Genomic DNA, 144,179 nt, shown 5'->3' with positions numbered 1-144,179 from the left:
TGTATCTTCCTAAAAAGGTGTTCAGAAGAATTTCTGGGATAGGATGAGGCTTAGAGAGAAAGAGTACATGATTGATTAGCAAAGTTATCATTTGGGCATAGTACTGAGCAACGACACCAGTGCTAATTGCCAGTCATGTTGGCATTCAACACCCTCACTTTACATAATTGGATAAAACAGAATGCAGGCAGTTTGTGATCTGCTCAAGATCACACAGATATTTAGTAGTGGAGCCAAAGCTTTAAATCAGTTTGTTTGACTTGAACTTTAGTATTTCCTCCACTTTGCCATGTCCCCTCCCAATAACAGATTCCAGAGACCTAAAATAGAGAAGGTAGAGCTGCATCTATAAGCCTGGGTGCTCCTGCTTCCCTCTTCCATGTCTGAAACAGACACCATTAGCTAAGTACAGCACTCTCCTAAGGTCACTGTGATGCATATGTGTAATAGACTCCAAATCACTACGGCTGAGAATCTGAATGAAAAAATACAAGAGCTACAACTAATTTGAATCATGAGTTTCAGAGGAGTACAGCAAAGGTGGGGTTAAAGTATAGACTATAAAAACGTTGGTACAGAAATGCAGTGTTATGAGCAAAAAGGAAGGCTTCAGAAACTGCTGCTCTGTATCAAGGATGTGAGTCTGAAATGACATAAGCTTACTTCGGACAGAATCTACTAAGACATTGCTTCTCACATCCTTTGAGAACTCTGCTTTTAGATCTTTTTATTTTCATTTTGAGCTGTAGCTGGACACAATACCTTTACTTATTTATTTATTTTTATGTGGTGCTAAGGATTGAACCCAGTGCCTTACATGGGCAAGGCAAGTGTTTTTCCACTGAGCTACAATCCCAGACCATGCTTGTAGATCTTATTAACCTTTTATTAAATATTTTAAACTTACTATGTTGTAGTTGAAAGAAAACCTATTACTTTAGCTATAATGTTGCAAGTATAAAAATTTGGCCTCTGTAAGGTATACTGTGGAATTGGAATGCGTACAATACATATAGTGCAGTACTGAAAAAGTGTTTGAAGTTTTTATCTTTTTTTTTTTTTTTTTTTTGGTACCAGAGATGGAACCCACGGGTGCTTAACCACTGAGCCACATCCCAGCCCTTTTTACATTTTATTTGGAGACTGGGTCTCCTTAAATTGCTTAGGGCCTTGCTAAGTTGCTAAGACTGTCTTCTCTTGTTTTATACATGACAGTAGAATGCATTTTGACCCATCATACATAAATGGAATATAACTTCTCATTCATCTGTACATGATGTACATCTTGTACATGATGTAGAGTTACACAGGTCGTGTAAATCATATATGCACATAGGGTAATAATGTCCAGTTAATTATACTATCATTCCTACCCCTAAGCACCCTCCCCTCCCTTCACTCCCCTCTGTCTAGTCCAAAATATCTCTATTCTCTGCCCCCCTTATTGTGAATTATCATCCACATATCAGAGAAAAGCCTTTGGTTCTTTGGGATTGGCTTATTTCACTTAGCATGATATTCTCTAGTTCCATCCATTTACCTTCAAATGCCATAATTTCATACTTCTTTAAGGCTCAGTAAGATGCCATTGTGTATATGTACCACATTTTCTTTATCCATTCATCTGTTGAAGGGTATCTAGGTTGTTTCCACAGTTTAGCTATTGTGAATAGAGCTACTATAAACTTTGATGGGGGTTGGAGATGTGACTCAGTGGTAGAGCACCTGCCTGTCATGTGTGAGGTCCTGGGTTCAATATTCAGCACCAAATATAAATGAATAAAATAAAAGATCCATTGACAACTAAAAGAATATTTTTTTAAAAAATTGATGTGGCTTTGTCCCTGTAGTATGCTGATTATAATTCCGTTGGGTATAAACCGAGGAGTGGGATGACTGGATCAAATGGTGGTTTCATTCCAGTTTTCTGAGAAATCTCCATACTGCTTGCACCAATTTGCAGTCCCACCAGCAATGTATGAGTGTACCTTTATCCCCACATCTGAGGCTGGCTTTGAACTTGTGATCCTTCTGCCGTAACCTCCTGAGCCACTAGGATTATAGGTATGAGCCACCATGCCCTGCCAAGATTCTCTTCTTCATAGTGCATTTAGCATTGTCTGAAAATAAGGTAAAATCAGAAAAAAGTAGACCACTTCTAGGGTATGATTTAAAGGCAAGGGTACTGTAGATTACAGGGTATCATGCTGAGAACAGGATTCACGTTTATCAATTAGGACAAAGAGTGGAGCTTCTTTCAACTCGATCATAGGGGATCCAAGCATCTTGAATATGTAACTGTTATGAAACTCCTCCAAAAACAGTGGTCACGTTACCCCTGCCATGATTCTGTAGGGTAGAGGGGTGGGATTAGATATGAAGGTTATTTGAGTAAAATAAGTAGCAGAGTGTCTTGATTTGCTCACTAAATACCTGGTAAATGCAAGCTATTTTGTTAGACACCATGGGGGATACAAGACTGAAGCAGGGATTTTGTCTTCAAAGCTTCTCTAGCAGGAACCCCATAATCCAGCTGATAAAGTAAGATTTGAGAACATGAGCCTAGTGAGTTAGAAATCTAGATATGACTAGTGACACCCAAACAGAAGATCATTGGGCTTAACCCTTAGAAGTATGATCTGTCACTACAATTGTCTATGAATGCATCAGGCATCAAAAATATTAATAAAAAATGTTAATAGTGTGCTTTTTCTTTTTCTTTCTTTGTACATGGATTTCAATATCATTGAAAAAATTATGAATTGCTGGGTCACTTAAATGCATTGCTGTGCTCTTAGGAAATGTTCCTGGTTATGAATTCTTTTAATCAGCTCCACTTTCAGGTTCACAGTATAGCATTCTTAACAAGTGTTCTTTTCAGAAAAACATGTGGCTGATGTGGCAAAACAGACATCTAATGTCCTTAGAAATGTATTAGTTCACTTCACAATGAAATATTCCTTTTTTTATACTTGAACTTTTTTCTTCTAGTAATTTCTGTGTCTACATCAAATTTTTAGAAAGGTGAACATCATCAAATTCATTCACAAATCTTCAAGGATTTGAAACATTCTTGTTATATCTTTTCAGGTTTTGCATTCTGTGTTTGGGAGTTGTTTATTTATACTTCCCCTGATATTTTCTGGAGTAGAATATCTCAGTGCTTTCTACTAGGTTTTCCTAAATACTAGCAACTTGTTTTTCAGCATATTATCTTAGAACAACCAGTTCTCAAAGTCCTATAGTATGTGGTAGGTGCCAGAGCACAGGAACAAGACAGAAAAGAATCAAAAGAAAGAAAATAGGCTTTGGAATTGGTCCATTCAGGTGCGTGTAAGATCTCTGCCACTTCCTGTGGTATCCCAAGTGAATTACTTAATCTTACCAAACTTCAGTTTGCTTATCTGTAAAATGGGGATAAAATGCACATAGGTCATTATGAACATTTAGTAGGATAATAAGAAAGAAGAGAGCCTTGTACATAATAGACACTCCTTCACTAACTCCATCACTTCCTCCTTAAAAAAAAAATAATAAAGTTCAGGACTTAATCATTAAAACACACAAACAGTTACAGTTGCAGACTAGTCAGGTCCCAAACAACTTTTCTGACCTGTTAAGTAGAAGATATGGTACTTCTCCCTTGTCTTCTTAATGAAAAAAATGCACCCAGCATTATGAAAAATGAAAACTTGAGGGAAAACCATCAATAATTTCATCATGCCATTTCCATTTTTGTCATGGTCTGACTTTTATACAAAATGGTCACATTTTCTCCACAGCCGCAAACAGGGTGTTTATCTTGGCATAATCTCTTTTAAGGTACCAGTAGATTTATTCCAGGTGATAGTGGGAAGCAACTGAAGATGAGAGAATGGAAGGCTGCGGGGGTGTAAAAGTTCTTTTATGATATTGTTCAAACCTTTCTCCAGCACAGAAACTCCACAAAGAACTCCTCTGCAGTTTTTGTTACCCAGGGCTGTTCCTTTAAATTGTTTGACGTCAGAGAAGGAATGCTATAGCAACAGTCTGTCAAACTGGAATTAACTCAAAAGAAAGATGGGGGTGGGGAGAGGAAAAATGCTCCCAGGCGGTACTGACTTCAGAGGAAGCAATTTGGATAGATGCATTTATTTTATGACATTTTCAACATAAAACACCCAGAGAAATGCGAAAAAAAAAAAAAAAAAAAAAAAACTCGATTGAGATGCATGTGGCGTTTAACTCATGCAGAGAAGAGCAGCTTGGCAGGGTTAAATGGAAGGCCTTCCGGTGTTGTCAGTGACAATAGTGACAATAACTTCCAAGAATTGAACGTTTATTTAGAGGCAGGTTACGTGCAAACATTATGTCAGGTAATATTTTCAGCACCTTTATGAGGCAGGTATCAACTATCCTTATTTTGCCAGTGACAAAACTTATGCCTCGAGAGGGTGAGCTGTCACACAACTAGTGACTGGAACTGCAAAGCAATTGGGTATGACTCTGGGCTTCAGTTCACTTTCCTACAATCAAGAATTCCAGAAGGTGAAACCTAAACAGGACCTGGGTGTCGTCTAGCTCAGCTCTCCTATCCTGCCCCCGAGCAAACTGACGCCTGTGCGGTGTCAGGAAGGAAACTGACCACGGTACTTAGACGGGCTCTACTCTTTTCAGTGGCCCGGCATCCAGGCGCCGCACCAAGAAAACGAAACTGCCCTGGAATTAATGTTTTTCTTCTCCTTCTAGCAGGAAACGAGAAAGAAAATAGGAAGCAGAAGCTGCGGGCGGCGCCCGCTCCCTTCGCCCCCCGCCCGGGTCCCGCGCGCTTCAGGACTCGCGCGCGCCCGCAGCGCGCCCCCGTCCGCCCCCAGCGCGCCTCGAGCCTCGAGCCTCGCGCCACGTCCCCGCCCCGGCCCCGCGCCGCGGAGTTGGCTGCTGGGCGGAGTGGCTGGGTGTGGTCGGCGGCTCTAGGCTGGCGGTGCGCTGTGCTCTGCACGCCGGCTCCGCGCTTGAGGGCCAGCAGAGCGCACAGCGGACCCGGCCAGCGCCAGGTCGACGCGGGTCCGAGCTCCCTCCAGGTAGGTGTCGAGCGCGCGAGCTGCCATTCGTCGGTGCGCCCCACTAGGGCACCCCGGACTTCCCGCAGGGGGCGTGAGGCTCCGTGGGACTGCCGTCGCGGAACCCGGCCCGGATGGCGGTGCGGGGCGGGCTGGGTTCCTCCTGACTCCGGGACGGCGCCGCCGGGTGGCAGATACGGCCGGAGAGGGACGGGACGGGCGGCCCGGGACTGCGCTCCGCTACCACGCAGGGAATGGCCACTGCGCCAGGGTCCGGGGCACTTCTTTGGCTGTTCTGACCGCTCGCGCAGGGAGACCTCCCAGGTTCCTCTCCACCCCTTGAGGCCTCCTCCCAGGGACTCCGCAAGCTCCTGTTTGCCCCGAAGACAGCGGTTATCCCGCGGCTGCCCAGAAGTGCTCTTGGCTGGAGAGCAGTGGAAAAGCTCACAGAAGTTCTCCATTAAGTGCTAAAATGCGTCCTGTAGTTCAATGTCAAATTTATTTTTGAAATGATATAATGTTCGGTGGGTTTTTTTTTTGGAGGGGGAGCGATTGGGGAAGGACTGCAGAATAATGGATTTCGAATATTCGCAAGTTCCGTACAAAGAGAAAGTGTTTTCCTTTTCTCTCCACATCTTAAAGCATAAATGATTGCTTTAGACTTTGACATTTAATGCCATTCTGTAAGGGAAGATTGAATTTCCAAAAGTTTAAAAGCAGGCTTTTTTGTTCATACAAGCAGTGCTTTGTTTATTTTGCATCTCTCCCTCTTCCCTTCTCTCCCACTCCTTCCCTTTCTCTTTCAGTAAAGGATGAGTATGTATCTTTCTCTTCAACCACTGACAGTATAGCCAGGAGTATGGATTAGCGCCCTACCCGGAAGTTTTCTTAAGACATTGGAATTTAATTGTTGACTCAGTCCATCTCATTGTTGCACACTGAGATTGTGACCTTTAAGTACGCCTTATAGGAGAGAGAGTGCACACTGCTTGCTTACACAAGATGAAAGGGAAGTCATTTCTAGTGGACGAACTATATACATTTAAAATTGTACGCTTTAAGCCTCTTTACATTTTAATAGTCTTCAGCGTGGAGGTTTTGGTTTATCAGTGATAACTAGACAGACTCTGAAAGCTTATTACATATTTCAGTATTTGGTTAAAAATCACTTAAGGTTTTTCACGTTGCATTTTCATTTTTAGATGAATTTGAAATAAATATAAGCCTTTAAAATGTTTTGTAAACATTATCAACCTTGTATGTATGCATTGATAAGATTATAAAACTAATTAGTATGGTTTGCAATACATTTAGGTTCATCACTTTGCAAACCTATATATCATATAGGAAGTCATTCTGAGTTTTTGGTCATTGTTAACCTGTAAAATTTTTTTTAATCATTGATGCTTAAGTATGTCAACACATATTTTTATACTTTAAGATAGACCCTGGGAAAATTTCAAAATTAAAAATTGAAAGTAAGTATTGGACATTTTTCTGCCCTTACCAAATACTGCCTGAGGTGGTGTGATTTCTGATATCTTTTCAGGATATCTTTCATGGAAGTCGGGTGGCTGTTTTAGTTTATTTACCTTGCTGACTAGCTTGATCTGCATTCATTATAGAAATTGCTTTACTAATCATCTGTCTTGGGCCAGTGGCAGTGCTCTACTTTATTTACATTTCAATAACTTGGGAAAGGAGACATTGTCTACTTCTACAGGTGAGGAAACTGTAAGATGTTAAGGAAGTTGCCAGTAGTCACGAGCTATTTAACTCAGCTAGGACACAAGGCAGGATCTGAAGTTCATGTCTCTAAAGTTCATGTTCTTTCCTCTGTGCCACATTAACTTAGTGCCAACGCATGAGGAATGATCCACAATTACTCATTAGCATACACATAACATTTCCGAGACGTACCAGAGATGTGTGTTGGTTTTTCCAGCATGATTTGTACTATTCATCCATGTTACTCTATAGATCAGCCATTCTGTCACTCTACTCATGTTAAATATCTTGTTTAAAGTCCAGAACCTCCCTCTTACTAGCATGTATCTTACTAACATCAATAGGTAATGATGACTTACTTATCCTTCCAAAATAATGACCCCTTTTTAATGTGGATTCTCTAGATATAGAGACATAACTAATTTGTCAGGTTACAAAGAGGATGACAATCTGTTTTGGAATATGGGAACCCTTTGCTATCCCTCAAATTAAACCAAGAGATTTTTTTTTTTTTGGTACTGGGAATTGAACCAGGGTCACTCAACCACTGAGGCAGATCCCCCCCAAGAGATATTTTGATAGATATCTACCCTTACAGTTATTCCTTCTCCCCTGCATCTTCAGTTTTTCAGTTTCTATGGAATCATTAGTGTTCTATATAAACATACTCTTATGTCTCCCATCTTGTAGTAAATATTTTTAAAAACCAGTATTCTACTTTAGTGATTACCTCATTTCTCTGCTTCACCTTGACAAAACCTAATTCCTTGACAGAACAAAATAAATACAGGATAGCCGGGCATGGTGTCCCACACATGTAACCCCAGTGACTTGGGAGGCTGAGGCAGGAAAAGTGCAACTTTGAACTAGCAGGAACAATTTAGGGAGACCCTACCTCAAAATTTTAAAAAACTGGGGGGTTGGGTTATGATTCGGTGGTAGAGCCCTTGCCTAGCATGTGCGAGACACTGGGATGGATCCTCAGAACCACATAAAAGTAAATAAAATCCAATAAAGGTTTTGTGTCTGTCTACACCTAAAAATTTAAAAAAATTTTAAAAATTAAAAAAATTTAAAAATCAGGCCAGGGATGTTACTCAGTGGTAGAGTAGCTCTGGGTTCAGTCCCCCATACCATCAAAAATTATTTTTAAAAATAAATAAATACAGGACAGGTAGCCAGAAACCAGTTAGTTTCCTACAGTGGGGTAGGTAGGAACTGAATAAACTGATATTAAAAAGGAGTGGTATATCTTCTTGTAAGGTTTCAAATTTTGGAAACTTGTTTATCTTTTACATGTTCAAAAATAAAATTAACAAAATAAGGGGTGGGCTCCAAAATTGAATACAAACAATAACAAATGAACCAACTGTATTTCAATGAATAGCCTGAACTCCCTGAAGGAAAAAAAAAAAAATGACTCCAAGTAAGTTTTGAACATAGGACTTTGACTATATGCCTTTAATATAAAGATTAAAAGAAAACCTGAGAGACATCTTGAACTCCATGTACTAGGCTGATATTTGTATGGTAGAAGTATAGCAATTCTGAAACTATTTTGTGTGTCTTGAAGGATTGAGCAAACGAATAAATTCATTATATTTGGGAGCTAGAGTTTTCACTCTGGGAGAAGAGAACTACAAATGTGAAATGGATTTCCATGTTCAGCAGGTTATAATATATTACCATCATTATTCATTTTCATGCTCAAATTTCTGTGTATTTGACCACTAGGAGCTCCTTTGAACTAATTCCTATATTCTTTTGTTGCTGTTTTGAGACCGGGCCTCAGTATGTTGCCCAGGCTGGTCTTGGACTTGTGGGTTTAAGCAATCCTCCCTACTCCGCCTCCAGAGTAGCTGGGACTACACCCATGTGCCACCATGACAGACTCCTATTTCCTTCTGATGCGCCCAACTTTAAAAAAAACACTGTCTTACTTTGTGGCACAAAATGTTCAAGCATCATATTCCCCTGTTGCAGCTCTGGAAACAGCTTTTTAGATATGGACATTAGCTGTGCTCACTGCTACTCTGGGTGTCATTACTCCTAGGCCCTTTCACCAGACACAGTTAGGAAACATATGCACATATGCACCCAGGCATATATGTATATATATTTTAACCCTGAGTCCACATTGATGCTGAGTCCCTATCCAACACCAGAGTATTCTTTAGTGCCTTCTTCTATTCCACATTTTTAGTTCTCTTCTCCCAGAGTGAAAACTCTAACTCCCAAATATAATGAATGTATTCATTTGCTCAATCCCACAAGACACACAAAATAGTTTCAGAATTGCTGTACCTCTACCATATAAGTACCCTCTAGCCTCTTTATTTTCCTGCAGGTTAGTTTCTGCCTTAGAACCTTTGCATTTACTTTTGTTTCTGCCTGATATGCTTTTCCCCTTTTAAGACATAGCTCATTTCCTCACTCCATTCAGTTTTACTTAGATTAATTGATTTAAAAATGAACTTCCTAGTCACCCTCCAACTTCTTGTAATTTTTTTTAAGTACTGAGGATTGAACCCCAGAGTGCTTTACCACTGAGCCACAATCCCAGTCCTTTTTTATTTTTTATTTTGAAACACAGTCTTAGGGTCTCACTAAGTTGCCAAGGGCCTTGCTAAGTTGCTGAGGCTGGCCTTGAACTTGGAATCCTCCTGCCTCAGCCTCATGAGTTGCTGGAATTTCAGGCTGCATCACCATGTCCAGCCAACTTCTGATATTTCCCCCCTATTCCGCTATATAGTACCTATCTGTATTTAAAAACATATAATTTGTTTATGTGCTTTACTATCTTTCTCCCAAACTGATACAGAAGAAAGTGCCACAACAATGGAAACTTTTGTTTGTTTTGTTTACTACTGAATCACTAGAGCCTAGAATATGCCTGGCATGTGACTGGGACTCAGAATTGTTCAATGAATGTTTGAATTTATATTTGCCAGCTCGTTGCTACATTTTAGCTAAAGCTATTTCAATTGGGTAAGATAGTTTCCAGAGACTCATACAGCATTAATGCTATTTAAGGTCTTTTGGTGAAGCTAGAAGGCTTCTCTGGAAGCCAGCAAGTTACCAACTTTATATCTTTACCTTTCTTTCGTCTGCCCTCTGCTGGAGGTAATACTAATGAGCAGCTAATGAGAATAGGTCAGTAGGAAAATTGAAAATGGATCACAAACTGGATAATTAACTTTAAAAAAAAATTAAACCAATTTGAAAATTTTAATTTAAGGTAAGCCTCCAGATTAATCATCATATGATAGAAAAGAGTGAAAAGAATGGACAGTAGTTAGATGTATAGTTACGGATGAAAAAAAGAGACAGCCTATATATTTTGGTTACTTAAAAACACTTCCTGTTCAAATATACTGCTTTTCCTTAAAATAGTTTTTAAAATTTTCCCCCACTAGTTCAAGACATCTAAAAAAAAAAAAAAAAAGACATCTTTTTTCAATGGTAGTAATAATCTCAGCTAACCCTCACTAACTCTGCTGTGTGTGTGCTAACCCATGCAGTTGTAGAAGCCAGTGGTCTAACCCCAACAGTTGGGTTCTAGACGTGGTGCTCTTCATTATTATGCTGCACTGCCTTCTTCCTGCTAATGTCCTGTGGATGGAACAGTGTTGTTGTCAGCTTTTTTATCTCTGTGAACAAAAGACTTGACTAGAACAACTTAGAAGAAAAACAGTTTATTTTGGCTTATTGTTTCAGAGTACCAATCCATGGTCGGTTAGGCGGAGCATCATGGTAGAAGGATGTGGCAGAAGAAAGCAGCTCAGGCCAAGCAACAAGAAAGGGAGGGGAGAGGAAAGGAGGGGAGGGGAGGGGGAGAGAGAGAGTGAGATTAAACTCTCCTCTTCTAATCATTTCACCTCTGAACACTCTTACATTGTCTCACACATGAGATTTTGAAGAACACCTCATATCTAAACCATAACAATCAGATACCAAAAAAATTCCTTTGGTGTGATAGTTATGAACAACAAATGCTTGGTAAACTTACAACATGTGTCCATCAATACTATTTTTCCAGTGTGCATTATGAAGAACTTTTTCTTCTAGAATTACTGAGGGATGAGTGTTATTTAATCTGCTTTGAAGTAGAAGTCACATGAAGTGATTTTCTATTTTTCAAGTACTACTTACTTGCTAAAATAATATAGTTTCTCTTAGTGTCCATATTTAATACTTAAGGCAATATATAGCAACTTAAAAGGACTTAGGGTTTTTTTTTTTTTTTTTTTTTTTTTTTTTTTCCAATTTGACTCTAGCAGAGTTTGTTCCTATACTGGATAGTTACTACATTTAAGGAAAAACTCCCACTAAGTTGCTTACCTTCCAGTTGGTATCTGAAAGGGAATAATTTACTCAAGGGATGTGAATGCTGGCATCTTTGTAATCAGTGCTTACGCTCTGATATGCTCTGCTTCATAGCTGCTCTCAAATTGACGTGTTTTAAACTTTTATTATATAAAGAGTTCATGAATATTCTGAAACATCAGTTTCTTCTTTATTATGTTTTAGAAGCCCTACCATTTCCACTATCATTTATCATGTCAAAATTTTTCAGCAAAAGAGGAATTGATAAAATCTATTAATTTTATCAATTTCTCTATAGCTGAGGAAAGACTACTACTTTGGGAGAGGTAAAGATGACGAAAATGGTCCCTGTACTCAAAAACCAAATAATCTCTGGGTTTTACATAAGATTTTTGATATATTTATGGCCACATTTAGCAATTACTTGACTCACCACCCCTCTCCCATTTTTATATTAAGTTCCCCACCTAACCACTTCACCTAGGAATTGTTTAAAATGTGAAAACTAGCTGTTTGGTAATGTGAAACTAAAAACCCAGTAATATAGCTTAAGCTGAATGAGGCTTTGTTGTCTCATTTCCATGGGACATAGATCATATACATTATATTTATTTATTTTTTTAATTAATTAATTTTTTTTTTTTTTTGCGGTACCGGGGATCGAACTCAGGGCCTTGTGCTTGCAAGACAAGCACTCTACCAGCTGAGCTATCTCCCCAGCCCCTACATTATATTTAGAATAGTTAACAAGGTTTATAGTGATCATTTTTTTATAAGGAAATAATTTAAGATATTTGATTCAAGAATTCTGTAAGTTACTTATTTAAATGGAACATGGTAGGCAGGTAATTGCATAAAGAAATTGAAATTTGTTAACAAGGGATCTACAGCAGGTACATTTTGTAGAATGGGGTTTTTCTAAGAACTAAAGTGTTACCATAAAAAGCTTTGGATAGTACATGCACGTGGGTAAGTGCTCAGTTAATATTAGCTTTTGTTTCAGTTACTCCTCCTTAGACTTTTTAAGTTTAGAGGGCCTCCTGCCTTCATGCTTGGTAATCTTCCTCATCTATATTACAGGTCAATGATCTCTTATCCACAATTGAGAAATCTAAAATGCTCTCAAATACAGGCTTTTTTTCTTCATGAACTATTTAGTGTCAAAACTTTATATGACCTGATCTCATTTGGTGATCATATGGAGTATTTGCCATATATAATGAACATTTTTGTTCCACCTAAAAATTTCAAAATTCTGAAACACATCTAACCCTAGAGTGTATTTAGGGTAATGGATTATGTATGCATTTATATGTCTGTCTTCCTTCTTAGACTGTAAATTCCTTGAGACCAGGGCCTAAGTTGTATTCATATGTAGCCCCTGTCCCTGGCACATTCAGTAAATGTTTGGTGAGAAAATAAACTGGCAGAATGTAATGGCTAGGTGAAGGGAGACACCCTAGAGGGCAGGGCCTTCTTTATTTCCTGGAACACAAACAAACGGCCTTCAGTTCACAAGTTAAGTCATTTTACTTTGGGGGTACTTAGAAGCGCTCCAAGTGATGAGTAACATGGTGGTAGAATAATAAAATACAAAACCTCGCGCTCAGTGCTGCAGCTTCAGCATCTCCAGGTTCCCTTTTGCTTCCATATCCACTTACTCTGTGCAACTCTAGGGTTTTGGCTAACTTTTTAGGGTTTTTTTTGTTTGTTTTTTTGTTTGTTTTCTGGTGCTAGGGATTGAACCCAGGGCCTTGGGCATGCAAGGCAAGCACTCTACCAACTGAGCTACATCCCCAGCCCTTGGCTAGCTTTTTGAGAAGGACAAATGTGGGATGGTATGGCTTGTGTGTTTTAAATTTCTTGGTAAGAATGATCATAAAAGCTTTAAAATACCTTCCCTGATTCATTATTTTTTAAAAAATATATATTTTATAACATATAAGAAAAGTAAATCTGATTGCGAAGGACAAAATAGAATATTAGAAAATTTGATTATCTACAAACTACTTGAACTATTTCAGAGAACAGACTTTTAGGAAGCAAAAGTAGTTTATGCTTACATTTTTAAAGTTCAATTTAAAATATTCTTTCATGGCTTACATGAGCTTTCCTGATCAGTGTGAAAATTATTACTAGCTAAGAAGTACTTTGCTTGTTTCATATGGATTCAAATGGCTGTTGACCAGCACAGCAGTGTAATTGTACAGATGCATAATGCCTTGCTTTAGTAAAAGTCTGTGGACTTTTAAGATGTGGAGTGAGAAGGCCATTTGAATTATACAGCTGTATTTTTTCTATTTTATTTAACAAATTGGCTTGGATACAATACAATGGCTCATTGGTGTCTTTCGATATGTGTAACTGGTACAGCTGAACTTTTTAAAAAATAACTGATATGCTGCTTTTTTCACCTAACAATCCTTTCACTATACTACAGTTATTTAAAATGTGTTAAATGGAGCAAATATCCGTGTTGAAAAAGAAATCAAGAAGTTATAGTAACTGAAAATAAGAACATTATGCTTATCAAATAATGTCTCTTAATTTATTAGTTTAAAATTGCTTTTGCAATATCAGTGCCATTTCAAGGATAAATTGTGATTAACAGCTATAATTTGACCTTGAGCAAAATCACCACTGGTGAGATTATTTGACCGTTGATCTGTATCCTCTTGGTTTTTTTTTTTAAAAAAAGAAAGTAGGTCTGGCTCATTTATACCTTATATTCCTTTTATCCTTCCTTCCTCCCAGGAGGAAATTTCTTAATTAGCTGACTGAAGATAGAACATGGGGAAACATAAATAAATATTTATGAAATGAATAAATTGAAGTACCCACAAAGCCACAGAGAAGAAGGGCAAGGGAGCTGTGGGATTGTAACAACCATAGGAATAAAGTTGAAATAAGAAACAAAGGTCCTCAGTCAGATCCAGCAAATCCAGTGAGATGCTCTTGGAAAGGAGGCAGCATGGCAAAACCATCGTGAGCCTGGGTTTCAGTCATGTCTGCCTCAAACCCCAACTCCTCTAATGTTAAGCAAGATATTGAACTTGTCTGAGCCTCAGTTTCTTTTTTCTTTCCTTTTGTTTTATTTCATTCTGTTTAATACCTGTGGACTTCATGTGCAAGAGTTGGGTTCATTATAACTAGACTCATCTCGTTGGGCCTGGTGGCATGTACCTGAAGTTCATCCATACATGACTCACTTTCATATATTTATGTTTGCTTTCTTAATAATATATGGACAAAAAAAATAGCAACTACCTGTGTGTTTTTTCTGCATACAATATTATCATTCTTTTGCTTAAAAAAAAAAGATTGTATTACATATTTGTACATCCTAAATAATGATATTTCGTTTTAGTGGGTTTTTGAGTTTTGTAAAAGGGATATTTATCCTGGAACTCTTTCTTCTCAACATTATTTTTAGGATTCACCTATGCTGTTTCTAACTGTAGTTCATTTGTTTTCATTGCTTTATAATAATTTGCTGTGAAAACACTATAATTATCCATTCTGACAGTGGGCATTGGTGTTCTAGTTTATTATTTCAAGTAGTGTGGTATGAACAGTCATACCCTGCTCTTGCGTGCATGCACTAGAGTATCTTTTAAGACTTAGTTATCAGGAGGAGAATTAGATCATCAATGAAAGACATAAATATCATCACCTTTGTTAGGTGTTTCCACGTTGCTTCCCAAAGAGTTGCCCTACCGGAATGAGAATTGTCATTTTTCTATAACCTTGCTAATTCCCACTTTATTAAAAATATTTGGTTAATCTAACAGGTATGGGGTCTGGGGTTGTGACTCAGTGGTAGAGCTTTTGCCTAGCACGTTGAGGCACTGGGTTTGATCCTTAGCACCACATAAAAATAAATAAATAATAAAGTAAAGATATTGTGTCCATCTACAACTAAAAAGAAAATATGTTTTAAAAAACTAACAGGTTTGGAACTGTATCCTGTACTTTAATTTGCATTTCCCTTATTTCTGAGGTCATCTCATTTGTATATTGCCTCTGGAGTTTTTCCTACTGTGATTGGCCAATTCCTGTATTTGCACATTTTCCTATGGGAATGTTATTTGTATTGTTAGTTTGAAGGGATTGCTTTTAAAATTCTACATGCTAATCCTTTGTTTGAATTTTAGCTTGTAACTATCTTTTCCCAGTTCAAGGCTTGGTTATTTGCTGGGGGAGGGTTGAGGAGGTCTTGCTGTTTTCTTTCCTTCTCTTGGAGGTAGAGGAGAAATATACTGCACTTACCTAGTGGAAGCTGCTAGCTCTTATCTTGGACCTTTACTCCTCTCCCTAGTTTTCTTATACTTAGGGATCATTTTAAAAATCAGATGAGGCAAAATAAATACATAAAAATTTTTTAAAAAAATCAGCTGTAGCAGATGGGTTATGTTTGGGGTGGGCAGGAGGCAGCTGATCACCGAGCTGTAAGTAAATCATTGGGGAGATTCTGTTTCCATATGTTGGAAGATTAAAAAAAAAAGCATGTTTGGATGTTGGGGCCCATACCCCAACAGAACTAATTCCTTGAGAGACAGCTTTCTCAATTTTCTGTTACACACACACACACACACACACACACACACACATACCAGAGTCAATGTAAACTTTAATTTCTATCTATAATGGCTTCCTTGTCATTAATTCAGGGAAAGTCTGCTTGGTGAGAGATTATTTTTGGCTTTCTCCTTTCTCAAATTAGGATCTTGATTACTTTAAACTTTAAATAAGAAAGACTCTGAGCTGGTTTATGCTGCAGCTAGTCTGCCTGGTTGGGAACCAGTGGAGAATTTCTTCAGTGGTGGGTGATCATTTGTCTTGCCGATTCTGCCCCTAAGCTTAGTTTCCATATTTTTCTTTCCCCCATGTTGGGTTCACAAAGTTTTAGAAAATATTTTGCCACCTCTTTGATTTCCATTTTTTATTAAACTGTGGATACACAGGAGCTGCAGGTGGGAAAGTAATAGATGGCTTTGTTTTCTGTAGGTCAAAATAAGTGCTCCTAGAGGACTTGATCTCTCAAAATTTGAGCATGCTTTAGGTGTATAGTGTGAGGGAGCCACTTACTAAATTATACCTAATTCAGAAATATTATTCCCAGGCATTCTAAACTTATGTTATGCACATACCCATCAATACACAGCTTGCCCATTTCTTTGGATCCTTACCTTCAGAACATAATTTCCTAGAACTTACCATATTAGGTTTCACCTGGGGCATCTTATGGCCACATTTTACCCTAGATAGCCTCTCGGCTTGTCTGTGAGTTTATGTTAGATTCACGCTTTATTGGTCCTCTAAGGAATCCAGGAATTGTTGGACGAGAAGAAAAAATTAACCTAGGAAATCTATGTAATTAATATGTTTTCTATTCTGATTTTTTTAAGAATGAGAAATTAGTTCCTCTTTTTAGCAGCAGAAAGGGAAGGGCAGGAGAATGGCAGCTTTGACATTATCCAAAGAAAGTTTGTGGTTATCTGGCACTAGCATCACAAGGGTTCTGGTTTTGTGGCTTAGAAACATTTCTCAGACAGCCTCTTGCCTTCTAGCTGCCCATTCCTTTTCCATCATGCCTGTTTTAACAGCCTGATTTAGTAAGATTTTGTTGCTGCTGTGACTAAAGGATCTGACCAGAACAATTTTAGGGGAAGAAAAGTTTGAGGGCTCATGATTTCAGAGGTCTTAGTCCATAGAAGGCCGGCTCCATTCCTTGGGGCTTGAGGTGAGGCTGAACGTACGTAACGATGGAAGAGTGCGGCAGAGGGCAGCAGCTCACTTGGTGATCAGGAAGCAGAGAGAAAGAGCTGCATTGCCAGATACAAATATATATACCCCAAAGCCATGCCCCAGTTCCCACTTCCTCTAGCCACACCCTCCCACTTCAGTTACCACTCACTTCATCCCTATGAGGGGATTAATTCACTGATTGGGTTAAGACTCAACCCAATCACTTCTCTTCTGAACCTTCTTGCATTGTCTCACACATGAGCTTCGGGGGACAAGGTTTGAGAATTCAGAATTCCACCTGAGGGGTTGGGGATATGGCTTAGTCGGTAGAGTGCTTGCCTTGTAAGCACAAGACCCTGGCTTCAGTCCCCAGGACTGCAAAAAAAGAATACACGGAATTCCACATGAGAAAATGGGGTCATGGATAGGCAGCTCTCTTTAAAAGTATTTAATGAAGAGAAGGGACTGTAGGTGATGGTGAGATGATGTACAGTCAAAGAAAAAGATTTTTTTTTTTTTTTGTAAAGAAAGGGAAAAGGTTTATTTTGGCTCACAGTTTTAGAGGTTCCAGCTCATGAAAATTAATCCCACATTCTTGTGCCTCTGGCAAGGTGCACACCATGGTGTGACTATAGGGCAGAGCAAACAACTCACCTTATCAGCCAGGAGGCAAAAAGAGGAGAGAGTGATTTGGGGTCCCATGTCCCCTTCAAGATGGGCATGCCCCCAGTGACCTAAGGGCCTCCCATAAGACCCACTTCCTGAAGGTTTCACTACCTCCCAAGAGCATCACTTTGGGGTCTGAACTTTAACACAGACCATTGGGGAAAACTTATCCAAACTATGGCATTCCAGCCCTGGCCTCCTAAGGTTCATGACCATCTTACAATACAAAATACATTCAGTCCATCCCCAAGGGTCCTCAAAGTCTTAACTGTTCCAGCATTGATCAAAAGTTCAAGTCCAACTGTGTGCAGTAGTGCATGCCTGTAATCCCAGTGACTTGGGAGGCTGAGGCAGGAGAATCACAAGTTCAAATCCAGCATAGGCAACTTAGCGAGGCCCTGAGCAACTCAGTGAGACCCTGTCTCTAGTAAGATATAAAAAAGGGATAGGAATGTGACTCGGCTTGGTGGTTAAGTGCTCCTGGGTTCAATCCCTGGTACCAAAAATAAAGTTCTCTTCAAGTTCAAAGTCCTCTTCAAGACCCCAGGCAAACTCAAATGTAAGCCCCATAAAAATAAAAAAGAAAGTTATATACTTCCAAGATACAATGGTAAGATAGGCACAAAGTAAACATTCTTATTTCAAAAGCTTGGAATAGGAAAATAGTAAGGAAGGATCAGTCTAAAACAAGACAAGAACATAGCAGGGCAAACATTAAATCCTAAGGCTCCATCTACACTGGCAAGATATGGGCTACCAAGGACTGGGGAAACACCTTTGTTCTTTCAGCCTTGCTGGAAAGTGCATATGTCCACTCTTTTGGCTGACTCTATGCTGCCTATAGCTTTCCTTGACAAGTGTTGCACGTTGCCAAAGTCTTCACCTTCCCTGGGTCTCCATTGCAGCTTTAGCTTCACTCCCATATCTCCATTCCACATTGCCCCATGGAAGGCTGCTTGCGAAGACTCTGACCCCACAGCACACTGCCCAGCTGCTCAGCCTTTCCTTTTATAATCTTGGTGGAAGTTTCCATGACTCCATAACTCTTAAATTCTGCAGACTTGCAAAACCAGCATCACATCAATGGGCCAACCAGCAGGAGCTGTACCTGGATCCACTTGAACCACAACTGCAGCAGCCTCTGACTGCCTTCTCCTTCTGCCCCCACTCTCCCTACATACACACACTCTCTTTAAAGGGAGAGACTTGGGCATGTTTAACTGTTGATAGTAAGGATCCAGTTGAAAGTCTGAGGCTCCCTGCAGATTACTTACTGAATGAAACTATTAAAGTTCTAGTCCCCCACTAGATAGATTACACTGTTGCCACCTGAACACACTGACCAAGCTTAGCTTTACTAGCAGTGGCATAAAGAAAACAGTGTTTATCCTGATGTACTGTAGTATGAAGTCCATATCACCTAGAAGGATTCTTGCCATACATGTGTATCTAACCTGGATGTATTCCATCCTATCGATCTAACTTCCATTTTACAGGCAGTGTAGAGGGTAAAGAAACAAACAATACTACAAAGAAGAAAGAGAAAGTGGGACATTCTAAGGACAAGTGACTTAGTCTCTAGTGAATCAATATCATAGGGAAAAAAGAGCAAGAGGTGGCTATTTCTAGATGGAGAGTCTTAAGAGACATGACAAATGTATTATGTAGTCCTTAATTGGATCCTTATTCCAACAAACAAGATATAAAAACACATTTGTGGAAGTCTCCAGTCTCTTCCTAAAATAGTAATATTTCTGTCTTTTGGTTCTGTGATTTATTCTAATTCCTTAGAATGAATTTTCCTGTATTTCTTAAGCTATTTTAGGTTAGCTTATTTATTGGAAACCAAAGTGTCATAGGTGTTGGGTATATAGCAAAGAATAAGGCAAACTAAAACCCTACCTCAGGGAGCTTGATTTTTATAAAGGGGAAACAAATCACAAATAAATTCATGCTAAATAGCATTGAGTCTTATAGTGAAGTGTAAGACAGGCGTGTGGACCAGAGACGGGGAGGATTGGGTGCATGTGTGCTGTCAGCAGAGGCTCCTCTGAAAGGGTAACACCTGAGCAGACCTAAGGAGCAAGCGATGAAAGTGTCACAGACAAGTGTGGTCCAGGTCAAGGGCAGGGTGAATCAAAGACCCTGAGACTGGAATCTGCTTAGTATGTTCAGAGAACCCCAAGAAAGCTTTTGAGCACCTGGAGGAAAGAGGGGAGGGGCAAAGGAAGAGTAGGTGTGTGCAGGGTATGAGTGTGTATGAGAGAGAGGTTCAGGGCTCCTTAGGTCAAGATAGACAGTTGGCTTCACTCTGAGTGGAGCAGAAAACCGTTGCAGAATTTAAAGTCGAAGAGTGACTTGTATTTTAAAGGATCACTACTTGCTATACTTAGATTAGACTGGAGAGTGATCCTGTCAGTAGGAAGGAGACCAGGTGAGAGAGATGATGGGGATTTGGATCAAGGTAGTATAAGTAGAGGTAATCAGAATCAGATACTGAATAATATTTTAAGGCATAACTAACTTGATTTGCTGATGGATTAGAGGTGAGTGAGTAGGAAAGACTCAGAAATTAAGGATGGCTCTCAGATTTTTAGCTTAAACAGTTGGAAGAATGGAGTTGGCTATTTACTGAAATGAGGAGGACTTGGAGGTGGAGGGGATTCAGTTTCGAAGCGTTGAATTTGTGCTGCATATATGGAGGCCAGTTGGAGATGCCTATTGCTCCCCTATAAAATGCTGTAAAGTATTTCTCACTGGACTCCTGTCCAGTATCAGTTCCCTGTAATTCAGTGGTGGGATGGGGTGGGATGGAGGGAGGAGGTTACCGGACATTGAACCAAAGGGTACTCTACCACTGAGCTACACTCACAGCCCTTTTCATTTTTTATTTTGAGGCAGGGTCTCACTAAGTTGCCCAGGCCGGCCTCAATCCTCAGCCTGCTGAGTCAGGTGGGCACTACCACACTCAACTTATAATTGAGTTTTAAATACTGAAATTCAAAGTTTCTCTTCCATCTTCTGATCACTCTCAGCCTAAAATGAGTGAAAGAAAGAGCAACTGTCCAAAGCAAGATTTTTTCCTCATAGAAGAGCAAGGGATTGCTGTCTGGGATATGTGTGGTATGGAGGACCATAGATGCATCCGAAGAGGTTGGGGCAAGGGGAGGATTTCAGAAGAAAGAAGGGCAAAGTCCACATAAGCTGTTTTGAAACAAAGCCCTTTGTTACCGAGGCTTGTTGTAGGAGCTGATATTAGCCCATGAGGGAGACAGCTGTTAGGCAAGTGTCTGCCTGCAAGCTTATCTAGAACACTGTGGTTTCCAGGAATTCCTTGGATGGTTCCTTCATAGGCACATGTCTGAAGGCTCCTCCTTCATAGCCTCAGGCTGTTTTGATAGTGTTTGACATAAGTGGCTGTTTTGCTGCTGACAACTTTCACATCACGTTCCTCCATAAAACCCTCTGATAAATGACCTAGGTCCATAATTACTAAGCAACTGTCAATTTTAGTAATAATCGACTATTTCAGAGTTTCAGAAGGACTAAAAAACAATTATATGTCAGTATTGGCACTGGGGATTGAACCCAGGGCCTTGATGCTTGCAAGACAAGCACTCTACCAACTGAGCTATATTGCCAGCCCAATGTCAGTCTCTCAAAAGTAAATTTGAAGATGGAAAACTAAGTGTCCTCTCTCTCTCAACAGTTGCTTTTACTTGGTAATTCCTGAGGTAAACAGATTCAAAGGATGAGTGAACTGGAACAGTTGAGGCAGGAAGCAGAACAACTACGGAATCAGATCCAGGTAAGAACTTCATATTGAAATTTTAATGCTTCCCCGCTCCCCCCAGTGCTGAGGATTGAACCCAGGGCCTTATGCATGCTCGACAAGCACTCCACCACTAAGCTATATCTCCAAGCTCAGTTTTTACACTTTTATTCCGTATCAGCAGTGTGTTAAATTCCTGAGTATGTCAGTTTACATATATTAAGTAATTTGTAAGGCCAGAAAGGATCAATTTGGTTTTAATCTTGCTTCTAATGACTGCTCCAAAAGTGATTCCTGATAAGTACCTATGCCCACAAGTGGCTTCCATGCCCCTAAGAGGTTAATAATATGTATGTTTGTAAGCCCAGCTGGGAGACAAACAGATTTCTCTTCTTACTCATACACCTAGAATCTAGATTTTTGGTGCATTACAGTGAGACAGACATTACATTGTAATAAAGTCGGAAATGTTAATCTCTAAAACATTAAATCACAGAAACATTAAAAATTATAAAAGGCAGGATCAAGGCATGTCTGACCTCTTTTAGTCTTGGAAATCAACTCAAAACAGTAAAAAGGACAAGAAACAAATATAAGCGCTGGCCTTAACAAAAATGAGACTCTTAGAACCATAAAAGGATGGAGAAGCATTGCCAAATGCAGCAGCATGTGGGACAGCTCTGACAGAAGGTGCCTTCGGCTGCAAATCTCATACAAAGTAGGAAGCACTCTCCAAGGGACAGCCCCAACAATCCCTTCTTTGAAACAATGAAACAGATGCTTGCTCAGACTTTGTTGGCATTGAAGAACAGCAAGGAATGGCAGAGTTAAAAATGAAAGGATATAGGTATGCCTCCTGGAGAGCCAGAGAGAGCAGAGACTGAATTGTGGGTAGCTGACAGCCGCCTGCTTCTTTTCACAGGGAAAAGTAAAAACTAAACCAGCTTGCAAATATAGATGAAGAACTTCAGCACAAAGCAGGAGAATCTCTGGTAGCTTGGAGCGTAGCTCTGAACCTTCCCAGTCTGAATCTTTTGTAACAGCAATTTCAGAATAACTTACTGTTTTAGTCAGCTTTTTCACTGCTGTGACTAAAAGGATCTGACCAGCACAATTATAGAGAAGAAAAGGTTTATTTGAGGGCTCATGGTTTCAGAAGTCTTAGTTCATAGAAGACCAGCTCCATTCCTCAGGGTTTGAGGTGAGCCTGAACATGAACATCATGGTGGAAGAGTGTGGCAAAGGGAAAGAGCTCACATCATCAGGAAGCAGAGAGAGTCTCCACTCTCCAGATATGAATTATGTACCTCAAAGTCACGCCCCAATGCCAATCTTCTTAAGCCACACCCTACCACATCAGTGGATTAATCCCATCATGGATTAATTCACTGATTGGGTTAAGACTCTTACAATCCAATTATTTTTCCTCTGAACCTTCCTGCATTGTCTTACATGTGAGCTTTTAGGGGAATACTTCACATCCAAACCATAACACTTACCTAATTTAAAAGTAAAGAATAAAAGTTATATGAGATATAACTGAAAAAAAAGAGAGAGAAAAAGGAAGAGGAAAATCAAAATTAAGGGATGGGTAAAGAACACTCATCATGTTGGGCTGGTGGTGCATGCCTGTAATCCCAGTTACTGAGGAGGCTGAGGCAGGAAGATCCCAAGTTCGAGGCTAACCTAGCAATTTAGTGAGACCCTAAACAACTGAAGGAGACCCCATCTCAAAATAAATAATAAAAAGGGCTGGGGATGTAGCTCAGTGAGTAAGTACCCCTAGGTTCAACACCCAGTACCAAACACACACACACACACATTAAAAAAACACTCATCATAAGAGTTAATCTGAGTGAAGTCATAGCCAGACTTATTGCCAGGAATTCAAGGAAGTTAACAATTCAGATGTGAGCAAGAACTCTAAGTTGATACCTTATGTGTCTGAACAAAGCTGTTAGAACAAAGGAGGGATTTATTTTGCTTGAAACACTCAGAGAAGACTTCACAAACAAGTCTCTGGAATTAGATATTACAGTTGAGAATCTGTTCTCTGAAATGCTTAGGACCAGGAATGTTTTGGATTTCAGATTTTTTTGGATTTTGGTATATTTGTATATGCATAATGAGATATATTAGAGATGGTATCCAAGTCTAAACCAGAATTCATTTATGTTTCATATATACCTTAAGCACATGGACTGAAGGTAGTTTTATAAATTTTTAGTGTATCTGTGTTTTGACTGTAACCTGTCACATGAGGCCAAGTGTAGAATTTTCCACTTATGACATGACGGTGGTGCCCAAGTGTGAGATTTTCCACCAGAATGAATTCTGTGCCATCTTTACTTTGTGTCATGAACTCCAGATTCTAAGAGGAACCATGACAATTGGCCAGACATGGTCACATGCCCACCTCCTTTAACTCTGGTAGCTATCCTATGAAAAAGTTTGTATTGATTCATTTTATAATTGAGGAAACGCAGACTCATTGAGGTTAAAAAATTTGCCAAAGTTGAGGAGACTGAGGCTCAGTGAGATCAAATAACTTGCCAAGGAAATATAACTAGTAAGTACCATATTCAGCATTTGGACCCCATGTTTGGACTGTAAAACCTGTGCTCTGTCACCAAGGATGCACTGCCCCCTGGCTGTATTTAACAGCTTTCCCTGAAACCTGTGCTCTCCTCCATCTAGCCTGTTTGCTATTTTTCTATCCCTTGAACATGTGTTGCTGTCTCCTATCTCTTTGTCTTTTATCGATTGTTTCATTTGCCTGGAGTTCTATTACCTCTGCTCCAGTTGTGCTGTCTCAGAGCCTATGCATTGAATCCTGTTCCTACTCTAAAAGCCTTAGGAGAGCCCTGTGCTTGGATTTATTCTCCTCTTGTTGATGGCGTGGTGAAACAATGTGTACGGATTACACCTTTCATCACGTGGGACCACAGGCAGGTCTCTCTAACTTTTTTGATGCCTGGTGTTTTTGTTGTGAAGCAAGAATACCAATGCCCATCATATAGGTTTGTGCTGAGGATTAAATAACACACACAGGACTTAGTCAAAAGCTGATGAGGGACAGTTCCTCAGTCTTACAGCAATTAGACTTTTGTGACAGGGCTTGTCATAGTCTGCTCTTTATTTTAGTTCTTTGTTTGGCATTTACCCCTTCTGCTTTAGTTGGAGAGAATATTCTGTTTTAGTCATTTCCATATCTGACCAGATTTCCAGGTACAATGTCATAGACCCAAGTTCACTGAATCCTCTCCTCTCATGATTTCAAGTATGTGTATATAAAATGCCTGGCACTTTTTCCTCAATTAAATCATGTCACACTATATTTAAAGACCTTCCCTCCCTTCCCTTTTTCTTCTCTTTCCCCCTTCCTTCCAGAAATATAATCTGTGTATTTACCTATGTTGTAAATATATGGCATAATAGAAATGTATGCCATTTGGCATAATGGAAGACTAAATTTAAACTAAAAAAAATCACTAATAAAGAAAAAGTAGATTTTGTTTTCTTTTGTAATTGAGTTATAACAATAAGTATGTCACCTTTTTTTCTTGCTTTTTTTGGTGGTACTGCAGACTGAACCTATGGCCTGATGTGTGCTAGGTGTACTCAAGCACTGAGCTCCACCCCTAGCTTTTTAAATTTTATTTTAAGGCACACTTGCAGTCCTCCTGCCTCAGCCTCCCAGGATTACAGAGGCACACCACCACTTCTAACACATTTCATTTTTTTTTTTTTTAGCACAAAGATGTTAGTATCAAATCTTCTATTTTTTTGTTGTTGTTGTTGTTGTTGTTGTGGTAAAGAGCATAGAATTCTTTTTTCCTTGGTAAAGAGCATAGAATTCTTTTTTCCTTTATTTATTTATTTATTTTTTTTTGCAGTGCTGGGGATTGAACCCAGGGCCTTGTGCTTGCAAGGCAAGCACTCTACCAACTGAGCTATATCCCCAGTCCCATAGAATTCTTTTATATTTAGTTTCATAATGGATAGTAGTGTTCATAAGAATAAATTCTTCCTATGAGTAGATTATTTTCCTCTAACTGCTAAGATGTTAGTAGAATTTTTGTATTCCAACATGATGTTTTAATTTTTAGTACTGATTTTTACTGGAGTTTAATGATTTTCATTTTCAGCCCTTAAGTTGTATTATTAACACTAATGTAGATGCTATGAGGGAAAAAAAATTGTTTTCTGTCCAGTGCTGTGTATATGGTGACTACAGTGGTACCTGGCATGCCATGTTCATCTGACTTTTTACCAGATGATTGAATCAGGAAAGAGGGCCTAAACAATGGTAGGTAGTTTTCATAAAACTTGAACTCATAGAACCTTTTTTCAGAATCTAGACTTCAGCTGTACCATTTCTTGAACATGGCTCAGGTCATCACTGTCATTTCCAGAAATTCTTTTCATTGTAGAAAAGTACTCTAAATTATTCCTTACCAGATGAGGTCTCTAAACCCGCAATTTGGCTAAGAATGGGAGAATCAAATCATATTTTTCAATTAGTTGTGGAACACCCTTTACATAGAAATAGTCTATTTATTAATAGGTTAAAGGGCAGCCAAAATTATCATATCTTCCATCTAGTCTTTCTGCAAAGACTTTGTTGTTTTATTCAGTAAATATTGTGTGTGTTCTCTTTGCCTAGGAGTATACCAAGCACTGTAGGCAAAAAATAATAGTAATAAAAAAATAAAGAGGATACTACCCTAACCTTTGGGCATGGACTGTCTTAAATCTAGCATGTATATCAATTTTTAAAATTTGCTACTGATAAATTTGGTTTAAATTGTCTTGCTGTGGTTGGGATATAGCTCACTAGTTCAGTAGATGCTTAGAATGTGCAAGGTCCTGGATTCAATCCCCAGCACCTAAATAAATCAAGTGATTTGATGTTTTTTTAAATATGTTCATTGTTCCATTTCTTTTTTGTTATTTTGATTTCTGTTTCATCATCTTCCCTTCTGTTAGTATAAAAATTTAAGGTTTCTCTGAAAGAATACCTTATAATCCATAGACATAAACATCTGCTTACATATAGGGAATTTGTATAAAAATATAGATGCCACTTAGTGTAAATTGTTGCTATTACATAAAAAATTATTTTGCTGTGTCTGGGGATATAACTCAGTGGTAGAGCATGTGCTTAGCAAATTAAAGGCCCTGGGCTAAATTCTCAGCACATACACACTCAAATTCCTGAGATATATTTTTGCATGTTAAATCTAAAACATTTTCTTCCTAGTGGCAACAAATATCAGTTGCCTGTATAAATAAGTGTTACTTTCTGTGAAAGACTTAATAATAAATATAATTCTGAATACTATGGGCTTATTAAATCAACTTTAATCGCTTTAGATCAGGATACAATTTTTAAAATCTTTAAGTCATAAAACAAAAATATATTTGTACAATGGTGTACAATTTGAAAGTCCACAAATAAATCCATATATTTATGGTCCACTGATTTTCAACAAGGGCAGAAAGCCCATACAATAGGAAAAGAACAGTTTTTTCACAAATGGAACTGGAACACTTGGATAGCCGCATGTGGAAGAAGGAATTTGGACCCCCTACCTCACACCATATATAAATAGTAAGTCAAAATGGTACCTAAATGTAACATTCAAAAGTGTAAAATTCTTGGAGGTAAACACAGATGTAAATTTTCCTGACCTTCAATTAGGCAAACAATTAAATATGACACCAAAAGAAAAAAAACATATAAACTAGACTTGATCAAAATTAAAAATTTGCATGAAGGAAAGAATCAAGAAAATGAAAGTGCAATTGAAAGAATGGGAGACAATATTTATAAATTATTCATCTGATAAGGGTCTAGTATTCAGTATATATAAAGAACTCCTACAACTGAACAGTAGAATGGCAACCCAATTGAAAAACTGGCAAAGACTTGAAATCGACATTCCTCCAATAAGTGCCAGTAAGTGCATGATAAGGTACTCAACATCATTAATCATGAACTAAGCAAAACATAATGAGATACCTTTTCACATTGAAGATGTCTGTAATTTAAGAAACAGACAATAATAAGTGTTGGTGAGGATATGAAGTAATTAACAAATCAGAACTCCCATACATTGCTGGCGGGAATGTAATATAGTATAACTGCTGTGAAAGGTAGTTTGACAGAGTTACTAATTACTCAATTCCACTCTTATTTAATGCTCCAAAGAAGTAAAAACATAACTGCACACAAAAACCTGTACATGAATGCTCATAGCATCATCACTTATAATAGCCAAAAAAATAGAAAAACCCCCCATGTCTGTCAGCTTTGATTAAAGAATAAACAAAAGGTGGAATGTTCATATAATGCAATATTAACCATAAAAAGGAATTAGATACTGATTAATATTATAACATAGCTGAACCTTGAAAACATTATACTAAATAAAAGAAGCCAGATATAAAAAAGCCACATAATACATAATTGTGTTTAGATGAAATGTCTAAAACTAGGTAAATCCATAGAGAAAGAAAGTAGATTAGGGATCATGGAGGGATGGTCGGAAAACAGGATGGATGAGATTCCTTTTTGGAGGCAACGGAAATGTTCTAGAATTTTATAGTGGTGATTGTTATATAACATTGTGAATATACTAAAAAATCCCTGAATTATAGATCTTAAGATGGCAAAAATGGTTAATTTTAGGTTAAGTAAATTTTATCTTTTTTTTTTTTTTTTTTTTTTTTTTTGGTTTCAGGGATTGAACTCAGGGGCACTTAACCACTGAGCCACATCCCTAGCCCTTTTTGAAATTTTATTTAGAGACAGGGTCTTGTTAAGTTGCTTAGAGCCTTGCTAACTTGCTGAGGCTGGCTTTGAACTCATGATCCTCCTGCCTCATCCTCCTGAGCTGCTGTCATCATAGACATGTGTCACCATGCCCAGCTCAAAATTATTTTAAATTAAGATTATATGTATAGTAAACAAAATTATTTGCAAATATACATTTTCAATAAAAGTATTAATCAGATCTGGAGGATTCTACCTCTAGATGGATTATAATCATCTTTTTTTTGTTTGTTTCAGGATGCTAGGAAAGCTTGTAATGATGCAACACTTGTTCAGGTAAAGTTTTTTTTCCTGTCACTTTGTTTTAGTGCTTCATATGAAGTAGTTTGACACTGATGCAGATTATTCTCATAAGTGTTTAATTGCAAATTTTCTTAACTGATGCATAATAATCATACAGGTACAGTGTGGTGATGTGTTGCAGGTACATAGGGTTAATAAGCATTTCCCTTCTCTTCAACCGTTATCGTTTCTTTGTGTGGGGAAACTTCAAGCCCTCTCTTTTAGTTCTTTATAAAATATTTAATAGGTTGTTGTATTCTGTACTGTGCTGTAGAACACAAGAACCTATTTGTCCTGTATAACTATATTTTGTACCCATTACCCAATCCCCCCAGTCTGTTCCCTTCCCAGCCTCTAGGGTGGCCGATTTTTTGTTAAAGTTTAGAAGTTTATCTGCTCTTTTTATTTAATAGTCTTGCCTATAAGAACACATAGGGTTATTTTAAATTAATCATAGTTTTTCATGAACAGTATATTTTGATCCCATAATGATTCTGCAGGATTATTTATATTAAATGAAAATTACTATAAATTTTATGTCTGCTATTCACCTTCTGATTGAATATTTCTAGTTTCTCTCCTAAACTATATCTAAATAATAACATTTTTATTTCTTTCTGAAGATCACATCAAATATGGACTCCGTGGGTCGGATACAAATGCGAACAAGACGTACGCTGAGAGGCCACCTAGCTAAAATCTATGCTATGCATTGGGGATATGATTCAAGGTTGGTGCCAGATTGTTTTCCTTAAGAATCATCATTTGCATTTTCTCTGTTTAAAAACAAACTATATAAAAAAAACTGTATTTACAAAGTGTTTATAGAAAATGCATCCAATATGAACACTTTCTTTTTTTTTTTTTGGTACTGAGGAATGAACCCAGTAACGCTTAACCACTGAGCAACATCCCCAGCCCTTTTTTATATTATATTTAGAGACAGGGTCTCACTGAGTTGCCAAGGGCCTCCCTAAGTTGCTGAGGCTGGCTTTGAACTCCAGGTCCTCCTGCCTCAGCCTCCTGAGCCACTGGAATTACAGGCATGTGCTGCCGTGCCCAGCCCCCTAAACAATTTATTTTCACTAAGAATATTCAAACTTTTCTTCTGGCGCAAGGATTAAAATTTAAGGATTAAATTCAGGGACTCTTGAATGCTTGGCAGGTACTCTACCATTGAGCTGTATCCCCAGCCTGAAAGTTTAAAAACTTTAAATGTAGAAAGTCAACTTACCTCTCAAAGAGTCCTTTATCATATGAGCTGGGGATATTTAAAAGAGGGTTTCTTTTTTTGCAGTGGAGTATTATACTTTGTTTTCTTTAATATTTCAAAAGCAGTTTTGTTATATATTAACCTTGACATTTCAGTTAATAAGCGAATATTTATTGAACACTGTGAGCAAGTTAGTAGATACTGCTACAATTTCTTATTACCTAAGTTCACAAAGGATTGGATTATATGAAACAAGGATATTTTCATTCAATACATCTTTTTTTAATTCCCCCAACCCAACATATAAATGCATGTGTTCAAATTGAGTCTGAGCATCTGCAGGTGCACACACACACACTTGGGCGCACATGTGGCTTGCAGGCTATATGGTTCGTTACCATGATTCACTGTGTGCCTAGGGGTTCAGTTCAGCCTCCACTTGCCCGGCACGTTTGGCGGTAGTAGGTCTTCCTGCTGCTTCAGAGACTACCTTGTTTCTTAGTTTCTTAGTTCATCTTACTGAGTAATGTCAGAAAATATTTTTTAATAAAAGTTGCACATGTATTCTCAGCTCCCAGGAGTCACTAAAATTGTAAACAGAGAAAGCCTCCCTCACTTGTTTCTCTAGGATCTAAATGGGATTCTGAGTACAGTAATACACACTGTGTGTCTCTTAGTAGGGGATGGATAAGATTATAAAATTGACATAAAACTAAGGCAAATATTTTATTCTTTTTCTTTAAAAATTTTAAGGTAAAAATAATTTGCCCTGTTGATGCAGCAGACCTTTAACCTGAAATCCTGTCACTTGAAACAATGTTAGTTGTTCTTTCTTTCCTTAAAAAACGTTCTCAAGGGACTGGGGAGATAGCTCAGTTGGTAGAGTGCTTGCCTTGTGAGCACAAGGCCCTAGGTTCGATCCCCAGTACCCCCCAAAAAAAAAAGTTCTCAAAAGCAAATGTATCCCCCAAGCACTGCCTCACACCATCTTCCTGCCCATTCTGAAGCTGATGATGCCAGTTGATTTTTGAATAATTTTCCATGGGTTCCTATTCTCCACTCTCAGATCTTCACTTTTGTAAAAATAAAATTAACATTTACAATATTAAGAACCTGATGATGTTATTTACCTATTTACCCAGCTGCTGGGGATTAGGCTCAGCAAGGTGATTTTTTTTTTAATCTTCTAAATGTTATAAAATGTTGAAAAATAAAATTCCAGAACAAAATAAAAAATTCAATGACTAATCATTGTTTAGTGTAGAGTTTATACCCCTTAGCCTAGCAAATAACGTTTTCTGTAGTTAATCCCAGTCTACTTTTCTTAGCTTATATTTTCTGTTTTTCACAAACTCTACAAAATTAGAAGACTCAGTTCCTGGAACACCAACTGTATTTTTCCACCTGTTGTCATTGATCATATTTACCCTCTCCCTAGTATACAGAGTTTTCTCCATCTTTAGCTCTTAAATCCCATTTTTTAAAGATGCATTCTCTTTTGATTAATTCAACTAGCAGTTATTCATTCCTCTTTTACTCTCCTGTGGGTTATACTTTATACCACTCTTCTGACAGTTTTCACTCCCTTGACTTATTATAAATTTGTATATACAAATGTCTTTTCTCCACCAGATGGTAAAGGCCCCAAGGGTGGAGGTAGGCCCTACATTGTACCTATGACACTAAGCACACTCACAGGCACCCCGTTGGTGTGTTTAGATTAAATGAACTGTGCTTGTTAGGTCTGTATGTACTCTAATGTTATTGTGAGTTTAATTGGTGAATATTAAACCAGCCAGCCAGTTAGCTAATGTCTACCAAAACCTTGAATAATGACTGATAAATCCAATCATTTGAAACGATGTTGAATCATAGCCACAGACATTTTTAGTCATTGCTAAATTTTATGATGTATGTTCAAAATTTTTGATATGCCGCAAAAATTTTTTAAAGGTTGGAAGAACTTTTTTTGTATCAGGTTTTTGTTGGGAAAATTGTTACTTTCTTTTCTGAACTGTCCTACATTAATGCAATGCATAACTAATTTAAACTCTTTTTTTTTCCTCTAAGTATCAAATTATTTTTGTGTTTGTTCCTCTAGGCTACTAGTAAGTGCTTCCCAAGATGGAAAATTAATTATTTGGGATAGCTATACAACAAATAAGGTAGAATTTCTTAATCCTTCTTCTAAGTAATCTTGTGTTTGTTTTGCTATCCACCAATTCTTTCTTTTATTCTTTCTTCAAACTTTATTTGCCTTCGGAGATTAACATATTCCATTTATTTTCATCTAGATCCTCTCTTTAGGCCTAGTGTTTGCTTTTAATGTTTATCCTTTTTTTTATTTCCAAGGACAGACTATAGGAATATTGTTTAGTGTGTTTGACTTGAATCTCATAATTCATATTGGAATTTTAGAAATTTTTTTGCATAAATTATTATTTTTAAATTCCCATTTCTAATGTGAAATACCCTGAGATTTTTATTTCTAGTTGTGGATAAGCTAGATGGCTAGTATAAAGCTTTTCCTTGGCCCACTGGAGGCACTGATTTCTGTTTCTAATTGTAAGATATGATAGATTAGAGGCAAATTACAACTTGTTTAGGTCTCTTGGTGGTGAAATGCCACTGGAAGGAATCCCATTATATTTATAATAATCCCAATAATCATTTAGTGAATTTTTTTTTTTAAGTTCTAGCAGTCAAACCCAGGGTTGTGTACATGTTGGGCAAGTGCTCTACCACAGAGCTACACCCCAGCCTGCTTGAGATTTTAAAGCTAGCTAATATAACTATATAATATAAGTTTTACTGTATTAATGGGCATTAAGCATGTCTCCTTCAACTCCATTTTTTTAAAACAAAAAAATTGCATTTCAAAAACATTATTTTATGTTAAGGAAGAGCACAGTCATAGCATGGGATGTGTTGATTCCCCATACAGACTTTTCACTTTGGTGTTTCAGACACCTTAAGTCTTTCCATGTGACCTGCAGAAGGTTGGAGTGGAGTCACCAGGCAGGTGTGACTAGATTCATGCACAACTATTATCATTGTTTGAGTGAGATCTCAGGATATGTGCCTATTAATGCAGGGATGATTGTGTCATCTTTTTGTGAAGGAATCATTTTAATGAATTGATACTTGTTAATTACCTTCCTTTTTATTGTTCAGTATTATGGAGGAAATTCCTCCTTTGAGCACCACTTAATGTTTCAGATGGGTATTTTAGCATTGAAACATCCTTATATCCCTGCTTCTAATAAAAGAAATTTCTAAAAAGAATACTTCTTAACTCCAAATGATTTATTAATACAGAAATAATGATCATAGGCATAGTTATGTGGATTGGTATTTTAATTTTGATTGTTTACTTTTTCAAGTTGTTATATTTTTATTTGGCTTATTTTTCCTATATGTATTTAATTTTTAATAATATTTACTTCATTGTAAATAGGTTTAAAAAATAAATGATTGTGTTTGTAATCTTTCCCTAGTGACAGTTTGTGGGTTGTATTTGTTTCATAGATGCATGCTATTCCTTTGAGGTCCTCCTGGGTGATGACCTGTGCTTATGCCCCTTCTGGTAATTATGTTGCTTGTGGCGGCCTGGACAACATCTGCTCTATATATAACTTAAAAACCAGGGAGGGAAATGTGAGAGTAAGCCGCGAGTTACCTGGTCACACAGGTGAGCATCACTAAACACTCTTTTCTTCCTGTCCGACCTCACTTCTTCTCTAGACTCACTGACCCAGGATGCATAACAAATTGGACTTAGCCGACTAAAGAATGCATGTTAATTGGGGAGGAGTAGAAATTGCTGTAAAGTAGGAAAACGATAACTTTTAAAAATCATACATGCAATGACCTTAATTTTATTTTAATATTATTTTATCTGGGTACTAGGGATTGAATCCAGGACTTCATGCATGCTAAGAACATCCTTTTCTGTGGAACTGTACTTCTTCCAGCTCCCCACAATTTTATTTTTCTCTTAAAAAATAGCTATTGTCCCTATAAAAATGATACATTTACTACAAATATTCAAACAATCCTGAAAAATACAAAAAGAAAACAAATGCAGTTATTTCTGTTTTCTGCTACCATGTGTCAGGTATGGAATTGTGGCATCTGTACTCCAATCATATAATCAAAAGTATGAATGATGATACATGAAAGAAGTCTTTTGCACTGTGGAATATAGAATTGCTTTATTTGCCTGTGTGCACACCATAGTTCTGTAGTGTAGTACCTGGTTGGCAATGTTAATTAGGAAATTATTGCCACTCATCTGATTTCTCCCTGTCTGAATTTTTGTCATTACCATTTGATTGTGTTTTTACAAGGTCTCTAGAACACTATTTCCCTGCCATTTCCATATTTTGAAACACTGATGGATGCTAGACATTCATATGCTACACATCTTTCATAAAGCCTTCATGGATGTTTTTCTCATTTCAGCATTTTAAAGGTGTTCCTCCCGGTTCTTAACAGCTTTGATTATAATTATGTGTGTCAAGGAGCATCTTCTTCCTTGGGTGACGGTCTTAGGTGTCGTAGTCAGCTTTGTAACCTTCAGAGTGCCCAGTGTCATTGACTTACTGAGTAGCTCGGTGGAACCTGTTGATAAAATTTAGTTGCAGACAGTGTGGAGTTAGAAGTAATGAAAAGCAGAACTGTAGGTCAGACAGACACACTTGCCATTCAGGTATTATAGTTTTGAGAGAATATTGCTATTCCGCGTGATACTTGGCGTATTTGATCAGTGATAACCTAAAATTTGCTACTCTCTGTGCTGCAGGCTACTTGTCCTGCTGTCGTTTTTTAGATGACAGCCAAATTGTTACAAGTTCAGGAGATACAACTTGGTAAGTTCATGCCAGAAGTACACTGATTGGGGGTCAATGGTAGTTGTGGGAACTAACAGCAGAAGTGATACTGGTCATTGAGCTTTGGTTTTGTTTTGTTTTAATTACAGTGCTTTGTGGGACATTGAAACTGCCCAGCAGACCACCACTTTCACTGGCCACTCTGGAGATGTCATGAGTCTTTCTCTGAGTCCTGACATGCGCACTTTTGTTTCTGGTGCTTGTGATGCCTCTTCCAAATTATGGGATATTCGAGATGGGATGTGTAGACAGTCTTTCACAGGACACGTCTCAGACATTAATGCCGTCAGTGTAAGTCAATCACATTTTTGTTTTCGTTTCTTTGTTTTTTGAAATCACATTTTTAAAGAAAATTTATTATGCATTTTAAGTGTTGAACTCTGGCAAGATTTTAACAACAAAAATACTTTAAAGGATTCTTGTAAATCATACGCTCTTTTTATATCAAATTCCCAAATGAAAGTGTTTGATGAAGAAAAAGTTTAAGCCAGAGGTTTTTGCAGATGAAACATAAGGTTTATTCTTTGTTGTTGTTCATGTGGAGCTGGGGATTGAACCCAAAGGCTTGAGCATGCTAGGTGAGGATTCTACCACTGGGCTACACTCCCAGCCCTAAATAAACAAGTTTTCCTTCCAAAATTAGAGGGATAGCTTACCTTGAATGAGCAGGATGTCCAAAGCAGCGTGTCCAGATGAGAAAAACATCCCTCTTCTCTGCCACCAAAAGACCAGTAACAACAAATGAAAAGGCAGCTGTTCAGTGTAAACAGTGTAGCTTCTGAAGTTAGCCATACCTGGGATTAAGTATTAGTTCTGCCATTCACCCTCTGCACAGGCTCTCTCACACACCGTGGAATGCATTAAATCAAGCTATTTGATGTTTACCACTGATTTTTAAATATTGATGCACCCCTGCATTTCTGGGACAAATCCCATTTGGTTATATTGCATTAGCCTTTTTTATATTCATGGATTTGATTTGCTAAAACTTTGCTGTGAAGTTTTACATTCCTATTCATAAAAGTCATTGCTCTCACTTTTCATTTCTTGAAATGTTTTGTCTGACTTTTGTATCAAATAATGCAGGCTGTCGGGAGCAGTTGAGAAGCCTTCCCTCCTCTTCAGCTTTCTGGGCGTTTGTATGGATTTGGTGTTGCTTCATGGCTGAATTTACCTGTGAAGTTCTCTAGCCAGGGAGTTTTCTTTGAAAAGATTTTAAACCACAAATCTTATGTCTTATTAGGTGTAGTCTTTTTTCTTCTCTTTTTTGTACTGGGATTGAACCCAGGGGAACTTTACCACTGAGCTACACCCCCAGTCCTTTCTGTATTTTATTTTGAGACAGGGTCTTGCTAATTTGCTGAGGGTCTCACTAAGTTGCTGAGACTAGCCTTGAATTTACTATCTTTCCACCTCAGCCTCCTCAGTTGCTGGGATTATAGGTGTACACCACTGCACCTGGCCTGTTTTTTGTTTTTTGGTGAGTTTTGGTAGTCTGTGTCTTTTAAGGGATTCATATCTACACTGTCAAATTTATTGACTTAAAATTATTTATAATATTTCCTTTTTTTTGATATTTGTAGAATTTGTAGGATGTCTTCCTTCTCATTCATGATGTTGGTAATTTGAACTTTTTTTTCTGAATGGTCTGGTGCTGTGGGCTGAATTGTATCCATCCAAAATCTATATGTTGAAGTCCTAAGTCCCAGTACCTTAGAATGTAACCCTTGTTAAAACGGGGTCATTGCAGATGTAATTTGCTAAATGAGGACCTCCTGGTTTGGGTGGGCCACTATCCAAAGTGACTAGTGTCCTTATAAAAGAGGGAAGTTTGGGCTGGGGGTATAGCTCAGTTGGTCGTGCCTGCCTCATATGCACAAGGCCCTGGGTTCAAGCCCCAGTACCAAAAAAAAAAAAAAAAAAAAAAAAGGAAAGTTTGAAGACAGCTGAGAGGGAAGATGGCTACGAAGAGGCGCAGGGAGAAAATGACCATCCATAAAACGGTCCTTCCCTCACAGCCTAAGACCTGCTGATATTGAACTTCTAGCTTCCAGAACTGTGAGACAACACATTGTTGCTGTTTAAACCACCAGTTTGTGATGCCTTGTCATGGCAACAGTAGCAGAATGGATAGTTCTAGTGGGAGGCTTCGCAGTTTTACTTATCCTCTTAAAGAGCCAGCCTTTGTCTTGGTGGGTTGTTTTCGAGCGCTCGTTTGTTGTGCTGGGGAACACTGGGCCTTGCACAGCCGGGCAAGCACTCTGCCACTGAGCCCTCTCCCTAGCCCTCAGCTGTTGATTTCGATGCTGTTCCCTGTTGTTTTTCTGTTCCTGGATTTTTGTTGGTGGTGGTGGTGCTGCTGGGGATTGAACCCAGGGCCTTGTGCATGCAAAGTAGGCACTCTACCCACTGAGCTGTAGCCCGTTTCATGGATTTTTTTCACTCAGATCTTTTTTATTTTTCAACTGAATGAAACTTGCATTTCATTTGCTTCCTTTCTCTAGTTTTTAAAGACAGAAACCGATATTGGTTTGAAACTTTTTTCTAATACTAGAGCTGAAAGCTATAAATTTCTTTCTCCGCATTGTTTTTAACTATATCCTTCAAATTTTGATGCTTCGTGTTTTCATTTTCATTCAGTTCAGAATTCGGATTTTCTTTAATTTCTTTTTTGATATGCAAGTTATTTATAAATATAGTATTTAGTTTCTAAATATTGGGGTTTTCCAGATGTCTTTTGTTACTGTTAATTTTTTAGTTTAATTCCATTGTAGTCAAAGAATATATGTTATATAATTTAAATCCTTTTAAATTTTAAATTTATTGATAGACCAGGATTAGAAATTCCTTCTCTATCATTTAAAAGGGAAATAAAAAGCGGTCAACTTCATATAATCACATATAAAACTGAGTAGAACTACTTATTAAGTATATTCTAGATACAAAATCTATTTTTAAAATCACAAATGTATCTAGCATAATTTTGTCAATTTTATTCCATATTTCCTTCTTTTCCCTTTCTTCCTTCCTTCCCCTCAATCTCCTTCTTCTACTCTACTGTTCTCTCTTCTATTTTAATGTATACATATGTACCAATTAAAGCACCAATTAAGAAAAACAATAAATAGACAGAAAACCAGTTGAGTAGAGGAAGGGGAAAGGGGGAGAGGGGAGGGAAAGAAGTGGCATTGGGAACTGAAATAGAGCAAATTATAATATGTACATGTATGATTATGTCAAAATGGACCCCACTATTATGTGAAACTACAATGCACTAATAAAAAACATTTTTAAAAAAATCAGTGACTTTCTGTACTAATAATTACTTGTGAAGAAATATAAAGGAAGGAAATCCAATCAACAACAAGATTTATAAAATAAGTAAGTTTGCCAAAAGTTATGCAAACCTTTATGAAGAAAACAAAACTATAATACTATTTATATTTAATAACTGGAAATACCTTCCATTGAACCAACTAAGCATCCCTCAGTCTTATTTTAAAACTGTAGGGATGGGGACATGGCTTAATGGTAGAGTGCTTGCCTAGCAAGTGTGAGACCCTGGGTTTGATCCCCAGCACACACAAAAAAGAAGAAAAACAATAATCTAAGTGTTGCATTTTGCTTTGTTTTGCTGAGGAGGATCTGAGATATGTAGAGAAAAGACACTTGATCAAATGTCTGTGAAATTCAAGTTGGAAAAAGGGAGATGGACTGATTTGAAGCAGAAGAGTAACAAGAGTGTTTTGCAAAGCCAGATTATAAAAATTTACTATTTTATAATGATTTTTTAAAAAGTGTGATACAAAAAAAGTGTGATACAGGTGTGACCAGGGGTAGGCAGAAAACTCTAAAACTACTATATATATAAGAATTTAGTGAGTGCTGGGGTGTGGCTCAGTGGTAGGGCACTTGCCTAGAATGCACAAGGCAGAGTTTAATCCCTAGCACTAAGGGAAAAAAAAGGATTGTTGCCCAGAATTTAGTGAATGATGTAGCAAATCAGTAGAAAAACCAGTTAATAGCTTGATCACTTGCTTAACTGTTAAGAAAATTGCATTAGATTCTTACACTAAATGCTGTTTATCAAATAAACTCCAGATGGATAAAAATTAAAATGTGAAAAGTGAAATTAAAAATGAACATAACATTTATTAGTTAACAACCTGGAGAAGCTGCATAAAAAGCGATGAAAGAAATCTCAAAGGGAAAGATAAACTTGACTAAACAAACATGTAGAACTACTTCATACACACCCACAAATATATATATATATTTAAATATATATATTTATATATATATGTATATATATATATATATATATTTTTTTTTTTTTTTTTTTTTTTTTGGTACCAGAGCTTGAACCCAAGGGTGCTTAACCATGGAGCCAAATCCCATCCCTTTCTAATTTTACTTTGAGAGTGTCTCACTAAGTTACTCAAACTTATGATTCTCCTGCCTCAGCCTCCTGTGCTGCATTTTTTTTTTTTTTTTTTTTTGCGGTGCTGGGGATTGAACCCAGGGCTTTGTGCTTGCGAGGCAGGCACTCTACCAACTGAGCTATCTCCCCAGCCCCCTGCATATTTTTAAAGTAGACAATATTAGAAGACAAACAGTAAACTGTAAAATAACGTTTGCAACAAGTAGAACAGTCAAATTTATATTCATTTATTCCCACAAATCAAAAAATTAAATTAACAACCCAATGGAAGAAAATATGCAAAGACTATGAATAATCAATCCACAAAAAATAATACAGATGGTTGATAGATGTATGAAAGAATGTGATTTTCTCTATGTAAAAATATCAATTTCAAGTAGTCCCAATATCTGAGAAATGTTATTCAGAGACTAATCATGCATAGGTTTCTATATTGCTCACCTATTACCTAGTATCATAGTAACATTTTGTGTTTTCTTTGATAAAAATCTTTTCTGCATCTCATAATGCGATCACATTTATAATATATATATTTATATATATATTCCAAATATTCAAAAATCTTCATATATATACACATGCATATATATACGTACATACATATACACATATACATTCATACACATGCCACATTATTCTATAAATAGTAATATTTGACTTAAATGGGTATTTTCATACAATATAACAATTCAATTTGACCACTCCTCAGCACTTCCCCCCATTCCCCGCTGACTTCAGTGTTTTAATAAATATAACAGAGAACCAGAGCCAGTATTTATTAACAATTGCTATGTGCTGAACAATAGACTGTATACTTTTCATATGTTATTTTATTCAATCCTAACTCTGAAACTAAGGCCCAGAATATTTAAAAATCTTAAGTGCCCAGCAGGGTAACAAAGTTGGATTTCTAATCTAATCTGCCTTAGCCCAGTATGTTATTATACTGCCTAAGTGTGTGTTGTTTTTCTTTCTAGTTTTTTCCAAATGGATATGCTTTTGCCACTGGCTCTGATGATGCTACTTGCCGGCTCTTTGACCTCCGAGCAGACCAAGAGTTATTGTTGTATTCGCATGACAACATAATCTGTGGAATCACTTCTGTAGCTTTCTCAAAAAGTGGACGCCTCCTGCTAGCTGGTTACGATGACTTTAACTGTAATGTATGGGACACGCTGAAAGGAGATCGTGCAGGTTAGTAAATAAGTCGCCTTGAGGTTCAGATTTTCAGAAATGGCGAAGAGGTTTTCATCAGCAGTTTTCCTGGCCTCCGTGGACATCCTGGAAGCTCTGGAAAATGGTGACATGGGGTTATCATGCATGTTCATTGTCATTACCCTTCTAGTGGACCTATAGACCATGGTTTGTATTTTTATTTTGGTTTCTGAAGATTAAGTTCCATAATATTTTCCTGTTTGCTAAATTTCAGTATAAAGATGAATAATGAATATGACTTTTATAAATCACAGTTTTCTTATAACCTATCAGGAAATATTTTAACTGCTATGGGTTGTCTTCCTTCTGGAAAAGATCTTGTGGGAAATAGGATATAGACCTACTATCTTCCCTTAGTCTCATTCACTGATTTCTCCCCTGTGGTTTCCCAAATATTAAAATACACAATAAAGCCATATCTGGGACTGTGGTTAATAACGAATTAAAGCAGTTTTTAATTTAAAAAAATCAAAATTTTACTTTTATTTAATCAAATTGAATGTTTCTATGTGATTTGTTACTTTTGACTCTAACCCATATATTCTACTTTCCAAAGTAGCTACTGTAAGCATATATTTCCAGATCTTTAAATAGGACTATATTGCTGTTACTTGACCTTTTTTTTCTTTTTAAAAACTTTGAGGTGTTATCTGTTACCTGTTGAGCTGTTATCTTGGATGACAAGGGTGTGGCTTAGTGTCCCTGCTCCCTCTGCAGCCACGCCTTCCCATCCTCCAGTTTTTCCATACAGTTTGTTTTGTTTACATTCAGTAAACAACAGCATTGTGTGTTTACATAATTATGACTTTTTAAGAAGTATTTACTGTTGAACAATGAGGTTTACTTCCTTTGCTATACAGTTACCCTCTGGAGTTAAGTTGATTTTTTTAGATTATATTCTTGGTTCTGATGTGCTTGTCACTAATGAATCCTCATACTTTGTCTTTGAGTGGATCCATTTTCATCCATTGCACTGGGTATCCCTGAACCTTTTTGTGGTTCTGGAGATTGAATCCATGGCCTTGAACATGTGCATGTGCCACTGAACTATGTCCCCAGCCCTTTTTATTTTTTTAAGTTAATGGTCTTGCTGCCTTGCTGAAGGGCTCGATAAGTTGCTGAGGCTGGCCTTGAACTTTCAATCCTCCTACATTAGCCTCCTGAGTCTTCACCTTCTCCTTGGTGAAATCTTCACCTTTTCTTTCAACCCTTCTCTTAAATTTAGTTTCTGTTTTTGCTGCTCTTTTTTTAATCTGAGAACTCTTTGTCATTTTTATGGCACTCATTATTTTTCTCATGATTGATGTCTTCTGTTTTTCTGACATTACTAGTGAATTTTTTTTAAGTTTTCTTCAAGCATAATCTTTTGTGTTTCCAAATTGTTTTTTTCTTATGTTCCTGTTTTTTGTCCTGCCCTTATTTTTAGAGTGTTTCCTTAAAAGTCTAGTGATTATTTCTTATTCATACTTAAGAATGAGGCACCAAAACTATTTGAAGCTCCATATACCCAACTATGGTTGGATGTGTTGACAGTAGGTCTCACTGAAGGATGATCTGGCCAGGCTTTCACTGGGGAACCTCTGGTATAGCTTAAGATCTTTCCCCCTATTTGGACTAGCTGTGTTCCCCACCAGATGCATCTTTCACTTTCGTACCTGGAATGAATAAGCTGACTGCTGGATAGAGGGCTGATTTCAAGAGGAAAACTGGGAGCCACAATTAGACAGTAAACTGTATACCTAGGCATGATGGTATACACTGGTAATCCCAGCAACTTGGGAGGCTGAGGCAGGAGGATTGCAAGTTAAAGGCCAGTTTGGATAATTTAATGAGACCCTGACTCAAAATAAGGGCTAGAAACGTAGCTGGTAGTAGAGCATCCTTGGAGTTTCATCCCCAGTACTGAAAAACAAATTGTATATCTTAACTTTTCTTTTTAACTTTTACATTTCTCATTCCCAAACCCCTCACCAAAATGAACACTTCATTTTATCCTGTGTAGTGTCAGGATATCAAATGAGTTTAAGATGAAAAGGAAACAAAAACTCATTGAGTTGGATGGTTTAGAGTTATAACCAACAGCATTTATGTTTGGGGGTAATAGAATAAACTATAAAAATTATGTTGGTATTTTCTGGAAATAGATATAGAAGGCAACTTTATCATGTTTTTGTTCTTGTGGAAAAAGTCTACTTCATTGAATTTCACTGAAAATTTTTTGTTGAAAGTAGCACAGCTCAGCAGCAAAATTGAGATATCATGAACTTACTAAAGATGTAAACTTTGTTTTTTCTAGATGTAAATTAGTTTAATTATCGAATGTTTTTTCAAAAACCAAAAACATAAATTGATGCATTTATCAACAGTTCAAGTAATACAAAAAGGTGTTTTATACATGTCTAACTTACTGCTCTCTCCCCACTCAAAGGAACCTAGTTACCCTACTAGAGTAGGTAGCTGGGTATATACTTTTTAAATCTTTGTGTATGTACTTTTTAAATTCTAAAACTGTGGTTGCTAACTTTGTGCTGAACTTTTTTTTTAGGTGTCCTCGCTGGTCATGACAACCGTGTCAGCTGTTTAGGTGTGACTGATGATGGCATGGCTGTGGCAACAGGCTCTTGGGACAGTTTTCTTAGAATCTGGAATTAACAGTGTCATACATATTTTCTGTTCTCCATTGATAATCTGGAGAAATCAATGCTACAGCCTATAGCTGTGAAAAAAATCTACCTTTTATTTGCAGGTGAAGATTTTTCTATTGAGATTATTATATACAAAAGCAGCTTTCTGTAAACTACAAAAAAAAAAAAAAAAAAAAGGCAAAGGGGGAAAAGGCAGAGGTACCTGTGAAGATCAGAAGGACCAGTGTATTAATTTGAGAAGCTGGGTTAATTTGACCTTGATGAATTTTTGCTCGTACTGAGTCTGATTATTTCTTTCTGTAGAATAGGATGTACTTTATAGCAGCTGATCATTGTTTGCATTTTGTTAAGAACTATATTTTAAATGTTTTATACAAAGTCACATTTTTCAGTTTTATAATGGAAGAACCAGGTACAGTAATAGAGGGAAGTGATACTGTATGTGTATGTGCTGTGTTTGAGGGAAGCTCCCCTGAATCCTGAATTGCTTTTTAATCTGAAAGGGATACTGATTGCTTACTGTTTAAGAGCATGGGTGGGTGAGGTGCTGCTGAGGGGAATCATTACTGCATTCTTTGCCATGATGTTGGTCTAAATAAGTGCTCACTTTTTAATGGCCAGAGAGAGGGATTTCACTCTAATATTTTGGACATCTCTAAAAAACTTCATTAGAATTTATTATATTAATAAAAAATATACTGGCATATAAATAGTTCTTGGCATTTTAAAGGACTGGTCATGATCAGTTGCCACTTTTGAGTAGCCCTTCCTCTTGAGTTGCACCTTCCTCTTGATTTCATACTCTGGAGCTAAGTTTGTAGGGTTTACTTATATTTCAGAAGTTTGGTAAACATTTGAATTGTCCCTGCATCTGAAGACTCCTTCCTGGTATTCTCTATTAATGTACATCTAGGTAAAAAAATTTAGTGTGACAGCATTAACATTTTTCAGAGAAGTATAAACTTTTATTTGCTAGCACTGATTTTTATAACAAGGTGGCTTATGAATTTTTATGTAATATAAAATCTTATTTGACATAAATTGTGCTCTCAAACATTTAAGCTTTTTGCTCTCCTATAAAAATCTTCTCTCCTTCCCACAAAATGCTAGTTTCTAAGTGGTTTTGCTTCAAAGAATATCTAGATCTAAGTGATTCTACTTAAAAGGAAAAAACAAAAATCCAAAGCAGTTTTTGCTTGGAAGAAGTCAGAAAAATATACCACACAATTCCTCTACTTGTCAATAGTATAATAGTATAATAGGTACAATGCCCTTCCCCCAATCTAAACAATGATACTTCTCCTCTTTGATTTTCCTCCTACAAGTAAATCTAATTGATTGACAATAGAAGATTGTTAGTCTTGCTTGATGCTAAGCCATGGCTTATTTTTATAGAAGTGCACTGTTTTGTAACTTGGTAAACTGTTAAGTTATTGTTCAGATAGTTGTGTTAACTTCTGATCACCTGAAACCCTAACCTAAATACACCCAAATTGCACCCATATATTTTCATTATGGCTGTCCTTAAATGTGCATCAACTGCAATGAAATCAGTGTCAGTTTGTTTATTAAGGTCAGTTGATAGTAGAGAATAAAAGGATAAAGACAAATTAAGATAAAGGACCAAAACAATATTGTAGATGGCAGGTGTGAATGTATATTTGTATTCTATTAGGATTACTGTCAACTTTTTGCTATTATTTGTGAACTATTTATATCACTTTATAAAGAGTAACTCTTTCAGATAAGCCATTTTAAAGGAACATATCCATTTCCAAAAAAGATAGTTCATTCCAAAATCCCATTCAAGAAAGCACTTGTTGTGCATAAAAATAACCATGTATATATACACACACTTATGTGTGTATAGATATATATGTATATATGTATGTATGTATCTTCTGCTAAAAGTTATTTAGTCAGAAAGACATAATACATGCTAGAATTCTATGGTCTTAACATTTTTAAATGACATTTATTTTAATGTTACTAAGTTTGTGTAGAGAATTTAAAGCAAATATCATATTAAGCAACTGAAAACTAACCACAGTTGAACATTTGTGGCTAGTTGTACATAGGACCAGTTGGTGAAAAAGTAATGTAATTACAACAATAACTACCTTACTAAACCTTTAGCCTTTTAGTGCTAGGGGTTCCAGTTGCCGGATCTGTTTATTTGCAGTTTGAGTTCAGCTGTTTGTCTGTTTTTGTGCGTAAGACTTCCTGAAATCAGAGTATATAATCGCAGTTTGGATCTTAAGTTTTTCAAGGTTTAAAAATATGGCCAGATTCAATTTTAAAGAATTTGCATCATCAAGAAGCAGCCAGGGGTGGTAGCATATGCCTGAAATCCCAGTGACTCAGAAGGCTGAGGCAGGATGATCCCAAATTCAAAGTCAGTCTCAGTCTCAGCAACTTAGTGAGACTGTTTTAAAAAAAAAAAAAAAAAAAAAGGCTGGAGATATCTGGTGCCTATTAATTTTTATTCTTTACCTTTTAAGCAACATGTAAACATAATGGGCCTCAGCAGGTTATGTGTAGACTCTTTATATCACATCAAAGAGTTGCTTTTTGAGATCTTGTGGGGATGGTGTTTGTTTTTGTTTTTATAAGACAGGGTCTCAATATGTTGCCCGGCTGGCATCAAACTCCTGGGCTTCAAGGGATCCTCTTCAGCTTCCAGAGTAGTAGGGACTACAAACATGTGCCACCATGTGCCTCTGGCAAGAATATTTTAAAGAACACATTCTTTTCTAAAGAGTAACATAATAACCAGGTAAATCATCCCCAAATCCTGCTCAAGAAAGCAGTTCCTGATCAGCAAGGATATTTCCTTCACTTTGGACAGGACTCATTTTTAGCAGATATACTGTTTGACCAAATATGCAAGGTCCTCCTAAGCTTGAAATTTAAGTTGTGATATACTGTATTGGGTTCAAAATTCAGAGGCAGATATATGGGCTTAATATTTCAACAGCTAGAGAATCTAGTAAGCAATTCCCAATTTAGACTTAGCTGAGCTGATTAATATTGCATGGTAGTAAACTAGTTTCCATGAGATAATGAATGTAGGTGCTTCTGAAATGTTGGATTTTAACCTATTAAATGTTCTTTTCTCCAGGTGACAGAATAGTTGCTAAAAAAATGCTGTGCCATTGCTATATAACTGAGCCCCAACCCTGCTAATCTGAGACATTGTTTTAAAGTGATTATGTTCAGGGTAATTCAGGCATTGATGTGAATGTGTCAGATTTTAAATTACAAAACAATACTTGTTATTATTGATGTTTAACTTGGAAAAATTGATTAAACGATGTCCTAAATGGGTCCACTGTCAGTTTAGCAGTGAATGTTCTTTCTAGAACCTAAGTCAGGCTTTTAATTAAGTACTATGTCCAGCTTCTCCTTTCCCTTTTGCCATTGTGGGAAATAAAATTTTAAGTTGTTTTATCTCCCCTGAGAATTTTTAAAATCATCCACAGGTGAGACCATCTTTTTAATGAGCAAGTGAAGCGCCATAAATAAAACTGGTACCTGAAATTGGGTTAAGTAGAATATGAAATACACTTCAGATTTATTAGTCTTTTCTTCTGTTACTCATCTTGAGTTGCCTCAAATTCAGTGCTGTATTTTAAAATATTGGTCAAAATAGGTACTCTTTAAAATGTTTTCTAGAATGTCTAAGCTAGCATTGTTTTAAATTTTAAGACTGATGGTACACCTTGTAGTTAGCAAATGTTTTGCATGTTGAAAAACTTTCTAAAAACGTCATTTTTCTTAAGCACAATGATTGATTTTGTAAAATACAGTATGATAATGCAGCATTATGGAAAAACTTGTTCCAACTGGTATTAAATGTACCCAACAAAATCTTACGTATTTATTTTTTAATTAACGTAACTGCAGTGATACACTTGGTAAGAAATTTCAAGCCTTTTCTGTCTTTTTACACAACGGTGCTCTATCCTGTTTTCTTTCAAAGAAGCATCTGAACATCTGCATTTTCTTATCCAAAGGCATCTATGTCTGTGTCTTTAAAGTTGGTTAAAATATTTTCTTGTTAAAGCATCTTGAAAATGTTTTTCTTCACCTATAAGTATCTACACACTTGTGGCCAATTTACTATGGATGTCAGTAGTATGTTTAATTTTGGAAAAGGTAAATGTGCTAGATTAAAGCCTCTTATAAAAGCTTTAAACCATTACAACTGTGGATTTGTGCCATGATTTAACAGTAATCATTGATCTTAGTGATTTACTCCTTTATTTGTACAGTTGCTTTGTGATGTTGTTGTGAATTGATATTGTAATCAATAAAGTGCTTTTAACCAGAGTTCACTGTAACATGTTTTAAGTCAATTTTTAGTATTTTTAAAATTTAAGACTCAGAACTAAACTTCAAATCCAGCAATACTCAGCCCTAAATCCCTTATGTAAACAATAGACAGACAGTAGGATGCCACAGAGGGAAGGTCAGCAGAGTGGGAGGACACTGAGTGGGAGGAAGAAAGGAAATGTGGAACAAAAGTACACTATGTGCATGTATAAACAGACCACCTGTGAACACCTTTAGGTCTATAAAGCACCAATTAAAAATAATTTTAATAGCATTTTTTCCTCGTGAAAATGAACAGGCTGCAGAAGCAAGGAAGAGTGCTACTCACCTATCCTTTAGTACTGTAAACTAGTTTATTGTTTAAAGGCCACAGATTTTCATTAAAAAGCAAAAGTCATTCTTCCCCTGTAACTCCTTCAGGATAATTTAGTTCCATTTTGTGTAATTTTTATATAACCAATTCTGCTTATAGTATTGATTAAAACATGGTTTTTACTTTCTTTCATCTTGTCACAACTTTAAGGGAAGGTTATTAGGAAACTGAGAACGTTTTATTATTTCTATTTGTCTAGGGAATAATACTGGCTAAGTACTTGTAAGTACACATCCAATGTGGAAAACCTCAAAATATGCACCCAGTGGTGGTCTAAGATGGCATCTTACCCTTTCAATATTTGGCCAGGGAAACTAAACAGTAATGCAATCATAAATGCCAGTCACTGAAAGATAGCTTGTATGTCTAACTTAAAAATGATTAAGAATGAAAGATTAACTCATTAAATACTAGTATAAATGCTACATTTATCAACTATCTGGCAAACAGTTTTATTTTCACCTTGCAAGATTGCACACTTATAAAAATGTTTTGTAAGAAGTTTAAGATTATACAAAGTTTATAAATAATCCTGCAAACACACAAATAATCAAGTATATATGTAATAACTGAACTATACCAGTCATAATTACATAATTTTTAATTCATGGTCTAATCATTAGTGCACTTATGTTTAGGCATAAGAGTTGGTTTTCATTATTTTAGTGTTTCATTCCCCAACCATACATTTTTTAACTTGATTAGACAAAACTACATTCAAACTAGTGATGGAAAACTTACTATACCAGAAACAATATACCAGTGGTTCCCAAACTTTATCGTGTGCATCAGGATCACCAAGAGGGCTTGTTAAAATAATTGCTGGGTGGGTTACTACAGTGATACAGCCACATCAATTTATACCATCACAACTCACAATAGGCAAGACAGGGAATCAGCCCAGGTGCCCTCCAAAAGATGAATGGATAAAGGAAATGTGTGTATATATATATTTATATATACATATATATATAAATGTGTATATATGTATATACACATATATATGTATATACACACACACACACACAATGGAGTTTTACTCAGCAATGAAGAATGAAATTACGGCATTTGCCAGTAAATCAGATGGAACTGAAGAACATCATGCTACATGAAATAAGCCAGACTCAGAGAATCAAGGGTCTAATGTTTTCTTTCATATGTGGAAGCAACAGCAAAGTTAAGGGAAAAGATGGGGGAGGGGAGAGGATACCATACAAGCTCAGCAGAGTAGGAGATTGAAGGGAAGGACAAGAAAGAGGAAATATAGAATAAAATCACACTATGTGCATGCATAAATTACACTGTGTGCATTTATATATGTTTATAAAGCACCAATTAAAAATGAGTGGAAGGTAGACCAGTAAAGGAAGGGTAATGGGGGTGGGAGGGGAGTGGGGAAACCAAGGACTAAAATAGAATAAATTCCATGCCTGAATAATGTCAAAATGAACTCAGCTATTATGTACAACTATAATACACTAATAGAAGAAAAAATATTGATGGCGTCCCAAACCTAGTATATCTGATTGTATACATCTGGGTTGAGACCTGAGAATCTACATTTTTTTTACAAGCTCAAAAGTGATATTGATGATCCAGGGACCAAACTTCAAGAACCACTGTACTGTAATAAGGAGGTGATACCAAAACTTCATGTACTTTCATATAACTTGTAACCTAAATTAGCAGTACCTGATCTTAGAAACCTAATTGTTAGAGTTGTCACCTAATTCCACTTGGTTGCCTGTATCATTTCTGGGGTTATAAATCAGCAAAAAATGGTAAAAACTAATAGTCATTTGTATTTAAATTTGAATACTGCATCCTAATATCTGATTTGTATAACATGTTTTTGAAAGGCTTCTATGGCCTAAATGATGTTATTATTTCCTTCAAATATTTTGAAAAAGTTATGTGTTATAAAAAGACCAACTAGTATTCAGGAGCCTTAAAAGGCATAGGAAAGGAAGTACTGAATATTAAAGTAAGAAAGAAGGCTGAAATTTTATCCCTCCCACAAAAAAGAAAACTATACTTGATCAAATGCACCATGTCCCCAGGAATTTTGCATTTTAACAAGCGTCTAGGTGATGCTGATCTGGTGGTACTTTTATTTTTTATAGCAAGGTCCCAGGATGTCATTTTTTAATATCTCCATATAAGTTTCAATCAGTTTTTCATACAGAAGCAGATACAATACTTGAACCCATGAACATTTCATCAAGGTAAAAATACAATATTAATTTTTAATGGAGCCAAGGCAAATTCATGTAATTAAATAAAAGTAAAAGCTTCCAGTGGGGGATAATCCAGCAGTTATAGGCAAGTGCCTTCTGAAGAACAGTTTTTAAATATTACTGTTATCAACCAAAATGCAGACCTCCTATATCTTTGGCTATTTTTATCACATCAAACTCTACCCCTCAAACTAAGATAGAAAAGCTTTCCTTACTGGACTCCTAACTGGAGCAAAGTTGAAAATGTTTCTTAAAAAACAGATAAGGAAACTATTTAGATCCAGATACTGTTGTAAGTAACTATAATAACAAATCTTTATACTGTTTTACATCAGTTTTAATGGGAATAAAAGAAGGGGTAAAAACAGCATATTTATTAGTTGGTTTACATACTTGCCATGATGGCAAAAGTGATTGTAACCTGCATAAATAGTACACTCAAGAACATTCCACAATCCTTGGAGGTTAGAGTAATGCAGCTTATAAAACAAAACAAAATGTTGACTATTCCCATTAAAGAAGGCATCAAAAATTAGTTTTGAAAAAGAAGAGGAAAGGATCACTCTCTAACTCCTGGATGCCAGGAAGCAGAGTTTTTCAGAATCAAAAACAAAGAAAGCCCCAATTAAAGAGCTCAAGGACCCACCCCTCAGGGGTCACAAAGTTGGTTCTGTTGCTTTTAACTAATTCATTATTTAACACAAACAACTTAGTCTTTACCCCAAATTAAAACTAAGAACATATTCTACTACTCTTCTGAAACGCAAACACCCTGGGATAGATCATTACCAGAATCTACACAGGGATTTGCCACTTAATTATAGTATAATTCATATTGAAGTCAATTCATAAAAATAACAACTCTCCAAATCTTCCAGGTTCCATTTCCTCCTATGACGTTCACCAAAGCAACCTCTATTGTTTAAGATCTTCATTGCTTGAATGTAGAAACTGCTTAGTAAAATTCTCCAACTCATTTTCAAGTTGCACAGCTTTATTTCTAGTTAAAAAAAAAAAACACCAATTTAATTATAAAGGTCAATGAGAAAAATGCATTCTATCCAATCATAAAAGAAAAACTTGCTAGCCAGCTACTGTTCAGTTTGTCAGAACTCAGGCTTGACTATTATCAACCCTTTCAAAGTATTCATTGTTATGTGCCACTGAAGCTTCACAATAAACACAGACTTCAATGTCCAGGACCTAAAAACAGTTATACTGAGATAAAAGATTTTAACAAAGAAAATACTTAGAACATAAGACAGTGGAGTCATGTAATGTTACCTAGGAATTACATCTTTTTTTTTTTATATTTTTTTTAGTTGTCAATGGACCTTTATTTATTTATATGCGGTGCTGAGAATCAAACCCAGTGCCTCACACATGCTGGGCAAGCACTCTACCACTGAGCTACAACCCCAGCCCAAGGAATTAATTACATCTTAATGGGCAAGGCTAAGAAGAGCATCTATGGAATAGTTTGCCCATGAATAAGAACTACCTGTGAACTCTAAAATATAATAGCTATAATTCTTCAATTTAGTACCAACACACCATATTTCTATTAGAATTTCAGGGTCACTTAGTGGCTGAAATAAAGTGCAAAAAAGGAAATTAAAAGAAAAATGAAAAAGAAAAGGAATTACATCTTAAGTCACATACAGTCATGACTGTCTTTGAAAACTCCCTGTAAGTAAGGCACAAAACACTGAATAAATCATTTTACGTATATGCAGAAAAGCTGGTACATGTGACTAGGCTATGATATAAAAAAAATATTTTTCAACACCAGACCTGATGCAATCAAATTGCCTATAATCATAGAGGAAAACTGGCATTAAAACTATCAGAGAAATGCAGACTTGTGCCTCCCGTTCGCATGCTATGCCACAGCAAGGACTCACTGGGTGGGTGCTTGCTTGCTTACTTTATTTTGAAGAGGGAGAGGAGATTTTGTTTTGTTTCTGCACACCATGACAGGTCATACAGATTAAATGTACATATGCCATAAACTCCACTGAATATATTTTTTTCAGGCCACTGTGCTGACGCGTCAGGCAAGTTAAATTCTACCTAAATGGTTGAGCCCCATTTATTAACAATGGAGATTCCACAGAGGCGTGCCTTGCATAACAACTGGGATACATTCTAAGAAGTGCACCATTTGTCATGAATTGATTTCTTCGTGTGTAACATCAGAGCTTATTTATACAAACCCACATATTTTTATGCTACCACACACTTAGGTTACAAGGTATAGTCTACTGCTGCTCCTAGGTTAAAAATCTGTACTGAATACAGTAGGCAATTACAACACAAGGATAAGTATTTGTGTATCCAAACAAACACATGAATAATGTGTTATACTATGATCTTAAGATGGCTAAGATATCAGTGATAGGAATTTTTCAGCTCCATTATAAAATCATGGGACTACCACCACATATGCAGTTTGTCATTTACCAAACATCACGTGTTCTGTGACAAATATTATGTCCCCACAATTCTGGTTACAAAGATAGTTCCTCCAGTTTGCAAACAAGAGTTACTAAGCTACTCTAAACATGGGCAACATATGAGTATGTTTCCTGGAAGTAGTGACAGCATTTAAATGGTATGTAACAATTTTCTCAGACATGCTGGCAGATCAGCTAATACATATGAAAGCTAAAAGTACAAACTGCCAAGTATAAACCTGATAGTGACAGTCTTGCCCCCAAAAGGAAGTTACATTAGGTCCCAAATCCATAAACATATCAAACCAGAAATACACATTTTATCAGGAAATCTTGTTTACTTTTGTTGCTTCAGATTTAAATATACCCAATAGTTCCCAGTGAGAAGAGAATTTATATAGTTTTGACCATGAAGGACTAAAAATTCACTTTAAATTGTAGAACTTCTGTTCTGAAAGTATACTAATTTAGCCTAACAGAGAAACTTAGATCTATAAAATTCTTTTTAATTCAGATATTCTCTTTCTGAAAAAAGTTTATATTGAAATTACTAAACATGAAATTAAATGGAATATCTTAATTTAAAGTAATACAGAAAATTCAAAGTTTTACAAATCCACTAGTGATTTTATATAATTATATTTTGGTAATGAGATCAGTAAATGTTCACATTATTGAGAAAAAAGGTTTAAATACCTTAAGAACTTTGAATTGTTTTGTATTTTCTCCAACTGATCTATTTCTTTGGATAATCTAGCAATTTCTTCTTCCAGATGTCTTTGAGTAATATCAACTTGTTGGCACAGGCGAGCAAAAGTAGTAGCCATTTCTCTTAAAATTAAAAAATAAATTGGCAGTCATGAACATCTTCTAAAATGAGTAAGCTTCAAAGTAAAGTTTTCATAAGAAGAAAAGTTGTAAAACAATATCTAAATCAGGAAGAATCAAGAACATGAAGAGTGAGCCTACAGAATGGGAAAAAATCTGTCATCTGCACTTTAGATAGACCATTAATCTCTAGGATATACAAAGAACTAAAAAACAACACCAAAAAAAACAATCAATAAATAACCAAATCATAACCCAATCAATAAATGGGAAAAGGAACTGAACAAATACTTCACAGAGTAAGAAACATGAATGGTCAACAAATATATTAAAAAAATGTTCCAGCTGGGGTTGTGGCTCAGTGGTACAGCGCGCTTGCATAGCATGCGCAAGGCACTGGGTTCAATTCTCAGTACCACATATAAATAAGTAAGTAAGTAAATAAATAATCCATCAACGACTAAAAAATATTTTTGAAAAATGTTCAGCATCACTAGCAATTAGAGAAATGCAAATCAAAACTACACTGAGACTTCATTTCACCCCAGTCAGAATGGCAACTATCAAGAATACAAGTAAAAATAAATGCTGGTGAGGATGTGGGGAAAAGAGTACACTCATACATTGCTGGTGGAGTTGCAAATTGGTGCAACCACCCTGGAAAGCAGTATGGTGATTCCTTAGAAAACCTGGAATGGAACCACCATTTGACCCAGCTATCCCACTCCTTGGCATATACCCAAAGGACTTATATAATCAGCATACTATAGTGGCACAGCCACATCAATCTCCATAGTAGCTCAATTCACAATAGCTACACTATGGAACCAACCTAGGTGCCCTTCAATAGACGAATGGACAAAGAAAATGTGGTATATATACACACAATGGAATATTACTCAGCAATAAAGAAGAATGAAATTATGGCATTTGCTGGTAAACAGATGGAACTAGAGACTATCATGCTAAGTGAAATAAGCCATTCCCCAAAAACCAAAGGCCTAATGCTCTCTCTGATATGCAGTTGCTAACACACGTTAAGGGGGATGGGGATAGAAGTTCACTGGTCTAGACAAAGGGGAATGAAGGAAAGGGAGACAGGATGGGAATAGGAAAGACAGTAGATTAAATCAAACATAACTTTCCTATGTTCATATATGAATACACACACCACCAGTGTAACTCCACAAGAATGGAAGTTATACTCCATGTACCTAAATATATCAAAATACACTCTACTATCATGTATATCTAAAAACAACAAATAAAAAAAGAATCAAAGAATACTGGTGGAAATGACATGAGGGAAGGTATGGCACTCATAAGCTTACTATAACTGTAGGTTTAATTTCATCTGTCCTCAAGACAAATAAATACTCAAGAGATAGATGGCTGTGATTTCAAAAGAGCTATAAGCAAGAAGGTTGTACTTCTTCAGAAGCACAGTAAACCTATTCTCTCTTGCCCAATTTAAAAAAGAAAAAGAAATATCAACTAAAAAAGAAAAAAGGAGAAAATACTGAAAACCATATTTAAATCTGCTTCTAGAACCAAAGGGTTAAATCTAAGTTGGTTAATACATTAGCTTTGGTAAACACAATGTTTGTATTTTTACAACCAGGAGTACTTCTGATATGTGTGTACTTCCAGAACATAGTTAACTAGCTTATTCACTTTTCTCTGCAACTGTTCTGTGCATCTTCGTCCTTTCCCTGGTCTTTTTTATCTCTATTTTCTCCACTCTACCAAATCCCAATATCAGGTAAAGCATGTTTTTCTTTTACTGTTATTAATGTTAAGTTTAACATTCACCTAGTATATTTTAACTAATTATTTGAGATTGCCTCCATTATAATGTAAAATCCTCTAAAAAAGAAAGATGGAGTTATCCTCAACTTTTTCCTATAACTCAGCATAATTACCAAATGGTAGGACATTAATAAATGTCTGATGATCAAAAAAACGAATAAAGCAGGGCATAGTGGCACTTGCCTGTATGCCAGCTACTCAGTGGGCTGAGGCAGGAGAATTCAAAGTTCAAGGCCAGTCTTGGTATTTAAAAAAAAAAAAAGGCTAGGGATATAGCATACCTGGGTTTAATACTCAGTAATGATAAAAAAGAAAAAAGAAGAAAGAATAGAAAGCAACATTAACATTATTTTCACTTATCTAAAAAAAAAACCATATTTCCTTTTTAGGTCCAGGTATTTGCATTAGAGAAAAGATGTTCTAATACAAATAAATAAAATTAAAGTTATCATATAAAATACAAGCTCAAAAAAATATTTGGTAGGGCTGGGGTTGTGGCTCAGTGGTAGAGCATCATACCTGAGGCCCTGGTTCAATCCTCAGCACCACATAAAAATAAAATAAAGGTACTGTTGTCCACCTACAACTAAAATATATATATATATATTAAAAAAAAATTGGTGAAGGAATGAATGGATGAACAAGTTCCTCAAACTGTGCGGTCTCCATGTTCTATTCTCTATAGCTTTAACTATGTTAAGACTTTGATATTAGCAGGCTAGGGTTGTGGTTCAGTGGTAGAGCACTTGCCTGGCATGTGTGAGGTACTGGGTTCGAGTCACAGCACCATGAATAAACAAATGAATAAAATAAAGGTCCATCAACAACTTAAAAAATATGTATTTAAAAAAGTCTTTTTTATGTCTGAAATAGTGTAACCTTGCTGTAACCCCTGTCTCCTTAGTCTAAATCATTTCATATACCACATCACTGCAAAGTTATTTGTTTTAGAGCTAAGTTATTGGTATCACTCCCAGAATTCCTAATTATCCAAATCCCAAGTCATATACATACACAGGGCCCCATCCTATGGTTAGGTTTACATTCTCTGTACCTCTATACATCTGCCACACTGAAATTTTCATGTTCTTGGTAACATCCCTTTCCTCTCTTTTTACTTTTGACTTGCATTATTTTCTGTCTGATCTTACTTTTCTGCACATTCAAATCTCATTTGCTATCTCTTCTTTAAGAAAGATACTGATCCATTCTTTCATGCTTTAAGTAAATGCTTGAGACTCACATTTCAAGAACACTTCCCTTCTCACACTACCTATCACTTTCACTTTGCCTTATAATTATGTGTATGGTCTTTTTCATTAAATTTCAATTAAATTCTGCTTTTAAATTCTGCTCTTGACTGTATCCAAATATTTAATATATTGTACCTTGACTTAAGTGGAGTTCCATATACTTTAACTAAATCAATGAAACAAATGTTTAAGATGTATAAAAGCAGAAACTGGGTAGACCTAGGTATTTATTATATCATAATAAAATTTTCTTGAGATCTAAAAATAATACATTTAGACTAACAAATTTGGACTATAAGAGTAAACACAATATTGTGTCCACTATAAAATTGGGAATCTGCCCATCATTAAGCCCACTTGTTAAATGTTAAGAATTCATTCAGTTTTCACAATTAAGAAACTACAAATATTTTAAGAACAGAAACATAAATTCCGAATACCTCTGCTAGAGAACTATCTTTTGAAAGTCCACCAGAGTTCTTGGGATTTCCTATATCACAATTCCCAAATGTTCAAATCTAATTTATCAGAAGAATGGTGAGAATAGTGGAGGAGAGAGGGCAGAAATGAAGTGTAGTATCATTCTATTTTTTCACCTTGGTGGTGATTATAAAATGTGCTCATTCTCTGCATACATGTCATACTTCAAAGAACGTTTTGTTTTAAAAAGACAAAAAGATTTATCTTTCCACTTACTGTTGTACTTGGTGGCTGCAGTTTGCACTTGTGAAGCTAACAATCATCTGCAGTTTTTCAGTTGCATAGTTCACAAACTGCTGTTTAAAGGCTCTTTCTTTGGCATGGGTGGTCCAAGTTAGCCTTTCATAAAGATACAAAGCTCCATACATACTCAATGAAACAGATATGAGTTTCCACCCTATAGTTTTCCAAATCTGTAAGATAAAGTTACAGCATATACTGAAAAAAAAAAAAAAAGTCATTTGGGAGAGAATACTAAAAGGCCTGTGGGGTCCCAAAAGATCTCTGAATTGGACCTATTTTCTAAAAATGCATATTCCTTTTCCCTCCCTAAGAAAATCTGAAGTTACCAGAAGTAACTGGTAACTTCTGGTCAAGCGGAAAAGGGATCAGCACATAAATATTAGGAAGAACATTCAAAACCTGCACTATTTTAAGTTGATGCATTGTATCTTAAAAAAAAAACTATGTAAAAAAAATTTTTTTTAGGTCAGAGGTTTCAAAAACCAAAACAAATATGTATGTGCCGTTAATGATATATATAAATTTTTAACATGCAAGCACTACTACTAAAAATAATGTTTAATACTTTAAGACAGATCCCCTTGGTATTCGGAGAAGGTTAAACAAAACTGACCTTTCCTTTTTTCTTTTTGTTCTACTACTGAGCTACAACCTTTTCTTGTTACTCCATCATACAAATACCATTTTTTGATCTGCTGCAGTTAAGAAAGTAGTTAGGAAGCATTGTTTGAAAAACTAGCTATGGTGGGGATGTATGCAGCTCAGTGGTAGAGCACCTGGTTAGCAAGTTAAGGCCAAGGGGTCAATCCCCATCACTGCCAAATACATACATAAATAAATAAATAAATAAATAAATAACTGATCTGCCCAAACGGTAGTGTTTCCTTCCTAAACATGCATGTATTTTGTTTTTAATTTATTTGTATTGTAAACAAATGGGATACATCTTGTTTCTCTCTTTGTACATGAAGTAGAGGCATACCATTTGTGTAATCATACATTTACCTAGGGTAATAGTTTTTGATTCATTCTGTTAATTTTTTCCCTTCCCCCATGCATGTATTTTTAAAATTTAAGATTACACTTGTGAAACTTGCAAAACTCTTTTCATTTACTACTTTTAGCCTACAAATTTTCATATAAAATTTATGGATCCTGAAAATAGAAAAATCTTTCCTTTCATAATCTCATAGGCAACTTTGTAACAAATTCAACTTTTATTATACTAAAAGTAACATTTCTTACCACTCCTCCAACAACTATGATGCCCATAGAAGTTCTAGATGTAAGAGAAGCTAATCCTGTTATTAAGGTAACCATGAGTTCTTCCTGTGATGCATTATCTGGTGTTGCTGGATTGGTGGGAGCAGTGGGAGTTGAAGCTAATGATCTAGGAAGCTGAAAAATGTAGGGGGGGAAAAAGAGATTATTACAGTTATAGAAGTATAAATTAAATAGTTGTATTTGTTTTAAAATTATAGTAACAATAAAGACCCCAAATAATGAATGTACTGCAAATAAATGAAAATAAGCGAAAACACAAAAATTGACTAAAAATTATTTTCTATAACAATGATATAGTGAACAACAATAAATTTTCAAAATATAAAATGGAGTCTCCCTACAACAATAATTCTTGGGTTGGGGATACGGCCCAATGGTTAAGCACACCTGGGTTCAATCCCTGGTACAGGGGGTGAAAAAAATTCTCAATAGAAATTAAAATCTTTGTGTAAAAGAAGGGCTAGAATGTATGTAACTCAGTAGGGCAGAGCACATACTTGAGCATGCACAAGGCCCCGGGTTCAATTCCCAGTATATAAAACCCCCCAAAATCTCTCATGTCAAAAAACAATCCTTAAAGAAAAAAGTAAGCTGAACTTCAAAACAAAATAAACCAAAGAAAATTAAAAGACAAGCCACGGACTGGAAAAATATATTTCAAAATTTCTTATCAGAAAAGTCTGTTAAAAGACTTTTATCCAAAATATACATGGACAGAATTCCTAAAACTCAACACAAATCAATAATTAAAAAAAAAAAAGATAGAAATGGTGGTGCCTGACTGTAATCCCAGTGACTCAGGAGGCTGACACAAGAGGATCTTAAGTTCAAAGTCAGCCTCAGCAACTTAATCAGCCTCTGTCTCAAAATAAAAAATAAAAAGTGCTGGGATGTAGCTCAGTGGTAGAGCACCCCTAGGTCCAATCCCCAGTATTAAAAAAAAAAAAAAAAAAAAAAAAAAAAAAAGAATAAAAGATATGAATAGGGGCTGGGGATATAGCTCAGTTGGTAGAGTGCTTGCCTTGCAAGCACAAGGCCTTGGGTTCAAAACCCCAGTACCGCAAAAAAAAAAAAAAAAAAAAAAACGAATAGACATTTCACAAAAGAAGGTACAATAATGGTTAATAAGCACATGGAAAGACGTCCAAAGTCATTAGTCGTTAAGGGAAATACAAATCAAAAGTATTGAGGTACCACTTCAATAAAAATAAATAAATAAATAAATAAGACAAAAACAAGTGTTGACAAATTGCTAGTGGGAATATAAAATGGTGCAACCACTTTGAAAAACAGTGTGGCACTTCCTCAGAAAGTTAAACATGAATTAGTACATGACCCAGCAATTTTACACCTAAGTATATACTTGAGAAAGGTGAAAAACACATGTCCACATAAAAACAGATACATGCATGTTCATAGCAGCATTTTTCCTAATGGTCCTAAAGCACTAACTACCCTGATGTTCAACTGATGAATAAATAAATATGTTCTATCTATAAGAGAATATTACTTGGCCATCAGAAGGAATGAAATATTGCTACATGCTATAATAATACCATAGTGACGAACCTTGAAAATATTATAGCAAATGAAATAAGCCAGTCACATGAGGCCATGTGTCATGTGATTCCATTTACAGGAAATATCCAGAAAGGGCAAATCCATATGCAGAAGGTGATTAGTGGTGCGGCTAGACATAGGACTGATGACTGAATGAATGAATGAATTTTGTTCCAAGTTTCATCCCACTTCAAGTGTATATAAATGTGTCTGTATATACATATATATGTGTGTATGTATAAAAGTATAAATTATAGTTAAAAATTATTCTGAAAGCAGGATGTGGTTGGTGCATGCCTGTAATTCCAGCAATGTGGGAGGCAGGAACATCAAGGCCAATCTAGCAACTTAGTGAGATCCTGTCACGGAAAAAAAAAAAAAGGGTTGGGGATGTAGCTCAGTGGCAAACTGCCCCTGGATTCAAACCCTAGTACCAAAAAAAATTTTTTTAGGCATTTTCCTCACTTTATTTTGTCTTCTAGTTAATTAGCAGTTTGGCTATTTCATTGTTTTCTTGGCAGTGAGAATACAAACTGTTAAATCTCTTGTGCACTGATATTAGATGTAGACTATCTTGTATACAAAACTACACAGAGGAGTTGGGGTATGGCTGGAGGTAGGAATGATGACTGACTGAATAATGGGCATAAGGAATCCTTTTGGGATGATAGAAATGTTCTAAAATGGGATTATGGTGATGGTTTTACAGTTTCATAAATTTTCTTTAAAATCTAAAAACTAATACACTTTTAAGATTTTCTTTTAAAGTGTTTGCATTTATTCCAATTCATGTGAAGTCTGAAAACAAAATCTTTTAACAAAATTCTTAAAAGTTTCAAAAATACAGACCCATCTATAACAGTAATGGATAAAAACTTTGGTATTCCCTTTCCCTTATAATGTATAATTAACTCAGAAATGGCTGTATGAGAGATACTAGGTTATAAACAGACAGATTTGGTGAAGCTAGTTTTATTAGAGAAAACTGCACAAGTAAAATAAGAAAAGGGAGTCTCAATTGGTAGAATCAAAGATACATACCTGAAAGATAGGCTCTGATAATCCAAGCAGCACCCTCTGAGCATTTGTGGGGCCCAAGAATCGATGCACAAGGGAAGACCAGCCCAAGGAAAAACGAAATACAATATCCTCTTGAAAATCTGAACATAACTTATGGCAATTTAGGTCATAACTGAGATCAAATTTCTTGCAAGGGATCAGCGTATGAAGTTTATTCTGTACACCAGCTGGAAGTAATGGCTTCAAATTTTCTGGAAAGAACAAAATTATTACATCTATTTTAAGAAATAATAATGTTTTAGCTTCTATGAAATATCCAAAGGAAAATAAACCCTTTACCAAGAAAGAAAACAAAACCACACATGATATTGTAGACATAAATATTACCAATAATTTCTTGCTGGGATTGAAGCATTGAGGCATTGACTTCATTGGTGCACCGATCTGCCAAATTTCTTCCCATACCATCTTCTATGTGCTTATTTAACTCCTGTTAACAATGGTAGATGTTCATGTTATTTTTTTTCTCCAGAAAGTGTATAGATTTTATAAAGACTTAAAGGTCTGACAATAAATTCTGTGGGGTTTTTTTTGGTGCTGGGGATAGAACCCAGGACCTCTTACTCACTAAGCACATGCTCTAAAACTGATCACAGTCCAACTCCTCTGTATTGTTTTTTAATTTTTTAATACATTTTTATAAAAATTTTTAACATATTTAAACAACTTAATTTTTTTTTTTTTTTTTTATGTGATGCTGCAGGTTGAACCCAAGGCCTCATGCATGCCAGGCAAGCACTCTACCACTGAGCTACACCCCCAGCCCCACTCTGTACAGTTTAGGTGCAAAATAGTTTACATTTATTGCTAGTGCACAAGAGTTATAACAGTTTGTGTGCTAAATGCCAAGAAGATACTGAAATAACCAAACCAATAAATAAATTAGTTAGAAAGATAATGAAAGCATCTCATAATAATGTTTTAAATACACTTTAACTCACATTTTTATATACTTTCAATACACTTGGAGTAGGATGAAACTCAGAACAAAACTCATCAACCAAAACAGATAGTCGGCAAATTTCATCTGTCATTGCACATGAAACCTGAGAATATTAAAAAAATCAGAGTTCAGAAATTAAAATGAGATTACCAACTACTCAAAAGAATTAAAATAAGAAAAAGTAAGATATTATTTTTAAGGTAAGAGATAAAGGATAACATTTTTACCATGATACAAATACTTCCATTTCCAGATACTTTAATCCTGATGTTTTGGTTACCTTGTTTGCTACCTCCTCAGTGACCTCCTTGATTTTTTTCTTAACATCCAATGTTAAAAGGTTCATCTGGTTTCGGATAAAGTCCAGTCTATCAATTTGGTCTTCCCTCTCTTCCATTGAATAAACCCTATTTTATTATGAAGAGCAATCAATATTAGGGCATACTAAAGTCCCAAAGCAATTAAGCAACAATACTCATTTATGTATTGAACTATTAGCACGACCCAAGGAAAAAAGAAATCTTGTACTTCAACACCTGAAAGGATTCAAATAACATTTATGAAATACTTTAGTAAAAATAGTTTTGCTATAAACTACATTGTCTCTCTGCCCATGTGGACCTGACTTCTACAAAGGATTGATAAGGACTCTATAAAAGTTCACTGAACACTTCACAGATATGAACATTCAAAACAGAACTCAATTGTGACTTTAATTAATAAACAAGTGTTATTAGCAAACAGTACCCTGGCAAGACAAATCCAACCATGTGCCAGTTTTATGTTAAAGTTTTCTTAGACTACCACAACATTCATTCAGTTGCCTATTATTTATACATATTGGCTGCTTTTACTCAAAAACTGCAAAACTGAGCAGCTGCAAGAGAGATAATATGGCTCAGAAAGCTTACAATATTTACTATCTGGCCCTTCATAGGAAGTTTCATAAAAGTCTGTATATCCCTGGATGACACAGAAAACCAAAGGGTTGCCAAGACTTAATATTATACAAAGTATCCTCAAATCACATCTTTATGCCATAATTGGTTCAATGTCCTATAGTTTTAAAAAATAAATAATGTCAATCTGGCAGACCAAATTTCAAATACTATAACAAAGCATATGAATTGGAAGGGGCTTCTATAGTAAAATCTCATTTTAAAAGGCTGCACAGAGGTATAGTACCAAGAATGAGATAAAACTCAGGGTTCACAGCTTTGTGTTTTATATGCTGGGAGCTTTCTCCTTTTGACACAATGTATTCCTGAAAAAGTACTAAAACCAAGGAATAGACTTAGATGGGATATGGGGGCAGGAGATTTCCAGAAAGAATAAAATTTAAATTTTACCTCCTCTTGGATATAATCTTTGATGCTTTGTATGTTCCCTTGAGCTGTACTAAAAGTACAACTGAGGTTTTACATCATTACTTCTGAAAACATATCTAATAACATCCTGATCTTTGCTTCAAGTGTACCCAGTTTGTGAGAATTATACTTTTCAGCAATACTGTTGATACTTCCATATTTTCATTTTCAGCTTTATACAAGATAAGTCATGGGCTGAATGCAAAAAGAGGATCAGCCAATTTGGACTCCTTCATAAAATTCTGCTTGAAGAATTTGTTCTTCACTGCTTTAAAGATATTTTAAAGCCACGAAACATTGTAAAGTCACAAATCATACACATAAATATAGTGATCCAGGGAATGTAAACAATGTGTTCAAGGATACTAAATTAATCAATATTCATATTTTCAAACATTTATTTAAAAGACACACAAGTAGCCAGGCGTGGTGGTGCATGCCTATAATCCCAGTAGCTCGGAAGCAGAGGCAGGAAGATCACAAATTCAAGGCCCAGCAACTTAGGAAGGCTGTAAACAATTCAGGGAGACCCTGTCTCAAAATAAAAAAAGGGCTGGGATCTAGCTCAGAGGTCAAGTGCCCCTGGCTTCAATCCTCAGCATCAAAAAAAAAAAAGAAAGAAAGAAAGAAAAAAAAAAGATATACATAAGTAGGCACCAGTAAAATTCACAAGACTTAATTTCGGGGCATGAACTTATATAGTACAATTTTACAATTTAAAATCTTAGTCTTAACAAGTCTGATACAAAAAAATATTTTTATGTTGCAATAAAATGAACTCATACCTTTTCTCTGCTGCTGCCACGTTTACTGAATCCATTATGTTTTTCACAGTATCTAGTATCTGTTTAGCTCTGATAGTGTGCTGTTCAAACTTTGTTTTCACTGCTGACTTCGAGATACACTCCTGCGAGGGGCCCAAGCCATAACACATTACTGTAATTCCATCACAACATTTTCAGGAATTTAAACACAAAAACTTGCTGATTATAACTTAAACCAAAAGAGAAACAAGGATAGGAAAAAGAAAAAAGAAAAAGAAAGCATGATAAACACAACTTAAAATTACAAGGTTAAAAAAATTAAAAGCTTCAAAAGTAAAAAGATTTTAACAGCAAGTTCTTATCTTTGTGTATGTTTACACAGTAATGTGGCATGGTTTGACTATTTAATAACATTTAAAAAATAAATGGCACTATTTTCAACATTAAAAAGGTTTCCCCATTGTAATTATTTTTGGATTACCTTTAATACAATTCTAATCCATCTCTCTTATTTTTCTTATACTTGTAATATATAGCTTATAAAGTTCTTAAATGAATTGTGAATTAGAATATTAAAAATTAATTGAATGATATGGTGATTCATAAGGCTCCTAAAAAGGACTTCTATGGATTAAAATGTCGATGATTTGAAAAATATCTTTAACAACAACCTCCCTCCTAGGTAATATTTTAAATTATTTACAGAAAACTATCTGTAGCTATTTCAAAGATAATACTATTATTATTAGACTACAGTGTGGTGCACATAGGCCTGAATGATGCCCTCTCATCTGTTTCACCTTCAAGCTAAATGCAGCTCATAACTATTGTACAAATCAACTAGTGTTTTATAACTAATTTTTAAAATAAAATGCATCAGAATGTACCACATATAGTAATGGACACTTATTTTGTGAAATTCTTGCTTTAATTTTCAACATATGCAGTATTACTGATTTAAGTATATTTTTTACTATGAGTCTTAACCAAAAGATTATGAAACATAATATTACAACTGACCTCATTTATTTTTACTTCATACAAAGTCAAATTCCATACTGACAAGATCTAAAAACTACAGGGATTTACAAAGAACTGCTATTCAGTCTTTCAATAAATCTAAGAAATGCTAGCCTGGACCACATAAACAATCAGTAACTACAAAGATGCTTCCTGGGAGATATGTTTATTTTCTACGATAATTTTTTAAAAATTAAGATCATACCACAATTCCCTAACATTTCTGGATCCACTTCTTGAACCTGTTTATATATTTAGCTAGTTACAAATTGTTAATTACTCCCTGAAGATCATTATTGCCCTTCCTTTGTTAAAAAAAGTAGCTTTCAAAGTTTAAAAGGTATTTAATTAATAAAGTACTACATTTATTATTCTGAAATGAGTATGTTACAAGCTCATTAAATGTACTGCTTATAACTTAGACTAGGCCCTGTCTCTAAAATTATGTTTGCATTTCACTCAAAGTCTATAATCTTTCTCCATGTTGGCTCTCCTTCTCAGTATTTTGAGGTACAGAAAACAGAACAATTCACTTCTTTAGGTGTAGGGCACATGAAGGAAATTCATTTAGTTAAAAGTTTATAAAGACAACTCAGCCCATTCCTGTTTTGAATCATCTACCTTCACTTTTGCCCACGGTGAAGTTCATTTATATATCATTCATTTTTGCTAATCTTCAAAATATCAGTGGTATGTAGTTAAAGTATTCCTATTTCAGGTTCAAAACAAACATAAAACATTCCAGGATGTTTCTTTCTTTAAAACCAGCAATGATTACTCAATAGTAAATGTTTGAATTGTAAACTACTACTTACTTATTTATAATCTTTATTTTTATTTTTGGGGGACCAGGGATTGAACTCAGGGGCACTTGACCCTGAGCCACATTCCCAGCCCTATTTTGTATTTTATTTAGAGATAGGGTCTCACTGAGTTGCTTGGCGCCTTGCTTTTGCTGAAGCTGGCTTTGAACTTGTGATTCTCCTGCCTCAGCCTCCCAAGCCCCTGGGATCACAGGCATGTGCCACCACACCCGGCTGTATACTTATTTTTTAATGACTAAAACACAACTTGAATTTTATTTTAAGTAAATGTCTCATAAATGTGCCAAATTAAGTTCCACAAAATTATAATAAAAGCATAAACATAATTTTAAAAGAAAAAGGTTAAAATAAACTTTATGTTCCTCGATGAAGTAAATCTAGATATCAGCAATGAAGATCCAAATTCGTAGATAACAGCACAATGTTAGAGCTAGACTAGACAGAAATGAAAAGATCTTGAAGTTATTCAGCAAATAAGTTATGTTCTGGTTTAAAAACATCATGATGAATAAATATTTAAAAAATTATTCTAAATAAAAAGCATCCTGCACTGATATTCCCACTTATCTGCACAATATTAAAAGGTGACCCTGTAAAGAGAGTCCTTATACACTCATATGCTACTGAATCTCCATGAGAAAATACACAGCTTACAGAGTTCCCAGATTTATCAGAAACACTAATTTTCCAGAAAGTTAAAAATATCACACAAACCAATTTACATTTCATCATGTCAGTGTATCCCATAAGGCTCCTTTAAAACTTAATGACTGAGATTCAAAATAGTAATCATATGCCAATTAAGTTAATTTTCAGATTTTCTAATAACAAAGTTGATAATCGTATACTATTTTATGTGTAATTTTTATTAATATATGTAACTAAAACAAATGATCAAGTCCCCAATAACAGACCCCACAAATAATGTGCTAGTCACTACTACTAATTTATTATTTCAATATATTTTAAACTGACAGAATGCCAAAAGGACACCAAAATACCTTTTATCTTGATGTACCAAATGTTAACATTCAGCCTTACTTGTTTACTCCTCTCCTTCTCTTCCCCTCCCTCCCTACACACACACACACACACACACACACACACACACACACACACACACTTTTTTTTCCCTTTTTTTTTTTTTTAAGAGATGGGGGTCTCACTAAGTTGCCCAGGCTGCCCTTGAATTCCCAGGCTCAAACCATCCTCCTGACTCAGCCTCCCAAGTAGCAGGAAGAACAAGTATTTGCCACCACACTCAGCTTCATATTTACATGTTTTTTTCCCCCTCTTAGGACACTGCAGACATCATGACCTCAATATTAAAAACATCAACAGGTCAGGCACACAGCCACATGTGGTGGCACACACCTAAAATCTCAACAACTTGGGAGGCTAAGGCAAGAGGATGCAAATTTGAGGCCAGCCTTGGCAACTTAGTGAGATCTGTCTCAAAATAAAGAATAAAAAGAGCTGGGGATATAGCTCAGTGTAAAGTATTCCTGGGTTCAATCCCCAGAGCTGCAAGGAAAAAAAAGAAAAAAAAGAAAAAAAAAAAAAAAAAAACAAGGCATAGTGGTCAATGACTGCAGCAGTCCCAGCTACTTGGGAGGCAAGGGACTGCTGTCCCAGCTACTTAGGAGGACCACTTGAGCACAGGAGTTAAGAGACCAGCCTGGGCAACATAGGAAGAACCCTATCTGGAAAATAAATGAATGACAAAACACACACACACACACACCAAAACTTCTAAGAAAGTGAACATTTTAACACAGAAATATGAAAAAATTATATTCAGAGTATTTACCACTGGGACAATATCTAACATAGCTCACATCCAAATTTCACCAAATTGTCACAGGAATGTCCTTTACAACAAATCTACTGACATGTTAGAGAGAGATTATTTTATACCTCTCCCTCTCATCACACAACCAAACAGTGAGATTTAAGGGCAAAAAAAAAAAAAATTGGGGTTTCTAACTTGCCTTCAAAATGTCTATACAAATGCAGGTTAGGGCTGGGATGTGGCTCAGTGGTAAAGTGCTTTCCTTGCATTTGAAAAGTTCTGGGTTTGACCCCCAGTTCCAAAAAAAAGGACAAATGCAGGTTAACAACAGTAAGAATAAATATTAATGACATTTACTTTCTTGATTACCTGTACTCCATTTAACTTCCAATTCTCGTTTAACTTAGTATCCTACATGTTCAAAATATTTAACTCCTTTTAAATCAAATGAATCTGAAGAACTTGGTACAAAACGGAAAAGAACAATAAACTTGGAACAAAACTTTTTTCCCATATCATAAGACTAAAGAAAAATAAGTGAATTCCAAAAAGGAAAAGAAATGAGCATAAAAGACCATATTATATGACACACCAAAAAATAAGAAATAAATAAATAAAAGTTTGATTTTTTAAAAATCTTAATTTTAATAATTCTATCAATAAGGAAATATCAAAAATTATTAAAAACTAATAAAAATGAGGGGTGGGTATCTGACTCAGTGGTAGAATGCTTGCACAGCATGCTAGAGGCCCTGGGTTCAATCTCTAGTACCCCCCAAAAACAAACAAACAAACAAAAAAACACACAAGAATGAAGACTAACTTGAATTCTGAAGTTCTTAAAAAATGCCCAAAGCTGTATTCACAAATTGACAATCCTCAATCCTTTCTTAAAGAACACAAACCAGGGGCTGGGGAGATAGCTCAGTCGGTAGAGTGCTTGCCTTGTAAGCACAAGGCCCTGGGTTCGATCCCCAGCACCCAAAAAAAAAAAAAAAAAAACCAATTTAAATAGGAAACTGTTAAAGATTAACACAGAACTTGATGAATAAAATTCCCAAAATGATACTGATTGATAAATTAATGAAAGGCTGGGCATATCTTTTGGGAACATAAAGCAAAGTAATTAAATCACTGGCAAATCAAATTAAGATGTGCATGTGTGAATATAGGACACAAGAGATTTAAAACAATCATAATCTTAAGCTACTAAGTTTTAACTTCTCCAAAAAATGCACCAATTTCTAGGAAATCTTAAGTTATCACCACTGATTTTAGAAGAATCAAATCTCAGGGTGTTTTTGGTAAAAACTGAAAATGTAATCACCAAAAAAATGCTTTGGTGCTTTATAATGCATCCAGATATAAAAAGTTTTGCCCAGCTGGGTATGGTAGTGCACACCTATAATCCCAGTGGCTCTAGAGGCTGAGGCAAGAAGATCACCAGTTCAAAGCCAGCCTCAGCAACTTACTGAGATCCTACCTCTAAATAAAAATATAAAAAGGGCTAGGGATGCGGCTCAGTGGTTAAGTGCCCCTGGGTACAATCCCATACCAAAATAAAATAAAATGTTTTGCCCAGCCAGATGCAGGGGCACACGACTCAAGTCTCAAGACCTGGGAAGTTGAGGCAGGAGGATTGTCAAGTCTGAGGCCATAGTCAGCAATTTAGTAAGACTCTGTCTTAAAATAAAAAATAAAAAGGGATGGGAATGTAGTTCAGAAATAGACCACTCATGGGTTCAATCTCCAATACAGCAAAAAACAAACAAACAAACAAACTCCCTCTGCCCAGCTGATTATTTTTTAGAAAAATGCAAATCATTTTAGATTTTTCACTTGAGATACAATTAGTTTTAAATGTTTTCAAACTGTAACCCTTACAGTATCCATGACTTTGTAAAAATTATTGCTCTTAAGCAATTTTTAGATTCTCACTTGTAATTTTTAGATTCCCAAATGAACTGATACAATAAAAAAATTAACTGCCAAGTTTCTTCTAAAAACATCTTAGGAGCATTTGCATAGTAAGCTCCAGGCTCCAGGTTCAACCCCCAGCACTGTAAAATATACATACACACATAAAGATAATAACGCATTTTTAAAGAATAGTTCCCAAATCTACCTGATAACTGCAATCACTTGGGGAGCTTCGAATACATACAGATTCCTAAGGCAATCCCAACTCAACTAGATCAGCTTCTGGGAACCTCAGGTGCTGCAGTTCTCCAAAGTACCTCATGTGATTCTGATAATCAGTTAGGTTTGGGAACCAAAGCTCTACAGCACATCTTTTATTCCTCTCCTTCCTGCCTCAAGATATTCTAGGAAAGCACAGGTGTACCATGAACCAGTATGAAAGATATGTAAATGTACAAAATAGTATATGATTTGGTAGAAGAAAGCAATTATAAACATTCACAAAAAATATACATAAAGAAAAGGTTAATAAATAAAACCAGGAAACAGAACAATGTGCTCTCTTTACATATTTTCCACATGGATAAAGTAACTGAAAAGGGTGAGGAGAGTATCAATCCTCTCCTGAAAAGAAAAAAGAAAGAAAATAAACAATGGTCTCTGAGTAACTGGAAATTCATATATTTTATGGCTTGGCTTGAGAGGACATCTACTATCACAGGAACCTCTGAAAAAGTAACATTCTTACGAAGGTAGCTAATAGTGAGTTTTCTTTCTTAAACACTTTGTTTTCATATGTCTACAGGTCTTTCTTCCTCTTACCAAATTAAAGATTAGGGAACAGTAAGCAAATTTTTAAAATTTTAAAAATTCTGCCAAGCACATTCAACTTTCAAGTCTCTCCTATTAAGGCAATTACCACTTAGAAAAAGAGAAATAATTAGAGATGCCAATTTTCTAATTCTAAAGCCTTTATATTCATTCACAAGTGGGAAGCTGATATAGAATCTAAGCAGAACTATGTTAAATAGGGCTATGTAAGGTTTTAGAAGACTAATATCTTAAGAACTTTTTAGTCAAATGTAGGATGTTTTAGTATCTCTGGATAATCAGGTGCCTACACTGTAACAGATTAATTATCATCTCTCCTCAACGTTACACACACATCAGCCACTCATGCAGTTTGGTTGTTTCCCACCAGATTCCTACAGTGTTGGAGCTGTATCTTAATTATTTTTCTACTAACTCACTTATTCAGAACATTTGAAACAAAATGAGAATTAACAGGTTGCAATACAATTTAGAAATGTAAAATTTTGTCAAATAATATTAACCATGTCCTATATATCTCCATGAATAGTATGGTACAAAAAAAAAGGATGATTTTCACTTTGCTCTCTCTCTTTCCAACAGCAATTACATTTGTTTGCTCTTGCTTCAAATGACTGAACACCAAGAATTTCATTCATTGCACAACATAAACAATAATGAAAAAAACTTTCTCACTTATACATACATAAGAAAAAGAATAAAAAAGAAATTATAATCTTTAATTCTCAACTCTTACAGATCATCCATTTTGCTGGGTTTCCTTTCTTCCAACTTTCCTTGTTTCACTTGCTGTGCCAGTAACTACACTAAATAACAGTAGAGGTTATTGAAAGATAATGAAAATGAAGTTATAATTACTCTCCAACCAATTCAGGAGTTTTGTATTATTCAAGACATTCACAAAATTCCTACCTCAAAAATTTGTTCAAAATTCTGAAATTCCTGTAATCTTGCCTGAAATCCTTCAGCAAGTGCTCCACCTGTAATATATAGGCAAAGACTTTTAAATCTAGCCTACCGGTTCCTCTTATCCATGAGAAATACGTCCTAAGACCCCTAGTGAATGCTGAAACTGCAAGTAGTATTGAACCCTATATATACTATACTTTTTCTACACATATAAACACAAATTTAATGACTTTTCCATCTTAACCAAGCATATATCATGTACTGTGGCTGAAACTTTTGAAGTTGGAGGTCCAAATTTCATTTTCTTCTTCACAATTTCACAGTTTAGAAGAATCATTCTTATGTAGATCTTACCAACCTCAGCATATTTTTTTCTTTATTAAATCAAGTATTTTCAAATTTTCACTTTAAGTGAAGCACTTTACAGCAACTCTCTAGCACATATGAATTGACAGCATCAGTAACTATTTTTGCTCCTTGGGTCATTACTAAGTAAAATAAGGGTTACTGGAACACAAGCTCTGCAATAACTAAGCAGTCAACCTGGTAACCAAGATGGTTATGTAGTATACATGGACACGTCGAACCAAAGGACATTCCATATTGTCTGGAATGGAGAGATTTCATAATGCTATTCAGGGCACAATAATTTAAATAATGAATTATTTCTAAAATTTCCATTTAAGATTTTCAGACCACACCTGACCACAGATTATAGAAACCACATATAAGAGGGGGACTACCGTATACAGCAAGATAAGATTTCCAGCATGCTGTTGTTTTTATAACCCATATATATATATTTAAAAGGAAAACCTATTATTAATACATACCACCCTCTGGCATCCCCTGTATTTTGTGCTTTCTAGCACTAAGAACTTCCTTTGCTGAAACAAAGAAAATACGATTTTGTGCTTCTGAACGATCCACAACTTTGAGCTCCTCCACCAAGAAATGCAGGCATCTTTCCATGTGTTGTCTGCGTACCTACAATGAAGAGTATGAAAGAATTCTAATAATTTAAACAAATATAACCAACAAATATAGAACTATACTAAACTTCATTTACAGTAATAGAAGAGTAACAGTCCCACATACCTAATAAATTCAGAATGTTTTAATAAATGAAGTTCAGTACTTGACAAGAAATCTTTTTCTTAATGATCTTCCTTTTGAACGTGTTTAAAATTCTGACAAAAATATCAAATACTATACAATCACTATAAAACACTGCAGATGGATATTAATACTTAACAGCATGGAAAACTTTATCAAATCTGTATTAAGGATACCAATGATCATACTACAAAAAATGAGTATATACATGTGTATTAATTAATAGTGGCAGACAGGCAACACCCATAAAAATTGGTGGCATTTTCGTTTCTTGTTTTTCTCTTTTCTTCTCTTCTACTGAACATTGAACACAGGAATATTCTGCCTCTGAACTATATCCCCAGACCATCTTTATCAAATTTAATTCTGAGAAAGGTCTTGCTAAATTGCTGAACTGGCCTTGAACTTGTGAGCCTCCTGCCTTCAACCTGCAGAGTAGCTGGGATTACAGTTGTGTGCAACCATACTTGGCCCTTATTATTCTTTTATATTCCAAAATTTCAGCAATGGAGCTGTTAATACCTTTGAAATCAGAAAATTAGTGCTACAATAAATTAGCTAAAATGAAGCTATTTTGTGTGTGTGTGTAACCAAGAAGGATTGACATTTTTAACAGAAATTATTAAATTGTAGCCTTAATTAGAAAAAAAAAATGAGTTTAGTTTTGTTTTTTTTTTTTTTTGTTTTTTTTTTTTTTTTGCGTTACTGGGGATCCAACTCAGGGCCTTGTACCTGCAAGGCAAGCACTCTACCAACTGAGCTATCTCCCCAGCCCAGCTTTTTGTTTTTTATAAGCTATGGAAAATGCAATCAGTGTATAAAATGAAGCTCAGAACATAAACAGTGCATTTTCTTAGGAACACTGGGAATTAAGTTCGGGGAAATCTATTAGCTAAATATTAGACTTACAAATTAGCCTTAAGATACTAAAATGAGCTGGGAATGGTGCCACATGCCTGCAGTCTCAGCAGCTTAGGTGGCTGAGGCAGGAGGACTGCAAATTCAAGGCCAGCGTCAACAATTTCCTAAGCAACTTAGTGAGACTCTGTCTCAAAATAAAAAATAAGGATTGGGGATGTGGCTCAGAGGTCAAGTATCCCTGGTTTCAATCCCCAGTTCCAAAAAAAGGAAAATACTAAAATTGAGAATTAAGAATCATTATTATTATTATGCTGATGGAGTTGTTAAGACTTAAGAAAATTAAACTAAGAGGAACGTTGAACTATGTGGGGAAGAACAATTTGGAGGGGTATTTTCTAATTCTACAATGATTAAGTGAGACCCCAATTTAAAGACGTATCATTCCAACAGTTAATAATAGCAAGAAACAAAACTATATTAAGTGAAATTCCAATAGGAAGGAGAATGAAAGTGAATTATCTAACAGGTGAACAATGATAGAAGAGGTTTTTCTAAACCTTTATTCTCTAAAATTTTCTACAACAAACTCATACTATTAAAATCAGAAAAAAGAGTATCAAACAAATCAAAGATGATATAGGCCAAATATAAGATTTTTTAAAAGTTCTGAAGATGTAAACTACCTGGAACTCTTAATCTGCTGCTAGGAACATAAAATGTACAAGCAGTTAAGAGAACTCTTGAGCTTCATTTACTGAAACTGAACATATTTTTAACCTGCAATTCAACAATTCAAATATGTGTGTGTCTGTGTGTATGTATACACACACACACACACACACACACACACACACATATATATATAACATATATCCATCATATAACGATTTCTGCATTAGTGAAGACTTAGACCAGTCAAATTTGTGTGAGTGGCTATGCTGTGCTACAGGATAGAAAATGGCACCTCTAGCCTCTATCCACTGGATGCCAATAATACACTATCCCAGTTGTGAAAACCAAAATATCTTCAGACACAGACAAACATCCCCTGAAAGACATAATCATCCAATTCCCCCTAAGACCCGTTGGTGTATATATATATGTGTGTGTGTCAAAAAAAATGCATATATGCATGACTGATATGATCCTATAATATGTATAATCAGAAAAAGAGAGATTACACTCCATTTATGTATGATGGATCAAAATGTATAAATGCATTCTACTATCATGTACAACTAATTAGAATAAAATTTAAAAATTTTAAAAAGACTGATACCATGTTAAGTAAATTAAGCCAAAATATATAGGAAAAAAAAACTGCATTTGGATGGAGACCAAAAAGACACATAAAAGGGGGACCATAACATAGCAATATTATTTACTAATATATAGCACCTAAATATAGAAAATAGACCCAAATGCTCATCATTAACAAAATAAATGTCAATTACAGGGTACAATACCATATATCAATGAGAACAAACTATAACTACATACAATATGGATGCACATGACAAATACAATGTTGAACAAAAGAAAACAGACACAAAAGTAGATACTACATAATTACATCATACAAAATTGAACAACTGGAAAAACTAATCTAGATGTTAGAAGTCATGTTAAGTGTTTGTTTATTTAATTCTTGGGAGAGAAGACAGGATGGAAGGGACCAAAGAGGGGAGATTCTGGGTGTTGGAAATTGCTGAGAGCCATCTGTGACCCATGTGTGTGAACTGAGCAAAGTTGGAGCCATTAAGCAGGGAAGCCTGGTCTTAGAACTCCCAGTTGGAACCCAATGGTTTGAGATCACTTGATTCAAGTGGCAACCTGTCTCAGCTCACTGCTCAGACTTCAAGCACAGCCTTCCTGAGATAGGTACAGCTTGCTGAATGTCAATCAACTTATTTACTGCAAGACTCCTGTCACACCCAGAAACAAGAACGGAAATAAAACTCCTCCCACTGAAATCTTATCCCTGCCTTTGATGTACTCCCCCTTAAATAAAAAATAGGGGCCTTTTTCTGTTGTTAGTTCCAGTCCCTATAAGGATTGGAATACCCATCAGACAACTCCATTTTAAAAATATAACCTTTGGCTTTTTCTCTAAGCTTTTAGTGATTATTTCAGACCTTTTTATATTCTCAGGTGGCTCACATCTTCTGAGAAGAAACCTGCTCTGTTAGGGTGCTGGCACCTCGGAATCACAAAAGTAGATACAATTTCATCACATAAAGTTGAACAATCTAGGTGTTAGAGGTCATGTTAAGTGTTTAGTTCTTGGGAAAGAAACACAGGACGGGCAGAACCATGAGGAGGGATTCTGGGTGTTGGAAATCTTCTGTTTTTTATTTGGACCCTGACAAAGGTGTGTTAAAATTTGTGAAATTCAAAGAGCTGGATACTTAAATGATTTATCTATGTGCTTTGCTGTTATTTCTTTTATACTTCAATAAAAAGTTAAAACAGACAAAAAAGAAGTTTCAAGTATTGAAATGATTAAACATACTTTATAACACAATTTTTTTTTTTCAAAATAGCTTAAGACTTTGGTCTCTACCACAAATCCACTTTAAGTTTTCTATAATCATATTCTTTTCACAAGAGAACAACTTCTTATAATGTTCTATGACATACTTTTCTCAGATTAAGTACACTGAAAGTATTCCAGACGTGACTGTATTTAAAAACTTAAAGAAAAAAAAAACTTACATCTTCCATATACTCTGGCTCTGATGCAGAAGCATCCCAACGATTATTCAGAATGAAAATATTAGGCTTGGAAAGTCGCTCATTCACTTTGTGAAAAAAATGTTTCTCCTGGAAAACATTAAAAACACATAGTAGGGCCAGGGTTATAACTCAATGGTAGTGTACTTGCCTAGCACGTGTGAGGCACTGGGTTCAATCGTCCACACCATATAAAAATAAAAGTATTATGTTCATCTACAACTAAAAATACATACATACATGCCATATATTCACTTCTAAAAGATACTTTAAAGCCACGTGTGGTGGTACACAACTGTAATCCCAGAGGCCTGGGAGGCTCAGGCAGGAGGATCACAAGTTCAAAGCCAGCCTCAGCAAAAGCAAGGCGCTAAGCAACTCAGTGAGACCCTGTTTCTAAATAAAATACAAAACAGAGCTGGGAAAGTGGCCAAGTGGTAGAGTGCCCCTGAATTAAAAAAACAAAAGATACTTTTTAATTGAAACTTTAACTTGAACCATTTAGACAATAATGATTAATGTCTGCTGACAAAGGATCCCAAAACACCATATGCACATTAAATGTTTCCAAGATAAGAAAATGAACATACAAGAAGGTAAAAGTGGTAACTGTTCTTGTTCCTGCCTTGAGTCCTTTTGAAATTTAATATCCATCAGACTCTACTATATGCAGGATATAAATGGAACTGTTGGACACAATAATCCAAGCTCTCAAAAGCTACCTAAAATCTTTTTTAGGAGTTATTAACAATAATGTAAAATACTTATATAAATCAAAGTATAAGCAATAGAGAAAGGTATAATCCATAAATACTACATCTACTTCAAATTAAGAAAAGTTCCATAAAGAAGGAGGTGGTGATAAAAGATGTCCTTGAAAGCACTGTTAACAGAGACTGTAGAAAGATAAATTCAGGGTGGACAAATTATATGTAAAGAACAGCATAAGTGTAAGGCATGGTGGTATACACCTACAATCCCAGCAACTTGGGAGGCTAAGGCAGGAGGATCACAAGGCCAGTTTCAGGAACTTAGGGAAACCCTAAGTGATTTAGTGAGATCTTGTCTCAAAACAAAAAAATAAAAAAGGCTGTTGATGACTCAGTGGTTAAGCACCCCTGAGTTCAATTCCTAGTACCAAAAAAAAAAAAAGAACAGCATACGTATAGGATGTGGTAGTGCACACATGTTAACCCCAGCAACACAGGAGGTCGAAGTAAGAGGATCACAAGTTCTACACCACCCTGGGCAATTTAGTAAGACCCTGTCTCAAAATAAAAACAAATAACAGGGCCAGGGAGAGAGCTCCGTCGGTAGAGTGCTTGCCTTGCAAGCACAAGGTCCTGGGTTCGATCCCCAGCACCATAAAAAAAAATAAAAAAATAAATAAATAAATAAAAAATAAAAACAAAAAACAAAGACAAACAAAAAAAGGGCTGAGTGTAGCTCAGTGCTTATAAACAAAGGCACCAAAATCAATATGTATGTCTAGATAGATATTCTGGATAATCTAAATTTAATAGCAACCTCAAGTGCACAATGGTAAACTGAACCTACAATATATACAGGTAAAGTTGAAAAAGGGCAACAAGACTGAAAATATGAGAAGCTTTGCCTGACAAATAGAAAGTGGGGAGTGAGGGCTGGGGAGATAGCTCAGCTGGTAGGGTGCTTGCCTCGCAAGCACAAGGTCCTGAGTTCGATCCCCAGTACCACTAAAAAAAAAAAAAAAAAAAAAAAAAAGAAAGTGGGGAGTGGGTGGGAGTATTTTCTGCTTTATGGGTCTATGGAAACACAATGCTTTCATTCACCCAATTTTAGGTTTCTAATACGTGATTTGGATTTCACTCATTTTTCAGAATTAAAATGAATACCATTTAGTTGCCTAACCCCAAACACAGTAATATGATCACATCCTACCGTGTTCATTAGTGTTGATTCAGAGTTTGCAACCAAAACGAAGACATCAGCATCTAGGCAAAACTTATCAATCCAGCTATCCAGTTCTGTTGTAACATCTGTGCCTGGACTAATAGGAGCAAAACAAAAATTGCATTTGATGAAATTTTTTAAAAATAAAATTTGGGTTATAGAATTTTGTTTGAACTTTCATGTATCATTTGAATCTAAAGGACAGTAATCACTGATTCTTAGAAAATTTTAACCCAGTAATTTTTGACAAAGTAACATGATCAATTTTTCAATCTTCTTAATCTTCATGTTTTTAAAGACTGAAAAATAAGTACTGAAAAACAAAACAAATTAAGCTGACAATAAAAAAATGAGGCTATAAGCAGCTAGCTACATTCAGTACAGTTCAGAGATTTAAGTACTTTTGAAAGCACAAATAATAAAAAATAAAATACCCTCTGGGAGATATAAATATAATATACCATCTATACCATAAAAATTATAGTGAAGGATTTGCCAATTGTATATCTTGACAGGTGGTGTTATGGGTATAGTCTAGCTGTGAGATAAAGCAAAATTCACTAATATATTTAAAATATTTTGATTTCACAAGCATCGTCTCTTTCCTATGAGTTATCCCACCGATTTGAAACACTCTTCCAAAGATAAGGAAAGCTCATCATCAAAAACAAATGGTTTACATAAAGCGCTGAAATTTTAACTGAATAAAGAACACACCAAAATTTTTAAAAACATTAAAATGTTTCAAACAAGTGATATTGACCAACTGATATGCATCATCATTTTATTAAGCACCAGTATAGTAGTATGATTTTAAAAACATCATAGGGACAGAGACACGCTCAGTGGTAGAGCACTTGCCACTTGCCTTCCATGCACGATGATGCCCTGGTCAAATTCTAGGACTACAAAATAAATTAATTTAAAAAACAAAAACATACCATAAATGCAAATTAATCAAGAGCACTGAAAAAAATTTCCAAAAGTAATCTGTTAACTCTTGAAAAACAAAAGGTTGCATGAGTTTTTGAACAAAGTTATTTTGGGAAATTATCATAGTCTGGGTGTCGTGGTTCACACCTGTAATCCCAGAGACTCAGGAGGTTGAGGCAGGAGGATTACAAATTCAAAGTCAGCCTCAGCAATTTAGTGACGCCCTGTCTCAAAAGAAGAAAATGAAAAGGGCTGGGAATGTGGCTCAGTGGTTGAACGCCCCTGGGTTCAATCCTTGGTTAAAAAAAAAAGTCATGGGCTGAGGATGTAGTTCAGTGGTAGAATGCTTGCCTAGTATGCACAAGGCCCTGGGTTTAATTCCCGAGTAGTGCATGATACACATACACACACACAAACACACACACACAGAGAACCAATTCACTACTGGTTAAGAAAAATAAAGTTATTACCTCTAGGTATCTGAGTTAGACAATTTGTAGGTCCCAACCATTCATCCAAACTATAAAATTGTCTTAAGAAACCAAAAAAAGTGACTATCTTTAGAATTTCCTATAATAAAATTAGACAATGCAACTTAAAAACAGAAAATAACATCTGTTCCTTAACAATCTCAAATGAGAACAAGGTAGCAATTGAACATTTTAAGTTTTGTGTACCTCACACTATAAGCAGCATTATTTTATTAAATAAACCTACACCCAGAGAAAACACAATTCATACATAATTTTACCTGTCTACTAAAACCAAGTCATCTCTCAAGAGGGCACATTTTGCCTTTGGCCAAAACACATGCACAAGACAGCCAGCTTTCAAGTCTTTGTCCATATGGAGGGCATGGGCCAGTTGATTAACTGTCTAAAGCAGGAGAGAAAACAAAAAATGTGTACTTATAATAAAAACTTTTTAAAAATTTAAAATACTCTGATTTGGCACAACATTCATTTTTGCAAAAGGCAGAACTTCAAATAATTTGAAATAAAAACATCTGAGTAATCTTAAGAAACCTCAGCTTTGAAATGATGAAGTAGGGAAAAAAAATGGTTCCCTTCAAACAGTTTGCTCATAATATCCTACAAAAATAATCATGTTTGGAAATATTCTAAGTGACCAACAAATGGAACTCTAGCAATGGAATCCTATGTAACTCCTGAAAGTGATACTGGTTTTGCAGAGTATGAGTTTTGAAGTCTTTGTTCTTTTTGCCTATTTGAATTTTCTGACTCTTCTAAAACCAATATGCACTGATTAGTAATGAAGGGGAACATCATTAGAAGAAACATTGTTATAAAAATAGGTTTAAAATCCCTATAGGAACAGTGGAGACAAGAGGTCAATAAATATTTCTTTTTTTTTCCCCTTAGTATTGGGGATTGAACCCAGGGGTGCTTTACCACTGAGCTACATGCCCAGTCCTTTTTTGAGACAGGGTCTTGCTAAGTTGCACAGGCTAACAAAATGACAGTAGCAAAAGTACCTATCTGACAGAGTTGTGGTGAGGTTTAAGTTATTACAAGACAGTGCCTGGTACAGGGCAAGCACCCAATGAGGTATTAGTTATAATTGCTGTGTTTCTTTTACTAAGTAAACTACTACAGTACAAGACTCAAAGTTTATTTATATTGTAAAGCAAACTTCTTCCAGAGGTTAACAAATTTAAATTTGGGAGTGGGGAGAGGAGGAATAGAACAATGAAGGAATAAAACTGAAAGTAGAGAGCAAAGATCAGGAAAAAAAGAATTTCTTTAAAATATCACACAGCACGTTTTCCTGTGAGAGTCTAAAGTCACAAATAGTACGAATTATGACTTGGTAAAAATCCTAGTTACAAAATATTAGTGATTCCTGAACAGGTTAGAAGTCTGAAAAGTACGTTCATAAACATTTTTTTCTCATAAAAATTTGTGAAGGGCATGTATGGTCAGTCCAAGGAGGTAGATTAATATATACTGTTACTTAATACTAAGTGAAACAGTAAACTCATAGAACTAGATTTATGACTACTATCAGTTTAGCAAAACCTAAAACAGCAAGGATTTTCAACACTGCTCTTCTGGTTTGTGGGAGGGATCTATAGACATAAGGTAGGGTGACTAGGCTGGGAGTGTAGCTGAGTGGTATAGAACTTGCCTGGCATGTGTGAGGCCCTAGGTTCAATTCCCCAAAGTGGGGGAGAATCTATAAAGAGAGATGGTGCCTTATCAATTACTTTCAGTTCAGAGTTAACATCTTACATCCTAATTTCTATTTTTTTTTTTTTTTTTTTTTTTACTGGCTGAAGGAATATGGTGACATTGAATTAAGAAATTTGTGAAAGGGTTGGGGATTAGCTCAATGGTAGAATGCTTGCCTATCGTGCAAGGTCAAGGAAGGAAGGGAATCGGGGGAGGGAGGAATAAATTTATGAAAGCTAGGGAATTGTCATTAGTACTTATCTGATGAATCTATAACATTTACTTACCAATATGCTTAGTAACTTCTAAAGTAAAGCAATTTTTAAAAAGTCATATCAAAAATAGATTTCAGGATCCAATATTATAAAAAGTTTTAAAAAGACAAATTTGAGATTAAACTGCAACACTACACTTCAATAATGTTCTTACTAGAAGGCTTCAAAATCCTCTTAATTCTGCTTTTATTTAAAGGATAGGACTGGAGATACAGCTCAGTGGTAGCACACTTGTCTGGTATGCATGAGGCCCTGCGTGTGATACTCAGAACTGCAAAAACCAACACACACAGTTAAGGATAGGCTTTATTCTTTCAATAATTTTACTCTGAAGCAAAAGAATTTTAAGAGAACTCAAAATATCAGCAATGCCTTTAAAAGTTATGAATAAGAACATTAACAATTCTTCCATCTTCAGCAATAGAGTCATCTTATAAAATTTTAAAACTTCGAGGACATTGATGCTGGGACATCATGTTGCTAAAGGTTAAATACTATACCTTCACACTCTTTTTCTCATCTGATCCTTCTGTCATAAGATAAGCTTTATCTCCATCGGTTCCTTCAACGCTTAGGAAGCAATTGGTTGTATGGCCAATCCCACTAGGGAGAACTTTGTCCCATAACATTGCATTGATAACAGAGCTCTTCCCACTGCTTGTCCTACATACACAAAATCATGAAAAACAAAATATTAACAGTAAAAAAAGTTATTCCTTTCTCTGGGTCTCACACCACATTTTTCAAAATTCCAATTTCATTAAAAGTTCATCGGATTGTATTTTTTGTAAAAAAGTTAACAACCTCACATAAACAAATATTAACAATGTATATTTAAGGCGGGGGACAAGAGAAAACAAAGCCTACCTTTTCTATAAATCTATCTTAGCTTTTCTTTCTCAGTTCCTGTGGCAATTTCAAATCACAAGTCAAAATTCTGTAATACTCCTTCCATCATAAAAATGGGATCTAATGTCTCATCTTCTTAAATCTGGGCAGGTTTGTGACTGCTTCAACAAATAATACACATCAGAAGGGACACTGGGTGACTTCCAAGGCAAGGCATAAAAGGCCATGAAGCTCCTGGCCAGTTCACTGGATCACATGCACTTGGAGCCTTGCCATGTAAGAAATCCAATTACCCTGAATCTGTTGTATTACAAGAAGTCAAGAGACACAGAAAGGTCCATCTAGGTGCTCTAATTGACAGCCCCAGTCTCCTACTCATCTCAGCCAAGTACCAGACATGTGAGTAATAAGATTTCAGAGGATTCTAAAACTCAGTTGTTGAACCTCCTCCAATCTTGAGGCTCCAGATATCATTGAGCAAAGACATAACATCCCTACTGTGCCCTATCTGAATTCTTGACTCAGAATCAGTGAACATAATAAAATGGCTGTTTTTAATTTGCTAAGTTTGTGGTAATTTGTTAAGAGTCATAGTAATCAGAATACTTCTGATAACACTGAAACCCAAAGAACACCTTATACCCACATTAGAAGTATGCACAAAACCCAGAATTATTCAGAGCCTTTTGCTTTACTACAAAAACAGCATCTTCACAGCATGCTTCACCTCTTCCTCTCAGTCTGAGTCATTCTTCTACTTGTGTTCTGGATATTGCTCCTCATTTCATCTTAATGATCTCAACAGTGGCTTCCATTGCCACTATACCACATCTTACAAGGACACACATCCTTCTAATGACAGCATGAAGTCTTGCTGCAGATCCTCAAGAATAGTTTGGGTCCCCCACCCCCATAAGAATCATCAGGTAAGCCCACTAATGATGTAGATTCCTCAAATACACTGTAAACCTACAAATCAGAGTCTGGGGGTACTCCCAGAATATTCTTATGAACACTAAAACTGGAGACATACTGTCACCCTGCCTTCCCAAAACATTAAGGAAAAAAAAATTCAACAAACCAATTGTGGTGGGGGAGGTGGACCCTCCTCTATTCACAGTAAACACAGAACATTTCTGTGGCCAGGTATAAAAGAATCTCCCCACACACACCATGCAATTTTATAGCGGGCACCAACATTGTGTCCTTTAATTCATTTCTGACATTATCTGCCTAGAGATAGTGTCAGATCCTACAGGTTAAGAGCTTAGTCTCCCAAGTCCGTCCCCCAGTTTAGATACCCACTGAAAAGTCCTAGGTTATGATCTATGCTTCTGACCAAAAAAGTTTAAGTCAGGGTTCCCATAAACCCCTTTCCTGGGTTCAATAATTTGCTAGGACAGCTCCTGGAACTCAAGGAAACACTTCACTTAATTTATTAAAAGGATACTATAAAGGACAGATGAACAGCCAGATGAAGAGCTAGACAGGGCAAAGTAAGCAGGAAAGTGTTGCCAACCTGCCAACACTTTCAGCAACCTGGAACCTCATCAATCTGGATTAAGAGTTTTTATGAAGCTTTACCTCCAGCCCCCAGCCACCCTCCTCCCTGGAGGTTGGTGTGTGAGGTTATAGGTTCCCATCTTCTTATCACTTGGTTTTCTGGTAAATGGTCCCATCCTTAAGGTATGCAGGGGCTCCACCCTAAGTCAACTATATTAGCATAAATTCAGGTGTGATCAAAGGGGGCTCATGCAAAATAACAAAAGCTATTCTTGTCACTCAGGAAATTCCAAGGGCTTTGGGAGCTCTGTGACAGGACCAGGGTCAAAGATCAAATATATTTCTGGCTACACCCAGGTGACACACACTTGTCAACCCTACTACTCAGAAGACCGAGGCAGGAGGTTTGCAAGTATGAGGCCAGCCTCAGCAACTTAGGGAAATCTCAAATTAAAAAAAAAAAAGAAAAGGTCTAAGAATGTAGCTTAGTGGTACAGTGTCCCTGGGTTCAATCCCTGGTACCAGGGGGGAAATACAGCAAATATGTTTGTTTACATCATATCAATTCTTTTTAGTTTTCCTTTTACTGATGTAGAATCTCTATTCATGAACGGTTTCTCATCTTCCCAATTCATTGTTTTTCCTTTTCAAGAAACCATACTCTCCCCCTGAATCATCTCATCAACTCCCAGTGGTATCAATCATCAACAGAAATCAAATGATTCTTAAATTTCCTAAAATTCTCCTTAGTTCCAATCTTAAATACCCAACTGCCTTTTGGATGACTCTGTACTTCAATGACTAATAATTACCATAGCCAGGCACACTGGTGCATGCCTATAATCCCAGAGACTCAGGAGGGTAAGGCAGGATTGCAGGATTAAAGTCAGCCTCAACAACTTAGTAAGACCCTGTCTCAAAATAAAAAATAAAATAGGCTGTGGATATATTTTTTCAGTGATAAAGAACCCCTGAGTTCGATCCCCATGTTATGGTTTAGATATGAGGGGTCCCCCAGAAGCGCTTGTGTGACAACACAAGAATGTTCAGAGGCAAAATGATTAGATTATGAAAGCTATGACCTAATCAGTAACTTAATCCATTTGATGACGTGATAATTTAAAAAGAATACTATATTGGGTAGTAACTGTAGGTGACTAGAGGGACGCAAATTTGGGGTTTGTATTTTGTTCCTGATTTGTCACATGCTCGCTCTCTGTGCTTCCTGGCTGCCATGAACTGAGCAGTTTTCCTGTGCCATGCCCTTCCACCATGATCTTCTGCCTCACTTTGGACCCATAACAATTGAGTTGGCCAACCACAGACTGAACCTCTGAAACCATGAGCTCAAAATAAACTTATCTCCTCTAAGTTGTTCTTGTCAGCTACCTTGGTGACAGCAATGAAAAGCAGATGAACATATCCAGTACCACAAATAATAATAATTACCGCAGATGCACATCTGAATTAAACAAAACCAAACTCTACCTTCTTTCCACAAACCCAGCTCAATGAATGGCACTCAGCCAACCAAGTAATTCTTGACTTGTTACCATCCTGAGATAATTAATCAGCAGGCTAGTCTGATGTACTCTTACATTTCTTATTAACCCTTCCTTTCTAAGCTTACAAGTCACACTCCTATAATATCTTGCCTAAACAACTTCAAATAATTCCTGTTCTCAATCTATCTTCCCACTATATCTGAACTTATAACTATACCTGAAGTTATAATTATAACACTAAATCCTCTTATGGCTATTTTTCAAAATATATAAAGAATGCAAAACTCCTTACCACATAAGAGGTCCTTAACAATATGGCCACTGCTTACTTCTCTACCCCTTTCTTACCAAACAACCTGGTCTCTCTCCCTTTTTATGTATGGCTCTGCAAGGAATGGGATTGTGCCCCCTTTTCACATCCAAAGCTAATATAGATGTTCTTCAACTTATGATGGAGTTATATAATAATAAACCCATAGTAAGTTGAAAATACTATGTTGCTGAAAATTCATTTAATGCATCTAACTTACCCAATATCATAGTTTACCAACATATAGACTATCAGTTGTTTATCCTTATGATCATGGGGCTAACCAGGAGCTGTGGCTTGCTGCCACTGTCCAGAGTCTGGAGAGAATTAATTTCATATATCACTAGCCCAGGAAAAGATCAAAATTCAAAGGTTAACTGCAGTTGCTTTTGTACCACAGTGAAGTCAGAAAAAAAATTGCTAATAGAACTATGGTAACTGTATAGATGGAGGGGAAGGGTGGGAGGGGAGGGGGGGAAGGGAAAAAATGGCAGAATGAATCAAACAACATTACCCTATGTAAATTTATGATTACACAAATGGTATGCCTTTACGCCATGTACAAATAGAGAAACAACATGTATCCCATTTGTTTACAATAAAAAGAAAAAAAAAAAAAAAAAAAAGAACTATGGTAAATTAAGGACCAGCTGCTTGGACCTATCCATTTCTCCTTCTCGAGCAGTGCAGCTGAGTTGCTGCCTTTCCAAGAGGCTTCTTCCCACTCCTATTCCATCCTAATCTGAGGTACAACCTCTTTTATGGAGCCATATCATATCAAAATCTTATGTAAGGCCCTCAGAATATTACCAAGTGGAAGAAGCAGAAAATGAAAACATAATAGAACTTTGTGAAAAGTTTTGAAAGACATAAGCAGGGTGCTTCAAGAAAGAATAATTGAATGCCAGGTATGGTGGCATGTATCTATAATCCTAGTAACTTGGGAGGCTGAGGCAGGAGGATTCCAAGTTCAAGACCAGCCTCAGCCACTTAGCAAGGCCCTACACAACTCAGTCAGACCCTGTCTCAAAATTTAAAAAAGTTAAAATAAAAAGGACTAGGGATGTGGCTCAGTGCCTAAATGTCCCAAAAAAGAAAAAAAAGAAAAGAAAGAATAATTGAGAAGAAATTTTTTGGATAGAGTGATAAAGGAAAGCTTCTGAGGTAGTAATATTTAGGATTAAGTCTGCAGAGTGATCTAGTCAAAGGATATTGCAAGTACAAAAGCCCTAAGATGGAAAATAGTGTAGAAGATCTAGAGGTTAGTTTAGTAAATAAATGCTTCTACTGGTATTGAGGTAGGATAGAATAAAAGAAATAGAAGGGAAACAGAAAGGAAGGGCAAGGAAATAAAATTTTAATTCAGATGTTCTGCATACTTTTCCAGACTTCTCACTCACCAAGCCAATCTCTCTCCCAGGCCTACCACTCTCAAATTTCTGGAAAATCTATAAATCTAAAATGTGTAAATCTTAACCATAAATTTACTTATGATAATTTTCTTGTGCACTGTTATAAACAACCTACCAATATATAGATTAAGCAAAGAGACATGATATTTTGAGAAACCTATAATTTATGGGGACTTTCCAATATCATCTATATATCAGATAATAAATACCACATTAGCTTAATGATTCTAAGAACAACCAAAACACCATAAACCATCTTGAGATCACCAGACTGTTATCATCCCTACATATCTTTCCATACCTGCCACTCATCAAATTTCACTGAAAGTGCCAAGAACCCCAAAAGTGTATCTCTCACTCTCCAGATGGCCCACATTCTCCCTTCAACATATATCTGCTTTCCTAAATAAATCTGTATATGCCTCAGACTGGAGTGTGCTGAAATTCTTTTTCATCACTCAGGACCTATCCAGGACCCTCCTCTGGAGACATCTCTTCTCCTGTGATAGGATAAAGCATGATAACTGAGAAAAAATGTATGGGGTTAGTCATTTATCTTTGCACTTGTCATGCCTAACAGAGTTCACAGTACACGGGGAATTAATAAATTTTATTTTCTTCTAAGGTTTTACAAATCAACCCAGGGCCCTGAGCATGCCAGGTGAGTGCTCTACCACTGGGCTACGTCCCCAGCCCGTTAACTCATTATTAAATTAATGTGTAAGCTGTGGCAGAGATCACTCTATCACTCCAGACAGCTACACTGACAAATTCTTTTACATGCTAACAGCTTTCACATTTAACACAGGAAGAAACTGTTGGTATGGATGGGGGGCAGTATGTGCATGTATGTGTGTGTGTGTGTGTGTGTGAATATAACTTGTTGAAACATCAGACAAAGCTGGGAATATGACCAGGAAAAGCTGATTTCCAGAAACCTACCTTAGAATAATTAATAAAGGATTACCTGCCAAAAAATGCCACTTTCATGTGTCTCCGAGACAGCACCTCACCAATGATGGAAAGCTTATTTTTATATCCCTGTATTTCCACCAGGTCATCCTCAGTGGCTATTCGATCAAGTTCTGGATTCCTGTATGTTGCTGCAAAATTGAAATGGTATTAGAAATACTTATTCAATGGAATACCTATGACTATATATTTTGGCTTTGTTCTATATTTAAATGACATTTTAAAAATAAAAATGCTCATAGTTTGAGTATTTGGTAAAAGGTACATGCCCTGTTGTAATGGGTCATATAAATACTGCCCAAAATAATTTCACACCTTAAAAATTGCAAGCACCTAGTCAAAAATTATTATTCATCTAGATCTCAAAAATACAAACTACCTCCCTGACATAAAAATCCATTTCCAAAAGCAGAAACAAAAATCTAATAACCACCAGTTACTGTTTTGCCCAATTGTAGCCTGAGAAGCTGGACCTACATGCTAAGACATAAAGTTTGAAGAAGAACCCCTCAGAAATTAAGATATGGTTCAGTCTCCAGAGTAGAAAAGACCCTGCAACCTTATCACTTCTTCTTCTGCTTCCCACAGGGATGCAGCAACACAATTCACTCAACATGAACAGGCAGAGAGGAAAGAGAATTACAAATTAAATCCCATTTCATCAGCTTTAATGATACCTGCCCACCCTACCTCAACCTTTCCTCCTCTTTGGCTCCTCCAAGGACCAGGGAGCTAGAAAAGTCAGGGTTTAAAAGCAGAACAACCTTTTCTACTTGTTTTATTTCAGGAGTAAGAGATAAACTGATATTTACATTCTTATCACCTCTTTCTCCAAGGTAAAGACATTTGCCTATCTAAATGATCCTAATTTGAGACAAACACTGCCACTTAAAACTTACCCAGTGCTTGTCTAATTAAACTGATGTTTTTCATCTATTTACTTTTTTATACATTAATAAAAATATGTGCCATTTGGTAAATAAGACTGGCTTAAGTAGTACACTTTTTCATTTTACTTTTGCAGTTCCTGATTTATTTGCTTTGTATTTTTTCAACAATTTTTCTGAGGTTCTAGAACCAGTAAAATTGAATTCAGATTCAAAAGTTGCCTTTTCACTAGTTCAATTTATAAGACTCAATACCTCATTTTCACTTTCTATCAACTTTCTTAGAAAAATATTTCAAAAAATTTAACGTCTCTGTGCCAGCTCAAATTCCTTCCAAATTGGAAAACAGTACTTTTTTCCCCCTTCATTCAACAGAACTTGAACTGTGTCGAGTTTGTGCTAGTGACAAAGTGAGATAGGGTTCCAGACCTGAAGAGCTCAAAATCTGGTAAGGGAGGGTTAGGAGGAACAAGGGGAAAAAAAAACACCCTTTCATTGTATTACTTAATGGACACACAATTTCCATAGTTATCTCTAAATTTGCAAATCCTGGGAGGACATTCCTTACCACCTTTGTTTGAACAGTTACACAGAATTTTATGAAAACCAGACAGGGGCAGTGGGGCACATCTACCATCCCAGCAACCTGGGAGGCTGAGGCAGGAGGATTCCAAGTTTGAGGCCAACCTCAACAACTTAGCAAGATCCTGTCTCAAAATTAAATTAAAAAAAAAAAAAAATTATAAGGGCTGAGACTATAACCCAGTAGTAAACTGTTCCTGGGTTCAAATTCCTAATACCATGAAAGGAAAGGAAAGAAAATAAAGTTTTATGAAAACTTCTTTTACCCTTTCCCCACTGCAACTCTGCCTTATATAAGAGGAAAAGATAGAATCTGAGGTCTTGATTTAATTGCTAAACTGGGGAAGAAGATAAGTATAAGACTAAACATGGACTGCCTAATTTTTCACTAAGCACTTATAGCTGTGTAATCTTGAGCAAGTTGTTTAATTTTGCTGTGCCTTGGTTTCTTTACCTTCAAAATGAGTATGATTATAACCAACTGCGTTGTGATACAAGGATTGAAGAAATTATTAATATAGTAAAATGTTTAGAATAGTACCTTACATATAAGCACTTATTTCTTAATATTAATACAAGTTGCTTTTCTGGAGAGCAGAAATGGGTTTTATTAATTATGTTTTCCCTCATAGTAGAACAATGTCCAATACGAGTTTAATAGCTCAAGTCGAAATAATAAAGCACTTTTACATATTTTCAACAGTTCATTATTTTAAGAACGTAAGAGGAACTAACCTTCAACAAAATGTGATCCTTCAGTAACAAACTCCAGTAACTGTCCAAATATTGTAGTAATTGCCTTCTTAGCCAGCACAAAGTGCTTCAGTGGAGAAGCAGTTTCTGCCATTATGCAACTAAGGAGAGAAACAAAAAGTTAGAAAAGTGGTACTTAGCTTGCAATGCAATTTATCGTCCCAGCTACCTAGGTGCTGAGGTAGGGATATCACTTGCACCCAGGAGCCTGGGCAACACAAAGACCATGTCTCTGAAAAAGAAAAGCACTGATTAAAACCTAATAATAATGACACGCACATTCCATGTCATTCCTTAACTTCCCAGGTGGAATAAATTACAACTGACAAAATGCTTTTTTTTTCGAGCAGAAAATGTTTTAGTCAGAAATTACAGGCTACTTTTGAATGCTAGCTCACTAAAATAGATGACCTCTAATAATGGTCAAAATCTTGGATGCAATTTCTACTTTATTTCCCTTTGGTGAAGATGAAACTAACTGTGGCTAAATCGTGACTGCATGTGACTCTTTTAAGTACATCAGGAAACTGGGTTAGTGAGAGGAAGCCAAGTTCACAAACAAAAACTAAGTTATTAAGTTTCCCAACCAGAAGCTCTAGGTGAGAGGGAGGAAATAAAATTCCAAGATCTCAATGCCGTACTGACGTTCAGAAGTACTCTGATCAGAACAAACAAGGAGGCAAGGCTTAACGGAGTCTCACGCTCCCCGCCGATGAACCAAAAAAACTTAAAGGAATGTACATTCAAAAAAAAATTTCCTCCCTGGAAGCTTCTCACGAGAAAAAACACCAAAGACAATCAGTCCACTCTGCTCCTGGCGTGTGCGTGGACTGGACCACGGTGACCCAAAGAAGCCGGATCCTTCCAGAGAGTCACGAAATGAGCGCACCACGGAGCTGCGTGGGAAAGCAGGGCGGGGACGTCCACCGGCTCCGCGGCGAGAACACCTACCTTGGGGAGAGGCCTTGCACGACGGACACCGCCGGCGCGGGAGCCCGGCTCGCAAGGTTCAGGGCCAGACCCTGCACGCCCCGCACGCCCCGCGCGCCGGACGCGGTCCCGAACCCCCACCCGCCCCGGGCTCTGGCCTCGTGGGTCCCGCCGGCCCCCCAGTTCGCTTGCTCTTTCCCCGTAGGACCCGCGGCGGCGGCGGCGCCCCGTCACAGAGAGCTCGGCCAACAATTAACTCTCCGCCCCTTGTCCCTCGAAGGTCACCCAGAGCGTCGCGAATCAGCCAGCGGTCAAGGCAGCGGGCACTCACACGATCCCAGCTCTGACTTGTCACCCGGCAACCGCGGCTCCGCCACAGCCCCCCGGCTGCCTCATCCTCCCCAGAGAGGCTGGACGCCCAGGGGAGGCGGGAGGAGTGGCAAAAGGGCGGGGACTTCCGGTCTCTGACCCTCTCCTATTATGTTGGGCTCCGTGGCCGGAAACGCATCTGCGCGGGGCGCCATTTTCTTTAAGGGCAGAAGGCAAGGCTTGCTGTGGGCAGGGACGGCTAACAAGTGTGCTTTTCCTTCCTCCTCCCTCCACATCTCCAAAACTCTGTCCAGCCTACGTATGTCTAGTTGTTTAGGAACAACTGAAAGATGTGGGGGTCTTGACAGCGTGAGCAGGGGGATTCATGTTTAGCAGGCCAACAACCAAAGGAAAATCTTTTGGCCCCTCCACTGCTCTTTTTGGGTGATTGGCTTCCTGGGTTTCAAGTACAGGAGTGTGTGTGTGATTACTTTGGAGGTGAGATTTAGGAGTATCACGTGTCTTTGACTAGTGCTTCTTAAACATTAGGAATCATCTGGGAATCTTGTTAAACTGCAGATTCTGGTCCTCTTGGTCAGTGGTGTAGCCTGAGAATCTGCATTTCTCACATCTCTGGAGAGTGGCAGCTGGCTGGTGGTCTGTATGTGGCTCAACAGAGAATCATGTATATTTCTTTGCAGAGCTCGCAAATGAGGTGCAAGTGAAGCCACTTAATCTGTCTGGACCACAGGTATTTCATCTATAAAATCAAAATAGTGATGATACCTGCTTCATGGATTGTGATTTTCAGCTTAGAATACTGTTGGGCATAAAGTAAGAACTAGATACTTATTGTTCTGTTGGGACAGATTATTTTCAATAAGCAAATAACAGTAAATTAGGTCATTTCAGATAGTGCTTACTACTCTGAAGGAAAAAAATCCCCAATGACAGTGGGGTAGACTTTCTTAAGAAAAATGAGAAAGAGACTGAGTTCTTACTAAGGAAGTAACATTTCCCAGCAACTTTTCCCCAGGAAGCCAACCCTAGAAATATCTGAAGGAAGAGTGCCCAAAATAGTTGGAATAGGAAGTCCAAACACTCACAGGAAGTACAGTGGTATAGCTGATGAAAAGAAAGGAGGCCAGAATGGGTGGGTATATAAAGGGAAAAGGAAAATGAGGGAAATAAGTTTAGGGAAGTAGGCAGATGTGGAATCATAGAGGTTGAGATCAGAACTTTGCATTTTATTGTAAATGCAATGGCAAGCTGTTGGAAAGTTTGGGGCCCAGAAAGTAATATGATCTGATTTACGTTTTAAAAGATCATTCTAGTCACTCTGGGCAGTAGACCATGGAGAGATTCCACATTTGGGGGCTTTTATTGCTTATGGTTGTTTTTGCAGTGCTGCAGATCAAACCCAGGGCCTTGCACATGCTACACAAGTACTCTACTACTGAGCTACATCCCCAGATCTATATACTGTTTATTAATCAGATTAGTCCATTGGCTACAATTAGAGGGATTTGGTAAAAGATGGTTTTTATTAGCAGTAACATAGTAAAACCCTAGGTGTAATTTTAAAATAAGCTGGAATCATTTGGTTTCATGGTATTTTACAACTTTTACCCATTTTCTTCTCTCCCTGTCCACTTTCCCCACCCTATAAACACACACACACACACACACACACAGCATGGTCATCATTTCTGCTAGGAATCTTTAGAAACCTTAAGGAAAAAGAAAAAGAACTGGACACAGCATGTAATCCCAGCAGTTCAGGAGGCTGAGGCAGGAGGATTTTGAGTTCAAAGCCAACCTCAGCAACTTAGTGAGGCCCTAAGCAACCTAGCCAGACCCTGTCTCAAAATTAAAAAGGAAAAAAAAAAGAAAGAAAGGACGGGGATATGGTTCAGTGGTTAGGTACCCCTGGGTTCAATCCCTGGTACAAAAAGAAAGAAAGAAATATATGTTATTTTCTTTTTTTGTGGTAGTAGGGATCAAAACCAAGGCCCTGTGAATGCTAGGCAAGTTCTCTACCTTCTGAGCTACATCCCAGTCCTGTTCAAAAATTTTTTCCAGTCTTACCCAATTGCACACGTGGGCACACAGCTATAATTCCAACTACTATGTGATCTGAGGCAGTAGGAGTACTTGGGCCCAGGAGTTCAAGGTCAGCCTAGACAACATAATGAGACCCCATCTAGATTAAGACAAAAGAAAAGGAAATAAAAAGCTACTTTTTTCCCATTAAAGATCTAAAACTAGGCCGGGTGTGATGGCACATCCCTGTAATTGCAGTGACTCAAGAGGCTGAGGCAGGAGGTTTGCAAGTTCAAAGTCAACCTCAGCAACTTAGCGAGGCCCTGAGCAACTCAGCAAGACTCTGTCTCTAAATAAAATATATTTTTCAAAAAAGGCTGGGAATGTGGCGCAGTGGTTAAGCATCCCAGTACCAAAAAAAAAAAGTTTTTTTTAAAACTATTCCTATTGAATGCAAATGATCATGTATGGTCTCATACTTTGTTATGTTCTTGTATGTTTCAGTTATGATACAGAGGATGAGATTGTAAGGAAGTGGCTCATATGAGTGCATAGACTGTGCAAGACCAAAATATATAAAGCAGCCCATCAGTAAGGTCGGAAACTCTTGAGCAGGCCATGACACTGTAGTCCAGAGGGACTTCTACTTAGGGAAGCCTTGGTTCTGTTCTTCTGACCTTTGAACTAACTGGTTCAGGCTCACTCCGATCACCCAGGATTACCTCCTTTAATTTTAATGCAATTATTGTTAAAGTACTAAAAAGACTTTGGATGGAATTGGAACTAGTTCTAATTTACATGGAGGAAGAACAACTCTACCAATGACAAACAGTTCTCAGACTAGAGATAATGAATTCACACAACATGATAAAACATATTTCTGAGCCATAATACTTAAAGCATGCTATTATTATTAAAGGGTGTGGTACTGTTGGGGAAACAAACAATGGAATATCAAAAGTACAGGCACAGACCCATAATTCTGATTATGCCTATGAGGAGTTGATGCTTGACAAAATTAGTAGCATGAGTCAATGGAAGAAGATGAATTTTTAAACTGATAATATTGGGGGGAAAGCTTAACTTGAATGAACAAAAATAAAACTTGAGACTCTGTCTCAAAAAATAGAGGTTTGGGGATGTATTTAAGTGGTAAAGTGTCCCTGGGTTAAAGCACCAGTACAAAATAAATGAGAGTTAGGGGTATAAGGAGGGCATGGTAACACATGCCTGTAATCTCAGCAGCTGGGAAAGCTGAGACAGGAGGATCACAAGTTCAAAGCCAGTGTGAGCAAAAGCAAGGTACTAAGCAACTCAGTGAGACCCTGTCTCTAAATAAAATAGAAATAGGGTTGGGGAGGTGGCTTAGTGATTAGGGTGCCCCTGAGTTCAATTCCCTGTATCTCTGCCTCCCAAAAAAGAGTTAGGGATATAGTTGAGTGGTAAAGTGCATGCTTAGCATGCACGCAACACTTGAGTGTATCTCCAGCACCAAAAACAAACAAGAAAATCAGGACTAGGGATGTATCTCAGCGGTAGAGCAATTCCCTAGCCTGTGTAAGGCCTGGGTTCAATCCCCAGTACTGTAAAAAAAAAAAGAAAAGAAAAAAAAACCAGTATTTAAAATACATAAAGAATTTCTGAAAATTGATCAGAAAACCCAATAGAAAAGTGGACAAAAAATATGGAGAAGCAAAAATAGTCATGGTAACACATGTCTCTAGTCTCAGCTACTCCAGAGACTGAGGCAGGAGGATAACTTGGACACACAAGTTCAAGGCTAGCCTGGGCAACACAGGAAGACCCTATCTCAAAAATAAAAAAAAAAAAGGATAAAAAGAAAAAGAAGGAGAAGCAGTTTCACAAAATGAGAAAAATTTTTAAAATGGCTCTTAAGCAGATTAAGATATTATCAACCTTGTAAATTTAAACAATGTATTACTTTATACACCTGAGACATGCAGAAGATTTAAAAATCGTATGATATTGTTGATAGAGATGTAAGGAAATATGATCCACTGATGACAGTGTAAATTTTTACTACTCTGGATAATATTTTGCAGTATTTAGTCACAAGTATGGTTATGGTAGCACTATATGTAAAGCAAACAGAAACACAAAAGTCATTCAGTTTGACATTTAATGCAAGTTCAGAAATGTGATGAAGTTTCTTACGTAATAAGGTATATCTTTTTGAAGTAAAGAACCATATTTTATTTATCTTTGCATCCCTAAGCACTTAGCTTGATAGTAGATAGCTGTTTATAAAGTGATGAATAAAGGAGTAGAGTTTTTAAGGAGTTATAAACAGTCCATGAACTATTTGAGAGAAACTTAGTAACATTTTATTCATTGTTCATGGTCATAATCATACAATTTATATTTAGGGAACAGAGATTAGAAATCAAGAATCATGCTTTGGTCCCTACTCTTGTCATTTTCTCTTTTCAGGCATCAAATATGTTCAGTGAAAAAAAATTGGGCACGTTTTAAATTTCTCTAAGGAAAATTCTTTAAAAGAGTGGTTAGAAGTTGTGATTCTTTTATTAAAGAATCATTTTTCTAAGCTAAAAGCAAGTTTAGATTGGAATTCCATATTAGCCAGGCACACTTGTGATGCATAAATGACTGAAATTTGAGAATATGAAATTCCATTTTTTTTTTCAGTACTGGGGATTGAACCCAGCGATGCTCTTCCACTGAGGTACATCCCTTTTTATTTATTTTTTTTTTTATTTTGAGACAGCATCTTGCTAAGTTGCTGAGGATGGCCTTGAACTTGCAATTCTCCTGTCTCAGCCCCCTGAGCCACTGGGATTACAGGTGAGCACCACCATGCCCGGCTTTACATCATTTTCTAATTTTTTTATTTTTAGTTTTTTGTCCTAGGAATTGAATTTAGGGGCTATATCCCCAGCATTTTTTTTATTTTTTATTTTTATTTACTTATTTATATAAGAAAAGCATAGTGCATTTATTTTGTGTACAATAAGCTAACAGACTCCACGGTTATTATGGGTCAATATTCATAAAGACCTCACATTTTTATATTGCTTCAGTGAGTTTTTATTATGTATGAATACTGACTACATGCATGGTCTTTTGAGTAAGCTAATGTAGGTTAGAGTTCCATGTCTAATGCTTCCAGACCTGTAATGTAAGATAATGTAATTAACTTCTGTGAGTTCTCTCACCAACAGCATACAAGTAAAAAGTGACACCAAACACACAATCATTGTGGAATTTAAATAATACAGTATATGTAAAATATTTACCTCCATGGTATAGACTTGATAGGATTCAATCATGGTACCTGTTACTACTAATAAAAATTTGGGGTAGGGATTGAACCCAGGGATACTTAACCACTGAGCCACATCCCCAGCCCATGTTATTTTTTATTTCCAGACAGTCTTTCTAAGTTGCTTAGGGTCTGACTTAATTCCTGAAGCTGGGCTTGAACTTGTAATCCTACCTTGGCCTCCCAAGTGGCTGGGATTACAGATATGTGCCCCTCCACCTGGTGGTAGTAATATAATTATTATTATCTCCCCATTCAAAATTCAAAAAGCAAACACCATCCCCTACAGTTAAGAATATATTATATATTATTTCTACTCTTGAGAAATAGTAATAACTTGTCTATAATGTAAAACTGACAATAAATGATACACATAAGATTCAAATGGAAGCTCTCTGATTTCCTTTCCAGCACATTTTGCAATGCTCCCTGCTGGGTCTAGCTTGTGAAGATCCCAGGAGAGGTTTGAAAGATCACTGCAGGATGCTCAAGGCCAGGTACCTTCCAACCATCTATCTTCATCCACATTCTGTCAATTTTCACAGATGCTTCTTAAAATCCTAGAATGTGGGGGGTGGGAGGGAAACAAGAATGGAGGAAGAGGGGAGGGACTGTATAGAGGGAAAAGAGGGGTGGGAGGGGTGGGGGGAAGGAAAAAATAACAGAATGAATCAAACACCATTACCCTATGTAAATGTATGATTACACAAATGGTATGCCTCTACTTCGTGTACAACCAGAGAAACAAGTTGTACCCCATTTGTTTACAATTAAAAAAAAATTCTAAAATTTATTTCATTTTCACTTGTAGGAATGTTAGGTTTTCATTTCAGTTGAAAACAAAAAGCCAAAAATTGTATAACAAGTAGTTCATTAACATTCATGGTTTGGGTTTGGGTTTCAGAAGTCTCAATCCATAAAGGCTGGCTCCATTCCTTGGGCCTCAAGGTGAGCAGAACATCGGAGTGGAGGAGTATGGAGAAAGGAAGCAGTGCACATGACGATCAGAAAGCAGAGAGTTTATTTTTTATTTTGAGACACAGTGTCATTAAGTCGCTGAGGCTGGGCTCAATGACGGGGATTACAGTTGCATGCCACCATGGCTGGCAACTTTTTTTGTTGTTGTTTTGTTACCAGAGCTTGAATCCAGGGTCGCTCAACCACTGAGCCACATTCCCAGCTCTTTTTTAAATTCCTTTTTATTTATTTATTTATTTATTTTTTGCAGTGCTGGGGATTGAACCCAGGGCCTTGTGCTTCCAAGGCAAACACTCTACCAACTGAGCTATATCCCCAGCCCTGTTATTTTTGAGACAGGGTCTTGCTAAATTGCTTAGGGCCTAAATTGCTGACGCTAGCTTTTTTTGTTGTTTTTTTGTACCAGGAATTGAATCCAACAGCGCTTAACCACTGAGCAACATCCCCAGCCCTTTTTATATTGAAATAGAGTCTCGCTAGGTTGCTTACAGCTTTGCTAAATTGCTGAGGCTGGCTTTAAATTGGCAATCCTCATGCCTCAGCCTCCTGAGTCCCTGGGATTACAGGCATGGTCCATTATGCCCAACCACCAATATTTTTCTTTAGATGAATTTGTTTTTCTTAAAAAATTAGTCTTATCATAAAAATATACATGAACCAAAGATTTGGTGTGCCAAATTTTAGAACACATAATTTACAACCATGAAAATCAAAAACTATATACCATATATAATTATTTTATATGTTATATGTACGTTATGAGCCTGAGGTTCCTCCAGATATAATATTGTCATTTTATATTATTTTTTTCTTTGACATTTTAGTTGCTCACTAACCAAAATTGGATCAATACCATAAGGAACTTAACCATAATTTTGTAACTATAAAGAAGTTGTGTATTAAAATCTGTGCCATGATGTTCTGCTGCTTAAAATCTAAAATACATGCATTTGAAATGTACGAATTTAGCATAGCCAAGTTACTCTTAGGTTGTTACATTTAAAATATAGTGTGTACAAGTAAGCAGTATGGTATAATGGCATAAATAGGCTGGGTTTTTGTTTTTTGTTTTATTTATTTATTTATTTATTTATTTATTTATTTATTTTAGAGAGACTAGAGAGAAGAGTAAGAGAAAACAAATCCACTGTGTCTTAGTCCGGGGTGCTATAATAAAAATTCCAGATTGACAGCTTATTAATAGGAGAAATTTCTTTCTTTCAATCCTGGAAGCTGGAATTGGGAGGTTAGGGAGCTGGCGTGTTTGGGTTTTGGTGGAGGTCCTCTTCCAGTGCAGACTGCTGACTTCTTATACCCTCATGAAAAAAGGATGAGAGAGCTCTCAAGGGTCCCTTTTATAAGGGCACTAATTCCCTTGAGACTCCACTCTCATGACCTAATTACTTTCCCAAAGGCCCCAGCATCCTAGTACCATTTCACTGGAGGTTAGGATTCAATCTAAGAATTTTAGAGGGGAAACAATTAGTCCACTGTGACTCATTTTGTTAGTTTGGAAAACTTGAATTGGGACTTTATGAAAATCCAAATAAGGTGAGGAAGAGTTACAGAGATTATAAAAATCAGCCATAGAATATACTTTGAGGACCAGGAATGTGGACACATCTGTAATCCCAGCAACTTGGGAGGCTGAGGCAGGAGGATGGCAAATTTGAGGCCAGCATCAGCAATTTAGCTAGACACTATCTCAAATTTTTAAAAAAGGACTGGGGATGTAGCTCAGTGGTAGAGCACTCCTGGGTTCAATCCCCAGTGCTGGGGAGAATATAGTTTGAGGAATATGTTTTAGAAACAGACAAATAATGTCATGAAGAGGTAACCCTATGTGTAAAATGAATAGGGTAGAAAGGAAGAATGAGAGAATTCAATATTCTCAAATTTCAGTCAACTAAACTCCAGAACAGCATGGGCTTAAAAAGAAACTTCCCACCAGAAATTACATATGATGAGTATGATTCCAATTCCTGATCCCAGCTTTACTGTGAAAAGGTCAATTATTTCAACTACACTATTTTTCACAAGTGGACACTATCTGCATAAGGTATTAAAAACTAGAAAACTAAATTTTCTTTCAAAACATACTTTTCATTACTTTGTTTTAGGCTATAATTCACCTCAGTATTATTATCAAGGAAAAACAATTATCCAGGTCAGATTCATTTGTCTATTAAAAAAATGAAACAATAAATAACCAACTTAAAAGTTGTGACATGAAAATTCCTTTTTAAAAACTCTAATCACCTCCTAAACTATGTAAATAAGATTAGTGAATAATATATTCCTATTTAGCAATGTAAGAAACTTTCTTTTTAGAATGAAGAAATTCTCACAGATTTTTTTTGGATTGAGATAACTACCAGTGTAACATCAAGTTTATTATGGAGAATGACCTTAATGAGGAAGTTGTAGAGACTGATGCTTTAATGTGGAAAACCCTTATTGAGAAAATTATTTTTCAAATCATTAGTGTAGTAATCCTAGCAATTGAGCCTGACATAGTGGAGCACACCTGTAATCCTAGCTGTTTGGGAGCCTGAGGGAGGAGAATCCCCAAGTAATTTGGAATGACCCTGTCTCAAAAAAAATCAGAAGGGATGGGGATGCTGTTGTTCAGTGATAAAGTGCCTCCGAATTCAATCCTCAGTACAAAAAAAAAAAAAAAAAAAAAAAAAAATCAAATTAGTAGTATGAAGTAATTCCAAACAACTGATAACTCTTAAAACTTTGGTTTTTAAACTTACAAATTGAACATATAACGTCACATAAACTCATGAAAATTATAGGTTGTGCTGGAGCTCTCACCTACCAAACATGTGGCTCTGGTTCAATCCCCAGCACTACTAAGGAGGGAAAAACAAAACAAAACAAAACAAAAAAACAAAAAAAAACCCAGGAAAATTATGTGACAACTTTTAACTTTGTGAATAAGGTAAGTACATATCTTTTTTTCTTAGACTTAAAATAGCATCTTAAAAGGTTAATTTATGGAAAACAAAATATCAGGAGTATATATGAATCTATAACTCAAAGTGTCATAAAAAAAATGTTCTTGCAATATTCTCATCAGCATCAGAACTGATGTTAAATGTTACAAAGGAGACCTGGAGGTATAGTCAGTGGTAAAGCACTTCCCTAGCATGAGCAAGTTCTGGGATTGATCCCCAACCCTCCATAAAACAGAAAAGTTTCAAAGGAATTTATATCCCCAAATTTCATGCCTACAAATTAGGGATGAACCTAATTTTCACTGCAGGTTAAACCTGACTAACCAAATTTATGCCTCTATTAGGATTCATAGTTGGTCTTAATTTACTTATGTTCACTTAAATCCCTAATGAATACTGGTTTTTTGGTAAAGTCACCTACTTCCTCACAGGACTGTTGCCATTTGATTTTTATTAGCTTTTTCAATTTTGTATAACACATAGTGCTTTCTTAAGGCATTTAAAATCCATTGAAATTAATCACAGTAATTTGGAAAATATATTTAACTTCAAGTTATAAAGTTAATTGAAAAGTGCTAGGAATTAAGTTAATCCAATGCTTTTGTAAGTTAGATTTAACAATTAGAAGAGTGTTAGTCTTTAAAACCTAAATGCCTTACCTGCATTTAAAATGGTAAAACTGGGAAATTAATAAGCAGGTAAAAGCTTTTGAACAGTGTACAACCATTTTCATTCTAGAGTACAAGGAAATACTTTGAAATTTCCAAAGTAATAATTCATTGCAAAGTGATTATAAAAAAGGCAAGAAAAAAAATGATGACCATTTTTGTTCACTGCTGCAAAAACTTCTGTTGTAATGTTCATAAAAATCATTATGTATTCTGACTTGAATTGTAGATCAAGTCACAAAAGGGTATAGTGGCTGTGGCTTGTCCTTGAAGGGGGAAAAAGTCCAAAAGTAGTTAGAAATTTTTCTTTTTAGATAGGTTTTCTTTTCCAAAACTTATTAAACTGAAAATGCAGCTCAACTACTTTAGCAATTTGTGGTTAATCATAGTCTTATTTGAAAACTGTTTTTATTGAACCAAGTCAGTGGAATACAACCTAATGCTGCAAATTCATCAAAAAGTGGAAAATTATAAACCAGGTTCAGTGGTGTCCCTGTAATCCCAGGGACCCAGGAGGCTGAGGCAGGAGGATCTCAAGTTTCAAGCCAGCCTCAGCAATTTAGTGAGATTCTAGGTAATTTAGTACCTAAGTCTCAAAATAAACAAAAGGACTGGGGAAGTGGTTCAGTGATTAAGTGGCCCTGTGTTCAATCCCTGGTACCAAAATAAATAAATAAATAAATTAAATAAAAATTAAAAGAAGTAGGAAATTATATGGTTTTAATACTTGGATTTGTATCTTTTGAGTAGTTTACTGATAGAGTAAAACAATAAAAGATTTTTTTTTTTTTTTTTTCCCCAGTACTGGGATCAAACTCAGGGTCTAGTACATCCTAGGAAAGCACTCTACCACTGAGCTACTTCCCCAACTCTTTTTATTTTGAGACAGGGTCTTGCTAGGTTGCCCAGGCTGTCATAGAACTTGTGATCATTTTGCTTCAGCCTCCATAGTAGTGAGGATTACAGGCCTGCATGGCCATGCTATTTTTTTTTTTTTAAACACCAAGGCATTTTGGTTTGCTTCCTAAAAATCAAATTCCCAAAGGCAGATATGTATCAAAAAGTATGAAAAACAATTATCAAGAAGTTAGGTGAATGGCTAGGTGAAGTACTCATGCAAAACACCCCAAGGACAAAGATTAGATTTACGTAACATGGTGTAATGGAGACACCACTAGGCCGTAAGCCAAATGACTAGGATTCCATGCCTGTGTGCTGTAGGCGGGTATGTGTCCTTGGTCTTTTAACAACCTGTTCCTGTAGGAAACTGGGTTGCTGTTGTGGCATACACTTGTAATGTCAGCAATCTGGGAGGCTGAGATAGGAGTATCACAGGTTTGAGGCCAGCCTGGCAATTGAATAAAACCCTCAACAACTTAGTGAGGCCCATCTCAAAATAAAATATAGAAAGTGTGGAGATGTCACTCAATAGCAACTCTCTCCTGGGTTCAATCCCAGTACCAAAAAAACTTAGAAAACTGGAGGATTTCTAAGGTTCTCTTACATACAAAACTGCTAAAATTTTAGGTCTTCTGAGAAAATTTGTACCAGCACAGTCCTACCAGGAATATTATAATCAGATGGAATGTTGAGTTTTTAGGAACTTAAGTATGCTTCTATGACAAAAATAGAAATAAGGTTTTATTATTATTTTGAGATAGTAGCTTGGTAAATTGCCCAGGCTGGCCTTGAACTTGCAGTCCTCTTGCCTCAGCCTGCTGAGTAGCTGGGATTACAGAATGAATCACTATGACCAGCAAAATGATGGGATGGATTTGAGGATATTTGTTGCAGTCACCCTTCTCAAAATAAAACCAAATTCCCTGATTGTAAATTGGTCTTTTTGACAGTATCAATACCTCTGGGAAATAACAGTTTGCAGCAATGCTTGTTAAATATGAGAGTGACATCAGGCATAATTCCAGCGACTCAGGAGGCTAATGCAGAAGGATCAAAGTTTGAACACAGCCATAGCAATTCAGCAAGACCCTGTCTCAAAAAATAAAAAGGGCTGCAGACGTAGCTCAGTGGTACAGTGTCCCTGGATTCAATTCCCAGTATTGAAAAAAGAAAAAAAAAGTACAATTCTATCTTTTTACATCATTAAAGCAAAGGAAGGGGACTCGGGAAGGATGGAGGGAGGGAAAAGGAATGTACTGGGAAATGAAATGTAACAAATTGTACTTTGTGCATGTATGAATGTCACAATAAACCCCACTATTATGGATAATCATAATGCACTAATACAAACATTTTTAAAAATTCTCTCTTCTTGATACTATTTTAGAAGCTATGAACTCTGGTTGGCCCCCCAAATTCCTATGTTAGAAGTCCTAATCCCCAGTACTTTAGGCCTTACTGAATCTTTATCAAATTAAAATGAAGCTGGTAGTACAGGCCCTAATGCATGACTGTTAAGTCTATAAAGAGGAAATTTGGAAACAAGACTTCCATACAGAGAGAATACCCTATTAACATGAATATGACCATGCATAAGCCAAAGAGAGGGGTCTGGAACAGATTATTCCCTCACAGAAGGAACAAACTGTGCCAAAACCTTGATTTTGAACTTCTGTCCTTCAGAAGTTCAATAAACTGCTATTTAAGCAACTCAGTCTGTAGTAATTTAAGGTTGCTACAGTAAATAAAAATCATAAAGCTAATTTAGCATTATCAGAAGTAATTTATACATTTTTTTTTTTTTGCGGTACTGGGGATCGAACTCAGGGTCTTGTGCTTTCGAGGCAAGCACTCTACCAGCTGAGCTATCTCCCCAGCCCTTTATACATTAATCATGCCAGCAACCCCTTATTACCCAGATCTTCCTAACTTAATAGTTATGGTTTTCTCAATGATCAATTTGGTATCATAAGTTCGGGCATTAGCCAGGGGTGGTGGCCCACATTTGTAATCCCATTGGCTTGGGAGGGTGAGGCAGAAGGATGCCAAGTTCAAAGTGAGCCTTAGCAACTTAGTGAGACCCTGTCTCTAAATAAATAAAAAGAGCTGGGGATGTGGCTCAGTGGCTAAGTGTGCTGGGGGTTCAATTTCTGGTACCAAAAAAAAAAGAAAGAAGGTGGGCATATCTTCATAGTTCTATAACTGAAGATAAAATGTTAATTGGTTGTGAAATGGTTAATTTTTAAAAATTATCTATTGTCTTACCATCTCCCCATCTTAAATTATTTGATAGGGGTTTAAAAAAAATGAAAAACTGCCAAGAAAATGGCATTTCCCCCCTTCTATAATAAAGACTTCCTACTGTTATTAATCAGTCTACTGATTGCTTAGGGGTTAATATCTGATGGGGACTACAAAAGGCGGGGTTGGTTTCTTATTAATGGGAGTGTGAATGGACTTAAATGTGTATGTTCTTTTAGTTCTGGTAGTACAATAATTTAATGACTTTATACACAAAAAAATAAGCTTGTTTTGTGTTTAAAAAGGTTAACAGCACCCAGGGTTAAGGAAGGAAAACTGGATAGTTTTTTCAGTACATCTGTTTCTTCTCAATTCATAAAACTGGACCACATGCAGATTACAGTCACGAAGAATGATTAAAACTATATACTACCATGCAATTGAAAATACCACACCTAAGGTATAATTACATACTGGAAAATGTTACTTGTTAAAAGGCAAATCTCATAAGATGTGTTTAAAATTACCCATTTTAACATCTCAAAAAAAGTTGAATTTATTATTTTACAAAAACATTATGTAAGTCAAAGAGAATAATCAAGTTGTTTCATGGACTGGAAGGTGACTTATTAATTCCCTTTCATTTCCAAACCTCATCAAGCAGTCACTACATTTATGAGGTAAGTCAGCCGAATGCTTGAAATCTAGATGAATTTTAAGATCTTCGATCTGTCCTGTTGAATATTCACAATATTGACATAAATAAATCCCTTCAGATAAATGTGAATTTAAATGCTTGCAATATTCTAGCATGCTTGAAAAGCCCTTCCCACAATCATCACAAACATGAGGAAATATTTTAGTATGTTCAATAGCAACATGCCTGTTAACATTTGTATGAAGTCTACTCCGAAAACCACATACTTGACATACAAAGAAGTTCTTACATTTGTCAAAGGTAATTTTGCTTAAGAGGCTGTATTGTCCATGTTCTCCATTGTTATACTTATCGCTTAGTTCTATTAATTTACACGCATGCTCATTTACCACATGGCTATGCAAGTCTTCTGGATCATTCGTTTCATGTTCACAGAACTGACACAAGTACTGTTCATCACAGCTGTGCTCCTGGAAATGTAAGTAGAGTTCACTGCTTGAGGAGAACTGCATGTCACACTGCTCACACCAATACAAGTGATCGCTAAAGTGGGTGTCTGCAATGTGCTGGCTGAGGTTCTCAAAAATTACTGTCCTGTAATCGCAGTATTTACAGATGTAGGGATCCTCTTCATGTAGTTTGGCATGTTCGATCAGAAGCATGTTGGTAGAGAAGCTTTCCTTGCATACTCGACACACATTTGAATCAGTACGTTTATGTTTCAGGATCATATGCTGTTTTAAATCAGAAAAATATTTACTATTGAATTCACAAAGTTCACATTTATAGAGGCCACTGCTATTAGCTCTCAGTAAAGGCCATTTCTGCTGGGCAGTCACATTCAAAGCTTGGCTCTTGTCAAGAATTTTACAAAGTTTAGCTGGTGGTTCTTCATCAGTTTGGTCTTGGAGACTCTCGGAAGAATTGTTTTCTGTCTCTATGTCATAATCCTCCGAAATTGCATGCACTTCTACAGCAATGGGGACATCCTCGGCGGTGTGAACTTCTATAGGACTCTCCTCTTGAGTTTGTTGGTTGACTGATTCGGGTGAATCACACTCTTCATCACAAATTTCTACATCAGCAGATTTTTCTGAAAAATGAAACAAGTCTATTGTAATATTACCACTACTAAATAGAACAATTAGATACCACAGCACAAAAAGAAATTTATGGTATGCACTGTTTTTTTCATGGGTCTACAGAAAATATGCCAATATGATTAGTTTTCCCTAACCTGTAGAAAAGGCAGTGTGGTCTATAATTCTAAGTACAGGACTGGGAACCAGATAGTTCTGATTTCTGTTTCTGGCCTTGATTCCATCTGCAAATTTTGGCAAGTCATTTGATGTCTCAGTATCAGAATCATCATCTGTAAAAAGGAATTTGGAAAAATATTATTTATATCAAAGAATTAAACATAAAATAAAGCACCACTTTTAATATAATCTTGAATTCCAATAGAAACTAAGGACTTAGATTTAGCCATGAAGAGAGATGTTATCTATATACCACAAACAAACAACCTGCCCAAATAAGCAACTACTTTTGCTTTTATGCCCCATTTGGACAAAAATTCACTTTTTGAACTTGCTTAGGAATTTTAAGTTATTGAATCTGAATAAGGTTTTATTTTCTCAGCCCAGCTTCCATCAAGTTAGCATGGAGAAATGGAAATAGAGGTCCACAGACAAAATGGCTTCAATAGAGAAAATTGGACTTTGACATGTTTTTATTTTATTTTTGCAGTACTGGGCTTGAATCCAGGGGTGATTTACCACTGAGTTATATCCCCAGCCCATGTGTTTTTTTTTTTTAATAGACTTTGTTTTTTTATAGGTTTCAGATTTATGGAAAGTTATGAACATCATTCCTATGTATCCTACTGTTTCCCCATTATTAATATCTTATGGTATATTTGTCATAATTAATGACTGACATATTATTAGTGATACATTATTATTAATTCAAGTCCATACTTTACCCTGTTTGTTTCTATCTAATGACTTTTTTCTGTTCCAGGATCCCATATTATATTTAGTTGTCCTGTCTCTTTAGGCTACTGGTGTCTCTGACTGTTTTGAGGACTACTGGTCAGGTATTTTGTAGAATGTCTCAATAATGCAATCTGTTTGCTGTTTTTTTTTCTTATGGCTACACTGGAATCATGAGTTATTGGGTGGTACAACTCTGAGGTAAACTATGATTTTCATTACATCTTACCAAGAGTGCATACTATCAACATGATTTATAACTGGTGATGTTGACCTTGATCACCTAGCTAAGGTAGTAGTTAGGTTTCTCCATTATAAAGTCACTCTTTAATTCCATACTCTACCTTTTGAAAGGACATCACTATGTGCAGCTAACAAGTAAAGAGTAAGAAATTATGTTCCATTTCCTTGAGGAAAAGGGTAGCTACATAAATAATCTGGTTTTCTTCTATACAGATTTGTTTTATACTCCTTATTTATTATCCAATCATCTACATCAGTATGGGCTCTGGATATTAAATTGATACTTTGGGTTATAATTTGTCTTGTTTTTTCCCTCAAATTATTTTAGCTTTGGCTATTGGGAGCTCTTTCAGCTGGAATTCTTATGCTCCTTTAGCATACTCCTAATCAAGTGTGTATGTATGTTCTAGGTAGTGTTTTTTTTTTTTTTTTTTTTTTTCGTTTGTTTTGTGGTACTGAGGATTGAACCCAGGGCCTCACACATGCTAAGCCCTTTTAACTTTTAAACTTAAATATTTTTCCCTTATTTTTTTTATTGGTGCATTACAGTTAGACATAATTGTGGGATTTTTTGTTACATATTCATACATGCACACAAATTTAACAATGTAATTTGGCCAATATCATTTTCCAGTACTGCTTCATCCTTTTTTTTGTGGGGGGAGTGTACCAGGGATTGAGTCCCGGGGTACTTAACTACTGTAGAAACAAGTCCCCAGTCCTTTTTATATTTTATTTTGAGATTGGTCTAGCTAAATTGCTGAGGCTGGCTTTGAACTTGTGATTCTCCTGCTTTGACCTCCTGAGACACTGGGACTACAGGCATGTGCCACTATCCCTGGCATCCCCTCGTCTCTTTACTTTTATTTTCATGAGATGCACCCCACTTTCTTTTCCTTTTTCCTGTCTAGCTTCCACATATGACATAAAACATATAACTCTTGACCTTCTGAATTTGGCTTACTTTGCTTAACATAATGTGCTGAAGTTCTATTCATTTTCCTGCAAATGATGTAATTTAATTTTTCTTTACGGTCCTTAGTCCTTTTTAAAATATTGAGATAGGGTCTTGCTAAGTTGCCCAAACTGGCCTTGAACTTACAATTTTTCTGCCTCAGCCTCCTGTTTTGTTTTAAAAGTACTTCCCTATTTTCCAGTACTACAACAAGTTCCAGGTTCACTGTATAGCTCTTGCCCCAGACCTAGATTCAACCATTTCTCCAGAACTTAGTTCCTTATACTTAAGAATAGTATTAGAAACCAAGATATGGACATAAAATATGATCACTACTACTGAAGTACCATTTCTCTTAGATCCTCTCAGTTAACAGAACAAAAAATGTGTGTCTACTACCACAGATAAATATGCACATCTATTAACACTTCTGTATATAACAATCTGAATCTATATCAAGCTAAACATAAGTTCACAATGATATCTGACTCCACATGTTTTTTATAACTTATGTTTCTCTGCTTATAATAGGAGCCCAAAGGAATTAGTTGTGTCAGTGATTACTCAGTGCCCTAGAAAAGAGGAGTCAACAGAAGATGCAAGATTTATAACATGACTTGTAACTGTTGATGTTGACCTTGATCATCCCCTGTTCTTTCCATCTATTAGCCTTTCAGACTGAGGTACAGCTGAGTGGAAGAGCTATGGGTAACACTGTTCTTAACCCTTTACCATAAATGCTTCCAACTCTACATTACTCCTGCTTTTCCACCAATTCCTACACAACTAAACAGAATTTAAGAAGGTGTGTTTTTTATTTATATGTCTGAAAAAAATGTTAAAAATGAAAATTACTTGCTTTCTTAAAAGAAAAATACCAAAACACTGTTTTCTTACGTTATAATAAATTCGAACTCTTGTCTGTTTTTAAATCATCAACCCAACAATTCATCTACTTTTCTTTTTTTTCTTCCTCTTTTTTTGGGGGAGGGTACTGGGGATGGAATCCAGGGGCACTCTACCACTAAGCTAAACCCATAGTCCTTTATATTTTTAAGACAGGATTTTGCTAAATTGCTGAGGCTGGCCTCAAACTTGCAATCCTCCTGTCTTGGCCTTCCAAGTTGCTGGGATTATAGGCATGTGCCACCACACCCAGATCCACCTACCATTTCAAATAAGAAAAAATAAAAATGTGTAAAAGCAATTTTTTTTTTCTTTTAGCAGTGTTAGGATCAAACCCAGGGCCTCATGCATGCTAGGCAAGGACTCTACCATAGAGCAGTATACCCAGTCACTATAAAATCAATTCAAAGAGAAATATTTTGGAAGATACTAAATATACCTTTGTTGTCAAAATATTTTAAGTCTGGCTGTCTCATAGAGCAGACACTGTAACAATGATCAGAAAAAATCCCATTGAATCCATCTGCAATTCTGCTTATTCCAGAGGAATCTGAATATAAAACAATAAAAGAAATTTTTAAAAATGTTTCAAACATAAATTAGATATATCTTTAAGAGTCACATTCACAACATTTTCAAAGGCTTCTTTCTTTTTTTTGGTGCTGGGGATTGAACCCAGGACCTTCTGCGTGCTAGGCAAGTACTCTACCTCTGAGCTGTATATATCCTTAGCTCGCTCAAATTTTAATGATAAAAATATAGTATCTATAATGAAAGTTTATTTTTCTAGGTTTTTAAACTTATATTTCAGATTTAATAATACTAACATTTAGCTTTAAGAGAAGCATAAATTATACATTTTAAAATAATACAGATATATAATAAATGCTGTGTTAACTACTAGGAAGGTATGCCATCATGCAAAGAAAACATAGTACATAGGGGAAATGGCCTGAGGTCCAATGAGGGCTTCTGAATATAGTCACTTTAAATCTTGCTTAAAAAACACCAGTAAGCAGTAGATCAGGCTCAGTTTTCTCAGATAAGAAGGTGAGCAGGGGGTAAGCTAACAGGTATGTCTGAGACTGTCAAGTATGTGTAAGGTATGTCAGAAATGGCCACAAAGCTTTATGCTGTGAATACAAGCTCAATCACAAATCACATAATCAAAATGAAAGTTCACACTTCTGAAAAGAATGTATATATATATTGTTTTGTTCCCTTGGTAAGGCAAAATACCTTTAAATTATCATTGGGTCTCAAGCACAACTTGGTAATCAGGCAAAAGCAATTAGGCTACATAAGTAAGTAATCAAGAATAACAAACTTTAAATATCTAAAATCATGAAGATTAAATATAATAATGTCTGTAAAGTTTTAATGTCTCTAGCACATGGTAGATAATAAAGAATATATATCAGAGGATTTAATTAAAGTTTCTCTGACCTAAAAATTGATCAGACATTTAACTCTTCTCTAAATCATTTATGAGAAAATGGATAAGAATACAATTTCATGGAAAGTATGTACACCCACCTTTAAAGTAATTCAATTATACACTAACCTGAATAACGAGAAGGATGTAAAGTCTTCCTTTTTCTTTTTTTAGGATACTCATTCATATCTTTTCAATCTAAAAAGTAAAAACATTTAATAAATACCACAAATAACTGTCAATATTATAACAAAAATTATTTCTAACTAAAGAATGTATCACACCTAAGAAATCTGTGTGTCACATAAAAATAAACCTTGTAAAAGAAACATTATATGATGCGTGTTTATATTTTGGATTCCTCTTCCGATCAAGCTTAGAGACAGTATACAGATTTCTGCTTTCTTTCTTACTAAGATAGAGAAATTCTTTTTCAAATGTTGTAATAGTAAGAATTGGATAATTATAATAAAACCTATCCTTAACATTTTTATTTTAAAAAACCATTATGCTATCAAACTACATTTCTTGCAATTGGGAATATCTTTATTCAGATTTCAAGCTAACAGTTGATACATTAAAAAAAATATTGTCACCACCTCTGTATTGATCCATGGCTTCTAGAAAAAATATGTATCACACAGAACCTCAGAATATAAATAATTTTAAGGAAAAAACCTCTTAGCTTATTGATAAAGTCACATTTGATATTTTACTGAGAACAGAAAAAGTGTTTGTAGCCATTGTATGACTAATTTCCCATCAACTGTTTTTGTTTTCTGTGGTACTGGAGAGTAAACCCAGGGACACTCTACCACTGAGCTAAACCCCTAGTCCTTTTCACTTTTTATTTTGAAACAGGGTCTCACTAAATTGCCCAGGCTGGCCTTGAACTTGCCATCCTCCTGCCTCAGCCTCCCAAGGTGCAGGGATTACAGGTATACACCATCATGCCTGGTTCCCACACGAACAGTAATAAAATCAGTTTCATTACTTTCCACTTACTTGGTGTAATTCTTAATACTGCAGTTAGGAAAAATGAATTATGACGTTTCCACAGATGGTAAGAAAAATACCTGTAGGTTAAACATGACAGAAGTCATATAAGCAAAAATGTGGCTCATTTCTGAGATTCAAAAATACAACGGTACCAGATCTTTAATTAACCAGAAAAGTCTAAAGAAATAATTCAAGTATAATGCTCTTTTGAATGTATTTTACGAAACACTAAAAATTGTATATATTGATGTGATTATATGTAAATTTTTCATGTTTCTTTGGATTTAACCTCTAAAACTATAGCTAAGACCCCAACATAGAAATGTAAATCTGTATTAATCCTGTAATCTATTCAGCAAAAGGAAAGTAAACATAGAGAAAATACTATATCATAGACCTGAAACGGTTAAGGTCCTTATAGATTAAAATAACAATTTATGAGCACCAACCACATAGCAAACTGTGAACCTGTTATTTCATTTAATCCTATGTTATGCAAAATTCACAATACCCTCCCCAAATCATGATTTACTTATTTTTTAAAATATATTTTTAGTTGTACATGGACACAATAACTTTATTGTATTTATTTATTTTTAGGTGGTGCTGAGGATCAAACCCAGTGCCTCACACATGCTAGGCCAGTGCTGTACCACTGAGCCACAACCCCAGCCCCCATGATTTACTCCTTGTAATTGATAAAGTTGGGTACTAAGTAGTAGGGCTCAGATTTGAACATAGGTCTAACTAATTTTATGAGAAAAAAATTTTTTTCTGGTCTTGGGGAATAAACCCCAGGCCTCAGACACATAGCTATACCACTGAGCTATATCCCTAGCCTTATCTAACCAATTAAAAAAAAAAAAAAAAAAAAAAAAAAAAAAGTCTTCCTTTATTTAGTTTTGGAAAAAATTGGGCAATAAAGTGACCAACTCAGTTCCAATAGATTAGTGCCCAAATCAACTATCTCCTCCATCTCGGATTAGTGTCTGTCCACAAGAAGCATGGGCAAGGAGGTAATGCCAGAAACACAAATCCAGTGCTGTTTTTCTTATCACTAAGGTGATTTTCTCATTTCTAGTGATAAAGAACTTGAGGTGCATATACTATTTTTGCTGCTTTACTAAGTTCTGGGTACATCAGCACTATATGCAATCATATACTAATATATTACTTCTTCAGTTATTTTGTCATTTAAAATATTGTGAGGTACACTGAGGAGCTCACTTTTCAACCCACCTCAATTTTAGTGATGAAGAAACATACTCAGTGAAAGTCAAGTCAACTAAGAAATGGCAAAACCAGAGATGCAAATACATGTCTTCTGATTCCTGGGCATTGAATAGCTAACATTATGTGGGTACATCTTCGTGGCTAAGCACTGCCACCAGCAAGTTACATCTTGTTTCCAGTTCTTACTCAGCCAGCAAGTAGAAGAAGGGGAAGAGAGTCACCTAAGAAAAACTGACAACCATGAATTTTACAGAAATAATATAAATGCATCACCCAGCATATATAAAATGCCCACCCAACAACATAAACAACATTCTTTGTTTACATCCCAATCCAGTGCATTCAAATATCAAAAAGGCTATTTTCATCTTTATATAAGCTAAAATTCCAAGACTTATTCCTAAAACCTTTTGTGCACTTTCAAAATTTATATAGTCAAAAGCTTCACAATTCACATTCTATACACTCTAAAACAAGTCTTTTGTATGCATAATTACCTTGATGAAGAAATTTGGCTTTTTATTCAGAGATATCATATAAACATTTGCTGACCAAAACAGGTTTGGTGGAGAACACCTGTAAACCCAGCCATTGGGGAGACTAAGGCAGGAAAAGAACAGGATCAAAGCCAGACTCAGCACGATTTACCTTGTCTCCAAATAAAGGGCTAGGGGTGTAACTAAGTGGTAGAGCACCCCTGCATTCAACTTCAATACTAAAACAAATATTTGCTCTAGGCCTCCTCTTTATCAAAAAGATTTTGAATCACATGCAACTTATCACTCACTCCCCTCTCCTCACTTAGATACAAACTTAAATACAAACTTATACACATAATGTTTCCCTGCAGGAAAATTAAAATTATTAAAAAGTAAATCACCTAAAATCCATTCACCTGGAAAAACCATTATTAACATTTTGGTATACACACCTACACTTCTTCCTATGATAGGTACACATGTATACTTTATATTTACAAAAGGGGACCATGACATAAGAAACATTTTTAAAAAGTATTTTAGGAAATACAAGTTAGCATCTTTGCACCCGTTCTTTTTTTTTTTATTTTTTCAACCCACAGGAACGTCTATAAACAAAACACAATTCACGTACTATCCCTTTCGTGCAATGCAAATCTTTTCTTCCTAAATACTATGACATGTTTACAATAAAAAGCTACATTTTAGACAAGTTTTTAAAAAGGGCTAGTCTTTCCTTTTTCTCTTCATAAAAATAAGTATATATCTTCCAGATTTAAAAAAAAAATTGAAGCAAAATGTTTCAGAAGAGTATGAACCAGGGTTCACTATATCCAATTTAGAGTCCGTATCTATTGAAATACACGGAAGTCTGGCACAACCGCTATCCCTTTGTAATGAGATAAACTGCTTCATTTACTCGTGTCCCTAGGCTGCACTTAGCAAGCCAGAAAGGCGGCGGGCGGTGGGCATAAGCACCCGAACTGGTGGGTCTGAGACCCTCTCGGAGCCTGGGCGCCAGGACCAATGCCTGCTTTCTGCGAGTACGACTCGCGGCGGGCGCACCGAGATGCGCCGCCGGAGGGTCACCGAGCCGCCGGGCAGGGCGGGAGGGCCAGCGTGGCACCACGCCGCAAAACACACGCCCGCCGGAGGGGCCGGGCAGGAGTCCTCGGCCCCCGCCGCCTCCACCCGAGCGCCACGCGCCCGCCTCGCCCTGGCCCAGCGACTAACCACGACCCCAAGGCTGTCCTACGGGAAGAGGTGCCGGAGACCACATTGTCCTCGGCGGGTCGGGACCTGCTTTGGGGGTGGGGGAGGGGACGCCTCCCGCCTTAAACGGAGGCAGGTCTTCAGTTTAAGGAAGCCTCCGGCCCTTCCTGCCCGCTCCCCTGGAAGATGCGCCCGCACGCTGGCGTCCCCTGCAGCAGTCCAGCGCCCAGCCCGCCCGCTCCTCCCTCACACTCACCGTTTCCCCGGGGCCCGGTCCGGCCCAGGCACAGCTGAGGTGGCGGCGGCCGAGCGCGGGCGGAGGGGGCCCACGGCGGCAGGCGACGCCGCTCAGGCCCTCGCGCTCCCGGGCGCTCTGCCGGGACCGGCCCTTTCCCTCCCGCGCGCCCTAAGCCCAGCCCGCCAGGCCCCAGGCCCAGGCTGCGCGGCCGCACTCACCGCCTCGTTCCGCGCCTGCGCCGCTCACCTCGGGGGCCCGCGGAGAGGGCGGGGAGGTGACGGGGTGAGGTGGGGGCGGGAGCATGGCCCCGCGGTACACCCGTCCTGGGAGGGACCACCGGCCTCCACCCCGGGGGTGGCCGGGAGGCCCGCGCCCCCTGCCGGCGGCTTTGCGCCGTCGCAGTCGCTTCCGGGCGAGGTACCGCCCCTCCCGAGCAACAGCAGCGGGTGATTCCACCCTACAGAACTGCTCCAAGCCAGGCGGTCGGGCGAACTTCCCTCTCCTGCACGGTCCTCCCTCCCGCGCTGGAAGGAACCGGAGGAGCGCGGCGCGCGAGCAGTCCCTCTTGCCACAGTGCTCCTCCAGGGGCGGTAACAAGACTGAGCTTGCCCAGGTTAGGCAAGGCAGATGACAGCCTGTTGGCGACAAAAAGGGCAAGGACGCGTCCGGGTTTTACCGAGGCCCCACAGAAGGACCGCACAGGACTGGGAGGGTGTCCACAGGGAAAGGTGAAACTTTAAGATCTTGAGTGGGTGTTAGCTTCAACCCATTTCCTTGGCTCAAGACGTCTTGAAATGAACGTGAAGTTATATAGAGGCTTGGATTAGATGATTTCAATCCTTTTCTGACCTTGAGATTCCTTGAGCAGCTGACGAAAGGATTAAATTGAATAAGCATAAATAAATTTGTGAACACGGTTTTTAAAATGACCTCTGGGGCTGAGAATACAGCTCAGGAGTGGAGTGTGTACTTTTGCAAGCTTGAGGCCTGAGGTTCGAACCCCAGCACCATTTCAAAGAAAAAGAAAGAAAGCAATCTTTAAAGTGTGATCATGTTTACACCCCCTCATCCCCTATGCTGAGAATGGAAGCCAGGTCTCAACAAAACACACTACCTCTGAGCTTCACCCCAGCCCCTAGTCCTTTTGACAACAGGTTGAAGTTATTAGTTTCAATTTACAAATAAGAAAAATGAGCTTGTGAGAGACTGTTACTTATTTTTATAGACTATGCACCCAGGGTTCAAATAATTATGAAATGAATGAATGAGGCCATCTGTAATAATCGTTGTCCAAGGTCACTTGGAAAGTCATGGCTGCAATTTGTGGTTTTAAATCTACCTCCGTTGTGTTTTTTCTGATACACATATGCTAATTAACCAACGAACCTCTGGAAAGAAGGAAACAGACCTTACTCTATTCTTTCACCTTCTCTCAGGAAATAAAGCTATACGGTATTTAGAAGAGACGCTACTTGTTTGTGAGGCTTAATTTTTATCACCTCATAAACTTTGTGTGTATTCGGTTCAAATAAACGAATGTTCACGAATGTTAGTATGACTTGGATAAAGTACGAAGAGATTTAAAGCCGTTTTGTAGTATAGTTAGTCCCTGGCACAGAACAGGGACTCGATACACGATTGATACATTTACATTTCTAAAGAACCATCTATATCCTTCCCTTCCTTCTCTGCTCGGTCTGTTGTTCCCTGATCTGATACACTGGAAGCCACAAGAGGGTGTCATGCGACCATCTTCAATTATTTTTTTTTCGCTGCATGGTCTTGTGTCAGTCTACATTCTAGGATGAAGTTTTATTCCAAAACGTTGTGTAAACACACATCTTCCCCTCTTGTACCCAGTGCATTATTTTAAAAAATTCTCACACTGCCACTTAGAAGAGAATTACAATGTTTAGATGTCTTGTAACATAATCACAAATCAAAGGCAATTTAAAGTTCTTTGAGTAGCTTGACTATGTATATTTACAGTTTCATTGTAAGGTCTTCCTTTTCCTCTCCTCCCCCTGGAAGGGAGGGTAGTACCCAGAGTGAAACTCTGAAATCTTAAGCGTACCAACTTATAGTTTATTAAATTCTATTATAATTTTGATTTAGGAATATTTAATTCTCATTCTAACTTTTTGCCACGTTATTAGAATAGGTTAATATGTCCCTGATTAGAAAAGGGATGCATGAAAAAAAAAAGGATGCATGTTTTTTACATAATGGAGACAATATAAAAGTATGAAGAGCAAAAGAAAAATGTTATCGCACAATTCTGAGCTAATAAATGGTAACGTTTTGCTCTATATCTTCCCATTATTTTTATTCCTCTACAGGTTTTCTCAAAATTAGAATATTATTATGTTGTTTTGTAACAACTTTTTCCCCAATGTAGTGTGAGTGCTCCTTATGCTATTAAAATGTTAATAGAACTTTGAACTACTACAAGTGACCATACAGTTAAATAGTAGATATTTAAGTTGTTTCCATCTTCAAAAAATGCTTTGCTGGTTTGGTTAGGAAAATACAGTGTTCCATTTTAATATGTATTTTTGTGTGAAATTAAGTTTTTTTTTCTGGTGTTCGCTGGCTATTTGTCTTTCATGAATTTTCAGTGTATGGCCTTTTCCTATTTTTTTTTAAACACATGTCTTTATCTTTTTTAAAATTAAGAAACTTGGTTTTTTTTATTTTTTTTAACCTGTGATACCTGATGTGTATATTTATTTTTAGTTTGTTATTTACTTTTAAGTATGGTTAGTGCTCCAATTATTATGAAATCAAGTCTATTAATATTTTCCTTTATAAGTCCTATTATTGGCTTTATGCTAAGATAATACATTCTTATATGAAAGATCTGGTCAGCTCTTCTACTTTAGCTCTTTAGTTTATTTGCAATTTATTTTGGGATATGAAATAAAGATTCTCTCTGTCATAATTCTATTATTCTTATTTCTCTCCATCTTGTATAACAGCTCAAAATTCAATTTTTGAGAAATAAAATAGCTTCATCTGATGGCTCAATTAATCTAAGGCATTGTTTTTCACACTTTAAAATGCATCAGAATTGAACAGGGTGCTCTGACCTATGCCTGTAATCCTAGCAGCCCATGCTAAGGCAGGAGGATTGCAAGTTCAAGGCTAGCCTTAGCAATGTAGTGAGACCCTTAGCAACTTAGTGAAACCCTATCTCAAAATAAAAGATAAAAAGTGCTGGGCATGTAGCTCAGTGGTTAAGTGCCCTGGGTTCAATCTCTGGTACAAAAAAAAAAACATTAAAATCATCTAGAGACTCTGTTCACATATAGATTTTTGTGTTTTATCCTGAGTTTCTCTTTGGGTAAGTAGTCTGGACGAGGGCCTGAGCAGCTGCAATTTGGCTGATGCTGCTCACCAGGAATAACACTTTGAGAACTACTATCCTAAACTTTCCTCACCCAGCCTCACACCAGCCAAATAGTACTACTCACTGTTCCACAGGTAAACTACCTCTCTCTCACCTGTGTGATTTAGCATGTCATTTTTCATCTGCAATCCTTTCCTTTGTTTCTGTCTGTAAGATCAAGCTCATGATTATCTCTTCTATGAAATCTTAGATTTTCCCTTGCTGAGCTCTCTAATCAGTCATCAGATTCCATAGCAATTAGCACATTAGTTTGTTTATCACCACTTATTATACATTTGCAATGAATGTAGTGAAGCTTAAGCTATAAGTCTCTTCAGTTGCATGAACCTTCTCCAAGACTAAGTACTTTATTTTGTGTTTATAATTTTATGCTCTTAAATTGTTTTTTCTACTTTGCACAAACTTCTTTCCTCACAAACTTTGGCTCCATCCCTGTTTACATTGTCTTTCTACAGGCTGTGAGTTCTGGTTTTATCTTCCAAACTGCTCCAGCTCCCTGCTTAGTACAGCGTCTTGTAATAAGGCTTTCTTTACTTTCCCTCTCTTTGTGTGTGTGTGTGTGTGTGTGTGTGTGTGCATGTGCACATGCAGACACTACTGGGAATTGAAACCAGGGTGCTTTACCACTGAGCCACATCCTCAGCCATTTTTATTTTTTATTTTGAGACAGGGTCTCACTAAGTTGGCTATGCTTGCCTAGAACTTGTGATCCTCCTGCCTCCACAAGTAGCTGGGATTAAAGGTATGTGTCACCATGCTCAGCTAATGTTTTTCATAGAATATTCATTGCATATCTGTCTTGTGTCTGGCACTGTGGTATATACTGAGGGTGTAGTGTGAACAAGACAGACATGGACCTTCTCATTCTTACAGTTGATAGGGAAGACAGGCGGCTAAGCAACATTGGAATGCATTGAGTAAACACATAGCGCAAGGACTATACAGAGTGTGAAAGGAGCACATGACAGATGGCCTAGCTTAGTCTAAGGAGGATGTGATGGGTAAAGTGTCTAGTTATTAAGCTTATTGAATGAATTGATAACCCTAAACGGCTACACTATTGCAGACTTCACTGGGTGATTGATACATTCCTCACTCAGGCATGAGGCAGCTGCATACCATAGTCCCAAGTCACTGATTTCACTTGCACAGCAGAGACACCTACACAGCGAAGGTCTTCCAGATGGTGAAGTAGTTTTACAACCAGTAAAGCTCAGAACTAACCTGCCCATTAACCCGTGCAATTTGCTTACCTAAAATGGGACGGAGATAATCTCTGGTTGCAAAAGATTACCCTATTTCTCCTTTCTTTAGTCTCATCCCTGAGAGTTAACCTAGAGTTTATAATGGACTAGGGTCCCTGACTGTAAAATCTTTTCACAATTTTTAGACTTAATCTAATTTTTTTATTTAGTTTAGTGAATGACTGAATCAGGGAAAGAATAAAATCTACCCAGTCTTCCTTATTAAAATATTAATAATGATTCTTTTCTTTTTTTTACAGTGCTGTGGATTGAACCCAGGGCCTTGTGTTTGCAAGGCAAGCACTCTACCCACTGATCTATAATCCCCAGCCCTTAATAATGATTCTTTATGCAGTGTTTCTGTGGTGCTTTTCATTTTCTGGAGCACTGACTGTATTCTTAGCACCTGGAAACAAACATATTAAGTGCTGTATCCATTTGATAGAATTGAACTTGACATCATACCTGCAATGATCTGAAGACTGAACCACATAAAGGGAAATTGAGACTAACAGGTGATGAAACAGGAGCATTTCCCAGGTAATAGATATATTAACATGTGACTTGCTTAGGTCATTGAAATGGCAGTGGAAGTGTTCTGTGGCACTTCTAGGTAGAGTTATTTCATTTCTAGTACTCAGGTCTCTATGTCTCTCTTCCTCTGAATGGAGTAAACAACCCACAGCAGAGAAACAAGAAACAAACTTTGCTTGCTAAGTTTTCAGATTGTTTGTTATTGCAGAATTGCCAGTCCATCCTGACAGTTACAAGGGCTAAATGTATTGTATACATTGTTTCAGCCACCGTGTGAGATTAAAAAACAAAATCAATTAAAATGTATATATTATTAACATGCCTTTGAATTTCATTTGGATTCATTTAACAAGTACTTTAAAAAGTTTGCTATTTTTAAGATAACCATAGTGGTAACCGCTATGGAGGGGCCAATAAGAAAATTATGTTTTTAGTTAGTTTCATGCAGTCTTCTAAGGCTACCTTGAAATGCTTTGTAGTTCTCTCAGACTTGTAATTTTCTGGGAGTACTTTCTTCTTGCCCTTCTGAAGTCATAATATCAAGTGGTGCCGTATACTAATGGTAACCATGGGAACTTTTTTTTTTTTAAATATATTTTTAGTCTAGGTTTTTTTATACACACACACACACACACACACACACACACACACATATATATATATATATATATATATATATATTTAGTTGTAAGTGACACCATACCTTTATTTTATTTTTATGTGGTGCTGAAGATTGAACCCAGGCCTCACTCATGCTAGGCAAGCGCACTACTGCTGAGCCACAACCCCAGCCCAGGTGCTGCTTTCGATATTCAGGAATATCCAGTTTATCTATTCCAAACTTTGACTAGCTCAAACTAAGCAACACTGCTTTTCCAGTTGTTGTCGATTGCAGTTTTTAAAAAACCCTGCAAGTCGGGTGCAGTGGTGCATACTTATAATCCTAGTGACTAAGGAGGCTGAGGAAGGAGGATGCAAGTTTGAGGGAGGCCAGCCTCAACAACTTAGTGAGACCCTGTCTCAAAATAAAAAATAAAAAAGGTTGATGGTGTAGCTCAGTAGTAAAGCACCCTTGGATTCAATCTCCAGTAACCCCTAAATAAATTACTTTAATAAAAATAAAAATACTCTGCAAAGGCATAATTATTTGTAATTAATGCAAATCACACACACACACACACACACACACACACACACACACACAAACTTTCTTGCTGTGGTGGGATGAGATTTCACAGTGTCTTTCCTGGTAGACTATATTCTCTGTGAAGGCAGGAAATGAGTCTACTGGGCATGGTGGCATATCCCTATAATCCCAACAACTTGAGGCTGAGGCAGGAGGATCGCAAGTTCCAGGGCAGCCTAGGTAACTTAGAAAAGTAAATGAGCTGAACCCTCCTATACTCATCACAGTTTTTCATAGTTGTAAGCTTTTGCTATACTTCAACTAATTTATTTCTTTGATTTGTTCTTCCCTTCTCCCTCCCACCCTTTCTCCTTCTTTCTCCCCCATTCTTTTCTGAAGCATTCAAAAAATTTCACATTATTTCACTCCTGAATGCTTCTGTACAAAAATGGTATTTTCTTACATGAACACAATTTCATTTTTACACCTAACAAAAACTAACTTTTTTTTTTTTTTTTTTTTTTTTTTTTTTGGTACTAGGGATTTAAGATTGAACCCAGGGGCACTTTACCACTGAGATATATGCCCAGTCCTTTTTATTTTTTATTTATTTTGAGACAGGGTCTCAGTAAGTTGCTTAGGACCTTGCTAAATTGCTGAGGCTGGCCTTGAACTTGCATCCTCTTGTCTCAGCCTCCCGAGTTGCTGGGATTGTAGGTGTGCACCACCCAACCAAAACTAATATCTTTAAATATCCTCCAATACTCTAATTTGTCTGTGGGACAAATGTCTTTTTTCAGTTTTGTTCCAAACCAAGATCCAAATAAAGTCCACCCATGAAATCTACTGTCATATCTCTTTAGTCTGATTTAATCTCAAGAAACACTTTTCCACACTTTTTATGATTTGTAGAAGATGAATCTACATTTTTTACTTTCAAAAAAAATTTTTTTTAAGTTTCACCTATTTATTATTGAATTAACCAAAACCAGTACTACAGCACATTCATAGCTAAAGAAAGATCACATTCCCAGTTAAATATTCCCAACTGTCTAGATAGTGGTGACATTTTCAGCTTGACATGACAAGATGACCATAACCTTGAGACAGCATGACTATGTGTGCCATTTCATGTGTAATTCCTTACAGACCTCTCTTGGCTCTCCTCCATTGTCTCCTTTTGGAGTTATACCTGATTGTATTACCAGTTTTTATTTGAATCCCCTGGGGAATGGGACAATTTTGCTTTTATTTCTTAGCCAGGGATTGCTTGATCCTCAAAGTCTTGTGAGAAGACACGGCAAGGAACAGAATCAAGTGCATGTGCAGCTGTGGCAAGAGGAGGCCAAGAGGAGGAAGAGGGCAGAAGGACTTTCAAATGTTTTTAGTTCCCCCCAACACACACACATCTGCACTTTAAAAAATCTTGTAATCCCTACTGGGTGGGTGGGGCAACCTGCAATCCAGCAACAGGGAGACTGAGGCAGGATGATCACAAGTTCAAGGCCAGCCTCAGCAATTGAGTCCCTAAGTAACTTAGGGAGACCCTGTCTCAAATTTTTTAAAAAATATTTTTTGAATTAAAAAAAGAAGTTTTTAAAAAGGTTTTTAAAAAGTTAGTGGTAAAGCACCATTGGGTTAAATCCTCAGTACAAGCAAAACAAAACAAAACAAAAAACAAAAAAATCTTGTATCTCTAAGCCTTTGTTTTAACGAATATATATTTTAACTCCATATTAGGCAGATTCTTGTTCTCTAAGGAGAAACAAAGTATTACTGAATACAACACAGGTAATTCAATCACATTCCTCCAACTGATCACTATTTAAAGCTTCTTCCTTCTTTGGTTACTTAATTTCTTTCCCATAAGGAACTGTGAAAATTAAAGGTTAAACAAAGGTCAAGAGTTCCCTGTCTAGTGTGTATATCTCACTTTCTTCCTTATGAACTATGTTCTTGACTAAAGGCTGAAAAAAATGTCCAATTTAAAACCTTCTAGTCTCTTTTACAGATGGGGTGGGGTGGTATTAAGGCACAGGTCTGGACAATGAGATCTATATAGGCAGAGGGAGTTGTGAGGGGCTATGAGAACATTCCTTTTAAAAATGGAGACAAAGCCAGGTACAGTGGTACACGCCAATAATTCCAGCAATTTGGGAGGCTGAGGCAAGAGGATCGCAAATTTGAGCCCAGCCTCAGCAACTTAGGGAAGCTCTAAGCAAGTTAGCAAGATCCTGCCTCAAAAATTAAAATAAAGAAATGGGGATGTGGCTTGGTGGTAAAGAACTTCTGGGGTTTAATCCCCAGTACCAAAAACAAAACAAAACAAAAACTGCCTCAGTTTCTAGAGAGAGATGGAACTTAATAATATTTTTAAATGCTCAAGTTAACTCATAATCATACAAATACAAAATACAAATTAAAACTACTCTGAGCTATCATTTTTCATAGTCAGCTTGGCATAAATCCAAAAATTGGCAATCTCTTTTGGAGAGATTGCAGGGGAATAGACAGTTTCATTGGAGCAAAGTGATATAAACTGTCAGTGGAAGATTTGGAAAATACTAGCAAAATTACAGATACATTTATTATTTGATTGATAAATCCCACTTCTAGAAATTTATCCTTAAAACACACTAGCACAAAGAAAATCACATAAACACAAGGTATGTTTGTATTATATATGCATGTTCTGAACCAGAATTATAACATTATCCCATATGGTTGCTACTATATGAAGGGGAAATACATAAGAGAATTGTATTCTTTTAAATGGAGGTGAGCAGGGGATGTATGTATTTAGCATTCAAATGACCCTGAATTCAATTCCCAGCACCGGACAAAACAGAAAAAAAAAAAAAAAAAAAAAAAAAAAAAGGTAAAAAGACATAAATGTCATCAGGTTTCTTCATTTTGCTTAAAGTTGTAAAATGTTTATAGCAATAGGTTATGGTAAATTGCATATGTATAATATAATACCTACAATAATTCCAAAATTGTCCAAATAACCCATAAGAACACAGGACCAGAAAAACATGGGAAAGAGAATACAATTTTAAAATGGCAGATTTAAGTCCCAACATATCAATAATTGCTTTCAATGCAAATGGTCTAAATACACATCATTCATACAGAGAAAAATTGGCAGAGTGGATTTTTTTAGAAATTAATCCAACAATATTCTAAGTATAAGAAACTTACTCAAATTCAATGGCAAAGTTGAACTGAAAATAAGACAAAAAATTAAAATAGCTTAATGGCTATTTGATTTTTTGTAGGCTTTTGCTAACATTATTTATAGTGAGCAATAATTCTTACCAAATTTCTATAAATAGTGAAAATTTCAATATTAGTTTTATTTTTCTCCAAAGCCCTGATCCACTTTAAAAAATTAACCTTTAATTTTAGAATAGCTTTAGATTTGCAGAAGAGTTGCAAATTGCAAATATAGAACACAGAGTTCTTCTACACTCCTCAGCCAGTTTCACCAATGCATTATTACTAACTAGAAAAATATAAGTACAGGAGGTGGTGCCTGCCTGTAATCTCAGTGACTCAGCAGGCTGAGGCAAGATGATCCGCAAGTTCAAGGGCAGGCTTGGCAATTTAGTGAGGCCCTAGTCAACTTAGTGAGACCCTGTATCAAAATGGAAAATAAAAAGGACTGGGGATTCAGTTCAGTGATAAAGTTTCCCTGGGTTCAATTCCCAGTACCAAAAATAAAAATAAACAAAATTATGTATTATATAAATACATATCTATATGTATGTGTGTGTATATATGTATATATATACAAGTTAATGAAAATAGTCATCTTAAATTTGTAAAAGAGAAAGGGGAGTGATGATAATTCCTACTTCACAGAGTTATCTATATTAGAAAATATCAACATTATTTCTTTATGGAATATGTATTATATGCCTGTGTTTATGCTACTCACAGGGGAATATGAAATTGAATGAGACCAAGTTCCTACCTATGAGAACCCAGTAGTCTTCAGGATTGGACAAATGTTACCTGGGCTGGTGGTGCAGGGGTAGGGAGGGCTTCTTGGAAGATTAGTAGGGACCAGCAAAGGGACAAAGAGCAGGGAAGTTTGTTGGACAGAGGAAACACATAAATAAAGGTGAAGAGAAACAAACAACATGTTTTGATCATTATGGAAAAAAAGGATAAAATTGAAGTTGGATGTGTTTATAGACTGACAAAATATGCAGAGGCCATGTCTAGGAGGGCTTTGTATGTTTCACTAAGAAGCTCAGAGTTTATCATATAACCTATAGGAAGTCATTGATAGGTGGAGGATTAACTATCAGAATTGCATTTTAATGGTGATTTCCAGCAAGAATGGTGTGGGTTAAGAGTTGTTCCCCAAGCATGGTGGTGCACAGCACCACTGTAGTTATTGTTATCCCAGTGACATGGGAGGCTGAGGCAGGAGGCTTAAAAATTCAAGACCACACCCAGCAACTTAGTGAGACCCTGTCTCAAAATAAAATAAAAAGGTCTGGAAATGTACCACAGTGATAGAGTACTTGCCTAGCACATGCAAGGCTGGGGTTTGATCCTCAGCATCACCACATAAAAAACAAAGAAACATTGTTTCCCTGGAGACAGAAGGAGATAGAAGAGTTAGAAATTATTGTATTGCTCTAGGTGACAGATAATAAAGATCTTGAAGAAAATAGCAATAGTATTAAGGATCCAAGAATGGGACAAATTCAAGAAATATTGGGCTGGGGAGATATCTCAACTGGTAGAACGCTTGCCTCGAAAGCACAAGGCCCTGAGTTCGATCCCCAGTACTGCAAAAAAAAAAAAAAAAAAAAAAAAGAAAAAAAAAAAAAGAAAAATTTAGGCTGGGTGTGGTGGCACATGGTTGTAGTTCAACTACTCTGGAGGCTGAGGAGGAAGATCCCTTGAGCCCAGAGTTGAGATCAGCCTGGGTAACATAGTGAGACTTTCTCAGATAAATAGGAGGTAAAAGAACCAAAACTTAGTGATAACAGTTTGGAGGTGATGTTTGAAGATGAGAAAGAGGGAAAAGTCTAGGATGAATTTCCAGTGTCTAGCTTGTGTGGCTGATTAAATGATGCACTAACTGTCACAGGAAATGCAGGAGGGGAGCAAGCCAGGTGGGCAACAAAAGATCAGTTAAATTTTGATCTCATCGAATTAGTCACACAGTTGGTATTTGCTGGGCAGGTCTAACCCTTAATATGTGGTAGAAGGACCAGATCTGGGAACAGACACACATCCTGAGAATTTAGGATCATAGCTTATATGGATCACTATCAGTATCGTAGGATGTCAGATTTATGATTCCTGTTCCTGTATATTTTCTGCTATTAATACTATTAGCAGGCTGTTCCAAGTGATAGAAATCTAATTCCAACATTCTTAGACAACAGAAGGAATCTAACTTGTGGCAATCTTAGGGGAGAGGTTGAGAATATTTTAGAACTTGGAAAGTAGACACATGAAAGTTAACTTACTCAACAGACCATAGAAAACTGAATCCTGTCCAACTTCACCAGCCAGGGATCACCAGGAACGAAACTGGAGTTAAAAAAAGTTATGTATATTTAATTTGCTGCAGCAAGGGAGAACACGCCTCAGAAGAATATCAGAACCATCTCACTAAGGGGGAATAGTGAGGGACTTCTTACAGGTTTGGATTTGTGCTATATGATTCTAAGGAGGAATTAGAGAAGAGGGGTGCCACCTCTTGATAAGAATATGGTCAAGCAGTAGGGCAATTTCGACAATTGGATTTCAAAAATTTTTTCTCAAGAGGCTCAGGCACATAAAGAGTCTGGGTATGTCATTGATAATAAGGCAACAATTACTTAGAAGAAAAGATTTTTTTTTTTGGTACTGAGGATTGAGTCCAGTCTTTCACTGAGCTGAGCCATATCCCCATCTTAGTCAATTTTGTGACTGTGGCATGGCTGTACATAGAAACATCATGTGACCCTCCCTTGAAAATATTGTTCGTGTTCTGTTAAGAACATATCACCAATAAGTGGGGCATGGTGGCACATCTCTATAACCCCAGCAACTCAGGAAGCTGAGGAAGGAGGATTGCAAGTTTGAGACCAGTCTCAGTAACCTAGTGTGGCCCTAAGCAACTTAGTGAGACTGTCTCCAAATAGAAAATAAAAAGTGCTGGGATGTGGCTCAGTGGTAAAGCATCACTGAGTTCAGTCCCCAGTACCCAAAACAAAACAAAAAGGAATATATCCCAGTATCATAATAGCAGTGATGATTTTCATTTTCTTCAACCTAACTGCCTTCAGGAGGATGACTCCAAAAAGAAAGTCCAAATTCACAGTAGAATTCTGGAACGGTACAGATTAGACACAACAAACATGGGTTTAAGAAGAACTGAAAACTTGAGGAATTCTGCACAATGATGGAAGTCTGTAGAAGAAAGCAGTTAGACCTCAAGAACTCTTTCTCTGTGTAGTGAGGCTACAACTCCCTCCCGCAAAAGATTGAAGGGTTACTCTCTAGAAAGGTCGATTCAAGAATATGAGAAGCATAATGGAGCTACAATTTAGGAAGCAAAAGAGGGAAAGCTTTGCATAGAATAATTAGACTTCAATCTCCTTTCCTGACTTGGTTGTCAGAAGACTGACTTTTAGACTTAGAAAAAGCCTGAATCTTCTCTTGGGAAACCAGTTAGTGCAAAAAAGAAAAAGAAAAAAGAAAAAAAGAAAGAAAAAATGTACAGATATGAGCAATGGAGACTAGCAGGCCCCAAGGCATACAGCTGGGTCCCCATCTGATCATCCTACCATCAGGCCCACCACTGAGCTTCCAACTACATTTACAGTGCCTTTGTCATAAAAAATGGGAAGCACCTAAGGATCATGAAAGGTAAGAAAAATATTTAACATGACAGAGAAAATAAAACAAATGCTTTAAAAAATTGGAATAAAAAGACAGTCTAGGGAATAAAAGAAGATATTGAATTCATGAAATAAAAAAGAATACTCTAAAATAAGAACATTCAGTAATCAAAAAGAAAAAAAAAAAAGGTTTTGGCAAATAAAAATTGATTAGCTAGACAGGTGTGGTAGTGCATGCCCATAATCCCAGTGACTCAGAAGGCTGAGGCAGGAGGATTACAAGTTTGAGACCAGCCTCAGCAACTTAGTGAGACCCTCAGCAACTTAGCAAGATCCTGCCTCAAACTAAAAAAAAAAAAAAGTTCTGGGGCAATAGCTCAATGGTAAAGTTCCCCTGGGTTCAATGCCCAGTTTTAAAAAATTGGATAAGCTAGGACTTGGGGTGTGACTCAATCATAGAGTGCTTGCCTAGTATGTGCAAGGGACTAAGTTCAATCCCCAGTGCTGAAAAAAAATATATTAGCTAAACTAAAATATAAATTAATAGAATCTTAGGTAGATAAAATTGAAGACATCTCCTTCAAAGTAGGGGGAGAGAGAGAGAGAGAGAGAGAGAAATGAATAGAGAGAGATAAGGAAGGAGAGTCATTTGAGCATGACCAATATTCAAACAAAGAAGTTCCAAAAAGAACATAGACAAGAAAGGATGAAAAAATAAAATAAAACTTCTCAGAAGTGCATGAATCTGAAGGTGTTACCAATCAGCTAAGAGTTTTTTAAAATCATTTTTTAGTTGTAAATGAACACAATACCTTTATTTTATTTATTTTTATGTGGTACTGAGGATTGAACCCAGTGCCTCACACGTACTAGGCACTGAGCTACAACCCCAGCCCAACCAAGGGTTCTTATGCTCAATTTGGATCAAAATCAAGAAAAAGGGTAGTGTAGCTCCCTTAGTGTTAGCAGCTCTGAGCTTAGAATGTCAGTAGCTCTGGGCTCTAAGCAGCTGAGCTAGTAGTTCCCAGCAGCTCTCCTCAGCTGGAGCTAACAGCTCCTTGCAGCTTTCCTGATTCTCTCCAGCAGCTCTTGGATGTTCTCTGGAGCTCTTTAGCAGCTCTCTAGCTGCTGGGTGTTACAGTTAGCAGCCCTTGGTCTTACTAGTGCTTAATGCAACCAGCTAGCCTGCTCTATTAAAGGTACAAATCACAAGTAGGAGCCAGGAATGGTGGTGTATCCTTATAATCCCATTGACTTGGGAGACTGAGGCAGATCTAAGCAAGTTCAATGTCAGCCTGGGGGAACTTAGTAAGATACTGTCTCAAAATTAAAAAATAAGAAAAAGTGCTGGAGATGCAGCTCAGTGTTAAGAGTGCCACTGTTCCAATCCCCAGGATAGGAAATAAAAACAAACAAACAAATAAACAAACAAAAAAACACAAAAAAGCAAATAACAACAGAAAGAAATAAAATAAGTCACAATTAAAGCAAAATAAAAATATGTGACCCTCCGTCTTCTGCCTGCTAACCATAGACTTCCTTCACTGTAATGCCAGTCTACTCAGGTGTGCTGGGCCTGCCTGCCTCACTGTCATGGGTGGGAGGGGTTCTAATCACATGTGGTTGTGGGAACATCACAGGGTGAGCAGATTCATTTGGAGTAGGTTTGGTATCTGGCATGATTGTGAGGCATCCAGTACAGCCAGTGCTGTCATAATGACAATGACACAGGACCCAAGTAGTGGGCCAATCTGTAATCAGACAGCTGAAGAGTGGCTAAAGGGACATGGTTGCCATAGCAACACAGAAGTAGCCTGTAGTTGCCAGCACCCATTGCCACCCTCCCTGACCATGCCAGGACTATTAGGCTGGTGGCAGCATTGCAGGTGGCACTGCCCAAAAGAATATCCCTGCTGTGCCTCCACCCCATCCATCAGGCCCAACACAGCCACCTGTCTGTATCCCAGGGTGGTGGTAGCTTCAGTGCAGCAGCCCAGCATGAGGGAGGGGCAAGGTGGTTGTCCATTGTCAGAAGAGCAGCCAGCCACAGCTGGCTCCCAACTCAATGCTTTTTAGTGACAACAATTGCTATTACTACCATTTTTTCTTTGGTGTGTTACTGGTGATCTAACTCAGGGGTTATGCTTCCTCCCCTCTTTTAAAAAATTCTTATTTTGAGATAGGATCTCACTCTATTGCCAAGGCTGACCTTGAACTTGTGATCCTCCTGCCTCAGCATTCCCAGTCTCTGAGATTACTGGAGTATGCAACCACTACAGGTCACTATTACTATTTTGAAGAGAAAATGAGAGAGAGAGAGAGAGAGAGAGAGAGGATCACTTTTCTCATACATATTAACAAAAGCACCTGTCTATGTGGTATTATATCTCTTCAGTTTAGTGGCATCCCCTTCATGGCAGGAGTTATCTTTGCTTCTTACTCTTGAGTTTGTTAGAAATATAAATTCTCAGGCCCCACCAGGTTAGAACCCAATTCAGTCTACGGTTCTGCAGTCTGGGTTTTTGCTTGCATTTCTCTCTCTCTCTCTCTCTCTCTCTCTCTCTCTCTCTCTCTCTCTCTGTCTCTGTCTCTCTCTCTCTGCGTGTCTGTGTGTGTGTGTGTCCCTTCATTCTCTCCAAGTAATGATTAAGTTGTTACCTAAAATTTTGAGTGAATAATAATTCTATTTCTGCTTATTTTATACTTGGGACTGAGTTAACAGAATCATCCTTTCTCAAATTTTTGTGTGCATATAAATCACCTGGGAGTCTTACTTTTTTAATTTCTTATTTTGAAATATAGTTGTTTCTTAGTATCCACAGGGAATTTATTCCAGAACCTCTGTGGATACAAAAATCTGCACATGCTCAAATATCTCTTATTTGCATATAATCTATGTACATCCTCCCTTTAAATTACTTAAAACACCTAATATAATATGAATGCCATATAAATAGCTGTTCTACTGTATTGTTTAGAAAATAATGATAAGAAAAAAGTTTGTGCTTGTTAAGTGCAGATATAATCTTTATAAAAATATTTTTTATGCTTAAGTGGTTGAACCATGAATGAAGAAACCATTTGATACAAAAGATCAACGTTAATAATAACCTCACAGTTTTTAAAGAGAATACAGAGGGGTCCTGTGTACTTTCACTTAAGTCTGCCCTAGTGATTATGTTTTATGTAATTTTAATACTGTATCAAAACCTGGAAATTGACACTGGTGCAACATGTGCATATATATAGTCCTATGTCATTTCATCACATATTGGGATTCCTGTAGCTACAATCACAGTACGGAGTAGTCCATCACTACAGAGATCTCCCTTAGGCTACTCCTTTATCAACACACCTATTCCCTTCTCCACTTGCCAGCTAACCTCTGAGAACCACTAACCTTTTATTTCTATATTTTTTTTGTAAACTTGAGAATACTTTGTAAGTGGAATCATTTAGTATGTGACCTTTTGAAAGTGGTATTTTTACTCTTTCTAATATCCTTGAGATCTATCCAAGTTGCTGCCCATAGCAATTGTTTCTTTAAACTTTTTTAAAAAATAAGTATAGATTCACAGGATTTTGCCAAATTGGTGCAGAGTGACCCTGTGTACTTTTCACCCAGTCTTCTCCAATGGCAACATCTTAAATAATTGTAGTACAATTTCAAAAACAGAAAATTGACGTTGATAAAATCCATAGACCTTATTTAGAATTCAGCAGTTTATATTCATTCGTGGGTCCCTGCAGGTAGGTACATGCAATTTTAACACACGTGTAGATTCATTTTACCAATACCACAATCAAAAACTAGGGGTCTAAGGGTTTAACTTGGTGGGAAAACACCTACCTACCATGTAGAAGGTTCTGGGTTCAGTTCCCAGCACTACACCAAATAAACAAAAAGAAAAAACAGAACTAGTATATCACACCTTTTATAGTCACTCTCTTCCCCCTTCTCTCTTCCAGCTCATCTTTAACCCCTGGCAACCATTAATCTGTTCACCATCTCTATAATTTTGTCATTTTGAATGAAAAGTCATATAAGTGGAGGAGTAAATACATAATCTTTTGAAATTGCCTTTCTTCACTTAGCAAAATGCTTCATTCAAGCTCTTGGGTGTATCAATAGTTTGTTCGCAGTCATTGCTGAATGCTATTCTGTGGTACGGCCGCACCATAGTTTGTTGACCTATTCATGCACTATAGAGTGTTTGTGTTATTTCTAATTTGGGGGGGCTATGTAAATAGGCTTAACTTTTTTTTTCCCCCAGTACCAGGAATTGAACTCAAGCAAGCTTTACCACTAAGCCAAATCCCAGCCCGTTTAAATATTTTATTTCAATTGCTTAGGGCCTCGCTAAATTGCTGAGGCTGGCTTTGAACTCATGATTCTCCTGCCCGGGGCCTCTGGGATTACACGTGTGCACTTGTGCCTGGCTTATGCTTAACTTTTACCCAAACTGTTTCCAAATTGGTGGTACTATTTTATATTCCTACCAATAGTGTGTAAGGGTTTCATTTTTTTCTAGGTTCTCCCAAAACTTTGCATTTTCTGTTGTTGTTTTCTTTATTAATTCTCACAATGCTAGTGCGTATGTAATGTCATCTCACTGTGGTTTCAATTAGCATTTTCCTAATGACTGATGATATTGAGCAAATTCTCATGTGTTTGTCATACGTATATCTATATTAAAATATTTTTCCAATTGTTTTTTCACTTGAATTATTTTCTTATTATTTGTTATAGTTGTAAGGGTTTTTGTTATATTTCGAACAGAATTTTTTTTAATTAAAAAAAAATTTTTTGTAGTAATGGAGATTGAACCCAGGAGCATTCTACCACTGAGTTACATCTTTAGCCCTGTTTACTTTTTAAATTTGAGACATGTACTCACTAAGTTGCCCATGCTGGCCTTGAATTTAGCATTCTCCTGTCTCAGCTTCTTAAGTAGCTGAGATTATCACACCGTGCCAGACTGAACAGAAGTTCCTTAACAGATGCCCAGTGAGTATTCAATTAGAGAATCAGAACCACTAGGGAGATACATATATATATGTTTTAAAAATTCAGATATACACAGCGATTTTAAAAATTGGGCGTTTGGCCTTCTATATTCCAGATAGGGGTCTGATCCTACCCTATTTACAAGCTAGTAAATTGCACTGTTATTATTTCATGGGTGCAGGCAGGATATATGAGGCCCCTGGTTCAGTGACAGGGATTTAATATCTGTGACACAACACACTGCATGGGAATCAGCATGTCTGGGTCAGTTTCCCTTGCCCCTCAAGTCCCACGGGGCGACGAGGACAACCCTGGCGGATGCTGCATGTGAAGCGGGTTGCCTTGCAGGAGGAGAAGGCTGAGCCTGGGGGACTCACCACGTGTTAGCAACTGGTAAACAGCCTGCTCTTTTCCCAGGAGGGAGGCCTTACTTCATCCTACAAAGTTGCTCCCTGCCGTCATAGTCCTGAGAAATGGCCTAGATAGAGAGCACTGTGGGCCTTGGAGTCTTGGCATTCTCAGCAAGAATGTGCAAGGAAGCTCAGGGCTTCTGGTGGCAAGAACCTCTCCCCACATCCACCCCTTGGTCTCCAAGGTCCTTGGGGAAAAGGAGAAGTTTATATGCCTGTATCCCTGAGATTAAAACAAGGGTGTGTTGGTCCTCGAGTTTGTACACGAATGAAATAGATTGTTCTCCCAGTGCTCCCTAGGGTCTAAGATATTCCCTGGCAGTTCCTCAGAAAGATAAACAAAACTATCACATGATTCAGCATGTGATATACTCCTTGGTATATACACAAGAGAACTGAAAACCTAAGGCCACAAATCAATTTGTATTCAAATGTTCTGAACAGCATTCTTCATAATAGCTCAGATGGGGAAATAATCCAAATGCCCATTAGTAGATAAATAAAATAATGAATATAATGCATAAATAAAAGTGGTATATCCATATAGTGGAATATTATTTGGCAATAAAAAAGAAATAAAGTATGGATAATACGTGCTACAACATCGATGAACTTTGAAAACATCCTAAGTGAAAGGAACCAGTAATAAAGGAATACATATGCCAGGCGTTGTAGCACATGCCTGTAATCCCAGAAACTTTGGAGGCTGAGGCAGGAGGATCACAAGTTTGAGGTCAGTTTCAGCAATTTAGCAAGGCCCTAAGTAACTTAGTGAGACCCTGTCTCAAAATAAAAAATAAAAAGATCTGAGGATGTAACTCAGTGGTCAAATATCCCTGGGTTAAATCCCCAGTACCTAAATAAATAAAGGACCAAATACTGTATGATTCCATTTAAGTGAAATGTCCTACGAAGGCAAAACTATAGAGACAGAAAGTAGATTAGTGCTTGCCTGAAAGACAGCTAGGAAGGAAATGGAACATTGAGTGGGTGATGTTGGTCATATGGAGTTGCTCTTTTGGGTAATGAAAATGCTCTAAAATTGATTGTGATTTTAGATGCATAATTCTGTGAATATACTAAAAGTGACCTGCTGACTTTTTCAAATACCTTAGCCTGTTTTTCACAACTATCTACAATTAGGGCTTCTCCTCTCTTCAAGTTTTGCACCCCTTCCTGTCTTAGGTGATAGCCAAAATGGACTGGTGGTTTCCCCACCATGCCTTAGAAAGCCCACCTACAGTGATCAAAAGACTTAGTGAAATGCCTTCTCCCCATCTCAATTCCCATAATACTCTGGATCGATCTTCTTAGTTCCCACATTGCCTCTAGTTAATTGCTCTCGCTCTCTCTTCTCAGTGATAGCAGACACATGAAAAATGAAGTCGAAATTACTTCCTTAGGGGAAAACAGTTGAAATTAGTCAGCTAATTGTGGGGCTGTTTATTATTGAATAGCTTGCTTCCTAAATCCAACCATTAAGATCAAGTTTCCTCAACCAGAACATACCTGGGGTGAGAAAACGTGGGGGTGATGAGGCTTCAGAAGTCAGTTTGTGACAGATCGTTTTTATTGAGTGAGTGGATGACAGGCACAAAGGAACCTTTCCTGAGCCTGGAGTCCTCCCTGCAGTCTGCTGCGGTCTCATGTTGCAGCCCCAGGAGCTGGTTAGAGGAGGCTGTAGGCAGGCTCCAGATACAGGAAAGAAATGAGACAGTTCCTCCTCTTGCTTTCCTCTAGGACTCAAAAGGTGATTTCTAGGTGGTCGAAATGAGAGCACAAGAGGGATCAATTTTTTTTCAGTACCAGGGATTGAACCCAGTGGTACTTAACCACTGAGCCACATCCCCAGCCCTTTGAAATATTTTGTTTAGAGGCAGGGTCTCATTGAATTGCTTTAGGACCTTGCTAAATTGCTGAGACTGGTTTTGAACTCATGATCCTCCTGCTTCAGTCTCCTGAGCCACTAGGATTACAGGCATGTGACACTGCACCCAGCAAGGGACCTAATTATTTGTCCTTTATCACACAGGTTAGTTCTGAAATTAGAAATGTAAGAGGAGAAGCAGTAATATGGAATCTTGCTGATGAGTCAGAAGGAGAATCTAAAGGATGTCCAGTGTACAACTTTAAGTTGTCAAATTTTATCTTTTAGTGAAAACTTGAAAATTCAAGAATTATTTTGGTTTAATTTATCTTCCCACTCTAAATGTTAAGATTTTAGAAAATAACATGGTCTTAGGTTAAAGTAATCTAAACTGATTATTCCAACATCCCAAAGCATATTTTTTTTCATTAAAAATTATTAGTAGGGTTGGGGATGTCACCCATTCGAAAAGCATCTGCTTTGCATACACAAGTGGTGGGCAAGCCCAAAATGACGATATTTAGGCTCCCTCAGCTAGACTTGTTTTTGGTGTGTGGTCAAGGTTATGAACACCCTGATTCAGCATATGTACTCAAGGTCATAAACATTTGCTTATGAGCATGTGTCCACTGATATAACCTGTTGCCAATGCGTCCTCTTTGTCTGGTGTGCATATGAAAAAGGTCAATGGAAATGGGTCAGTGGGCTACGGAGAACTGGCTGGGAGCTGAAGCTGGAGCTGGGGGCTGGCTAGAGACTGTTGCTGCCTCCAAATAAAGCATGTCTACTGTCTCAACTGCTTCTTGTGTCTTCTTCCATCTGCTGGGATCCCGAATCTGTTTCCTGGACCTGAGCTTCCTACTGACAGGTAGGCGCTGTATTCTACCTCCAGCATTGAAAAGACAATTATTTAAGTAATATGTGCTATTGTTACAATTCAAGTATGAAGAAAACATGTGTCCTTCAACGTTTGGCTTATTTATTATGGAATTTAGCTCCTCTTCTGCTGTATTCTGTCCTGTATTCAGGTAGGCAGGTATAGACTCTAGCCTACACAGTGCTTTACTTTGGGTAAATTGCTTAGTGAGTCTGCTTCCACATCTGTAATTCTCCTTCAAAGTTCTGCTTATACAGATCAAATTAGATTATAATGATTAACCATTTAGCCTGTAGTGCTTGGCATTTGGTTAAGTTCCAACAATTGAGAGTCAACTGGTGAAGTATATAAAGATATTTTCTTCTTTACTCACTCATAAGCCCTTTCAGGATAATAACTGTATCATATTCAGTTCCCAAAATGTCTTATAGTAGAGGAAGTTCAGTTAATGTTCTCTTTTTTTCAAACTTTAAAAATATTTTTTTGCCTGTTTTTGTCTAGTCAATGTTTGCTGAATGAACAAATGATGGTTTGTTGGAATCACTAATATAAATCTAGCACGTGAATTTTTCAACATTGTGATTTTGTTTTGCAAATTTTAAAAAAATGAATGATTTCTGTTAATTGTCTACTTTTTATTGGGTTAAGAATGAAATTAGCAAGTGGGAGTCTCAATTTTCCTCTGGAAAAGAAAAGAGACTTATGAACCTACCGGAGAGGCCAGTGCTTCAAAGACCTTAACATTCTATGAATCACCAGGGATCTTGTGAAAATGAAGATTCCACCTTGGTCATTCTGGGGCAGTGCTTGAAATTCGGCGTATCTAACAGGCTCCCACGTATAACCCACACTGTTGGCTCTTAATCACACCTTGATTAGCAAGGGAATATGTATAACCCACAGTCCTTCCATTCAGTGAGCAATCTTTCATGAAATCAATATTAAATTGGCAAGGTTTCTCTACTGAAGAATAACTATAGAGACTGCTGGCTTCTAAGACTCTATAGCAATTAATTTTGATACTGTCTTTGACACTCAACATTGATTGCTTTATGTTGTTAATTATCATGCCATGCCATGCCATTATATCTTATTTTCTAAACAATGACATCAATGACAAAGCTCTGTATTTACTTTTTTCTGCATACCTAGCAAGACTCATGCAGAAATGGCAATATGGCTTTTGTCATCACATTTAAAATCAGATAGCTTTATAGTTATGCTGACATGTAATACTCAAATAAGCAGAATATGTATGTCTGTGTTAATACATTTTGTATTTCATTTTAAATGGAACCCAACACTGAGCTATGCCTCCAGCCTACATCTTTTTTGTTCTTATTTAGTTTCCCTTTCTCCTGAAGTCCTTCTCTTTTTTTGCTTTTATATACCAAAATTTGAATAAAGTCGTTTTTGCCCTTGGTGCTCCACATGCAAGCTGTCCTTGTCCACCTTGGTGAAGAAGGCAATTGCTATTTTCTCTTTCTGCTAAGTGATGGAGACTCTGAGAATACAGGTATTAGTATGTCATACCCTTTGCAGTAAAATTAGCATTAGAATGTTCAAACTTCACAGTAACACAATTCCTTATATTATTCTGCTGAGCCCTCTTTTCTTCTGCTTTTCCATTCATGGATAGGGAATCCATTAGATAAAAATAATCTCTAAAGTTCTTATGTCTTCTCAAAGAAAGCATTCCTGGACAAGAAATGGTATTCAAAATAAGAAACATCAAAATAAATGATGGAGATGAGACAACGGGGGAGATGATCAACGGTGTTATTTACCCTGTCCTACATCTATCTTTTAAAACTTTTGTTTTGTAAAAGATTGCATATTTCTTTATAAATATGTATCAATTTACACAATTTAACAAATGTTTATAAGACCAACACTAATATAACAGGTACCCAGATTAACAGATAAGACATTGTGGGAACAAGTCTGGCTGACATAATTTTAGCTTGGTTTTGTTTTTAAAAGGAAAAAAAATCTTGATAGCTAAATTTTTTTTTCTTTCTTTTTTTTTTTTTGCTGCTGCTGCGTTGGCAACTGAACCCAGGGGTGCTCTACCACTGAACTAACACTGTCAGTTCTTATAAATTTTTTTAAATTTTGAGACAGGGTCTTGATATATTGCCCAGGCTGACCCTGAACTTGCAATCCTTCTGCCTCAGCTTCCCCAATAACTGGCAGTATAGGTGTGTACCACTGTACCCAGCTAAAACAAGATTTTCTTAAAGTATGAATTTGCTCTCAATGAAAATTGCCGGAGATTTTTCTTTGCTCTTCAAGTAACTGGCTTAGAAAACATTCTTTGGGTATTTCTTGTACTTTGTGCATTTGACAATTTTTGTCACTTTGACTTTATTTCATAATGATCTGTGGTCCTAAATAGATCAAATGTTTTAAATTCTTTTGATATATTTGACAAAATTCCCCGAATCAAATTCTAAAAGTCTTTTGATCTTGAACTAACTTTGGAATTTCCAGATAATCCCTGGAAGTCCAAAAGGGACAAATTAGTCTTATTTTGATTTGTTGAAATATATGGAAATCATTGTCAGATAAAAATTCTAGCCAGGCTCAGTGGCACAATTCTGTAATGACAGTTATTCTGGAGGCTGAGGCAGAAGAATCATAAGTTGGAGCCCAGTCTGGGCAACTTAGTGAGACCCTGTCTCAAAATAAGAAAAATTAAAAGGGTTAGGAGTGTAGCTCAGTGGTAGAGTGCTTGGAGATAACTTTGGGTGGGCTGAGTGTAAGACCCTGGTACAATCTCTAGTACCACAAGCACACACACACACACACACTTACAAAACAAAACAAAATAAAACAAAACAAAACAAAATGGAAAAGAAAAGAGATGGTTAACTTTTAAATTATACAAAATAGGGCTGGGGGTGTAGCTCAATGCTTGAGTGTCCCTGAGTTCCATCTCTGGTACCTTAAAAAAAAAAAAAAAAAAAAAAAAAAAAGTTGTATTTGTATGAATGCATTTATATTTGTTCCAAAATTATATGAGATTCCTAGAAATCTGATATGTCTTGGTATATGTTATCAGTCATAATCCTCATGTTAGAATTATATGCCACAGAAATAACTATATTTCTTAGTCAATTGTGAAATGATATCAGATATTTACTAATGCTATTTTAAGTCTTGTGCTATAGTTTCCATCTGGAATGTTCTCCAAAAGTCTGTGGATTAGAGGCTTGATCCCCATTTTGCAGAATTGGAAGGTGGTAAAAACTGGAAGAGGTGGGTCCTATTAAAAGGTCTTCCTGTCATTGGTGGTATGCCCTTGAAGGAGATTGCAGGGACCCCACTCTCTTCCTCTCCTTGCCTCCCTTTTACCTGAGGTGCAGGGAACTGAACCCTGGGCCTCACACATGCTAGGCATGCACTCTACCATTGAGCCACACTCCAGCCCCCGTCTCTTTTTTGTACTGTCAAAGATGAGTACTTTGTTCTGCCACAAACTGGCACCATATGTGCTGCCTTGTCACAGGCTCAAAAGCAATGGAGACAATCCATCATGAACTAAAACCTTCAAAACTGTGAGCCCGAATCAACTTTTTATCTTTATGAGGTGATTTTCTCATGTATTCGTATAGCAATAGAAAGCCAACACATCTTGTTCATGGTTAAATTGCCTTTTTCTGATGCCTTTCTGGCGTTTTTTGGAAGCAACATTAATCATAAGTGTTGTGTCTTCAAGTAGATTCGGAGAAAGAATGAAAAAAATTGTGACAAATGCCGATTTGAGGCTTACCTGGGTTTGTTTGTTTGTTTGTTTGTTTGTTTTTGGTACCAGAGTTTGAATGTAGGAGTTCTTAACCACTGAGTCACATCCCCAGACCTTTTTTTATTTTTTAAAATTTTTTTTTTATTTTGAGGCAGGATATCACTAAGTTGCTTAGGGCCTTGCTAAATTGCTGAGACTGGCTTTAAGCTTGCAATCCTGCCCCAGCCTCCTGAGTTGCTGGGATTTCTGGCGTGTGCCACTGTGCCTGGCTTTTTTTTTTCTTTTAAAATGGGGTCTTTTAAAATGTTACCCAAGCTGATCACCAACTTGTTCACTCAAGCAGTCATCCCTCCTCAGCCTCCTGAATAGTTGGGACCAGAGGTATGCTCTCTATCCCCTGCTGAGGTTTAGTGCCTTTCATTGGCAAGTTGAGTTTCCTGTTTTGTGAAGTAGCTATTCAAGTCTTAATGATTTTTGTATTGGATTGTATGCCTGTAACCATGTAAAGTCTCAGTCCACTCACCACAGGATCAAGGCCAGCTAGTAGAAAGACAAGGTGGTGTAGAGAAAGAACTTTATTGCAATGAGCTACCTGACAGATCTTAAAGGGATTGTCCTGAAGGGTCTTCTTAGCTAACCACAAGCAAAGAGCTTATATAGGAAATTTAAGGAAGTGTATTTTTAGTCCTGACAGGTGGGTGTCCCAGTAATCACAAATCCGGGTGCATTTCTGTGATGCACATTTTGACATTATCTGACAGTCACCAGATGTTCTGGGTTCTGTAAATCTAAAGAAAGAGTACTGATTAGGTCTTATGACTCATGGATCTTTTGTTGCTTTTTCCTGTTATGGCCAGCTCTAGTCGTTAATATCTTTTAGGTGTGACTTTTCTTTAGAATTTAGACTGCTGGGCAAAGGGAAAGAAACCAGAACAAGTTTGCAAAGACAGTCTGTGAAGGTCAAGTTAACTCATCAGGCAGCTCCATGCCTTTTCCTTAGAAAATTCTCTTAGTCTCTCAACAGTTATAAAGGTGGGTGTTGATGGAGAATAGAGTTCTGTGGTCATTGCTAAATGCAGTGTGGTTTTATTGGGGGAGAAGGTTGTGTTCAGTGGGTTCTCCCTTTCAGTTGTTAACGTCCTGATAGTTCATGAGTCTTCTGCCCTCGAGCCTGGGCATGTGACTCTTAAGACATAAGGGCCATCAAGGGAAGGCACAGGAAGCTAAAGAAAAACCTGATATCAGGAGGTCATTTAATGGGGGGCTTTAAGACTGTTCATTTCTTGGGCAAGGTCTTGGATTAATTATTACTGAGAAGCAGAGGGTAGGGCAGGGGTTGATTAAACCCCTAAACTAGTGAGTCCCTTTTAATCAGCGCTTTGAAAATATTCAAATTCCCATCAGACCTATTAGCTCATCTGGAAATTACTGTTAACTTGGAAATGAGCCCAATGAGAATTGGATTCTCTGAACAATCCCCTGTAGGAATACATCTTCCCTTCCCTTAAATAAAGATGAAGTGGAGGACAGAGAGGAAAGTAGGAGAAAGTTAATTGCAGTTTCCAAAAAGTAAGCTGCTGGGGCTTCTCTGCATGTCTTTAAACATTGTTTTAGAAGAGTTGATGGACTGACTCAGCAATATCATGAGTGATAATTAATCTCTTCTACAAAGAAGACTAATCTGAGTTTTTCCCTTTTTTCTCTCTTAATAATACTTGAGCTGGCTGGAATTTTGCAAAGCATTAAATCCCAAACGCAATTGGAATTACAGCCTTTTATTTATTTTTTTATGGGTGCTGGGGATTGAATTCAGGGCCTGGCACATAGCAAGTTCACCAGTGAACTACACCTTTTGCCCCTAGAATTATTGTTGTTTTCTTGAAACAGGGTCTCATAATGTTGCCCAGATTGGTCTCCAACTCCTGGGCTCAAGTGTTCCTCCTGCCTCTGCCCCAAGCGCTGGCACCACAGGAGTGCCCCATCATGCCCCGCTCAAATGATAGCGTTGAGTCAGATCCACAGGGCAGGGATTCTCTGGTCTCTTATGTGTGATATTGTTTTTCTAGAGCCTTGAGTAGTGCCTGGTCCCTGATAGGTACTGAGTAAATGAATGAACAAATGACGTAGGGGACATCGATGGGAACTGAATACTAACAGCCTGGTAATATAAGGAAGCAAAGACAATACTTAAAAGGTACAAAGTTTGAGTTAGCAAGATAAATGAGTTCTAGGACTCTACTGCATAGCCAAGTGCCTGTGGATAACAGTACTGTACTATATACTGATTTTTTTGCTAAGAGGGTTTAGTGTTCTTGACATCATCATCATCATCATCATCATCATCATCATCATCATCATAGGGGTGTGAGGAAACTTTGGAAAGTGGTGGATATGTTTGTGGTCTTTTTTTTTTTTTTTTTTTTTCCTCTCATTTTCCCAGCAGGGGATTTGAACCGGGGTCCTTAGGCATGAAAGGCGAGCACTCTCCCAAAGGAGCCATTTCTTCAGCTCCTGTTTGTGGTCTTGATGGTGGTGATGCTTGCACAGATGGATCTTGTCCCCAAACTCATTGAATTATATACATTAAATATGTACAATGTTTTGCAAGTCTTGCAAGTCAATCTATAAGGTGAATTAAAAAAATAATGCCTGTTATTATGTGAACACATCCAAGCATACACATTCACACTAATTTAATTTGATCATGTTTATGACTTTCCAGGGAATAAGATGAACAAGTTCTGCTTCTTAGAAGTAGTGCACATAAAAAACTAATGAGCATGAAAATAATTTTATAGCCATAAATCACAAGCAATAAATTTAAAGGGAAAGTCTTAGTTGTTAAGGGCAAAAATGCCTGTATGTCCCTTTTCTACTTCATAACATCCTCTGACTTAGAAATGACTAAAATATGCTCTTTACAAAAAAGATTCTTAAACATCACATCATTTTGAAATAGTTTGCCAGGAGTTCTAATTCAATTCAGTGAAAATAAACACATACTTTGCATACTTTGCAGTTGGGATTTTTGTTTTGTTTTGTTTTGGTTTTTGCCTGTTGGAATTAGGTGGGAAGTATATTTGTATTTATCTTTGTGTTCTCAATGCAGAGTGTGTCATTGGTATATAATAGAACTTGTTCTTGTTGACAAAATGCATGAGTCAATTCCTATAAAGAAGAGTTGGGAGAACTGAGCCTGACTAACTTGGAGAAAGAGAAGTTTTTGAAGGGGGAACAAGATTGCCATTTTTGGATATTTGAAGGCCTTAACATGTGGAAGAAGGAGAACAGAATGAGGACACTATGAGGATATTTCCAAAAGACAGAATTTTATTCACATATCAGTAGAGGAACAGTTTGATCTTAAAAACCAAAACCCAGAATAGAAAAAAGTTGCATTGATTTTTCAGGTTATTTTTTTCAGAGGCATTTTTATGGGGTATCACATTTCCCCCTATTTTGACTCCCTCTCCCAAGGCTTACTGTCTGAGTTCCCTGACTCAGCAGGAAAACGCTGGCATCTCTGCCTTATGAAGAATGATGATTTTCTCTGGGTCATTATATATATGTTTCAAGGCCTAGGAATCCACAGCTATAAACATTTAAGAGTAATATACAGTTCTACCTTTGTCTATAAAAAGGAGATCTAAGACATGTGATGAGACACTAATCAATTTCAGGGCGACCTAAACCTCCACAGCATTGCCACTGATAGGTGTCGTATTGCCTGGTACTCCACAAATCAATCTGAAAAATTAGTCTATAGAGACAGTGATGTATCTGATGTCCTTGGTATTATTTGTGTATTACCTTATTATTAATATATATGTTGTTTTGGATTAAAATACTAGTTTTACCTTGAGTTTTGTTTGAGTGATAAAAATCTCAACTATTAGACTCTTAATACAGATCAATCTTTTCCCATTCAGGAAATGGAGATAATTGAAGAGAAGTGCTATGAATTAGAGAGACAGACCCTGAACAGGAATAGAAAGTGTTCTCACCTGAGTCTGGTTCTGAAAGTCTCTTATAATCTTAGGTAAATTATCCAATTTCTTAGTATCTCATCATTCTACCTATACAATAATGTTAATAAAAGTAATTTACTGTTTTAGTCAGCTTGTTTGCCACTATGACTAAAGGATCTGACCAGAACAATTTTAGGGGAGGGAAAGTTTATTTGAGGGCTCATGGTTTCAGAGGTCTTAGTCCATAGAAGGTCAGCTGTATTCCTCAGGGCTTGAGGTGAGTTTGAACATCATGACGGAAGAGTGTGGTGGAGGGAATCAGCTCACATGGTGATCAGGAAGCGGAGAGAGAGGTCTCCACTTGCCAGATACAAATATATACCCAAAGTCACACCCAGTTCCCACTTCCTCCAGCCATAGCCTCCCACTTAGTTAATTCCTATCAGGGGATTAATTCACTGATTGGGTTAAGACTCTACAACCCAGTCACTTCTCCTCTGAACCCGTTTGCATTGTCTCAC

General features: G+C 36.8%; 3 protein-coding genes across 9 annotated transcripts; 1 reads left to right on the top strand and 2 right to left on the bottom strand.

Moving 5' to 3' along the window:
• The first annotated feature begins 4,871 nt into the window (after positions 1–4,871).
• Gnb4 (G protein subunit beta 4) lies at positions 4,872–42,996 on the top strand. Of its 2 annotated transcripts, XM_047564945.1 has the most exons (10): positions 4,872–5,060; positions 21,217–21,315; positions 28,355–28,393; positions 29,023–29,129; positions 31,714–31,777; positions 33,141–33,303; positions 34,417–34,483; positions 34,594–34,795; positions 39,923–40,139; positions 42,706–42,996. In XM_047564945.1, exons 2-10 carry the CDS (start codon positions 21,259–21,261, stop codon positions 42,810–42,812), a joined length of 1,023 nt encoding a protein of 340 aa, XP_047420901.1. In that variant the 5' UTR covers positions 4,872–5,060; positions 21,217–21,258; the 3' UTR covers positions 42,813–42,996. The 2 variants fall into 2 exon arrangements, with proteins under 2 accessions (XP_047420901.1, XP_047420902.1); XM_047564946.1 differs by lacking the exons at positions 4,872–5,060; positions 21,217–21,315; positions 31,714–31,777 and having other exon boundaries at positions 28,362–28,393.
• A 6,605-nt stretch (positions 42,997–49,601) lies between these two features.
• Mfn1 (mitofusin 1) lies at positions 49,602–91,314 on the bottom strand. Of its 3 annotated transcripts, none has more exons than XM_047564586.1 (18): positions 91,190–91,314; positions 89,911–90,029; positions 87,702–87,837; positions 81,656–81,818; positions 79,440–79,564; positions 77,744–77,852; positions 75,806–75,913; positions 71,947–72,100; positions 71,117–71,184; positions 63,839–63,960; positions 61,967–62,093; positions 61,685–61,789; positions 61,071–61,173; positions 60,705–60,934; positions 58,065–58,217; positions 56,793–56,989; positions 52,903–53,037; positions 49,602–50,750 (listed from the first exon to the last, which is right to left on the bottom strand). In XM_047564586.1, the coding sequence occupies exons 2-18, from the start codon at positions 90,020–90,022 to the stop codon at positions 50,666–50,668; spliced, it is 2,232 nt and encodes a 743-aa protein (XP_047420542.1). In that variant the 5' UTR covers positions 90,023–90,029; positions 91,190–91,314; the 3' UTR covers positions 49,602–50,665. The 3 variants fall into 3 exon arrangements, with proteins under 3 accessions (XP_047420542.1, XP_047420543.1, XP_047420544.1); XM_047564587.1 differs by lacking the exon at positions 91,190–91,314 and adding an exon at positions 90,880–91,069; XM_047564588.1 differs by lacking the exon at positions 49,602–50,750 and having other exon boundaries at positions 53,015–53,135.
• Positions 91,315–96,668: 5,354 nt separating this feature from the next.
• On the bottom strand, positions 96,669–114,993 carry Znf639 (zinc finger protein 639). 4 transcript variants are annotated; one of them, XM_047564815.1, is made up of 8 exons: positions 114,632–114,825; positions 112,691–112,905; positions 111,458–111,528; positions 110,582–110,650; positions 109,457–109,567; positions 106,157–106,291; positions 105,209–106,012; positions 96,669–97,122 (listed from the first exon to the last, which is right to left on the bottom strand). In XM_047564815.1, the coding sequence occupies exons 4-8, from the start codon at positions 110,637–110,639 to the stop codon at positions 97,064–97,066; spliced, it is 1,167 nt and encodes a 388-aa protein (XP_047420771.1). In that variant the 5' UTR covers positions 110,640–110,650; positions 111,458–111,528; positions 112,691–112,905; positions 114,632–114,825; the 3' UTR covers positions 96,669–97,063. The 4 variants fall into 4 exon arrangements, with proteins under 4 accessions (XP_047420771.1, XP_047420770.1, XP_047420769.1 ...); XM_047564814.1 differs by lacking the exons at positions 96,669–97,122; positions 114,632–114,825 and adding an exon at positions 114,832–114,993 and having other exon boundaries at positions 102,075–106,012; XM_047564813.1 differs by lacking the exon at positions 96,669–97,122 and having other exon boundaries at positions 102,075–106,012; positions 112,691–112,915.
• Between the last annotated feature and the right edge of the window lie 29,186 nt (positions 114,994–144,179).

Source organism: Sciurus carolinensis, chromosome 9 (genome assembly GCF_902686445.1).
Source record: "Sciurus carolinensis chromosome 9, mSciCar1.2, whole genome shotgun sequence".
NCBI classification, from domain to species: domain Eukaryota; kingdom Metazoa; phylum Chordata; class Mammalia; order Rodentia; family Sciuridae; genus Sciurus; species Sciurus carolinensis.
This window is presented reverse-complemented; position numbering and strand designations above follow the sequence as displayed.

Excerpts from the sequence above, each read along its gene's own strand:
- Gnb4 (XM_047564945.1), top strand. The coding sequence starts at position 21,259 with ATGAGTGAACTGGAACAGTTGAGGCAGGAAGCAGAACAACTACGGAAT. Across the intron at positions 29,130-31,713 it reads CATTGGGGATATGATTCAAG|GCTACTAGTAAGTGCTTCCC; the intron begins GTTGGTGCCAGA and ends TTGTTCCTCTAG. Across the intron at positions 31,778-33,140 it reads ATAGCTATACAACAAATAAG|ATGCATGCTATTCCTTTGAG; the intron begins GTAGAATTTCTT and ends TTTGTTTCATAG.
- Mfn1 (XM_047564586.1), bottom strand. The coding sequence starts at position 90,022 with ATGGCAGAAACTGCTTCTCCACTGAAGCACTTTGTGCTGGCTAAGAAG. Across the intron at positions 61,174-61,684 it reads TATTGAAAGTATATAAAAAT|GAGTTAAATAAGCACATAGA; the intron begins GTGAGTTAAAGT and ends CATTGTTAACAG. Across the intron at positions 56,990-58,064 it reads TCATAGTTGTTGGAGGAGTG|ATTTGGAAAACTATAGGGTG; the intron begins GTAAGAAATGTT and ends TTTATCTTACAG.
- Znf639 (XM_047564814.1), bottom strand. The coding sequence starts at position 110,639 with ATGAATGAGTATCCTAAAAAAAGAAAAAGGAAGACTTTACATCCTTCT. Across the intron at positions 109,568-110,581 it reads ACATCCTTCTCGTTATTCAG|ATTCCTCTGGAATAAGCAGA; the intron begins GTTAGTGTATAA and ends TTTTATATTCAG. Across the intron at positions 106,013-106,156 it reads CCACACTGCCTTTTCTACAG|AAAAATCTGCTGATGTAGAA; the intron begins GTTAGGGAAAAC and ends TTCATTTTTCAG.